The 142,102-nt window shown below is 47.5% G+C and overlaps 3 protein-coding genes and 2 long non-coding RNA genes across 10 annotated transcripts; 3 read left to right on the top strand and 2 right to left on the bottom strand.

Annotated features, from left to right (window-relative positions):
- Positions 1 to 6,443: 6,443 nt before the first annotated feature.
- On the bottom strand, positions 6,444 to 9,615 carry BARX1 (BARX homeobox 1). The gene is made up of 4 exons (XM_014891436.2): positions 9,411 to 9,615; positions 7,243 to 7,528; positions 7,023 to 7,107; positions 6,444 to 6,608 (listed from the first exon to the last, which is right to left on the bottom strand). The coding sequence occupies exons 1-4, from the start codon at positions 9,613 to 9,615 to the stop codon at positions 6,444 to 6,446; spliced, it is 741 nt and encodes a 246-aa protein (XP_014746922.2).
- A 15,903-nt stretch (positions 9,616 to 25,518) lies between these two features.
- PTPDC1 (protein tyrosine phosphatase domain containing 1) lies at positions 25,519 to 45,780 on the top strand. 4 transcript variants are annotated; one of them, XM_014891452.2, is made up of 11 exons: positions 25,519 to 25,537; positions 27,545 to 27,615; positions 35,937 to 36,029; positions 38,631 to 38,802; positions 39,499 to 39,579; positions 39,802 to 39,920; positions 40,672 to 40,809; positions 41,480 to 42,684; positions 43,390 to 43,575; positions 44,291 to 44,401; positions 45,209 to 45,780. In XM_014891452.2, the coding sequence occupies exons 3-11, from the start codon at positions 35,945 to 35,947 to the stop codon at positions 45,323 to 45,325; spliced, it is 2,214 nt and encodes a 737-aa protein (XP_014746938.1). In that variant the 5' UTR covers positions 25,519 to 25,537; positions 27,545 to 27,615; positions 35,937 to 35,944; the 3' UTR covers positions 45,326 to 45,780. The 4 variants fall into 4 exon arrangements, 3 of the variants coding, with proteins under 3 accessions (XP_014746938.1, XP_088027856.1, XP_088027855.1); XM_088171730.1 differs by lacking the exon at positions 27,545 to 27,615; XM_088171729.1 differs by lacking the exons at positions 25,519 to 25,537; positions 27,545 to 27,615; positions 35,937 to 36,029 and adding an exon at positions 37,781 to 38,136.
- On the bottom strand, positions 27,819 to 37,719 carry LOC148222539 (uncharacterized). Its single transcript, XR_015806133.1, has 2 exons — positions 37,158 to 37,719; positions 27,819 to 36,812 (listed from the first exon to the last, which is right to left on the bottom strand). It is a non-coding gene; the product is annotated as an uncharacterized LOC148222539 (long non-coding RNA).
- A 14,853-nt stretch (positions 45,781 to 60,633) lies between the features above and the next one.
- LOC148222538 (uncharacterized) lies at positions 60,634 to 68,889 on the top strand. Of its 3 annotated transcripts, none has more exons than XR_015806130.1 (4): positions 60,636 to 60,863; positions 65,808 to 65,907; positions 66,403 to 66,432; positions 67,595 to 68,889. It is a non-coding gene; the product is annotated as an uncharacterized LOC148222538 (long non-coding RNA). The 3 variants fall into 3 exon arrangements; XR_015806129.1 differs by having other exon boundaries at positions 60,651 to 60,863; positions 65,852 to 65,907; XR_015806131.1 differs by lacking the exon at positions 65,808 to 65,907 and having other exon boundaries at positions 60,634 to 60,863.
- A 19,568-nt stretch (positions 68,890 to 88,457) lies between these two features.
- WNT7A (Wnt family member 7A) lies at positions 88,458 to 123,110 on the top strand. The gene is made up of 4 exons (XM_088171728.1): positions 88,458 to 88,616; positions 89,475 to 89,701; positions 100,288 to 100,559; positions 119,689 to 123,110. The coding sequence occupies exons 1-4, from the start codon at positions 88,546 to 88,548 to the stop codon at positions 120,166 to 120,168; spliced, it is 1,050 nt and encodes a 349-aa protein (XP_088027854.1). The 5' UTR covers positions 88,458 to 88,545; the 3' UTR covers positions 120,169 to 123,110.
- The last annotated feature ends 18,992 nt before the right edge of the window (positions 123,111 to 142,102 follow it).

The following is a 142,102-nucleotide window of genomic DNA, read 5'->3' as shown; positions in this document are numbered from 1 at the left end:
CTTCTAAAATTAACAGTACGAAATCTGAATATGAAATATTTACACACTCATTAACGTGGAAAGTTCACAGCACACCACAGAATTAAAAAAAAACCCTGTGGGAGCCTTTAAACCTTACCTGTGGCTGCACTAAGCCTCAAAGAGCTGGAATGAGAGGAGACTCTGAGCATCTGTGAGGACTGGCACAGACATCCAGCATTTTACACAGTCTGAACAGGCCCTGTGAGAATTTCTGTTTAATAAATGGGAATATTCAGCAACCCAGCTCTCACTTTCACAAAAAGGAGAAGAGGACAAGACACAGAGATGATTAGTTTCTTTAAACATCCATTAAAGGCTACTTTGAGTCAGATAAAATGCTATTCACTTCCATATTTCAGCAAATTATGCAATTAAGAGAGAATATAATTTGAAAATATTTGGGATTTATATTCCTTGTGTTTAATCTTTAGTAAATACCTTAGAAAGTGTTTCTAGTAGCAATAACAGTGGGATCTCTCTAAGACCTTGTCAAGCAGCAGAGAAAGAAAAAGCTCACCAGCTCAAAATGAACAGCGAGCTTCTACCCTTGGAGAGCTCACTGTGGTGGAAAAAAAGGTGCATTTTGGGAGTACCTTCCTTGCCAGCCACAGTCAGACTTGTGCTTTGCTGACATCTCCTGCCACATGTAGATTTTTACCCAGAACTCTTCTCTGACAGAATAGTCATTCTTCACAAAGTAAAAGCTTCAGAGCTGGAGAAGAGAATTCATAATAAATTAATGTAATCCATGTAAAATGGCTGTAATTTGTGTAAAATGGCCCAGGGTAGCGTTTGAGGGTCTCCTCTCCCAGTTATTGCAATCCTGTGTCTTTAGACAGACGTCGGAGCTCCCAGGACACGCAGTTTTCTCCTGCACATCTGCCTGTCCTGCTCTGGGCTCTGTTTACTCTTTATTTGCTGTCTCCTGGTAGGACGTGCGGGGGATGCTGTGGGCAGCTCCCAGCCGGGCAGTGGTGGAACATCAGCCTGGGAGCAATTGCCATCAGTTCATGGGGTTTGTGTCATTTCTACTTCAGGTCACGCCTGAGCAGCTGTGAAGTGTGAATGAGCAGGGCCATGGTGCTTGAACTCTGCTGGTGACCTCTTCAACATAAGCCAAGGGTTTCCTCCTCCAGTGTCACTCTTTCTTTAAATAAAACCACTGACTCTAGTGTCTTTTCAGAGAGCAAGTGTGGTCTGCCCAGTGCTTTCTGAACTGAATCTCTGAGAAGAAAACCATTTTGGGAAAGTGGAATCTTCTCATTCCAGCTAATACTCAAACTTCAGGCGCAAATCTGTCCCTTACTCCTTGGCCTTATGCCCCATTTCAATTTCAGAAAGTTCCCACATTCCCATGCTAAAAAGAAACACATTCTGAAAACACCACGAGCTCATGCTGTGGTTTGTTAATATAGGTGCAGTATAAACAAAGGATTTGGGGATCCTGGGGAGGAAGAGCCCATGTTGTACATAATTATGTTTTAGTGGACTCTGTTTGGAAACCGATGAGTCCATACATGGCCAGGACTGTTCCATCCACACAGAGCTGTGTGGGTAAGGGGATGCATTTTTAAAGTCTGCCATGAAAACTGCTGCCTGCTGACACAGTGTTCAGCACCAGCCTCATTAAAGGTAACCATCCCTGTCTCCAAGCTTTCCTTCTGGCACTTTTCCTACAGATTTCATGGCAAAGTTCAGCCAAGCAGACATAACAGCACAGAGAGCTGTGTTAGCGTGGATAATGCAAACTTGCCCTGAGCTTTATTTACACATTGCTGGGCCAAATCTCAGGGAACCGGGAGTTTAGCATTTAGATTTTATCTACTCTACAACTCAGCTGAAACAACCAGATTTAATGTGTGTGTAATGACCTCAACCCAACATTAGGCTTAAGACAAACATCTAATAACAGGACATCACATGTTAGTTAATGTACTTTAGAGAATTTGACTGAACTCGGTAGGTTGTATCAACCCCTGCATTCGGTTCCTTTTGGACCAAAATGATGAGGAAAAGTCCCAGATAGATGTCAACTTTTTCTCCCAAAATCCAAGAAGGTCTAACCCACCCCAGCCTTATCTCAGCACTCACACATGGTGCTGGGTGATGTCTTTTATCAGTTCATGATGCAGGCTCCTGCATCCCCCTGCCTCCTCTTCATGCCTCACAAAATCTCTCTGCACCCTCTCCACAATAACATATAACCCCACAATATCCCTTGATAGTCCCCTACCCACCCCACAGCCTCATACACGTTCTTGCATCCTCCCACATCCTGTTCCATGTTCCCTCCAGCCCCCCTATCTCCCTTCCCATCCTTCTATCCTCCCTGCACCCCCTCCAGCCTCCTCACCCCCAGCCCCACATCCCCCTCCACACCTGCATCCCCCCCATCTCCCTCAGTATCACCCCTCTACATACCCCTGCATCCTCCCACAGCCCCTTGCATCCCTACTCCTCCATCATCTCCACACACCTCACAGCTCCCTATATTTCCTCTTGAATCCTCCCACATCCCCCTCCTTTTCCCATCAAACCCTTCCCATCCACCTCCTCACTCCATGCCCTCTGCATTTCCACCCTCTGGAGGGGAAATGGCAGCATGAAGTCTGTGCATTTGGGGTTTTTTTGTGAGAATGCCCACAAAGCATTGCTCTAGGATCAATTTCTTCTTCCAGAAGGGCAGAGCAGATCTCCCCGTGCCTGCAGGTGTGGAGCAGAGAGTCGGGGCAAAGCCACTGCCCCCAGCAGCAGGGTAGCCCCTCACAGCCATGTTCTGGGGTCCAGTCTGCTCCTGGCAGAGCAAGCACTGCCTCTGAATAAACACCCATGGCATTCATTTTCAAATCCCCTGGCTCCGCGGAGCTATATTTAAATTGACATTGATGAAAAAGCAGAACTTTTCTCAGGTTTCTTTGAGATGCTTCACAAAAAGAGAATTTAGGATGTTTGAATTGGAAACGCACCTTAAATGGATTTTTGTTAAGAAAACCATCAAAACGTTTGCTGATTACCTGTGACCCGAGTAGCAGTCAAACATGGAAGGACCCACTTTTCCAGCCTTCAATCTACACCCTTCTACTTTGTTTGCAGAGAAAACACATGCTGTTTTACCTATACAGGTGTAATTAAAATGTGGCGTTCCCCAGTGTGGATGCATTTCTGCCAGAATGAATGTGCATGCTAATACAGCTTATTTACACATAGTCAGAGAATAACCACCAGGTGTATTAGCTACAAATATCCTTTACTGGCCCCAGAATTACACAACACTGGCAAACCACCCTCGGCGTGGGGGAGCAGATTTTCCAGCAGCTTTGGGGTGATGCAGAGTGAGATCATTCCCGCAGGCAGAACACGGCTCTGAGGAGAAGTTGAAGCACTGAACAAAGTCATCCAGATTTTCCCCGGGGCTCCTGCTGGGCATCTCCGAGTGCCTGGGCTGCCCCAACCGTGCTGCTGAAGTGTGGCAGGGGTGAGTATCGCCCATCGCAGCCCAGCAGCACCGCACGGGCTCATCACAGCTGTAAAAAGTCATTAGAAGGTGAAACGGTGATGCTGCACGGCCCGAAATTATCCATCTGCACTAAGCCTTTGTGCAGGTGAGGCCTGCTGTGATTCCTCGCGGTCACTCATCGGCCAGCAAGGTTTATCGATACCGGTCAAGGGGAAACCCCAGCCCCTCTTTTAAATGCACTAGAATGTTATCAAACACATTTGGAAGGGCTGTCACTGACGGCTGGTGGCACTTACCCTCACATTTCAAACAGAATCAGAGAATCTCAGAATGGTTTGAGCTGGAAGGGACATTAGAGATCACCTCATTCCACCCGTGCCGTGGGCAGGGACCCCCATCCATTTGAGTGCACCTCACTGGGACCCTTTGCTCCTGGCTCCCAGCTGCTGTCATTCCAGCCAGCCCAGCAGGCAGCCGACCTGGAGTAGCTGTAGGAAATTAAATTTTAACAGAAAGCAATACATAAAGTCCTTAAAAATAATCTAAATATAGGCGCGCGGGGGGGGGGGGGGGGTTTAGTATATATCCGTAACACAAACCAAAACCAACCGATGAAAAAACCCATTAGTCAGGTACATTCTCCGATAATTCTAACAGGCTTCTTCCGTACCTGAGAGGACCCTGGGATTCATTAGCATCGCCAAGGAGGTGGGAGAACTCCTCAGCCCAGCTCACACCCTCTCGGGGCTGTAAGCGGCTCCTCCCGAAGCAGAAATTGGTCATTAGCGTACTGAGCAAAGCGCCGCTGGGCCGGCGGCTCCGCGGGGAGCCCGTGAACCAGAGGTGCCCGTGTTCACTCACAGCACATCCGCACCGCTCCGTGCCCCGCCGCTGGCCGCTGCTGTCCCCCGGGGCTCTCGGGCATCTGCCAGGGAGAGAGAAGGCTCGCCCAAGCCCCCTCAGAGATTTTCCTGCCACGGCACAAGAAGAAAAGAGTTTACCTCTGTGTCCTGCGCGGAGCCGCGGGAGCCGTGCGCGCACCCGGGACCCCCGGCAGTATCGGACCCTCTCGGACCCGGCTTGGCAGAAACGCAGCTTAACCAGAGCATCCCAAACCCTCTCTCGGCTGTCTAGGAGATGAAAATACGAAACAGGAAAACTTACTCTATTTAATGTTTCATGTGCTGTAAAAAAATAATCACCTGAGAAAATATAATCACTTCTCCGACACTTACTCAGCTGTGAAAAGACAATATTAACATTCTCTTGGGAAGGCGCGAGCACCGAGTGAAGCCCGGCTATTTCGGCCCTCTCAGTGACACCGGTGACGGACACAGCCTGTCGTTCTGTTAATTTAGGTTAATGTGCCAGTCAATCTCCCTTCTAATTAAACCCAGGTGCTGCTCTCACGCGCACTGAAAGCGCCAGAAACAATAGACAGAAGTGACAAGGAAGTGACAATGCCACACGCCCAGCCTGTCCTGACCCCGCCGAATGGTCCGGCAAACCCCCGGCTCTGCCAGCCCCGCCGCCGCCTTCCCTCTTCCCAGCATCCATCTTCATCCTCGGGTTAAATAAAACACTTCCAAGCAATTGTTTCGTTAAATATCTAAGTCATTTCAGTCTAAGACTACGAGGTTGTTTCCTGTTTACCCACCGCTGGCCGTGTCCTCCACCGCTCATCCCGGGGGCTGATTTAACCCGGAATGGATCCGGGGCAGCTCCCGAGCCGGGTCGTGGTAGGCAGCGGGGCCGGAGCCGTGGAGAGAGAATGGAGGAAAACTGGGAACAGCCGGCATGAGTTCAGCGCAGATTCACCTCGAGAGCTCCCGGTGGCGATTCGGAGCTCTGTGGAGTTAAAACCCGGCGAGGCTGTCACTGTGCTCCGCTCCCCCCGGGCCGCGGTCCCTGGGCACGGGCTGGAGCCTCCCGGACCCTCCGTCCCGGGCCAGGGAATCCCGCACGGCCTCCCGGCCGGACCTAAAGGTACCCCGCCGGGGCAGGGAGGCACCGCGAGCCCCGAGCGCTAATTACCGCCGTTAACTGGGAGGCGCCCCTGCAGCAGCGGCTCAGCCCGGGGCTCTTCGCCTCTCGTCCTTCCCTGTGCTGCTGCGCTTTTTTTGTTGTTTTTTTTCCCTCCTTTCTTCTTAGCATAATAGCAGTAATTGCATGTCTTGGTGGATGCTCTGTAATTTAACATCCCAACGGAAAACGTGGAGAAGAGACTCAGGAAAACAAGCGAAAAAATAAAATAAAATATAAAAACCCCACCCGAACAACAAAGCGCCAGAATTTCGTGCTATATCGTAGCAGCTCATGAAGAGCATTTTTACAAGTACCATTCAGGATGCGCAGTGCGGAAGTTAATTAACCTTTTGTCAGCAGCTAATGTATCTTTGAAATCCAAAAGGATCCGAATTTGACCAAGGGAAGATCGAGGGTCTGATCTCTCCCGGCCACGGGCAGCGAACCGTCACGGAAAACGATGGCAGAATCTTCCCCGTACCACTGCGTTTTGCACTTTCTCTGTAGACCTGCCTGGAACTTGGTTTTGAATCTCTAACCTGCCTCCGTGGGGGGAAAAAAGAACAAATTTTTGAAAAATCAACTCCAAAGCATTACGTTACTCAGAGCAATAGTTCATAAAATACTTTATTGAAATAAAGTAAATATCTTCGCATTAATAAAACTGATCATAAAATGCAGTTTTCGAATAACTAGGGGCACCACAGGGTTTTAGACAGCGAGTAGATGTGGAAGGTGGGATCCAGTGTCCTCCTGGCCCCTCGGGCCGTCACACAACACACCGGCCGTGGCGCAGCGCTCCGCCGGCGCGGAGAGGGGCGGCGGGGCGTGGGGAGACCGAGCTGCGGTCAAAGCGTCCAAACATCCGAGACCGAAGGCAGCCGCAGCCACTGTCCGAGAGGTCCTCCATCCTCTCGGGCCGGCCCGGCGAGGCCCCCCCTCACTCCTCCTGGCTGATTTCGGCCGGCGAGCCCAGGCTCTCGGGCGGCTTCTCCGCGTCGCGGGCGCGCTCCTGCTCCGAGAGCTGCTCGCTGCTGGGGATCGAGTTCTTCTTCGGACGGCCCTTGGGCTTGGTGGGGGACTCCAGGCCGCCTCCCTGCAACACCTGCGAGGCGGGGAGGGGGCGGAGGAAGGGCACATCCCGATAAAACCGAGCTGCCATCAGCCCGGGGCGCAGCAGCCCGTCTCTCTCCCATCCCCGGAGCGAAGCTGCCGGTGCGGGTCCTCTCGGGCTGCGTTCACCGCCCGCAGCCCCGGGGGCAGAGCGGTACAACGGCAGGGCTCGGACAGGACCAGGAAGGGGTCTGGCCAGGGCCCAGGAGATGCTGGACCAGGGGCACGGTGTTAAAGACCAGGTGCACATTATTATTGCGGCCACCGTCATCATTACTATTACAACTATCCAGAATGTTAGCATTAAATATCGCAGAAGGACGAAGCCCGCAGGGCAGGGCTCCATACCCCATCGAAAGCGGACACGGCGCGCCCAAGGGGAAGACTATTACTAAGGGGCACTTACTATTTTCTTCCATTTCATGCGCCTGTTCTGGTACCAGGTTTTCACCTGGAGCTGGCTGAGCCCCAGCGATTCGGCCAGGTCTATTCTGCGGGCGAGAGAGAGAGGAGGTCAGGCCGTCAGCTTTCGTCCCGGATAGCAGCTTTCCGACTTTCTCAAGCAAAATAAACCCCGTCCCGTGGCGTCGGGCCGCGCCCTGGGTCCGAGGTCGGCCGTGGCCTACCTGTCAGGCGTAGAGAGATATTTCTGCTTCTCGAAGCGCTTCTCCAGCCCCATGAGCTGCAGCTCGGTGAAGACGGTGCGGCTGCGGCGGCCCTTCTTGGCCTTGCCCGGCTCCGGGGGGCCCGACTCTAGCTTCCCGCGGAGGTGCAGCTCCAGCGGAAGATGCGGCGAGGCGGAGCCGCCCTGCAGCCCCGAGCCGGCGGCCAGCAGCGCCGAGCCCAGCCCCGAGCAGCCCAGGGGAGCCAGCGGGAACTTAAACACCGCGGTCGGCTCCGCCTTCAGCACCGCTGCGGGAGGGAGAGAGCGGCGGTGAACGGCGGGCAGCGCGCAGGGACCCCCGGGGCTGCAGGGTGCCTCGGCTGCCCGGGGAGCAGCCCCTGCGACGAGCCCTGGCCCCTTCTCCTCCGTTCTCGGCACACTGCGTGTCCTGAGCCCCCCGCTTCTGCCACCTCCGCGGTACAGGGACACGTTTTACCCTCCAACCAGCACGTGATAATCACGGAGTTACTTGGGGGTTGCATGTGAAAATATTTCAAACCAACCCAAAAGCTTTCCCCTCGGTGTCACCCAACAACTGCCGGACCCGGCTGAATTCAGCGACCAGAGGGAGTGGGCACTGTCCCAGGATTCCCTTCCTAGGAGTTTTCAGGATATTTTCGACCTGGTAATAATTTCTATCCCACTCCGTGAAGCGCAGCCTATGAAGAGACGCCCGGGGAGAGGACGGGGAGCCATCGCCGAGGATGCTGCTCCCGCGGGCTGGGGCCGCCGCTCGGCCCGCTTGATTCACCCCTCCCCGATCCAGCGCGGCCCTGCTCGGCTCGATTCCCTCTCCCGGCTCGGCTCGGCTCGGCCCGGCCGGATCCCTCCCGGCGCCCCCGCTCCTCTGCATGGGCTGGGGCTGTGGTCCTGCTCGGCCCGGCCTCGCCGCCAGCGACACAGGAGCGACCTCGGTGGCGGGGGAAGGACTTCAGGGGAGTCTCTGCGGAATCTTCTCCTCGGCCTGCCTGGAATCGCCTCCCTCCCGACAGGGCCCGATCCTGCTCCCGCCTATCCCTGCGGAACTGAGCCGTGAGGGGTGTGAAGAGCCTTTTATCTGATCCGCTACTCCGAGCAGTTCTGAATAGTTCGTCTTGAAAACAACACTAATTTCTAGATATTCTAATGCATGTTGCTCCCTTGCTCAGGGGCTTGACGCTTTTCTCTTTTTCTCTTAAATGCGGAAAATGAAATTGGGATACTACTTTTCTGTTCAGGTCAATGGATGAAGAGCTACGGCTCTGCAGATGAAGATGGTTTGGGAAGTGAAAGCTTTCGCCATCACACGTTTAAATATTGGCCTTTAAAATATATTAAGTAATAGCCTTCAAAATGCATTAAAGACTAGCGTTAAAAAACCCCCAAAAACACAGAACACAAAAAGAAAAAAAAAAAAAAAAACAATCACAGAAAACTCCCCCAAACAATAAAACCAATAACAATGAAAAAAAATCCCAAACCTATCTGAATATGTTAATAAATTGCATTTGTTCTGGGTGCTATTTCCCACTGGTCAGTGAATGCTGGCACCCGTTTAAAAAAAAAACCCCAAGCACGTATTATAAAATGGACAATAATGTTATGTCTTCCATCCTCTATATTATTATTATATAAACATAGCATATATTTATATACTATATATAATATCTCTGTATATTATATATATTTATGTTTACACATAAATCGGGTTTCCAGCTAAATCTGTGACCACAGGGCCTCTTGCCGCCCCTCGCAACCACGCACAGACGCCGCTCGCTGCTTGGCTCCAGCAATTCTCACCTCATCCAAAAACACGAAGAAAAACCCCAAAACAAAGCTATCGACAAACACCTTCTTCCCTGAAATCCAAAGGCCATTCTGGGCAAGGGCGGCTGGAGCCGCAAAGCCGCTTTCTTCGCTTTTAGGCCCCAAACACTGGGCTGCTCCCGGCTGGAGCGCCCGCGGCACGGCGGGAGCCGGCGGGGATGCGATGGGCGGGCAGAGCCCCGCAGCAGTTTTTGTAGGCAGAATTCCTAAGTTTTTCTCCAAGGAACCCGGCTCCCAAAGGCGCTGGAGACCATCGGCGGGCGATGCCTCCCCACCTGCCGCCCCCAGCCGCCCCCCAGCCGCGGGGAGCCCCCCGGGACGTACCGAGGTGGTTGTGGTAGGGCCGGGCGGAGAGCAGCGCCTGCACCCCGAACTTGAGCAGCTCCCCGGCCGGCGCGGCCCCTTTGGCGTCCGGGGGGTCGGTGAGGATCTCCTCGATCATGAAGCTGCGGTAGCGGTGGGAGCGGTGGTCGGGGAAGGCTTCGGCCGGGAAGTAGCGCGCGGCGCCCAATTCCAGCGGGTGCTGCATCCTCGCCTCCCCCGGGGCACGGGGTGGTCCCCGGCCGCCGGGACCGCCCTAGCGCAGCTCCCCGGCCGGCAGCCGGGCAGCGGGGGCTCTGCCCATCGCCCCGCCACCCCCTCCCCTGGCCCTGCGCGGCGGCCCGCAGCCGTCCCCGCCGCCTGCACACGGGACGCGGCACCGGGCAGCGTCTATCTCTCCGCCCCGGGACCGCGGCGGCGGCCTATTATACGGCCAGCCCCGGCGGGGCCGTCAGCGCGGGGGGGGGGGAGGGCGCGGGAGGGGCTGCGGAGGAAGGAAGGGGCCGGGGCGTGCGAGTACCTGGAGCGGGGGTTACAGCCCAGCATTTGATCCCCCGCCATATAAAGCAAATTACCCGTTCTGGTCGCTGCGGGAGAGCAGACACCCAAACAACCGCAGGCCCCTTCGAAGCGCAGTCCCGGCCTAATCCTTGTCACCATCTCTGTCCCCAGCTCCAGCCCCAACCCCGTCCCTTTCACCATACTCATCGCTGTCCCCGTTCCCGTTCCCATACCAGTCTTCTGTGAATTTCCCGTTCCCGTCCAAGTCCTCGTCCCCCTCCCCATCCCCTTCCCCCGACGGGGTAACCGCGGCTCTGGGACTGATGGAGGTAGACACGGAGCCGCACAGGCCCTCGGGGGACCCCGGCCTCTGCCCGGCCCGCACGCCCCTGCCCCGCAGCACGGGCGGCTCGGAGCACCCAGGACAGCCCCGGGGCGATGGTCGGGGCCCGGAGGAGCCCGGGCAGCCCGAGGGCAGGAGGGGACCGCGCTGACGGCCGCGGCTGCCCCTGGAGCGGCCCAAGACAGATGGCCTCAGCTCCGGGATCCCACCTGGCCTCGGCCAAAGCGGTGTAAATATCTAAAGGGAGCTGGTCAGGGAACAAAACCCAGCACGAAACGGAGCCTTTCCCTGGACTTTTAGGTCATTTACATGGACATTTTGCTCGGTACAACGTGATTCGTTCTATTCCCTTTAGCCTGTGTTACGCACGACAGCAGAGACCCACGGGCCGCCCCTGCTCGTTACCGACGTGCTTCGAGCGAGACTCGTGTGCAGGAGCCCGAACGCCCAAATCCCTCTCGAAAATGCCGACGCTAATGGATTACAGGGGGATCGTTTCGGTGAGGCCCCAGCAGCCCGACCGGGGGTTCCACGGCGTGGGGCGGGTTCGGCTGCGCTCGGCCCCTGCCCACGGCAGGAGCTGCCCACGCGTGACCGCTTCTGGGCGGTGTTCGCGGGAGGCACCCCTGGGCTCAGCCCGGCCCACAGGAGCGGGGCTCATCCCCTGGCAAGGGAAGCTCAGCCGTCTTCTTTACGATTTTGGCCTCAAAAAAGGAGGTTCTGTCCGTTTTCCCGGCTGCTGCGGGGGATGCGCAGGGGAGAGCTGAGCAGCAGCGGGATTACGCCCGGCTCCGTTTCGGAAGCCCTAAGCAAGATGGGACGGCCACGGGAGTCACCCACTGGTGCCATCCGTGAGCGCAGCCCACGGGGAACGAGTCCCAGCGTTCGGCTGCCGTCGGGGCCCGAGTGTCCGCCCAGTTTCCCCCGGCCCCTGGCTCCCCCGAGCCATGCGGGCTCCAGCGCTTCTCGTGGGCGCCCGTCCGGCCACACGCTTGGGAGCCCCGCAGCCACGGCCCCACAGAGCCAGCGAACAGCCTCGGGACTCCCGGCCCATCGGGACCCGGCTTCGTAACTTGAATTAAATATTGAGGCGGGGGCAGGCGGAGGCGTTCAGGGAGCTGTGGAGAACACGAGGCCGCCCTGCTGCTCCTGTCAGCGCTATTTGAGTCCTGCTGCCGTTTCTCTGTACTACTCACCCATGCAATAACAACGTATTAATTTATGCTCTGTACTTCACTGCCTGCCCACATAACCTGTTCCATATGGATATTGCGACTTGTACGTATCAATTCCGCGCGGATTTGTTCCGGTTTCTCCACGTTTCTTCAATTTAAAATTCCGCCACTCGTTCTGTGAAGCACCAACGGGCTGAACCCCCGCTAGCTGCCCGGGTGCTCCCCACTGTTAGCGGGTTGTCATTTATTCAGACATCGTCTTGGTGGGTGCACTGCCAACGAGTTCGTGACATGCGACAGAGCGGGGGCTGTGCCCGGGAGCCGACGCTCCCCTCCCGGGGGGAGCAGCGGGAACCGGAGTCCATCAGGATGCTGCGGGGCCCCGGGGCTGGATGCCTCCATCCTTCCATCACTCCCCCACTTCCCCGAATTCCTCCCGGGAATCTCGGGGCAGCCGTGTCCCTGTGCACACTTGAGCTTCGGGGAGCCTCGACGAAGACCAACGGGGCCCCAAAATAATCAAAAATCCTAAATCAAAACCCTCCCCTCTTCCTGACGTGGCTTTTCGTCCGCCCATCCTTTGTCCATCTGCTCTGTTGAGATCACAAGGTGTTCCCATGCCAAAGTGATTTCCTACGGCCGAGGCCAAAGAGGCCATTGGAGCTATTACCATGAAAAGAGGAGAATAATTATAAATAAACGGAGTAGAATTTTGGATACATTGAAGCGAGCAGGCACATCCACATCGCATTGTTTAAACAACCTCACCCCCGAGACCAGCGCGCTCATAAACAAATAGCGCACGTAAAAGAAATTACCCACGCCTCCCTTGAGGTTTTTGTTTCTTTAAAATAAATCAAAACTCAAGAATAACTGTAAATAATAACATTTCAATCCCCACCCCGGAGCAGGTTAGGATCAGAGCGGTACAGACCCGGTATCATTTCCCATCAGACGGCATCAACTTTGATAATTTAAGTTTTTATATTCCTTGTGATCCATCTGCCTCGAGGTTGCTCAGGAGAGCAGCCACAGCCGGACAGGCACGGATGGTCGGCGGATCCCACATCTTCCCCGGGAGCAGGCCTGCAGCCCCCGAGGTCACCGAAAAAATAAAATAAAAATTAGCATTTCTGAAAAAGCTCCTATTGAAAGATTTCGATGCTGCATTGAAGAAAGAGAGGGTGAACTTCGCCATCCGGCCGCACTCACAGTCAAGAATTTAAAATCGTTGCAAAACAAATCCTGTAGTGAAAAGACATCAGTAGTTATTATTGTTGTTGTTGTTGTTGTTATTATTACTACTACTACTACTTTTAAAGCGCAGGAAAATTGTCCAGATTCCTGTAGTCTTACAGAGCACGTAAACCCGTGCTTTTATTTCACATCTATTTCGGCGGAAGAGCTACTCAACTACTTTTATAAAAAGCAGCGTCTTAGAGTGGAAGTTCAGCAAAATACGTGGAATTTGAGAGACCAGCTGCATGAACAAGCTGCAGGCCCCAAATTTTATGCACTTTTTTCCTCCTAGCAACCAGAATTGAATCACCTTTATCTGCAAAACTGCTCCTCATTTACCGAGGGGCTTTTAAAAATTCCTGTTTTGCTTTTGTTGTTTTGAGTTTTGTTTGTTTGTTTGTTTTTTCTTGCACCAGGTACAGACTTTATATGACTGCTAGGAACAGACCAGTTCTAGAGTCAGCTTTTTTAAAAATAATTTTTAATACAAATGTTCTTAACTGTTTTCAGAAGCTATCGATGCATCCATCCAATTACGAGGCTCTTCTGATCTTCGTTTTGCATAAAAGTAGAACGCATTTGTAAAAGGCACCTTTCGCTTACTTTCACGCTTCAGATATATTTTGATGTCTCTATTTCGGCTGAGTAATTCAGAAAAGGATGATGGTTCCACCCGTGAAAATTTTGCCATGAAAAAGGAAACAAGTTCGCCCAGTGATTTAAAATCCTCCCTTATGTGGGAATAGTTTTGCTCAGCTGATTCATCCCCGATTTGACGGGAAGAAGAGTTTTGCTGAATTCCCGCAGTTCTCCCGACTCCTACAACCGTAACGGGGAAAACAGTGAAACTCAAACTCCTCGCCTCTTGGATCCTTCGGGAAATATCCCAGCCGGGAAAATACTGTGAGTACCAAGGGCAGCCCGGGAGTCCCGCGCAACGAGCGCGGCGCGCACGGACCCAGGCACCGCTCCCGCAGCCTTCGGGACCGCGCGGCTCTGCAGAGAAGTCTCTGCTTTCCCGGGAGCGGCGGTCCCCGGTGCCCGGTCACATCCCGATCTGCTGACGGGACCAGGGTAGCTGCGAGGGTCAGATCAATTGAAAACTGGGGTGGTTTTTAATATATATAATATATAATATGTAATATATATATAATATGCGATCATATATCATTTATCATATATCATATAATGTATACTATATAAAAGATATATATTATATATATAAATTTGTAGCATATATATCATACGTATCATTTATATATTATATATTATATATTATATATTATATATTATATATTATATATTATATATTATATTTTATATATTATATATTATATATTATATATTATATATTATATATTATATATTATATATTATATATTATATATTATATATATAATACATATACAATGTATTGTGTATATATATATATATATATATATATAATGTATCAAAGCTCTCAATGAATTTTAAACACAACCAATTTGTTGTTTTCTCAACATCACCTTTTTAAAAACTCTAGTGAAATGTGCTCGCCTCTCCCAGCACGCGGTACCCGGAGCCCGCCGGGACAGGGCTGCCCAGGCTGCGGGGCTCTGCTCGTCCCTGCTGCAGGACAGTTCCCGGAGCAGCCCCTGCCCTTCCCACGGGGCCCGAGGAGGGGAGTCAGGCACAGCCACCTTCCCCCTGCTCCCTCCTCACTACACTTAATATTCAGGAAATCCACAAAGTACTACGAAGAGAGTGGAAAACGTGACATCACGGGCTAATTGGGAAAGAGCGTTCCGGCTGAGGGAATAGCTCAGCCCTGAGTAATAAGTTATGTTTAATGGCTGGGTAAAGCTTCATCAGCGGCCGTTAAACACATATCCCTCTAAAAATTATTTTCTGCAGACACCTGGCCTCATCAGAGTCAGACTAAGGAATTATCTTTGAGAGTCATGTTCAGACGATGCAGTTTGGTTTGAGTGAGGGCTGCAGACCCTTTATTTCCCTGCCCGTCGAGGTCCTCCCTGCTCCACACACCCCAGCAGCTCTCACAAACTGGGTGTTCTTCATTTCTGTCCAAGCATTAGGAAACCATCCCTGAAACTACTATTGTCTGAATAAATTTCATTTTTATCCATTAGAGCAGCCAGCAGAAGAAGTTCCCCAAATGTGCCACGTCTGTCCCCACTGCTGCTGTCGGGCACCACACACCTGAGTGTCATACATGTACCCAACTGTGACATTTCCCCCCCGAATGCTTCTATTGTGCAGGGCCCCAAACCAGCAAAAACAGTAAGGCACACACTGTGAAAGCCCCCTTCCCTCTCTTGGTTTTTTTACATAAAGGATTTTAAATATTAATTTATTTATTTTTACTTTTTGTTAGTTCACAGACAACGGATGCAACGCTTGAAATTACAAACCAGCAACCTGCCACACATGTGATTAGATTTCAGGCCAGGCAGTATTTTTGGGACAGCCCCTTCTCTATAAACTGATTCCTGGCCATGAAGAGATCTGTAGGTTCAAAGCTCCTTCCCCAGCCCTTCCAGGAGGGCGGTGGCTGCTTCTAAAACTAGGGTCCCAGTAAGAGATGAGTCCAGGGACATCTCCCTTGGTGACAGCTGTACCTCCATGCTTCTCTGCCCAGGCCTGCTGTGGACAAGTGGTGTCATGGCCTGGGAGTGTGGTCAGCACCAAGCCCCCAGCCCACACCAAACCTGCCCTGGCTACCACCAGTGGTGGCCAGGAGCTGTGCAGGTGGCACTGCAGGTGACACGTTCTGCAAATCATGGGATACACATAAAAGAGCAAGTTAAACATCAGTGCACTGGTTCAGTAAATAATCATATTCCACATGAAACAGCACATCTGGCTGCATCATTCATTTCTAGGTGATAAAGGGGTTTCAGCAAAAAGCAATGATTTGTCCTTACCCCTCTTGTGTGAGCTGAAATCCAAGCAAAGCCTGCATCTGTGTCAAAATCAGGGGTTCTTTGCTGACACCCCGTTAGCCTGGTGCTGCAAACACCCACTGTGTGCTGAGGCTGCTCCCTGTGCACATGGCTGACTGCAATGGGGCTGTTTATGGTTCATAAAATGAAATTAATGACTACATCTGTGCAGAGCTGGGGCCTTCTGTTCTTCAAAGGGAAGAAGAATGAAATCCTTACAACTCTTCAGTTTTATGGTTTGCTTCCAGTCACTTCTGGTTCCCAGTTCTTGAGTGCTACATCAGATCTGGACAATTAGGGTTTACAGATCAGCAGGGAGATGTTTCAATCATTAAAACACAATAATTGCTAATTGAAACACTTTATTTAAAAAAATAACAAGATGTTTTATACATATTAAAATAATATTAAAGCTGGCTTCCCTGTCCCTCACAAGCACCACTACAGATAGTTAAACCCCTTAAGTTAGAGAGCTAGTAACATAAAATAGCTCTCACTAAAGGCCAAGCAATACAAAACAATTCAGTGATGAAGGGTTCTTCCAAACCATTCCTTTCAGTGATTCTTGCATATCCAATAGGTCTTTTATTTTCCTTGCACACACAGACTGGGATTCTCACAAGGATTTAAGGCTCCTAACCATACAGAAGGTATTTTGAATTCTAAGGGAGAAATCCTTGCTGACACTGAAGCCACCAGGAGATTTGCCATCCACTTGAGGCGAGATGAGACCTCAGTTTCACATTGCTTACACTGCAATTCCTACATCTGATATGGCAAATTTCTATTTACTGTGCTCAGAACTACATTTCAAACCCATATATGGCCATGGCGGCTTAAGAAGTTTAAACAATTTCCCTTTCCGTACATATATTATGACACTTGCAAATTTTTGGACACAAACACGACATTCCGAGAGCCACCGATAGCGATCAGCGGAGCTCCAGATGGAGCGATTTTACACGGCCCGTGCTCATCCTGCTGGGCTTGGAGCCTCTTCCCCAGCCTCTCTCCTGGGCTGGGGTTATCCTGCATACTGCATCCCACAGCCCCACCCTGCATCCCTCATCCTGCACCCCATCCCACATCTCCAATCCTACAGCCCCATGCTGTACCGCCATCCCACAATCCCATCCCACACCCTGCATCCCACATTCCCTATGCTGTGCCCTGTATCCTGTACCCCCATCCTGCCCCCTATCGTGCCTCTGTATTCCCCGTTCCCACATCCCCATTCCCACACCCCTATCCTGTATCCCCATTCCCGTATCCCCATTCCCGTCCCCTGTATCTCCCATTCTCTGCCCCGTGTCCCACAGGGCACGTATCCCATAGACCTCATTTCTGCGTCCCAATTCTGTATCCACTATTCCCTCATCCCATATCCCCCATTCCCATATCCACCATCCTCATATCCCATATCCGGTATTCCCCATTCCCATATCCCCTATTCCCGTGTCCCATGTACCCATTCCTGTGTCCCCCATTCCCGTGTCTCCATTCCCCATTGCCGTATCCCCCATTCTCCATTCCCCATTCCCATATCCCCTATTCCCTTGTCCCCCATTCCCGTGTATCCATTCCTGGGTCCCCTATGCCCCATTCCCCTGTCCCGTGTCCCCAGTCTCCATTTCTGTATCTCCCATTGCCCTGTCCCGTGTCCCCATTTCCTATTCCGTGTCGCCAATCCCCTTTCCTGCATCCCCCATTCCCTGTCCCGTGTCCCGCGGCGCTAGCGCCCCCTGGCGGCGGCGAGCAGAGCGCAGTGGCCCCTGCTATCCCCAGGTGTCCCCCGAGTGTCTGAGGGGGTCCCCGCTCCCTGTGTCACGGGCTCAGGGTGTGTTACGGGGTCTCTGTTCCCGGTGTTGTGGCGTCAGGGTGTGTTATGGGGTCCCTGCTCCCAGTGCCACGGGGTCAGAGTGTCTTACAGGGTCCCTGCTCCCGGTGCTGTGGGGTCAGGGTTTGTTATGAGGTCCCTGTTCCCAGAGAAGCCTTGCCCCAGCAGCCAGGGCTTAGTGGGACCGCAGGCAGAGGGAGATGGGTGGGCATCCATTCAGTGCTTTCATGTTAGATACAAACTGAGAGCAACTCCCTGGCTTGCCATGAAGACCCCCACAGAAGGGATGTGCAGAGCAGGAAGAACATGAGGGCAGAGGGCAAGAGGCAGAGGGAATACTGAGGGAGAGCTCTGCCAGCATTCCTTGTCTCTCTTCCCAGCCCTGGTAATGCTGCAGCTGCAGCGCTGAGCCCAGTGTGGAGCTCCTCTGGACAGGAGGGATCTGGAGCTCCTGGAGTGAGTTCTGTGCAGGCTGCGGAGGGGACTGGAGGTTTGGGACATAACCAGCAGCACTAAGACATCTGCACAGCCAACAGTTCCTCTCTCTGTGACAGGGACAGGGCCTGAGGGAACAGCAGAGCTGTGCCACACAGGGCTAGGGTGCATGTCAGGAAAAGGTGCTGGGGCACTGAACAGGCTCCCCAGGGAATGGGCACGGCCCAGTGACCCTAAAACTCTTCCACTTCAACCCAGAGGTGACAGAACATTGCCTTTCAGAACATGCTTAGAGCTGCAAATAAAGAGCAGAGAAATACATAAACCTCTTTTAACGAGGTGAAGGCAATGTCTTTTGAAGAGTTCTCGCCTGCCCCCCTGCTGTGGAGGAGCAGCAGCTCATCTGTGACAGGGAGGTCCCTTTCAGCACCTGGCAGGCACAGACCACTGCAGGAAGGCATACAGCACCGTGTGGGAGCTGCTTCCAGATGCTCCTAAGCACAAACCCAACACAAGTGTGATCAAGAACTTTTGGAATATTTTAAATCACGTGCAAATTTCCCTACTCTCTCTTCAGCACTCCTGCTGCTGCTGCACTGTTGAGGGACCCTACCACTGACTCAGGAGTGGAAACTCAGGATTAGCTTCCCTCACTGGAGGACTCTTGAATGACTGGCTCTGAGTCTTTACTGAGAGCAATCCTCTAACAACTCATGGAAGAGCCTTGGAGTTTGACATTTTTATAAACATGGACCTTTTTATCCTCAGTGTTTGCTGTTTGAGGAAATCCCTTCTAGTTCTTACGCATGTATAACATCTAAAACAATTGAATTAATACCATATGAGAGTAGAGGGGTGAAAAATCAAGTCCATAGCCAAAATAGTTCAGCAAAACTGTACAGCTGAGGTTTAAGGCTGCCTGTGGTGACTTTGTATTTTGTTTAAACATTGGTGTTAATACTTCATATAGATACGTGCAGCATAGATTACAACAGCATGTGCTGTGTGCTGTATAATTTATGAACAATTAAACTTCTTATGTTTTGAGGTTGTGACTTATAATTAAACAAGATCTAAGCTGCCAGCAAATGAAGCGGTTTATTTAGATTGTTTTTTCTGTATTAAACTGTTTTGTGGGGCTGGGGCAGACAGACCCAAAGCCAAATACTTGCACACTCACCCTCAGCATGCAAAGAGCTCAGGCTTTATAAATTTAAATATCTTTTATGTTTTGCACATGTACAAGCACTACTGAGGGACTTCCAAAACGCAGCTCATCTGGCTAGATTAATGCTGCATGTGAGAGGAGGACCCTGGCAACTGAGGAAGGCAGCAGGGAAATTCTTCTGCTCTCTCTGAACTCCAGGGATGCTGGAAGAAGGCAGAATGGCTGTATGACGTCAGCTCACAACATCTCCAGGAAGCACAGCAGTGCTGACTAGGAGTCTGAACTGTCCTCAAAAAACAGAGCTGAAGCTTCTTGACTTTCTTTTTTTATCTTGCTCAGTGAGACACCGATGTCTTTGCGGGCAGCCGGGTTGATGTTTCCCTGGCTCTGCAGCCCACGTTGCTCCCGCCCCCGCCACAGGTGAGCAAGCCCCTGCTGCAGCTGAGCTGCAGACGCCCCTGTGGCACTGCAGGGTGGGAGCCAACACCGGCAGAGGGAGCAGGAGGAGTATAAAGGTAATGGCTGTGCGAGGAATGGGAGGAGGGAAGAATCACAGAAGCACTGAGGCTGGAAAAAGATCATCGAGACCAACGGCTCACCCAGCGCTGCCACTAAACCACATCCCCAGGTACCACAGCTACACATTTTGTTAAACCCTTCCACCACTATTTCCCTGGGCAGCCTGTTCCAAAGCCTGACCATTCTTTCAGTGAAGAAACTTTGTAATACCCAAACCAAACCTCCTCTAGTGCAACCTGAGGGTGCTTTGCCTTGTCCTGTCACTTGTTACCTGGGAGAAGAGGCTGACACTCACCTGGGCACAACCTCCTTTCAGGCAGATACAGAAAGTGATCAGGGCCCCCCTGAGCCTCCATTTCTTCTACTAAATAACTCCAGTCCCTCGGAGTGCAAGAATGAGTGCTGTCTCCCTTGCAGGCCCAGAGTTCACACTGGAGCATTTAAGCCAACAGCTTTATGGGGGCAGGAGGAGGAATCCACAGAAGGAGTGAACCTGGAAGTCCTGAGGAGCAAACAGGTGAGACCACTGCCCTCAGGGGAGCTGGCCAGGGGCTGAACACCTCCTCCAGCTGTTGCCAGCTACCATCCTTCCCTAGAGCTCACTGCTCCATCCTCAGGGTTCAGAGAAACCACAAAGCTGTAGCCAAACCAGCATACTCCTCATGGACACCCAGTGTCTGGGGCTCTATCCAGCAACTGAATCACCAGAAGGGCTTTGGCAAATTGTGCTTTTCAATAATTTCTATTTCACTGTGACACGTCTAGTTGTTTGCCAGGTTTACTTGGGAGATGAAACACAAGTTAATTACACGGAGTGATATGTCAGGAGAATGGGTGGGTTTGCCCTCCCCTCCAACTGGGCTGTCGTGGCCTGGCAGCAGCCACCCCACATCCCGCAGGAAGGAGACAGGATACAGCAGGAAGGTACATTTGAGCCATCAGCCTGACACTTCTTTATTGCAGTGTATTTATTTTTTATCATGTGCTTTGACAGGAGTCTCATAAAGTGTTATGCTCCTTCTGTAAGGTCAAAGTTTTGTGACCTTCCATGATTTTAGAGAGAAGGAACATAATTTTCAAGGGCATGTTTATTATTTCTGTAAACAGTCTGTTTTTCATGCCAAGTGAACAGTTTTTCTGTATGTACTTAGATGACAGCTCAATTTTACTGGCTCACTTTCCTGACCAAGTCTTGTCTGCCAAATGTTTTTGATCATGTTCTGGCAAGCAAACCAATATTAATAGTGGAGCTGAGCAAATAATTGCCAGAAAACTGCTGATTTCTTTTAAATCTCTTTATTGCTTTCACAATATCCCTGAATCAAACGCAGTTTCCTCAAATGCAATTACAATTTTAAAGCACTGCATTTTTTAATGAAAAACAAAATCACTCTGTGGAGTCAGAAAAGTCACTTCCAGAACAGTTGGTTGTAACTAAGCGGGTCCTTCACATTGTGCTGCTCATGTCCTCAAGGAACCAAGTGTCCACGTTGTTCCAGCATGACTGCACAGGCTCCTCAGTTCACCCTCTGGACAGACAGCTTCCACATCTGTTTTCACTGGCACAGATCTCCATGGACGGTAGACAAGCCACAGCCAAAACAAATCTGTTTTAAAATTGGAACTCTCCACTTTTGCAATGTATACCTTCAACCATCTTAGGCTCTGTAAGTGCAAGATGTTTAAGTATTCATTTTAGAAAGCCAAACAGTTACATCCAGGTGAATGATGAAAGCAGATTCCTGAAATAAAGGCAGTTTGTTACACCTTCCTCTCCTGCCATGCTGGTGTGTTAACATCCTTCTGCAAAGAGAACACACACCATGCACAGGGGGAGAAGAGGATCTTGAAATTCCTGAATTCCTTAATTTGAGAAAGAATTCACCCTAGTCAAAGCTGCAGACTTCCAAATTTCTTCATAAAATTTCTTCATCCTTATTTTGAAGTACGGCCACTCGAAGCTGAAAACACTCAGATATTTTTCCATTACTTTGCCCGTGCTGACGTAAAACATGGGGTGATTATTAGCTCATAATTATAAAAATTGCTTTAACGACAAGTGTGGGGAAGGTAAACCACAGAAACATCTACCCTTTTGTGAGAACAAACTCTCACTTGACTTAGTAAACTGTCAGAGCTGTAAAGGCCAAAGCAGAGCTTCAAGGTCTCGAAGTTAACAACTCTGAATCATACAAAAACCAAGAAGGTGAGTAAAAGGAAACTAAATACAAACGCCCATAAAAAAGACCAAGGAAAGAAAAGTAGTGAGAACAAGAAAATTCTACAGAATCAGAAGACTGGTAACTTGGCAGAGACACAATTGCATATTTTTAGGGGAAATGGGAACCAAATCCACACAAAAACAAATGAAAGGATATGAAATGGCTACTACAAAAAACAGGATTACACCTGCTGAACTGGTCTTGCTCTGACACCACAGCCAGTGGGCAGGGAGGGTTTCCATCCTCACACTGCTGTGTGCCAGAGGACAGGAGCTGTCACCAACATCCCGCCCAGGCTAAATCCCTCAGAAAACCTGTGGCAGTAGGGATAGTTCATTGTTCCCAGGAAAGGTGACAGTTCCAGCAGATTACTCTCTATCTAGAAGATCCATCAGCTCCAGTGACTCTGCAGACAAACCTGCTTTCACTTGGGATCCTCTCCACACTTGCAGCAGCATTGCCACATCCCACTGAGGATGTGTCCAGCCCCAGGAGCAGCCTCTCCAGCTATTTTCTACTGCTGCTGGCATTGTTTCCTTACATCTGCTGATTATCCCTCAGAGTCTTTTGTTGCCTTCCCACCATGCTGATGTTCATGGCAAACAAGAGAGATACTGTACAATGCACGATGTGCCTGCATAAACAAGGCAAATGAAAGGCTTCCAGGGAAAACCTGAATCATCTCTCTAAAGGCTGTGTTTATGCTGGAAAAGAACACTGCTATCCCCTGGGAGCGAGTGGGGTGGCAGGAAACAAAAAGTGGAATAAAGTGTTTAAATCACAGAATCATGGAATCACAGAATGATTTGGGTCGGAAGGGACATTTAAGCTCATGTAGTTCCACCCCTGCCACAGGCGGGGACACCTTCCACTGTCTCAGAGTGCTCCAAGCCCCAGTGTCCAGCCAAGCCTTGGGCACTTCCAGGGATCCAGGAGCAGCCACAGCTTCTCTGGGCATCCTGTGCCAGGGCCTGCCCACCCTCAGAGGGAAGAATTTCTTCTTTATATCTGGCCTAAACCTGCCTCTGACAGTTTAAAGTCATTATCTCCTGTCCTGTCACTCTCTGCCCAGATAAAAAGTCCCTCTCTCCCTGCAAAATGTGGCACTCCTGTAATGGAAGAAAGGACCCTGAGCAATTTGGATGAAAACATGAAAGCAAAAGTTTAAAGGCTTCATACCCCACTTTATGGATTGTCCTCATACAGTTATTCAGTTACCAGTTTGGCTGGAATTGGGAAATGCTCAGAAAACCTGTCTCCAAAGCACACTTTGTGCTGGAATAACATCTCAGGGCAGAACACCACCACACTGAACCCGTGGGATTTCCAAGCTAGCCAGGAGCTGCTGAGACGAAGCTCAGGAACATCGCAGGTGAAACCTGCCCTGCCCTCGGTGCCCAGCAATCCCAGGAACGCAGAAAGAGGGCAGAACCTTACAAGAAGTGTTTCAGAGCTGGGAGAGGAGCAGTGCACTGTGGTCCTTTGCCACACAGTGCCACGGGCTGATGTGAAATCAGCTCCAGCCAGGAAAGCTCTGGGCACACCTGGGGTGGCGGGCTCAGTTTCCCTGGAGCTGTTCCTTCAGTGTCAGCCTCCAGCTCATCCTGGTAGCATTAGAGAGACTCGTGCTCCCAGGATCATCACCCGACCCTAAGCCACACTTGCGGGAAAGCAAGAAGTCTCCCTTTCCCCTTTTCACCCCTGGAGTTTTTCTCACCAAGAAAAGCTCCTTTTTCCTGGCTGTACCTGGGAGCCTGCACCTCATGGAGAGCCTCACCAAGTTTTCTGCTGGTTCTGCTTCATTCTCAGAAGTAGAAACCCTGTATCGTTCAAAACCATTTCTGAGCATTCTAGGAGCATGGATTTCTCTGTGCCATGGTCCTGAGAGGTTGTCCCTGCTCAGCTTGTGATAGAAACTGCCTCGGTCCCTCTGCAGCACTGCACAGGCACAAGTGTTTGTGCAGCTGCACCACGAGCCCAACCAAGGACACACCACGGTGAAAACCTCAACTTCTTCCTTATTTCAGACAAAAAATGAGCAAAGCCAGCATTTATTTTCATGCCTTTGTGGTTGCATCTTTACAACAAAACAAAGAAAGCTTTGTGCTTTCTTCCATGAATTTTACAAATTCTTTGTGAAGCACTCAACAGATTGTTTATTTATGTAATTATGTAACTATAAACACAAATTTGGGAACAGATCGCATAGTGTGATCACAGCCATGCTCAGCCTTCCAACCCCAAGCCAGCCAAACCCTAAACACATGAGAATGATAATTGATGGCAAAGGCACAAATCACACTCTGTGGGACTGAACGCTTAATGTGTGCACTGCAGTTCATTAAAAAAATTAAACTTGTGAATTTTAATAATATTTTTTCATTGGCAGATACAGGGAAATCCTATTCAGATCTTTTAGAGGAAGACAGAAGGAAGAATCACACAACCTTCTTAACTTTTCTATTTTATAAATCAATATAATTGTAGGAATGTTATGCTGCCAAAAATCAAGACATATTTAAGACACTAACGAGACTGACACATTTTAAGAAAAAAGCCCGTGTCTCCTACGCTGACATCTCCTTCAGCTTGGCAGAAAGGAACAGAATCCTTTTCAGCATTTCCACAAAGTTCTCAAACCTGTCTTTACCTTTAAAAATGTAAACAAAAAATATGTAAACCCTGCTAGTGTTTAAGTAATTTATATACTCGGGACACAAATTCTAGGTGTTAATGTACTAATGTGGCTAATGAGACAGGCAAAGAACACTGCCAAAAATCTGCGAGTACTTTAAAAACGACAGCTTAGACTGCCCAAGTGTCTTAGCAGGCACTCACTCCGAGAACACCCTGCTGACCCTCAGGCAGATGTTTCAGTCTAGCTCACTGATGTGTGCAGAGGTTTATGGCTCCTGCTCCTCCTTTAATCAGCGACTGTATATTCAACTCCAGTATTAAAATAAACCGTTACGAACCTATTCTGCTCTGCTTCCAAGACCTAAATGCCCTTCATGCCTATCAAAAAACTTCAGCTAAGCCTCTCAAAGCCCTGACTGATGTCTGTGTGGCATTTCCTCGATAAAATCCTTGCTGAGTTGTAGCAAGTGGATGGTGCAGGAGGATGAAGCTGAAACCTTCGGGGTGTCCGTGTGACCACACATCCACCTGTAGGCACCATTCACCTGGAAAACATGGCCATTTGAACATTTTCAATTAAATTCCTCACCTCTGACCACTAAAACCCAATAGCCTACGATTAAACATTAAACCATGTCAGTAAAACGGTGTGAAAATACAGACATACCCGAACACACAGACATGCAAACACATACATAAATACACACTCCTGCCCCACACCCTTAGCTGTCGCTCTCTTTCCCCGATCCCGCTCCCGCCTCCCCGAAATCCGCTTCCAGCCTCCCCTGAATCCCTCCCCTTGCTTCTCCTGCTCCTGCCTTCCCCGATCCCGCATGCGCGCTCCCCGCACCCCGCCTTTTCCGAGCCCGATCCCGCCTCTCCCGGTCCAGCTTTTTCCCGATCCCGCTGTTCTCGATTCCTCTATTCTCGATCCCGCTGTTCCCGATCCCGCTATTCCCGACCCCGCTGTTCCCCATCCCGCTGTTCTCGATTCCTCTATTCTCGATCCCGCTGTTCTCGATCTCGCCTCCCCTAGCCCCGGTGCATCCCCGCGCATGCGCATGCGCAGCGGGCGGGGCGGTGCCGGCGGAGCGGCGCGAGCAGCCCTGCAGGTGAGGTGGATCCGCGCCCCCGCCCCGCCCCTCACAGCTCCCCGAGCCCCTCACAGAGCCCAGTGCCCCTCACGGCTCCCCGAGCCCCTCACAGAGCCCAGTGCCCCTCGCGGCTCTCCGAGCCCCTCACGGCTCCCTGAGCCCCTCACGGCGCCAGGTGCCCCTCACAGCTCCCCGAGCGCTCCACAGCGCCTGGAGCCCTCGTAGTGCCCGGTGCCCCTCACAGCGCCCCGAGCTCCTAACAGTGCCCTTCAGCCTCGGCACAGCGCCCCTCACGGCGCCCGTCACAGCTCCCCTCACCCCTCACAGTGCCTGGAGCCCTCTCAGCGCCCCTCACAGCGCCCAGTCCCGCCGGGCACAAAGGGCTGTCGGGCAGCCGCCGCGCTCACTGCTCGGCCCGGCCCCTCCGTTAAGGACTGAGACCCTGCCACGGCCCCGCACGGCTCTCCGGGCTCCTCCTGCTGCCCCCGTGCCGTGCTCGGCACCGGCTGTGGCTGAGAACGGCCTGTGGTCCCCCGGGGGAATGTGCGGTGACACAGCCCCTCTGCCACCCACTGCTGAATAGTCACAGAATTGAATGACAGCAGCCCAGGCTGGTCTGGCGTTAAAGGGACCTTAAAGTGCGTCCCTTGCCACGCCTGCCATGGGCAGGGACAGCTTCCACTGTCCTAGGGTGCTCCAAGCCCCAGTGTCCAGCTTGGCCTTGGACACTGCCGGGGATCCAGGGGCTGCCACCACCTGAATTATAGCCTGAAAATGCTTTCAGTGTAATAAATGAACGGTGTCGTTTTACTTTTGCAAAGGCTTACAGGTGTCAGGGAGAGAGAGGACCATGAAAGGACAGCGGGGTAGCGCAATGGGAACTATTTTCCCCTTCGTTTTCTAGTGTTTGTACCCCTCCTGTAATCATCACTCAAACACCCTGAAAAATGCAGCTCAATCCGTCCTGCTTGGGGGGGTATCAGTGCATAGGTCAATCCGCATGCTCGACAGTAACTTTTAGATGTAGTAATTACTGCTTTTGGCTACAGAGTGTCACTACACTCTTCAGTGGAATAACAACAAGATTAACGGCTACCTGATATATTAATAATCTAGACATTAGTGTATTCTCTTTGCACAGATCCCTTGCTTTGATTTTCTGAGACATATTTTTGGGAATCCTTCACCCCACTGAGCAACACTGAGCTCCACATCTGTGGAGGAATTAATCCCAAAATAATGTGTACAAAATAAATATGTTTGCAGTTTTGTATTGCTTGAAAGCATTTTCAGGCTATGTGTCAGGTGGTGGCTGCCCCTGGATCCCTGGCAGTGTCCAAGGCCAGGTTGGATGGGGCTCGGAGCAGCCTGGGACAGTGGAAGGTGTCCCTGGCCATGACAGGAGTAGCACTGGATGGGCTTTGAGGTGCTTTCAACTCAAACCATTCTGGGATTCTGTGATTTCTCCCTCTCTTGTTTCCACCACTAGTTTATGTGAGCCATAGAGAGTACCTGCATGCCTAAGGCAAGATGGAATGAGAGAGTGTGCAGGGCCAGCTGCTGTGAGAGTATCACTTCAGATACAATTAGAAATGTAATCCTCTCTCGTGATGTACTTGCTTGGCTGGACACATAAAATGCTGAAAAGCATTTCTTCCACATATTTGAGTAAATACTTCATTGTAAATCCAGTTATATACCATTATGACTATTTTATTTTGTGTAGTAGCAGTAAAATTATAAGTGAGAGGAGTTGTCTGGGAACTGGGAAATCTGACATGGAAAAGGTAGTGTTCTCATAAATCAGAGCTTTCCTGTTTCTAGCTAGATCTAGTTTGAGTGGTTCTACACTGTTTACCTAGGTGTGTAGTCACCTTTTGCACTGTAAGTCCATTGAATGACCTGTGAATAACACCTGACACAATTCTTCAGCTTTGGAACTGTCTTTTGAATTGGAATTTTTATATTACTCTGCTGCCTTTAGCTAACATTTCACTACATTTTGTTCTTTAATGGCAATTTTAGGTAACAGTGGAACCAACAGGAAAAGAGAGACTGTCAGAAGTAGAGATGATGAAAGAGGACAGGGATCACAGGTGGGCTGCTGCTGTGGGATCTCATTAAGCAGCAAAATGTGTATATTTCTCTCACAACTGTAACACTGCTGGTAAAGTTGAGGTCTGCCAAAGGCTTTGACTCTGCTTTAGTGATTGATTTGTGGTGGTACAACATTATGCTTAATGGACAGGAAAAAAATTATATCTGTATATATAAATAAATATATATATGTAAAATATCTAAAAGCAGAACTTATAGGAAGTATTTAATAAAATGTATACAGTTGTAAAGTTACACAAAGCTAAAGTCTCCCCTGCAGTGTTTCTATACAGGCTGAAAAGAAAGCAACATAAATTGATTTTCATGATCCAAACTATGAGAAGAGCAAAAAGCAAAAGGAGAAGCTGGAAATGCCCAAAGCCAGCTAGGAATCCAAACACACAGCTTGTATTAAATGAAAATGAATTTTAGGTTTTAGTCAGCTTTAAGATAATGTGATGTTTTGATTCTCTCTATGTACCACTGAAAACAGTGCAGTGTAGGCAGTGGTCAGACATTCTAATGAGACAATTTGGATACTTTTCTACCTGCCTAATCTGATAAACCTGTACCTAAGGTCACGGGAGAGGTGGATTTGCTACGTCTGCTGTGAAGTAGCCTTGAGGCAGCTCCTGCAGTGCAAGAGAAATAAGCTGCCAGAAGGCCAGTGATCCTGTTCTACTTACCTAAAACCCTTATTAGTAAATGGCAATCATAATTTAGCAGAATTTTCCAGAGGACTTGGGATTCTTCATTTTGTTTAAACAGGAAAATGCTAAGCCTAGAGACATGAAGATTGCTAGTTTAGTCATTAGCATCCCACCTACTCTGTGTATTCTTTCCTTGGAAATGGCAAATTATTTCAGCCTGTTAGTTAATTCTCCCAAAAAGTTACCCTCAGCTAGCACAAAGCTAACTTGTCTTGACTCAAATACAGTGACACAGCCTGTTTGGACAAACATGTTTGGCATTCATGCCTGGAATTTGCCAAACTCTGCAGAGCACTAGAAGAAACTAGTTCCTCAGTTGATCAAAGTGTCTTAATACTGAGGAGTACAAATGCAGGAACAGATAAAGGGGCAGCCAGCAAAACCTGGATACTGCAAAGCAGAGGCTGTTGCACCTCCAAGGATTAACCCCCCCCTCTAGAATCAAACAGGTAGATAGTGTTATATTACCTACATGGAAATAAAACTTAAGTTTGTCAGTGACAGCTCTTCAAATGTGAACATTCAGAACTTTCCCCAAAGAGTATGCTTATATTAAGAATTTAGTTAGTATTTATTAGTTATCTGAAGCAGCTCTTTGTTCTTTAGTTCAACTAAAATGATGCCAGCTTCCTCCAGTTTCTCCTACAAAATGTTTTGCCAGATGCTCCATTCGTTAACGCATTTTTGTGTGCTGACACTTGGAAAATACATGTGTCCCTTTACTCATAACTCAGGGATTCAGATTTCTGGAGCCCCTTCTGTAGTGAGTGAACAGTGTGAAATTAAGGAGTGCTGCTGTGGGGCTGTTCCTGTTGTGTGAATTGACCCAGGCAGGTAACCAAGGGCAACCCTCAAACCAAGCTGAAATGCAAAGAGCAGATTTATTTCACTGTACAGTATATATTTCATTGTAGCTGACCTCCGATTCTTTCTATCCCACATTTCCAATACAGATTGCAGCTGAAGGTCTGTCATTCCCAGGAAGTCAGCACTGTTCTGCTGGGGCTCTGCTCTCACCAACACACCAGTGAGTGTGTCAGTGTGCCTGCCCCCCTGGCACTGGACACCAGCTGGTGGCACCCAGGGAACTCACATGGATCCATTTTTGGAGGTTCTGAACCCCCAGTTGCAGCTGCAGACTGGGGAAGCTGTGGCTGCTTGGCCCCTTTGAGGTTGAAACTTCTACAAGCACACTAAAGAAAGGTGTGCAAAAGAGGGTTTTAGGCTCCACAATCTGTTCAGGATTTTAAGTAGCCAAGGTAGCTTAGTGGCTTTTCCCAAATTGTGTAGAAATCTTTTGATGACCCGTTTTTATTTATTTTTTTCGCCCCCACAAACTTAGAATCACAGAACGGTTTGCGTTGGGTTTAAATTCTAAGGATACTTTGTTTCTAAATAATTGGGAGGTATTTAAAATTAATCCCTAGCTTCATGAATGGTAGGGATTTTTTAATAAGACATGAAGGGAAGAGATGAAAGCCCATTTTTTTTTGTCAGCTGATATTTAGTGCTTGAAATTGATTTGGAGATAAGATCTATTTTTAGGATAGAATAAGATAATGTATCCTTTTTTATTTATCTATTATTTATCAACAAAACCTTTGGGTTTTAGTTGATTACACTTTTAATTTATAACTGTTGATTATATGAACTTATTTTTGTTATGGTTTTGAGATATTACTTTTAATGCAGTTAATTTATGCTCACTAAAAATACTTCAGTGACATTCTGTGCTTTTACTGGATGAGAAAAATGTTTTGTACAATAACAATGATAAACCCAGATTACAGTGGAACATTTATATCTAATTCTCTTCTCATGGCATTTCAAAATCAATGTATCAGTTTAACTGTAATTAATCTCACTTCACAAAATCTCTCTGCGGCTCTGTGTTTATTTGTGTGATGCATGTAGATACACACAAATAAATAGCTATTGACTTGTTGCTAATAGGAAATGAGGTGAACAGGAAGAGCAGAGCTGGGAGATTCAGTTATTAGAGCATCAGGCTGGTGCGGCCTGTTTGCCTCAATCCCTCTAAAAGCCCGGCAGACGAAGAAAGCAGTTTAATGATGATTATCTGCATAGTCCCCGAGGCACTCCCCGCACAGTTTAGGTTAAGAAAAGATCGTTGTTAGCTCCTCCCAGATTACCATCCCCTATCCCATTAGCCACAGGAAATACCAGGGGAATTCATTCACCTTCTCCTCTGTAAAACGTGACTCGCCTGCAGTGTGTTTCTTGTGGCTGATACTGCAGCAATGAAGGGATCAGCACTCACTCATTCTTTTTGCAGGGTAACAGGTAAGGTGTTACACTGAAATTACTAAAACTATTAAAACTCGTGTAAATTTGCTATGGTTTTGACTGTATTAGATTTAAAAAGAATTCCTCTAACAGATAATTTTTGAACTTGCACTTCTGAGTGCTGTCAGAATGCTGACAATTACTGACAGTATTTCATTCTTCTACGTGTAGTCACTGTCACGAGTCTGAGAGTCTCTTTGTAAACATGATGTTCATGATCAAGGTCTCAGAGCCACCATTTTTGTTTGTAGAACAGTTAATATGTTCACTTTATGCCATCTCCTTGATGAGTCTCTAGTAATTACTGCCTGTCAGCCTGTTCAAGGTAGTTTAAAATACCTTCTGTTAACTCTTAGGTTAGCACTGCCACAGAAAGTGGTGATTTAAATAACGAGGCTCAAGTCAGTTGAGAGACTTGCCCATCAGTTTAACTTGCAGTTTCTTGCTGTTTTTGTCCAAAAAAACCTATGAATAGCAAACACTGAATCACCAAACCAGCACCTACTTAATTCTTTAATGAATTATATTCTCTCGTCTCTTTTGTACACAAAAGCAGCTAGAGTCCTTTGTAGATATCAAACTTGATGATGAAATGACATTTTATTAATATTTTTTTCCCCAAAGAAGGTAAAGGAACATGTAGAAATAACAAATTGGTTCTGGTTGTGGTTCCAGTGAAACCCCCGGAGTTTCACAGCAGCTGTAGTATCATTCTGCTGTGTAAATAATGTATAACTAAACTATATGAAAATTTGTTTACATTTTTACCTAGTCTTCTCTCTGTCCTTTATCCATGTGTTCATTTGCTTTTCCAGTATTTTGGAGTTTGCTTACAGGTAGTAAACATATCAAGTTTCAAATAATTGAGCTTTTTAAACACCTTGGGAATTGAGATGTATGCCTGCTGAAAGATGTGTGCTCAGTGCTAAAACTGCCTTCCAGACCATGGTTAAATTGTAGCTCAAGCATTCGTGAACTATCTGTTCCTAGTGAGCTTTTTCACTGGTACAGGCATTAGAACAACAACCTTTGCATCTTGTTTCATTAACCATAATAATCAGATTTAGCAAAACCCCCCAGTTATCACCACTTTTTACAAACCTTTAGAAATGCTTGTTATTCCTGGCAATGTTAAAATTAGATACTCTATGGTAATTTAAAACACAATTTAATTTACCAGTGCTTCCTGTACCAGTGACTAACCATGTCTCAGCCAATTTAGATTTTTTGCTAAAAACTCTCATGATCTGCCAATCTTAAAGCATCAGATTCAAAGCCTGAATTGAGAGACAAAGTTATAATTTAGTAGCACTTAACCACTTCATTAAATATACTCAGTCCTCACTACACTATCCTATTTTTACTTAGTCTTAATCATCAAAGTTATCTGTAGTTATCTGCCTGAAACATCTCCATTAGTGCAGTTTACAGGATTTTGCATTTTGGCAGTGAAACTTTTATCCCGTGTGATCTTATATTTAGACATTCTGTTGACTTCTGTGGGACTGTTCACAAAAGCAAAGCTTCTCAAGTACTTGCAGAATTAGGCCACAGGAAATTTTAGAGGTGTTAGCCAAGTGCTTAGGTAGTAAGCTACCCTCGCTCCTACCTGCAGTGAGCTGACTATATTCCTTTAAAAATTTTGCTGCTAGGTAGTTACTTACACGTGACTGCAACAGGGAGAGAGCAAATTCACTTTAGAAGACAAAAAAACAGTAAAAATAACATCAGAATTTCAAGTGACAGGCCTAAGAATCAGCATTGCCTCTATTGTATGAATATATTTGGGGTTTAAAATAATTTTTCCCATATACTGATATTTTTAAATGGAAAACTTAGCAAAATTTTTTCATGCTACTGCATACAGGTAATCTTTTTAAGTGTGTGGTTTGCTGTGGCATCCTTGTTTACCAAAGCCACAGGAATTAAAGATTTGGGCCCTCACTATTCGTGGATAGGTGTACAGGGACACAGCAGGAGCCTTACAATGGGATTACTGTCTGTGCTGGCAGCTACACTGCCCTAACTGGAATCCTTCCTGCTGGGAATGCAAGCTCTTCCTTCTGTTTGAATACGTGTTCTGAAGTAAAAGGTAGCAGTTGTATTTATTAAATAACCATCCTCATTGCCGAGACAGAGTAAGACCAGCATCTTCTTGTCTCCTTACTTTTTGGCTGTATAATTGTTTCCTGGCTGTTATAATAATGTTGCTCCTCTCGTTTCAGTCTGGAGCAAAAATTCAACCCAGCCACTGGAAGCCACTGGTTTCCAGATCCTGAAATATCAAAATCTAATATTTTTTGTGACAAGGCAGAGTTTTTCATTTGCAAACCCCATTGCTGGTTTGCTGGATCTGTCCTGCGGCCAGCTCCTGAGAGCCAGTGAGGGATGCTGTCTGTGGAAGGCAGCCTTTGGAAGGAGCATGGGACTGCTCCTCGGGATCCCCGATATCCCAGCTGTCCTGCTGCCTCCGTGGCACCCTACGGCTCCACTGAGACCTTACAAAGATTATTCCAGAGGACATGGCCGTGGGCAAGAGGCTTCACTGCAGAGGGGAAGGTGGATGCCCAGAGCGACCTCACCTGCAACAGCACAAGGTACCTACACTGCTTCCCCTGCACGAAAGCCACTCCTGCATGCGTGCTGCAGAGAGTGGGACTCGGCAGCTGTCGTGTTACCAAATGCAACACGTGAATCGAATTCAAGAGGAGACAAAAATCTCTTCTGGTAGAAGTTGTTCAGCTCAAAAGTGAGGAGAAGGAAAAGGCAACTCACAACTGCTACAGACATGAAAGCACAGATCAAACCCGAGCCTGGAGGGGACCTCCTGAAATACCCCGAGCGCTTGGCAGGAGGATTCCGAGATTCCTTAGGCAGGGTGGTCCTGCTCTTCTCTTCTTCCAGCCGATAGTTCAGGCACATTTCCCGGTGTTGGTGTCAGGAGCCGGGGTGTTCCCAGTCGCTGGATGGCACCGCTGACTGTCCTGGAACAGACGGGACTCCACCGCAGGAGACACGGTTCCTGTCACTCTCTCGGGAAGCGGGATTAAGGGGCGGCCTCTTTGCTGTCATGGCAATAGGAATGCACGGCAGAGATAAAGCAGCAGAGCTGATTAAGGCGATATCGTGATTGCCCCAAGGTACGTGACTGGGATCCTCAGGCAGCTCATGGCACCGTGACCTGGAACAGCGCTCCAGGCTGTGCCTTCCGAAGCTACTGAGCGTTCACGGGATGAGCAAAACACTGGAGAATGTCTTTAGAAACTAAGAATATCTGGGACAGAAGCGAAGCAGGAGAGAGCTGCTGCTTTTACCTAAGCACTATTTTCACTTCTAGCACCCTTTTTATCGGTGGAGGAACGTAATGCCCCTCTAGGAACATCAGCACTGACCTGTCCCAAATTACCACCTTACGTCTGTCTGAGGGAATTCTACGTAATTCAGCAAAGTCATTAGTGACAATATTACTTTTTTTTTTTTCCAGAAGTAAATATAAGGGAATGGCTCCCATTGATCCCACTGAGATGTCAGTCAAGTTTAGAAAACTGAAAGGCACAGACAAAATATTCAAGTCAATTGGGCAGCACAGGAATTATGGACTTGGCGTATAAATGGAATAAAATCGGTTAGACAACAAAGAAACACAGAGCTCACCTCTGCCAGTTAGAAGAATCTTGCTAGTATTTTGTAATACTCTAGGTATAGTCTCTTTTGCATTAACCTCCATATCATCCCTTTCCAGTTAAGAGTTCTTATTAGCCTGATTTCTGGGTGTAAAAAAAACCAGAAAAATAATTTTAGATTATAGAAATATCCCTGATATTTCATCTCTTCTTTTTTATCAGGTGAGTACAAGGAAATAGGAGAACTAAATAGTCATAGTGGTGGTGATTTTGCTGCCAAAATGATATCTTTTTCAAATCTTGTCTTGACAAGCTATTAAGAATTTTTAAGAGAACTTTCTGAGCAATAGAAACCAACAATTTTTGTTAATTCAGTATTATTAACTCTAAAAAAAAGAAATTCTGGGGATAAAATGAAGTTCTTTCTTTAGGTTCAAAGTTTTGTCTGATAATGGAAGCCATCACTTACTGATTACAAAATCCATTGGAAAAAATAGAGGTTCTAGGGCTTCTCCATATATAATGCAATTATATGAAGGTACTTTATTAAAGGATTGACTTTTCAGAATACAGAGTCAGATGGTCAAGTGGCTGAGTAGAAACTGCTCCAGATACTCTTTGAATCTTTATTTAAGAATGTTTTAAATTCATATTCTTCTTAATGGACTTTCTTTAGAGATGCATTTCTGAGCATCTCTGAAGTTTCAGAAGGCTTTTCGTCTATCACTGACAAATGTAATTCCCATCCCTTTGAGAGGGTTCGTGCAGATTTATGAAAGGGTTCTTAATGTGGGTCTGTGATCTGTTCCCACCATTACACCTCTTGAAAGGAACAGAGCTGTATTGGGTGACCTTGTGGAATAAAGTCCATTAGCACTGTTGGAAGAATATTTTATTCAAGTATGTGGTAGATAATGTAATATCTGAATTAATAAATTTAATTTAAATATTTACTACAAAAGTAATTATGCAGAATTAGAGATAAAAACTGAACAATGAACAGCACTGATAGTACCACACAGGCCTGTTGTATCACGTAATCCCCACAGGACTCTTCCGTTTTTGTATTTTTTTTTTAGCAAATCTGTCTTTTAAAACCCTATATATGCTGCTGAATCCTAATACTGGTTTTGGAGACTTGGGAACCCAAGGTCTGTCTATTTATGTCTAAAGTTTCTATAGTTAATGATGCAGCAGAGATGCGCTTAGTTTGGTATAAAAAATGCTCTTTTTTGTTATGCTTGCAGCTATTTTCCTATAGAGATAAGAGAAACAGAAGGGTTATCTTATACTGAGTAAGAGCCACTCAAGAGCCATATAAAGGGTTTATTTAAGCATCACAGTTACTGATTACTGTGTTTGTATTTGCTTTATCTTTCTGTCAGATAGGTCTTCAGAACAGGACCTACCTTGTATTAGAAATAACAGTAGAGAAAAAGTCTGTTTCTGCCTGGAGAGAGTCCTGGGTTCAGTTTTCTTGTTAGAGGAGAATCATCACAGATGTGACTCCAAACCCCAAGAGTGAGGGCCTGGATTGGAGACAATCTGTCTATCAAGTACCAGCCCATGCCTGACTGCCCAAACCTTCAACGACTCCATAACCAGGAAGACATGGCTTTATTCTGCTTTTTTTGGAGCTTCCATTGTAGGTTTTCAGTGAATATTTTATTGTTTCTACAGGTACTGCAATGGCTGCAGGAGTTTTGCTGCAAAATGAGCAACCATACTCCTCGCTGATAGAGAGCAGTGTATATCTGGCAAATATGAGTTCAGGTAAGAATTTGTCTCTGATGTGCCATTCATAATAAATGCTTAGACCAATTCTGGAAAGAAACCCCCACAAAATTAAAAAAAAAACCAGAAATTTTATCCATGTTTACAAACTTTAAATGTCTCTAATAAAATCAAACTGCATTATTTCATCAACATATCATAGTGATAATATGTTGATCTTTTCTATAATTTTCATCGTGTCAGATCTCTTAATGGAAGAAATGATGCCATTTTTTTGTTGAGAAACTGCCTAGCTCTCTGAAAATACAATCCTGCCTTCAACAAAACTCCCCTTTCTAATGATTTAAACTTTTACAGGATGCAATTCTTTCTTACTGTTTTGGGTGAATGTTTGCCAACCTGCTAGATTCAGTAGGAAAACGATGTGCAGCATTTTATTTTCCTCACTTCTGTCTCCACTATCATTTTATATATACCATTTCTGGGAAAAGGAAGAGAAAAATAATTAAATACAAGAAAGGAATGTAGTTAATTAGAAAATATTTTTCACATTTCTTGGATACAGGTAGCACTTGAAATAGCCTTTTTCATCTCCTTTCTCTTCCACCCAACCGCCAAAATAAAAGTATATTTACATGTTTTCTCACCTGTTGATATCCGCTCCACTGATGAATGAAGAGTCAAGGTTTTGATCATTTTCCTTTCCTCACACGATATCACTGCTGATGTTTCAGGCCTGGTACCCACAGCAAACATTGCCGTGTCTGTGTAAGAGCTGGGCAGCAGCAGTCAAAGTTCAGGCCCTCAGTTCCTGGTCAGTGCCTGGAAGAAGCAGATTCTTGCCTGGGGAACTTTCTCTTATGTAAATTCCTCTGTACAAGTTACTGGTTTTATGGTACAAGAAGAAACACATATGTATTTCAGGAAAATGCAATAGGATTAATTTGTTTATTGACAAAGTTAAAGTGGATTTTCTTGATTTCCCCAGCCTTCTCCTTTCAGTGCAGTCTGATGCACTGACATTAGGATGACGGAGGCTTTTGACATCACTATAATCCATTCTGCACACAGTTGTTGTTCTGAGCGCTGCAGTCTTTCCGGCCACCTCATTCTCCTGCTCAGCACACTGGAAGCAAAGTGGGAGGCAATTTGCCACCTCATACCTACCGTCAGAAGCCCGAGGCACTCAGCTGATACACCTTCTCCTCCTCATGATCTGCTTTCTCTCAGGCTTCAGGGTTAACAGCTTTGCTTCATAAAAAAGCTGTGTCCTGGAAAAAACTCCCAGCCTTTTGTTTTGGATAACAAATTGTGTTTTGTTAGAAGATATGAATGGTCCAGGCAAACAGTCTACAATTCATCACGTACTGAAGCATTTCAGCAGGAACACACTAATCCCAATCATTACACAGCTAATGATGTATTTTGGAGCAGCGAAGTGGAGGAGGAGAGGTGGCTGTGGAATGAAGAACCAAGAGGTGGGGGAGTATAATGTGCTTCTTTACAGATCTCTCAGGAGGCAGAGCCTCCAGCTACATTTTGATTGTTCTGTTGAATGGAGTATTTTGTGTCTTAGTGAGTTCTGAATGCCTATTATTGAGCAGGAATTAAATACTCCCATTGTTTATGACACATTTTGGTTGTTCCCAGCGCGTTTTGAAAATTACCTACTTGACATGCAACTATTTTCATCAAGCGGTGGAACAGTTTGTCCCGAGCAGACGCAATCCCTGTGGAAAGGAGCAGCCCGGGGCTGGCTGGCAGCAGTGCCTGCATCCTCTGTTACCATGGCGACAGCTCAGCCCGGGGACCAGCTGCCGAGAGCGCTCGGGGATGCTGCGCTCCGCTCCCGCAACTTCAGCGCCGAGCAACTTGCCCTGCGCTCAGAGCGCCCCGGGCAGAGGCGCCGGACGGAGCTGGGGCCGCACAGCCATGCAGCCTTCCCCTCGCAGGCGCTCGGCCGTCAGCATCTTTAGCCACTTCTTCCAGGGGCGGAGGCATTCCTCCTCCGATCCCCTTCTCCGCCTCAGCCAGCGGCGCCGCAGCTCCGTGGTGGAGCTGCTCTCCTCGTCCACACACCGGGTCATGGTGGCTCTGTCGTCGCTCAGCCCTGAGGAGCTGGATGCAACTTTTCCTGAAAAAAAAAGTAAAGTACTTTTCATTGAAACTGTTGGCAGTTCTGGGTATTTTCTCATATTGCAATACTTTTGTTCTGTTAACTGTATTTTTTATGTGTGGATAAAATACTGGGGTTTAATTTTTTCTTTCCGTATTTTGTATTTTATATTTTGTTCACTGATTCCTTGTTCACGTGTTAATACATGCTTTTTACTCTAACAGCTCAGTTATAAAAAACAAGTAAAACAGAAGCACACATTCATGCATACTCCAAGGGCATGGTTAACTATTTTAAATTTCAGGTTGAAGAGGACTGTGACTTTTTCTCAGCTGCAAAGGGTGTCACTCACCTCTAACTTCATCAGAAAAAATAACTGGCAGTAATGCAAGCAATTTTTTCCCACAGAACAATGAGCCTGAAATACATATTGCATGTATTGGTGGTGTTTGTGGGCTCGTCATGAGGCTGAACTGGTACTTTTCCGTGGGCTCCTGGCTAACATGGTTCTGCCTGTGTCGCAGGGAGCTCGAGACGCCCCACGGCCAAGTACACGAAGGTGGGGGAGCGGCTGCGCCACGTCATTCCCGGGCACATGCAGTGCTCCATGGCTTGTGGCGGCCGCGCCTGCAAGTACGAGAACCCCGCGCGCTGGGCCGAGCACGAGCAGGCTCTTAAGGGCCTCTACTCCTCCTGGTGAGCAGCTCCACATGGCAAAATAGCTGGGCTTTCTAAAAATCAGCTCCTACGTGTAAAACATAACGAGAATTTGATCTGGAATTAGAACCTGATGTAGTGGCCATCATACACAGCTCAGGAAAGACAGTGAAAGGTTCCTATTGACTTACTGTGGGTTTGGTTCAGATCCAAAGGAATAAATACCTGTCTGTCATGAATTATAAAAAAGCTGTTCTGGGCTACTAAGGATTAGGATGCAAATGAATTAAACATGTTAATAATAGAATTGAAAAGTAAAAGCATTTTCTGCAGATAAAATAGTAGGGGCATGTGTTCAGAAGGATGTTCATGTGCAGCAAGAGTCTGTATCTTGACATTCTTACGGTTTTTTTTTTTCTAACAGCAAATGCTTAAACAGCATTTGCAAACTGCAAGGGGACAAACAGGGATCTGGGTCAAGATTTCTATTCAAAGCAATTTTTACTTGTGTCCTGGCATTTAAGCTGTTCTAGTAATTGTCTTAATAATGTTCTATCTGTATCAGTTTAATGACATCACTAACACTATGGCATAGTAGAATTTTTTAAACTAATTTCTAATTAATCACCAAGGTATTTGTCTCTTTCTTGAATATAATGGTATTCTTATTTTTGAAGATTCGTGCCCAAGAAATTATTCATGATAACATTACTATTTACTTTTCTAATTTCTCAGGATAACAGATAACATCCTGGCTATGGCTCGACCCTCAACAGAACTAATTGAAAAGTACAACATTATTGAGCAGTTTGAAAGGTAACAAATTCAGTCATTATTTATTGTTAGTACTACTGGTATAATTCCTGATCCATTTTCTCTTTCAACGTAGATTTGGATTGTTGATAAAGATCCTTTCATTTTAATGCTCTACAGGTAAAGATTTATTCTCCACTAAGAATAAATGTGTGTTTCAGAAAATAAGGGATAATGAGATTTTGGCTGCCTGTAATACTTTGACTCATCTATTCCTTCCCTAAGATGTGGCATAAAAACCATAATTAACCTTCAGCGTCCTGGGGAGCACGCGAGCTGTGGGAACCCCCTGGAGCAGGAGAGTGGCTTCACCTATCTTCCTGAAGCCTTTATGGAGGCTGGTAGTAAGTTCCCTCCTGCTGCTGTTCCTCTTTAATTATTGACTTTGGCATTAAGGATATTTTTACTTGAATTCCTGTGAGTTAAATGCAGCTGTGTAGAAAACATTGCACAAACCGTGAAACTGGGCAAATACAATGCAGTGCAAATAACACGTTTTTGAAGATTGTGTATTATGCAGAGAGAGATGGAGGGTTTGTGTTCAGGTGTTTCTAAAGGAAGGACAACAGTTCCCTTTTTCTTCTGCATTCACAAATATCTGAGCCATTGATGACGTGTCAAATTCTGGTACACTTATGTTTTCTTACCTAGACAATAAAAGGTTATTTCATATGAGGGCACTGCTCCTGACAGTATTTTTGTATTTTGATGTTGTGGTAAGAAGAAAGAAAGTGTCTCTCTGTAAGAAGCAGTTGCTGACTGAAGAAGTGCTTTTACTTCTGAAAAGAAAAAATTGCCCTAATTCTATATATAGCTGAGTAATTTTGCATGAATCACAGTTTTGTTACACCTTTTACATTCTAACTGAACTTGATTTTGACAAATCTTTGCTAGCTTCGTGTGTCTATCAAGTTTCAATAGCAAGCATACACTGAAATGGGAAAATAATCTCTTGCAAACAAGATGGAGTCAGATTTTAAGCTCCATCATGTAATTTTAGAGCTATAATTTCTTATTAGCCATCTATCCTCTGCAAATAGTACTACACCTTTCACATTTGGTGTGGCAGAAAATCACTGTCTCTCTTTATTTCAGTTTATTTTTATAATTTTGGATGGAAGGATTACGGAGTGGCATCTCTCACGACTATCCTTGACATGGTAAAGGTGATGTCTTTTGCCCTGCAGGAGGGGAGGGTGGCTGTTCACTGCCACGCAGGACTCGGGAGGACAGGTATGTGCCCCCTGCAGGAGCAGCACCAGGGTTCCTCTAGAAACTCCAACAATCTCTGGTTATAAACCAGTAAGGACTGGGATAGATTCTGTGTCGTTGCAAGATGGGCCTTTATAAAATCGTTAGAAGTGCTAAAATACTGTGTCCAAATGTCCTCAGTGGCTAGTGAAGATTAGTTTTAGCATATTAAAACCAAAGACCTGTAAAGTTAGAGAAATTTTTATTCTGTATAATTGCTCTATTACATTCAAATGTGACAGCTACTTTTGGAGAGGAAAAATTCCCCTGGTACACTTTCATTGGCCAGTATTTATAGCACATTCACAAACCTGCCACTCACTGTTGGATCAGGTAGATTTGGTGGAGCACCTAAAATTTCATTTGCTTCTTTCACGTCCTTTTTGGTTGTGCCCTTCCCATAGAAGCCCCCATTGCTCCCACGTTTGTGAATGGTGGAACTCTTGGAGGGGCTGTGGGGAGCTCCCACTACAGTGCAGTGAGCAGGGCTTCACTGTCTTATGCTTCTTCACAGGCAATTGCATTTAAGTAACAGCATCACGTAACACAAGACACTGTGTCTTCACCTATATTAATTTTTGTCTCATATTTCCACTGAGTATTTGTTTTAGTCTGACAGTTCCTTCACCTATCCTGTCTTTGAATTTTCTAGGTGTTCTAATAGCTTGCTACTTAGTTTTTGCCACCAGAATGAGTGCCGACCAAGCGATTCTGTTTGTCAGAGCCAAAAGGCCCAATTCCATCCAGACACGGGGACAGCTGCTGTGTGTCAGGGAGTTCTCCCAGTTCCTGGTCCCCCTCCGCAACGTGTTCGCGTGCTGCGAGCCCAAGGCACACGCGGTCACCCTGTCCCAGTACCTGACCCGCCAGAGGCACCTGCTCCATGGCTACGAGAGCAGGCACCTCAAGCATGTGCCAAAACTCATCCACCTGGTGTGCAAGCTGTTGCTGGACCTGGCTGAGAACAGACAGGTGGTAGAGGCAGAGCTGCTGGACATCCCAGACCTCTCAGCTGAGATTGAGAAGACTGTGTCCCAGCTGGAATCCACGGAGCTTGAGCGGGAGCTGGCCAGGCACGACAGTGACACGTCGGACTCGTCTCACACCCACTCCACTGCTCTTGATGCCCAGGACTCGCACTTCTCCCTGGGACACGAATGTGATTCCTTTTGTAAAAGAAGGAATGTCGAATGCCTTCAGCCTCTTACTCATCTGAGAAGGCGTCTGAGCTACAGTGAGTCAGACCTCAGGAGAACCGAGTTTCTTTTGGAACAGGATGACACTGCCTGGACAGTGCCTGCTCAGATCTTAGCAAATAACAAAGCCAAGCAGAAGAGTGGGGAGGAAAGTTCTGCCACAAGTGAGGCAAAGCCACAGCTGGAGTTAAACAAAGAAGCATTAGTGCGTAACACATGCATGTTCTGGAGTCAAGGGAGATTTAGTTTGGATGGACGAAGGGATGGCTCCTATCACAGAAGGAGCTCTACCAAAGAAGTACAACGCAGCAGGACCTTTTCCTCAGATCTTGCATCCATTCACAATCCCAAGGAACCTGAGATGCCGAGGCACAGCTTTGCCAACGAGGCTGCTCACAGGAAGGACCACAAGACCAATATATATGGCAGGAGAGTTTATCTCTCTGAGGACTCTGACTCTTCTTCTTCCTCTTCCAAAGTGAACTTTTCCATTGGCTATGAAAGCCAGGGTAGTAGGGAGGTGTCAGAGACAATCCCACACATTGTTCTGCAGTCAGAATTAAGTTTGGAAGCCCGAAGAGTTTTGGCAGCCAAAGCACTTGCAGATATAAATGAATTTCTGGGAGAGGATGAAGTGAAGCAGAAGGTAGAAATGTGGCAGGTAATTTTTAACTTGATTCCGTGCTACAGGCTCTGCGTATTTCGCCTCAGTGAATTCCTGGAATGGCAAAAATGCCACGTGAAGCTTTGAAATGGCACATTGGGATAGCAGTTTATATGAGGTCTGTGGTCAGTTCTTTCACAGGCTGGCAAAATACACCTACACATTCTGGTCTGTAGCAGGAGGGTGGAGGTTCTGATTATGTTCAGGTTCCTAACTGGGGGAAACGGATGCCATTATCTGGTTGTAATGTGCCTGCTGGTGGCACAGAAGTAGTACAGGTTTTAAGAGTTTGAGTTAGTTTTAATCAGAACTAATCAGAGGATTCGTGAGTAACAGGAAAAGAATTTAGTAGAAACTTAATTGCTTATCCTCAAACCCAAATCCTCTTAGCAACATTTGAAGTTGGAATGCAAAGCTGGTTTATGTATTCCAGTGGAGTACTGGGAGGTTCTCAGCTGCACTGCTGCTGTCATCCTTCTGTTTTAAAGAATCACTTGTATTATTGCTGATTAATGTTGATATCCTGGAAAAAAATACAATTTTTAAAATAACTCTTAAGTCTTTTTTTTTGTTGGAACATAAGCAGCCACATACTGCTACAAGCAAAAAGAATGTTGGCAAAGGTAAATGGATGATACATTTTCAGTTTTGTTTGTTTTTTGGTTTTGTTGTTGTTTTGTTTGTTTGTTTTTTTGTTTTAAGAAAGAACTGAACTCTCGCGATGGAGCTTGGGATAAAATCTGCACCGAGAGAGATCCTTTCATTCTCTGCAGCTTGATGTGGTCGTGGATAGAGCAGCTGAAAGAACCTATTATATCCAAAGATGATATTGACATGCTGGCAAAAAATTGCACAGAATCCCAGGATGCACTCCACTTGCTGAGAAAGGTACATATTGGATCTGGCAATTCATTCTTTAACTTTAGGAAAGGAAACTGCACTTTTTAAAAGCCACTTCCGTCTCTTTCAAAATCAGAATGAGAATGCATTCTGCATCGAATTGTGTGAGTTGTCTGGATATCTCTAGATATCTTCTAATCCAAATGTCTTGCTCAAAACAGAGTTACCTAGAGCAGGCTGCTTGTGAGACAGATGCTCCAGGCCCTTAATTAAGCTGGAAAAGGGATGAGAAGGAGCAGCCACAAAGATCTCCTTTCTTCCTCCTTGCAAGCACTGCTCAGGTGCCTCTCTGCCAGCTTCCAGTGGTGATGGAGATTTGGAAGGACAGAGAGAGGTGCAAGATGGGGAAAATAGCCCTGAACATGCACAGTATTTTGGGCTGAAAAGATCAAATCTCAGCTTTCCTATGCCAATTCATAGGAAGGCTGCTGTATGTGGAGGGGATCTTGAAATTCCCAGAAATTCCGAGGAATTCCTGGAGTGGTCTGTGGTACGCAGGAGATGAATTTTCCCATTGTGACTGAAATAATTATTCAGAGGCTCTTTAGGCTGGTGGGAATTCCCCACCAACTCCTGCACATGAAGGTTTAAGCACAGGAAGGCACAACCTGGTGTTTAAACAGCAGTTAACAAGATCTGAGTGCTAAACTGCTTTTCATGGAAATATTTCTTCTAATGAGCTCCTGTTCCTTTTTCCCACCAGGAGCAGTGTCAGACCATCCTTTGTATTTTACACTGTGTGGTGAACCTGCAAGTGCTGCCAGCTGATGTGGAGGAGGCCTTACTTGATCGTGCTATTAAAGCTTTTACTAAGGCAAGTAATCCCAAATAACTGTCCATTATATTGTATTTACTTGATTTAAATCATGAAGGGTGACTCAATCAACAGAGGGAGGCTTCTGTGAGAAAGGCTGCAGTAATTCCTTCAGACTTCAGTGTGAAGCTTATTTATTTCAGAGTTTACATTTTATAATAATCACATACATAAAGGTTTGGAAATATTCTCGACAAAATTTAATTCTGTCACTACAGACTTAATCCTGGAGTCTTATTTTTTTCCATCTGGATCAGTGCCAGTTCATGGACATCTTCAAATTAGGGAAAAGATAATTTTAAAGGGTGACACTGACTAATCACTGGAAGTAGCTTACTAAAGGCTTTGGTAGATTCTGTACCATGTGAAGTCTTTCCATCAGATTAAATAATTTTCTGAAATTACACTGTGAGTCAGTTCTGTTCCAGGCCTGTACCACAGGATGTGAATAACTAATTTCTGCTTCGGGCTCATTCAGTAACAGTGACAGGTGAAGCTATTGCTCAGCTCAGATTTCTTCTCCGATTCAGCCAATGAAATCTGAGCTTGAACAGAATGTTCACCGTACTTCCTCATCTCTTGTAAATCTGCCTGTTAAAACAATCACCACATTTCTCCTTCTTCTGCTTTATTTTAATGTCTAGTCAGCATAAAACTGAAAACACTTAGCATTAAGCACTCCATCAAAAACACATCTTTTCTTTGATAAATCTCAAAGCCTTATTTTTTTAAATGTTGTGCATCTACTTTGCATTTTGCTGTATGGCATCTTTTAACAACTGAACTGAAACTTCTCTCTTTTATTAGACAAGCTTCAATTCTGAGAATGGGCCATATGTTTACAATACCTTGAAAACTGTATTTAAACAAGCACTGGAAGAAAAAAGGAAAAGGATTAAAGAAGGACCAGAGAATCCTTCTTGATTTCTACACAGCTCTGCCGAAGCATTAGATGGGCCTACAAAATAATTTTGCATTTTACAGCTACTGTATTTTGTGCTACCTGGCATGATCTACCTAACTTGAGGTCATAGAAGTTCTTAACAAAGAATTTTATTTTTTTAGAGGGCGTTTTAGTGGCAGTTGTTCACTCTACATGTTTTAAAGAACAGCTCCATGTGACCATTCTGTGTAGCATTTGGTTTCAGATACTGTTTTTTTATCTTGTGAAGAGTTCTCCTATTCTCAGATGTGTTTACTGATTTAGAAACCTCTCTTATTGGCAAGAAACCTTCTTTTCAAGTCACACGATTGCCATAAGTTCAGTGCCATGATCCCCAAAGGTTTAATGGATTGAGTTAATATTTATGTATTATATATGTTTACATTAATATTTGATGTCACTTTGCAGAAAATAAATATTGACTGAACCTATGAAACTGCTTTTGCTTTCAGAAATTTTGAAGTAAGGCTAACAGTAATAATGGACAGATTGACAGATCTTGAGATCTGTTACTGACAGCAGACAATATTTTTCCTTCAGATCTCTTCAATAATTGTAGCCCAAGTATTTCTAGAAGCTGTTGCAGTAGAGAAATGTACTGTGTTGAGCAGTAGTCATCAAGCCCTAATTTAGACTTTTTTGGCTGAGAAAGCTTCAAACTGTTTTTAACAGAAAATTGATTGAGGCTTTTTAAGTGCTTTGAATAAGAATAAAATTTTACTTTGTTAGTTAAACTTCTATTGCTCTTAAGTGAAAAAACACTTCATCATGAAATCTTCGTAAGGATATGATTCTGTCCATATTTACATCCAGCAAATACTTACATAAAAAAGTATGATATAATAATGCTAAAAATTATTAATCAAAACCTTACTAGCTGCAATACACTTTGCAGAGACATTTTTATCTAATAAAACAGAAACAGCTGGGTCATCATCCTAACACAGTTTCAGATTACAGCCTTAGGATCTGGACTGGAATGCCAGTTTGCAGAATGAGTAGTTCATCCAGTTTGATAAATTTAAGTAGTTAAACAAGAATACATCCTTTTCAGAAATATTTTAATTTGTTTCTGTAAATGACTAACATTTAGAGTTAAAAACAGACCAGTTTGAAATACAGGTAATTTATACATGCCTCAACTGTTGGATGATTTTATATGAAATCCAAATTAAAACAGCTACTCTGGCAGAATCATCCTAAAATAGACACCCTTCAAAGGAAAATATCACATGTAAATCACAAACACAAATCCAGCCTTTCAAAGAGGCAAGACAACACAAGAAGCAGTTCTGTGTTAGCATTAGCAGTCAGGGTAAATCAAATATCATGTTCTAATCTACTGAATGCCCATTCTTCAGTGCCAGCTCTGGTGCTCTGCCATCTCACATGTTGAAGTGATTGACATACTGCAGCCCCGAGTTAGGTTTTTGCCACATTTAAATGGGTATGGTCTGCACCATTGATGGGGATAAATTACTACAGAACTAAAGAAAATGTCTGCACCATCCCAGGCTGGACTCGAACCAGCACAGGAATTTTGGAAAGATGAGAACAAGGTAGCAGAGCAAATAAACAAATGTAAAAATCAGCTGAAAGTAAAAGGAGGAAATGGTAAAGGAGTTATCTGTGCACTTTTGGGGATTTATTTATCTTGGGTGCAAAGCAAAATCAAAAACTCCCAAGTGCCCAAAAGATTGGAAATGTGGAATGTACTCCATAGCAGAGTGTCCAGCCTCTGGATCCTTAAAACAATTTTATCATGGTGGAACAGTGGCAGCTTGAGCTGGTGCCTCTGGGGAACCCTGATCTAAGAGCCCCTGGACTTTTATACCCTCTCAGCTGAAGTGTGGGATTTTCCTGCTGTGTCCAAGTGCCCGGTCACGGGCTGGCACCACAGGTCCCCAGGCCCTCTGCTGAGCCATCCCTCTCCTACAGTCAAGTTTAGTCTGCCAAATTTGGCTTTTCTCTGTGATTGATCACTAGGACCACAAGAGCACACTGTCCTGAGGATGTAAAAGGGCCTGTTCTCGCTGGAACATTCCTGTTGCGTGACAGCCCTGAAGGCAGAGCGGGCACGTCTTGGGATGTAGGCTCGTTACCCTGGTCCCAGCCGTGCTGCGCACATTAGAGTTCCTGGGACACGGCCCGACCCGGCACCGCTGGGAGTTACAAAGTGTCCTCAAGGCCCGCCCGGGGTTGCCCACGGCTCCTCTGGCACCGCTGCCGTACCCCCCCGCCCCGCTCGCAGGGCTGTCCGTGCTCCTGGCTCTGATGGAGCCAGGGCCGGGGCCGGCGCTCAGCACCGCCCATCCCACGCCGTGCCCTACCCGTGCGGCGGGACCCGACGGGGCAGCACCGCCTCGGCCCCTCAGCGCGGCACGGCACGGCACGGCACGGCGGCTGCCCCTTCGCCGTGGCAGCCCCTAGCCGGATGGGCCCAGGAGGGACTTCAGGGGGAACTAAAGAAGAGACCGCGTCCCCTGTGTGCCTCAGAAGAGACTCCAGGCCCAGTGCATGCAGCAGGAAGGACACAAAGCACTGGCACACTTCTGGGAGCCCACAGCCTCTCCACATCTGAAATGAGACCCTCAAACCCCCTCATGTGCCTCAGGAGAAACCCTAGCACCCTGCACACCTTGGGAGAGAGCCCAAACCCCCTGCATGCCTCACATAGGATTCCAGATCCCTTGTATGACTTACAGGGGACCCCAGTGCCATCCATACCTCAGAGGGAACCTAAAATATCCCTGTATGTCTCAAAAAGGATCCCAGCCCCCCGTGCACCTTATGAGGGACTCCAAAACCCCCATGTGCCTTATGGGGAACTCCACCATAGCTGTGCTGAGTGTTTTCACCTGGAAACCAAGTGTGGTTGCAGCTGGGTTGTGCCTCTGGTGCTGTTCATCAACCCTATCTGGCCCCATGGCCCTTCCCTTCCCTTCCCTTCCCTTGCCGCTGCCACCCGGAGGAGCAGCCTCTGTGCAGCACCCTGGATTGGTGATAGCCCATCAATTAGGTCCTATCAAGTATGCGTTAGTTAGAGAAAACCTTTATTTTGCCTGCTGGCATTGCTAGTCAAGCTGTGTCCTTGGAGATGCACTCAATGGCTTCCCTCTTTTCCTGGGCATGCTCCTGGCGGAGGTCCAGGCGCAGATGATGCCACTGAAGGAGATGTGCCCTCAGCCCAAGGATGCTCAGCATGGGCTCCCCCAGCCCCTCGGGGCCCCGCCGCTGGTCACAGCAGCCCCTGCCTGGCTCCTGCCTGCCCGCACCGTGGGCATCCATGGCTGCTCCTGGACATGGAGCTCAGCCAGTGCTGCTGCCGTGTGGGCTTTGCTGGTGGTACTACTCGGACACTGGGGTGACAGCTCCATCGCTCCATCTCTTTATTGGAACAGAAGAATGGGCCATCACCTACCCCTGGGGGGGGGGAGGGGGGAGTTCACCTTCAGTGTTGTTTAGAGGGTAGGGCCAGGGGGCTTAGGGGGCTGGGTTGATGCTGGGGTCTCTAGAAGAACATGGGAATGAGCTGGGACGGGGCAGAGGGAGATCAAAAAAGGGAGTGAAGGCAGCTTGGGGATACCCATGGGGAGAAGAGATGGCAGGGGGATCTAGAGGGTCACAGGAGGTTCCCTCATAGATGGCCATTTTGGGGTCTTCTTCTCAGAGCTCCTGTAAGGGCTGCCCAGGAGCCCTCTGCTGGAGGAGCTGCTCCATTGGTCCGAGCGCCAGGTGTAGCCTCCAGCTTTCATCTGCTGTCCAGAGGCGCTCCTGTGGAGAGAGGAGTGTCTGAGGCCCCAGCTGCCGCTGGCACACAGGGACCCTCCTGCACAGCAGGGCCCAGAGCTGGCAAGGCTCCCCAGCACGGCTGGAGCTGCTGGCACACCTTGGCCCAGCTGGACAGCTGCCCCTCAAGGCCCCGGCCAGCAGGGGATGGCTCTGGGCAGGGTCCCTGGCCAGGAGCGGGCCCCAGAGCGCGTCTGCCTTCCAAGGGCAATCTGGTCCCTGCTCTTTCTCCTCCCCGCCTTGCTTTGCCTCTGCCCGCTGCTCCTGGGGCTGCTCTTGGCCCCGCAGCCTCAGTGGGAGCCAGCACTGGCTGCAGCCCCAGTGGGCTCCCCTGGACAAGGCCCAGCAATGAAGAGGCCAATGAAAGCACCGGGCAGCAGCAGAACCCTCAGCAGAGTTATGTGGACAACCACTGACCAGCCACAATTCTACAGCAACTCACTGAGAATGGTTCCTGTCTACAAGCAGCCATCCAATGAAGCTGTCTGAGGGGAAGAGCAACAAAACACTCACCGTTTTCTCTTCCAGCAATACCAGATTCCAACAGAGCACAACATGAAGATGAGTGCCCCAGCAGCCACGATGGCCATTAACTCAAGTAAACAGCGTGTTCCGTGACAGACACCGCTTCCAATGCCCTTCTGGGAATCGGGAACACGTGTTGAGGTGCCGGCTGCATCTGTGAGAGCAATGGGGAGCGTGAGCCCGGGCTCTGCTCCACTGCTGAGCTGGCAGCTCGCTGGACACGGCCAGGATGTTGTCTGCTTCCCCCAGAGCTGGGGCCTGCAGGCACCTTGGCACCCCTTGGCACAGGCTGTGCCACCCAACAAAGCCCAGAGGGCCGGGAGGAGAGCCCGGGGATGGCGCAGCTGCTTGGGCAGTCGCTCCTTCCAGGGAGCCGGGCCCACCCATCCCTGAGCAGCCAGTGCCAGCCCCGACCCTGCCTGCCCCGTGACAGCTCCCCCAGCCCAAGGGGACAGAGTCAGGGCCTGTCAGGACACAGGGCAGCCCCTGCCCAGCCGGGAGTCAGGGCTGGCTGTAGCCCCGGGCTCACAACAGGGCTCCTGCTCGGGGCTGCTCCTGTGCCTTGGGCCTCTGGGCACTCAGGGCAGCTGTGGGAGGAGCTGCAGTGGGAGGGACCTTGGTGCACGAGTCCCATTTCCCAGGGGCTGGGAAGGAACGAGCTCCAGAGGCCTCGAAGCCGAGGCGCCTCCAGCTTTGGCTGCTGCCGGGCCGTGCAAGGGCAGGCTCTGGGGGAAGAGCTGCTGCCACACAGCCCTGCCCAGGGCTGAGCCTGGCACAGCAATTACCTCCTGTGCATGTGCCCGTGCCTGGCATCGCTTCCCCTCCTGGAGAAGAGGCTGGAAGTGAGCCACTGCTTCCTCTTTGAAGTGGCTCCTTCTGCATAGACTTTTGGTCTATCATTTGAGAAAGAAAAAGGACGTTGGATCAGATGGAAACAATCCCCATTGGAGAGGTGGCATCTTTAGGAGGCAATGCTTGGCAAAGTCACAGGTAAAGATCAGGAAAATGCACAGGCTCTTGACGCTGGCCAGAGCACTCCCTCCTCTAAACTGCAAGCCCTCTTGAATGCCAGGAGACCGGAAAATTGCAGGGGATCTCAGGGAGTGCATGGCCCGTGGGGCAGTTTGGGCACACTGTCAACTGATGTCAAAGGCATTCCTGCAGAGGCTGGGGAGAAGCTGCAGCCAGGCCAGGCTGGGAAACAGCCCTGTAGGGTGTGACAGCAGCAGTGGGGCAGCGAGGCTGCCATGGATCCCTTTCCACTGTGCTGGGCACAGCGGGGAAAGATGTGCAGAGAAAGCCCCTGGCTGCTGAGTCTCAGGAGAAGGCTGCAGGAAATGCACCCACCTTGTCCTCCCTGCACTTCCTTCTGTGTTTTTCTCAGGAATACGTCTGAGTCAAGAGATTTTTTGGCTCCAGTATCTTGGGTCTTTCCTTTTGGAGGACCTTAACAGAAAGTAGTTCCATTTCCCAGCAGTGGATCCCACAAAAGCAGTGCTCGGCCTGTGGGGTCAGCAGGGACACACTACTCACCCCTGCGATGGGAGCCGGGCTTGCCTGCAGGAACCAGCACAGGAGCTGGAGAAATGCTCCCTGCAGACACACCTGTAACTCAACAGCCACAGAAGCTTCTGTCATCTCTGCTGCTCTGCACGGGCAGCCCTGAGCTGCAGGAGCAGTGAGGGGGAATTGCACAGGGCGAGGGCACACACGCGCACGGCTCTGTCCTGGCACCTGCAGCCATCCTCCCCTGGCCGAGCTTTGGGCTCTGAGCTGGCAGCTCCCCCAGGGGGAAAGGCCTTCACCTACCCTCGCCATCTCCTCGAGGCTCATCCCAGAATGTGGGTTGGTAAGCCAGATCACCTTCACCAACAGGTTCATCTGCAAAGGAAGCAGGACAGAGCAGCTCTCAGCACTGCAGGAGATCCTCAGGCTGCCTGGGACCTGCGAGGAGGCGTGCAAAGCACAGCCCCGGGGCATAGCCCTGGGCCCGTCCCTTCCCTCTCTGCTCTTCTCCGTGGCTGCAGAGAGCACATGGAAGGAGACAGTGGCATTGCACATGGCAAGAGGATGTACAGTTAAATGCTCCTTCCTCCCACTGACTGTGATCCTGTGGGATCATCAGGGCTCCAGAAGGGAGCAGGGCAATGTTTCCAGAAGCCATCAACCTTGAGGTGATCTTAAGGGAAATGGCACATGTGTGAGCTCTTGCCACAGTGAAACTGCTTATTCTATCCGGAAAGGGCCATTGAGAACTTGCCTCCAGCATTCTCCAAAAATTTTAAGCCAGATTCTACCAGGACTTCCAGGTAATCCATGTCACGATCCCAGTCTAGAAGGGAGCACAGGTCAGAAGCATTTCCCTGGTGTGTTGGGATTCCCTTCTGCCTTAGGGGACTGGGCAGTGCAAGGGGGTCGGGTAAGGGTGTGGGAGCCAGATGTGAATGGACATGGCCAAAGCTGCAGAGGGGCCTGGGGAGCTCTGGGCTGGCTCCTGGTCACTCTCCACCCTCTTTGCAGGCCCTGTGCAACATCTCTGCACAGGAAATTGGGGCAGCCCAGGGCCCACTGGGTGTTCTCTCTCTTGCACAGAGGAAACACTCCCTAAAGCCCTGGCGAAAAACTGTAGCAGGCAGTACCACAACCTTGCCTCTGTCCTTCCTGCCCTCCCTCCCTCCCTCCCTCCCTCCCTCCCTCTCTCCTTTCCTCTTTTGCCAGGGCCAGCTCCCCCAGCCCAAGGGGTCAGAGTCAGGCCCTGTCAGGACACTCTGGAGCCCTGCTCTCCCCCTCTGCCCTTTCCCCACCATGGTCACCGCTTGCAGCCCCTCCCAGCTTTCGGCCAGTGTCTCCCAGGGAGGGACCCCAGCAGGAGTGCTCAGTACCCGAGTGCCCTGAGCCTGCTCAGGATAATTCCTCTGGGCTGTGCCCGTCTTGTCCGGGCTGCGCCCGCACTGCCAAGCAGCAGAGATGGCGGCTGAAGGCTCAGCAGGGCTCAGGCCCAGAGGCACAGCAATTACCTCCTGTGACTGTGCCTGGCATCGCTTTCCTTCCTGCAGCAGAGACACTGCTTCCTCCAGGGAATGCTGCCTTCAGCACAGCTTCTACATCCACTTCAGGAGGAAGGAAAAAGGACAGCTGGATGAGATGGAGCCATTCCCCATTGGGGAGGTGGAACCTTCAGGACGCAATGCTTGTGCAACACATTGATAAGGATCAGGAAAATGCCCAGGCTCTTGGAGCTGGGCCAGGGCCCTTCCTTCTCCGAACATCTGCCCTTTCTGATCTACCCAGAGACAGGGAAATTGCAGGGTTTTCAGAGTGTGCATGGCCCATGGGGCTATTTGGGCTCCCTGTCAGCTGAGGCCAAAGGCCTTCCTGCAGAGGCTGGGGAGAAGCTGCAGCCAGGCCAGGCTGGGAAACAGCCCTGCAGGGTGTGAAGACAGCAGTGGGGCAGCCAGGCTGCCATGGATCCCTTCCTGCAGTGGTGGGCACGGCATGTCCAGATGTGCAGAGAAAGCCCCCAGATGCTGAGTCTCAGGAGGAGGCTGAAGGAAATGCACCCACCTTGTTTTCCCTGCAGCATCTCTTTCAGCATTTGCCTCATGACTTCTAATGGCTCCAGGGTTTTCCTGTCTGCCATCTGTTTGCTCTTTTCTGTTGGAGGACCTTAACAGAAAGTAGTTCCATTTCCCAGCAGTGGATCCCACAAAAGCAGTGCTCAGCCTGTGGGGTCAGCAGTGACACACTACTCACCCCTATGATGGGAGCTGAGCTTGTGAGCGACATCCAGGCCAGGAGCTGCAGAAGCCCTCCCTGCAGACACACCCGTAACTGAAAAGCCAAAGAAACTTCAGTCACCTGGTTCTTGGCAGCCTGTCAATGATTATTCCTTGGTGGGACAGTGAGAACTTACCTGCAGGAGGTCCAGAGGGCTTCAGAACAACTTCATAGCGCCACGTCATGGGAGGAGCCTTGCCAGCAACCCCATCTAGAAGCAAACCAAGATGAGAAGAGTTTCCATTGTGCACCAGGCCTGGCTGTGGCCCTGGGCTCACGGCAGGGCTCCTGCTCGGGGCTGCTCCTGTGCCTTGGGCCTCTGGGCACTCAGGGCAGCTGTGGGAGCAGCCGCAGCGGGAGGGACCTTGGTGCACGAGTCCCATTTCCCAGGGGCTGGGAAGGAACGAGCTCCGGAGGCCTCGAAGCCGAGGCGCCTCCAGCTGTGGCTGCTGCCGGGCCGTGCAAGGGCAGGCTCTGGGGGAAGAGCTGCTGCCACACAGCCCTGCCCATGGCTGAGACTGGCAGAGCAATTACCTCCTGTACCTGTACCCGTGCCTGGCATCGCCTTTCTTCTTGACACAGAGGCTGCCGATGAGTGACTGCTTCCACTGGGAAATGCTGCCTTCCACAGAAGCTCTATGTCCATTTCTTACGGAGAAAGGAAGAGAGACAGTTGGATCAGATGGAACTGCTCCCCATTTGGGTGGTGGCATCTTCAGGAGGCAATACTTGTCAACAATATTGAGAAGAATCTGGAAAAAGCCCAGGCTCTTGGAGCTGTGACTCGACTCCCTCTTGTCCAAATCACCACCTCTCCTGATCTACCCTGAGACCAGGAAATTGCAGGGGATCTCAGGGTGTGCAAGGCTCATGGGGCACTTTGGGCTCCCAGTCAGCTGATGTCAAAGGCCTTCCTGCAGAGGCTGGGGAGAAACTGCAGCCAGGCCAGGCTGGGAAAAAGCCCTGCAGGGCGTGACAGCAGCAGTGGGGCTGCGAGGCTGCCATGGATCCCTTCCCTCTGCGCCGGGTATAGTGTGTCCAGATGTGCAAAGAAAGACCCGGGCTGCTGAATCTCAAAAAAAGGCTGAAGGAAGTGCTCCCACCTTTTCTTCTCTGCATCATTTGTTTCAGTATTTTCCGCATGCCTTGTGATGGTTCTTGGGATTTCTTGTCTGCTCTGTCCGGGATCTTTCCCGTCGGAGGACCTTAACAGAAACAAGTTCCATTTTCCAGCAGTGGATCCCACAAAAGCAGTGCTCGGCCTGTGGGGTCAGCAGGGACACACTACTCACCCCTGCGATGGGAGCCGGGCTTGCCTGCTGGAACCAGCACAGGAGCTGGAGAAATGCTCCCTGCAGACACACCTGTAACTCAACAGCCACAGAAGCTTCTGTCATCTCTGCTGCTCTGCACGGGCAGCCCTGAGCTGCAGGAGCAGTGAGGGGGAATTGCACAGGGCGAGGGCACACACGTGCACGGCTCTGTCCTGGCACCTGCAGCCATCCTCCCCTGGCCGAGCTTTGGGCTCTGAGCTGGCAGCTCCCCCAGGGGGAAAGGTCTTCACCTACCCTCGCCATCTCCCCGAGGCTCATCCCGGAATGTGGGTTGGTAAGCCAGATCACCTTCACCAACAGGTTCATCTGCAAAGGAAGCAGGACAGAGCAGCTCTCAGCACTGCAGGAGATCCTCAGGCTGCCTGGGGCCAGGCAAAGGAGCCACACAAGGCACAGCCCCAGGCCCTTCTCTTCTCTCTCTGCTCTTCTCTGTGGCTGCACAAAGCACATGGAAGGAGACAGTGGCATTGCACATGGGAAGAAGATTTAACAGCTAAATCCTTCTTCCTCCCACTGACAGCGATCCTGTGGGATCATCAGGGCTCCAGAAAGAAGGAGGTGAAGTTTTCTAGAAACCATCAACTTTCAGAGGAACTTAAGCAAATTGGCACATGAGCGGGCTTCTGCCACCTTGACACTGATTATTCTGTCAGTAAAGGGACACTGAGAATTTGCCTCCGGCATCTGGGAAAGTCTTCAAACCTCCATTCACCAGCAATTCCCAATAATGCATGCCCTGATCCTCATCTGGAAGGGAGCACAGATCAGAAGCATTTCCATGGTGTGCTGGGATCCCCTTCTGCCTTAGGGATCTGGGCACTGCAAGGGGGTTGGGAAAGGCTGTGGGGGCCAGATATGAATGGACGTGGCCAAAGCTGCAGAGGGGCATGGGGAGCTCTGGGCTGGCTCTGGTCACTCTGCACACTCTTTCCACGTCCTGTGCAACATCCCTGAAGCGCTGTGCCCGCACTGCCAAGCAGCAGAGAGGGCAGCTGAAGGCTCAGCAGGGCTCAGGCCCAGAGGCACAGCAATTACCTCCTGCGACTGTGCCTGGCATCGCCTCCCTTCCTGTAGAAGAGGCTGGAACAGAAGCACTGCTTCCTCTGGGAAAACCTTCCTTCTGCACAGCCTCTACTTTCATTTCTGGAGAAAGGAAAAGGGAGCGCTGGATGAGATGGAGGCATTCCCCATTGGGGAGGTGGCACCTTCAGGAGATGGTGAAAGATATGGTTCAGGATCAGGAAAATGCCCAGGCTCTTGGAGCTGGGCCAGGGCCCTTCCTTCTCCGAACATCTGCCCTTTCTGATCTACCCAGAGACAGGGAAATTGCAGGGTTTTCAGAGTGTGCATGGCCCATGGGGCTATTTGGGCTCCCTGTCAGCTGAGGCCAAAGGCCTTCCTGCAGAGGCTGGGGAGAAGCTGCAGCCAGGCCAGACTGGGAAACAGCCCTGCAGGGTGTGACAGCAGCAGTGGGGCAGCCAGGCTGCCATGGATTCCTGCCTGCTGTGCCGGGCACAGGATCTGCAGATGTGCAGAGAAAGCCCCCAGATGCTGAGTCTCAGGAGAAGGCTGAAGGAAATGCACCCACCTTGTCCTCCCTGCAGCATCTCTTTCAGCATTTGCCTCATGACTTCTAATGGCTCCAGGGTTTTCCTGTCTGCCGTGTCTTTGGTCTTTGCTGTTGGAAGACCTTAACAGAAAGCAGTTCCATTTCCCAGGAGTGGATCCCACAAAAGCAGTGCTCAGCCTGTGGGGTCAGCAGGGACACACTACTCACCCGTGAGGTGCGAGCCAGGCTTGCCTGCAGGAACCAGCACAGGAGCTGGAGAAATGCTCCCTGCAGACACACCTGTAACTCAACAGCCACAGAAGCTTCTGTCATCTCTGCTGCTCTGCACGGGCAGCCCTGAGCTGCAGGAGCAGTGAGGGGGAATTGCACAGGGCGAGGGCACACACGCGCACGGCTCTGTCCTGGCACCTGCAGCCATGCCCCCCCGGTCGAGCTTTGGGCTCTGAGCTGGCAGCTTCCCCAGGGGGAAAGGTCTTCACCTACCCTCGCCATCTCCTCGAGGCTCATCCCAGAATGTGGGTTGGTAAGCCAGATCACCTTCACCAACAGGTTCATCTGCAAAGGAAGCAGGACAGAGCAGCTCTCAGCAGTGCAAGAGATCCTCAGGCTGCCTGGGGCCAGGCAAAGGAGCCACACAAGGCACAGCCCCGGGCCCTTCTCTTCTCTCTCTGCTCTTCTCCATGGCTGCACAGAGCACATGGAAGGAGTCAGTGGCATTGCACATGGCAAGAGGATGTACAACTAAATGCTCCTTCCTCCCACTGACAGCGATCCTGTGGGATCATCAGGGCTGCAGAAGGGAGCAGGGCAATGTTTCCAGAAACCATCAGCCTTGATTTGATCTTAATGGAAATGGCACATGTATGAGCTTTTGCCACAGTGACACTGCTTATTCTATCCGGAAAGGGCCATTGAGAACTTGCCTCCAGCATTCTCCAAGAATTTTAAGCCAGATTCCACCACGCCTTCCACGTAATCATTGTCACGATCCCAGTCTAGAAGGGAGCACAGGTCAGAAGAATTTCCGTGGTGTGCTGGGATTCCCTTCTGCCTTATGGAACTGGGCAGTGCAAGGGGGTCGGGTAAGGGTGTGGGAGCCAGATGTGAATGGACATGGCCAACACTGGGTGTTCTCTCCCTCCCACAGAGGAAAGCCTCCCTAAAGCTTTATGGAAAACCATCTCCAACGCTTCGTGGGGAGAAGGGAGCGCTGTCCTGGGAAAGGGGAGCCAGGCGGCCGGCTCACCTGCTCCCTTCCCTCGCCATGGAGCTGCCTGGGCAGCCCTGGGAGGGAGGGCCACTGCCAGGAGGAGCAGGAGGAAGAGGCGCAGAGCAAGGGCCATGGTGCCTTGCCCTGTGCCAGTCCCGCAGCTCTTGCTGCCGCCGCTGTCCTGCCGCCGCTGTCCCGACGCCGCTGTCCCAATGTCAGCACCACTGCCGCCACCGCCGCCGCCGCTGCTGCTGCTGCTGCCGCAACGGTTGTGCTCAAGGACTGACTGCTCGGTGGCTGTGGTGCTGTGCAACCACGGGTCTCTGGGACCTCTGTGACCTCAGAGCCTGCTGTGACCTCAGCCTGCTGTCAGCCCAGAGCCTACTCTGACCTCAGAGTCCCTCTGTGACCTCAAGCGAGGGTCAGGATTGTGTGGGATCTCGAGCAGCCCTTCCAGTGAGGAGAGCATGTCCTGCCAGGCAGCTGCATCTAATCAGGTTTTTTTCACAAGAACTGATTTCTATGACATTGGAAAAGTGCAACATTTAATGGTTCTACCTGCAATGGCAATGTCAAGTTCAAAATTCAACTCACACTGGTGATTCCCAGTGTTGCAGGCAGCACCAGCTCTGCTGCGCCGACACTGGGTATGTGCTGTGTGCTCAGTGCTGGGTTTTGGGGCATGATTGACACAACAACCAGGTCTTGTCATCCCCAAAAGCAGTCTGATCAGTATGTGTGAGCACAGGCAGCATCAACCAGCTGTTCATGATTACACCTGTCCAGTTACCTGTTTTTCTTTCAGTCATTGATCCGTTCACTCTAATTTCCTAGCTGCTGTACAACACGTGATGTATTTCAAAATAGATGAGGAATTACTTACATGGTTTCTATACCCCTGACTAAAAGCAGCATCCAAATCCAGCACCCCAATTGTACTGTCTTGATAATTACTCAAGCTTTACTCACAGCAAAGTGTTTTTCTATATTGTACTGAATTATCAGAGAAACAGTGTTCCCGCATAATTAAAACTATTTTACTTAGTATTTCCTTTGTAGATCATTTATTTGAGGGATGGAGGAACCTCCTGGCCTGCTATGAAATAGTTGAATTGAAGGTGCACTGGAGAGATTTAAATTGAAACTTGAAAAAAATCTGTACTCAGGAGAAAAGACAGTCATCCCAAATCTTTAAAGAACATGGAGAAAACATAAACTTGCTATGAATTCTTCTGTATCTCTTTTCATTTTAGTAATCTGCACACTTTCTATTCTGTAAGTGCTAACTCCCTACTAAGTCGAAAATATATTTATGGGAAATCCTAGCTGTTGATCAATATCTCACAAGTCCTTACATATAGCAGCCCCTGAACTCCCATAGCTCCTCACCCTGCAGTACCTGCATTCAGAGAAAGAGACAAAATATTAAAAAAAATCAGCATTACAGATAATGCACAATGCAGCAGCTGGGTAAATTTACTTGATAAAGTCTTAACTCTGTAAGATTAAAAACTGCATTTTAGCAGTGAATGCATCATGATTTAATTTGTTCAACATGCAAAGCATCTGCCTTGTCCAATCAGTAGTTGGGTCATTGTTTAATCTGTTCATTGCTCCCGTGACTACCATCAAGGCTCACATTCCCTTCCTGAATCTGGGATAAAAATTACTACTTCTGAAGTGAGGCAGGACACCAGACACACAAAATTTTCATAATTCCAACTCTATAAACTTTTAAAATATTGTTAAGAACTGACAAGTTTAATTATCTGAAAAAAATTCTCAAAAGAAAAAATTCTGACAAGAATACATTGTGCATCACAGTTTTATTTATTTCAATATTTTCTACTGAATATCATGATATATAGTTATACATATTTATGAATATTATATTGAGTATTATAGCAATATTTTTGTTTATTAGAATCAAGGCCTATCCCAAAAATCTTATGAAAATTAAGAGACATGGAAAATAAATGCTATATTTGAAGTTTGATTTTAAACACACCATTTCTCTCCCTGAGCTTGTATTAGCCTTGATGAACGTGGTATTGCAGACACACTAAGGGGCTGAAGGACCACTTCTCCTCTGAAAGGCTGTGGTGCTCCCTGCAGACTCTGTGCATCCTCAGATGTTCAGAAAGCGATAAGGAGTATAACCAGAAAAGACTATTTAAATCCTAGTGAGGTGGTGGTGCAGTGAGAGGATCACAGGAAATGACCTTGATCTGAGACACAGATTTACAGTAGATATGCAAAAAATGTTTTCACTGTTCAGGTAGCCAGGTATTGGAGGGGCTGCACAGGTGGAGTCACTATCCCTGGAGGTGTGCAAAAGGTGTCTAGGTGTGGCGCTGGGTGATATTAAAGGGCTCTTTCACCCTTGGTGATTCGACGATTCTGTGCGATGGGCGACTGCGTGGCCAAGGCCCCTAAACCCCGTAATGGTGCTAATGCTGCGCACAACTCCCGAGGGCCGCGGGGCAGAGACAGGCGGGGCGGGGCAGGGCCGGGCCGCGGGACTCACAGCCGGCAGGGCAGGGCTGGGCCGAGCCGCGGAGCTCACACCCGGCAGGGCCGGGCCGTGCCACGGGGCTCACACCCGTCAGGGCAGGACCGGGCCGAGCCAGGCCGGGCCGGGCCGCGGGGCTCACACCCGGCAGGGCAGGGCAAGGCAGGGCCGCAGGGCTCACAGCCGGCAGGGCTGAAGTGGAGGCGGGGCAGGGCGGGCGCGGCCCAGGGTGGGCGCGACAGGGTGGCCGCCGGGGGCGCCATTACAGGACCGCCGCGGAACGCGCCCGAAATAAATGGCGGAGGGGGCGGAGCTTTATTCATAGCTGACCAATGAGGAGCGATATTCCCGCGAGAAGGCGGGACGTCGCGGCCCTACAGCCAATGGGCGCGGGAGGCAGCAGGTGATGGACGGGCGGGCGGTGGCTGCGGCGGGCGGGGCGCGGCGCCCTTCCCGTGCTGCCGCGGGAGCGGCGGCCGCAGCGGCCGCGATTCCATCCGGGTCCCGCGAGTACCGGGACGGCCGGACCGGGCGGCGGCCGCGGGGCCGCGGGGTCGGGGGGGCGATCGTGGGGTCGGGTGCGCGCCAGGGGGAGGGTGGGGGCGAGGGCGAAGGGACTGAACTGAAGGGCCCGTACGGGTGGGCGCGGGGCCTCGGCCCGGCCTCTCCGCCGCTTGTGCCGCGGGCCTGGTTTATTGTCCTTATTCCCCTCATCGATGCCTTTTCCCCTCGTTCTCCCCCGCTCTCCTCCAGGCTCACTGGAAGGCCCGGAAGTGCCGCCCCTGGGAGCCGCCAGCGCCAGGTACGTCACTGCCGGGGCCGGGGGGACCTTGGCCGGGGGAGCCCCCTCGGTACCGGGGCTGGAGGGCTCAGCCCTTCCCGGGCACCGAGAGGGCGGCAGTGGGGGCCGAGCTCGGACCGAGGCGCGAAAGATGAAGAGAATCCCGTAGGAAGTAGGTGGAAGTGCACTGGCGGCCCGGCCCTTGTCAGGGGCACGGGGGCTGCTCAGAGCTGTCGTTTATAGCGAGCCCCATTATCTGGCTTGGGGCTCTGCCTTCCCCGGGCCCATTGCCGCTCCCGGCCGGCTCCTCACGGGCGGCTCGTCCTGGAAATGGGTCTGGAGGGAGGCACCGGTGCCAGCGCGGCCCTGCCCGCAGTGTGTGGCGGTGGCACGGGCAGGTCACGGCGTGTTCGGGGCTGGCTGTGTGCCGGAGCAGAGGTGCCCGGGTGTAACACGGACCTGCAGTTCTGACCACAGCTCCAGATGGCCTCTGGGCCTTGCAGGAGTGGCTTCTGCCCTCGGCACGGGCAGCTCAGACTCCAGGCCGGCACAGGGCTCAACACATGTGGGTTCCTTTGCAGTGCTGGTGGTGGCACAGAGCAGGGGCCGGCCCTGGCATGCTGCAGGTGCTGCTGGCGACCTTATTCTGGTATGGCTCAGTCAGTTTTAGATGAAGGTGTTAACCCATCAAATTGTATTTTTGTGATTTTACACTACAAGTTTCCATGAGGGTGGCAGAACACTGAAAGAGGCTGCCCGGGGAGGGCGTGGAGACATCTCCAGACTCCTCTCTGGAGACATTCCAAGCTCACCTGGACGTGTTCATGTGTCACCTGTTCTGGGTGACCCTGCCTTGGCAGGGCGTTGGACTGGGTCCTTCCAGAGGTCCCTTCCAACGTTAACAGTTCTGTGATTCTGTGATTTATTTCAGGAGTGAAAACTCAACCTGATGGTCAAAATCGGGATAATCCTTGTTTAGCAGTGCGCCTGTCCCACATTGTTGATGATCCTCTCAAACTGTACTGCTCTCCCCAGGCAGTTTTGTGACTGAAGTGCTTAAATGGCAGGGAAAAATTGCTCCCATTCAAAATGTACACAGGAGCAATGCTCAATAGCAGCAGTGGGGCAAATCACAGAATCACAGAATTTTTGAGAAAATTAGTCTGCCCCTTCAAAACCAATAACTTAAATAATATTTAAGAAGCAGGGCATCTTCAAACATCCCCAGCTGTCAGGGCTCTCACCAGTTATTTGCTGCAGTGGCTTCTTTGTCAAATTTGACCAATTCTGTTCACAGCAACACGCAGGTGTTAAATAGTCTGAACTCCCAAGAAGTTTTTTGCAGTGGTGGTTCAAAGTTGCTGCAGTCAACATGCAATAATGAGCTAATGAGGGGTTTTTTTTGCCCTGTGATAGTTAGCTTCATGAAAAGGGACTTAGTAAATATCTGTATTGTTATATTTTTAATAGAGAATTGCTGGCTGTGATTTTTTTTTCACTCAGTTTTTCCCAAGTTGTACTCTGTGGATCTTATGTGCAACCTCAATTCATATAGGTCATTCTAGGAAATGATTTTGCATACTAATACTAGAGATTTAGTACTTCCTTAGTCAGAAGGAAGTTTAGATAAAACATGAGTTCACTTGCCTTGTTTTCCTGCTGCAATGAGCTGTATCCTTACTTCACTTTCCTTTTGATAAATGTCTTCTGTACTTTCCTTTTTTTTTTGTAGTGGAAAACATCATTTAATTTGCAAATATTGAAAGGCTTCCAGACTTAGGGCAATTTGTTTGATTATATTGCCAATTAATAACATAACACAGCAATCTTGAAATATTTTTGTGCACTAACTTTCTTGCTGAATTTGTGTAATTGTTATCATGTGTAAACTTTTTGCAGAAAAAGCCTACTTGCTCCTAGAATGTCCTAAGAGACACAGATCTAATGAATAAATACACAGTTGTGTATTTCATACACACACCTATGTTTGAAGCAGGACCAGGTAACCAAACTGATGCTTTCTTTAGAGAAGGGCACTGAGGCCTTTGAAATGTTTGAAGCTGAGGTGTACATTTATTTATTTATTTATTTAGTTACTTATGTGTTTATAAATATCTGCCTTTATTCTGTGTACTGAGAGAGGAGTACTCAAAGAGGAGTAGAAAATGTGACCATTCTGGTGTAGTCATTCTCAGGCCTCCCTGAAGTTTCCAGCAGCAATGTGCAGTGCTCTGGCACATGCACCACCTGGGTGCAGAAAGTACTTTAGTACTTCAATACTTTAGTACTATTGCTGTGAAATTGAGTGTGTGTAGGGAGAGATGCCAGGATTTGTGTTCCTTTGGCTCTCTGTTCATAGCAGAAATCATTAATTGTGCTCACAGCCTTCGCTTTTCCTCAGGAAATTGGCTTCACTCTGTGCTTGAGTGTGCAGGGGTGACTTCCCCTTTCTCTCAGGCCATGGCTTCTGGATATTTGTATTCCATCTATAACTACGTGGTTAGAGAAATAAATTGAAACAAAACACGCTAATTTGAAATATAGCACAACTGTAATATCTTGTGATAATTACTTAAAGCTAGAATGCTCTGCATTTATTTAATGCAAGTGGGGTAGAGATTTTGGAAAAAAAACTCTGCATTTCCAATTGAAGCAGTAGATAAAGGCATTATTGGCAGCAGTCGGTGCTGTTAATCTTGATGTTGTATAAAAAAATTACAAAAAATACCACTGTGGACACATATCCCTGTCTGAGTGTGTGGATATCTGTGCAGTTGTATGTGTTGGAGCTGCTTTTTCTCCTTGGTACAATTTCCCAGTTCAGAGCAGCTTTCTGGTGTGATTTACTCTTGCTCCAGCATCTTGCTGTTCAGTGGGCTGGCGGGTCCCAAAAGTGGTATTAAATGTTTCAATTTTGGGTCTGAGCAGGAGAAAAAGAGGTGCCTGGGCTTGAGCTGGGAGGTGTTACCTTCAGATTAGCACATTATTAATACAAAGGAGGTACAATCCAAAACTGAATATGGAAGAGGAAACATTTTTAGTTTCTGCTGAAACTTTTGTGTCAGTCAGCATCTGATTTTCCTGAGCCTGTTTTGGGAAGAGAGATGTGCCTGTAGCATGTGACAGCAGGCAGCGTAGGGGTGGGGGAGTGAGGTGAGGGGAAGCAGTATCAGGAATTATTAAGTTTATATTAATTCTGCTGCTCCCTTTCTTCCGGTTGTACACTCCAGTCACACAAGAACCCCATTGAATGAGCACATCTGAGGCAGGAGCCTGCATCAGTCACTTGGAATGCTCGGCACAGCTGGAGAGGGCGCAGCAGTTCACTCAACAGAAGCTCCTGGGGTTGAAGTGTGAAGTGTGGCTTCAGAGCAGGGAGTGCTGCTGGAATCCTGGGGCAAAACTGTGAGGAATTGGTATTGGAGCTGTTCTGTAAATCCCAGAGCTCCATCGTGTGGTGGGAGCTGTGCAGGCCAGAGCTGCAGCCTCGGGATCGGGCTTGGGAGCTGGGGCTGCTGAGATTGTCCAGCTCCACAGTTCCAGTCACTTTGTCCCCTTGCACTGCTCTGGGGTTTTAAACACGTGCTGGTAGGAAAAGCAGCCCTTGGGAACCTGTTTTTTTTTAATAGGGAAAGTAAATGACCCAGGAAATGTTTAAAGCTTGTCTCTCACAGCGTGTTGTGCTGAAAGAGTGAATGTGCAGGTGCATGACCCTGAGCTCCTCTGCTGCACTGGCTGTGGCTTCTGCAGCTCTGGATTCGCTGGGGGTGAGAACACACCAGCTCAGTAGAGGCTGTGCCAGCAGGATAATTTGTCAGGCTTCTCTGCTGCTGTGAGTGCCAGAACTGCTGATGCATGGTGTGAGAGAAGCAGCACACAGCAGGCCCCCAAGGGCACCTGGCAGATCTCACCTTTCCAAGAACATGGCAACGTAGGTGATGCAGCTTGGAAAGACTGTTAGAAATAATCCACGAGTTGAAAATACCCCAAAATGCGGTATTAGTGTAAAGCAGAATACTAAAAGTGAAAGTTGTTTGATACATGTCAGGTTGGTTAGGTTTGTAACTAAGCTTTGTGTAGAGGTGGAGAAATGAAACAGATCAATTCCTATGTTTATGATAATCCTTGTGTGTTTCAGGCTTTATTTTAAAAAGAAATGCAGAGGTATTGGCTTACATTTGGTAAAACATAAACAGGTGTGCAACACCTATCCAGGTTTTCAAAGTGTTTTGAAGATTTTCAGTACATCACAGAACCATCAGCTTCAGACACTGAACATAAGACTTCATTAACTTCCTGAGGTCGCTGTCCAACTGCAGAGTTGGTGCTGTGCAGCTCAGCTGCCTGACCAGGCTGCTTTTCCCCCTAAGGAATGGGAATTCACAGGGATTCTGCTTTGCTGATGAAGGCTGGGATGCAGGAACAGGAAACTGAAAGCAGTGTCAGCTTCCTTGCTGAATGTCAGCTCTGCCAGAGCTGATTTAAAAGGATGTGATGGGCGCCAGTGCTCTGTAAAGGTTTCACTCTGGCCCAGAGCTGTTCTGATTTATTCCTGGTTTGGGCATCGGGACCAAGTACTTGGGTCCACGCTGAAGTTTATTTTCTGGTACATGTGTAAGTTAGCAAAAGCAAACAATGGGATTTATACAAGTTACAAGTGAAATTTTAAAGTTGAATCACCCAAATTTGTCATCATTTATATAAAGGATTCTGTAGTAAGGCACTGAGGGGCTGGAAAGTAATTTGATTTTGTGTCTGTCCAAGGAATAACGTCATCCCTTTGTGTGAGTGCACGGGATCACGCGCTGTGTGCTTGGCAAGGACACCAGCGGGCATGAGGGTGCTCTTGTTCTGTGCAGGCTTTGTTTGGAGAGTGGGCTGAAAACAGCAGGCTACAACTGGGATCAAGTAGTAGTAAAGTGTATTTAATGTTTTTAAAAATTACTTTCCTCTAAACATTTTCAGCTGTTGTATAAACTACCCGGACAAACAATCATTTTCCTTTCCAGTCCTGTTCTCGAGTTGTCTTTGTTACGAAGGGGATTCTGAGTCACACATCTGTCTGGCAAGTGTTTTCATTTCAATATTCAAAGATGATGTTGAGCTGTGTTAATGTGGAGATTGGCTTTAAAGTTAGGTCTGGGGCAGTTAGAGAAACTCAAGACTTCTTTCTGATGGGAAAACGTCTTTTCAGTGGCTTTTGGTAAGGCAGTTTAATAGCTAAATGTCAGGGTAGAAGCTGTAATCTTACTGAGTTTTGTTTCTAATAAAAGAATTCCTGTGCACAAGGCTTAATGTAATGTAAGACTAGCAGAAAAAGCTACAAGCAGTACTTAGGACAGTGCATGATTTCTTTTTTTTTTCACTATTGTCACAATAGGTGGAAAGGTCACTCTATGTAATAGTACTTAATCAGAATGACAAATATTAGGGCCTCATCCTGATCTGTATAAATCAGTCACATAGCTGTGGTCCTAGACTGCATTATTTTTAAGTTCTAAGGACGAAGAAATGTATGCCTGCCTACAGTGTCACTAACAGCCTTTTCTTCTGATTTCAGGTGAGGAGTGGCACCTGTGGAACACAACTGGTAATTTAACAGAAGTTTAATGACTGTAGTTGCTATGATTGCTACAACTTGCTTACTTAAGACCCAAGCAATTGGTAAAATTTTCAAATTAAGAAACCTTATTTTTGAAATAACTTCTTCTGTGACTAGGGGGAGCAAGGAGGCGGCTTTTTCTATGATGAGTATTATAAATGCTGTCTGCAGCTAGCCTGATTTGTCTTGACTGAAGCAGCAATCCTGCCCAGCTCTGAAGATGCCTGCACTGTGGGATGAGGTAGTAGGTTGTATAGTTTTAGGGTCATACCCACCACTGGGAGATAACTATACAATCTACTGTCTTTCCTAAAGCAGCAGATAATCAACAATGGAAGCTTCTCAGTTTTAACCTCAATGTCAGATTTTGCTGAACTTCTGTACTTGTAGTGCTTATGACAGAACAAAACACTTGTGTAATAGCTGTGGGAGTTGTGTTTAGATTTTTCTTGGAAAAGCTAGGTTTCATTCTGCATTAATTTTTCTGCTCTAATGAATAAAAAATTAGATTATTCCTGTATGTGTATGGCAGGGTAATCAAATACAAATTCCTGGTGTTCCAGTTGTTGGGATCTTTCAGAATGAAATGGGTTGGCTGAGCTCTTGCTGACATCTGTGCTTCTCTGTCAGAGTGAGGTAGTAGATTGTATAGTTGTAGGGTAGTTATTTTACCCTGTTCAGGAGATAACTATACAATCTATTGCCTTCCCTGAGGAGTAAAACAAACTGCGCTCCCTTGCAGCCAGTCCTGGGCTAAAAATCCTCATTGAGTGAAACCAGATGAATTGAGGGTTGTAAGGCAGCGGTGCCAGAATGTACAGGACTGATAGTGTGCATGGTGGAACCCCCACAGGATATCTTTGACTTAACATGTCTTTTCTCCCAAGGTGAGTGGCAGAGTGCTGACTGGGAATGGAAAATGCCCATGCTTTAGGCAGAGGGTGGAACGTTCCACAGAGGGAAGTTATTCCAAGCCAGTTAAGAAAACATAATATACAGGGAGCTCAAGCTTATATATTGTCACTTAAACTCTTCTGACATTCCGATTTCCATAATACATTAAAACTCCACGACTCCTAACTGCTTGGTAGAAGTTGGAGGGAAAACTTTAAATGATCCTTTATTAATAAGTCTGCATGTTTTTCTGCAGCTTTTCCAGATCTAAGGCAAAATTTAAGTGTTGGCCAATTTTGGCCAAAACTGACCTCTGACCTTTCTGGGGGGATGTGAAGCTATGGAGTTTGAGCATCCAAGAGCCAGAACTTCTCTGAGGTAGTATTGTTTCTGTAAAAAGACTTTTTATTGCATTCTTTTTTTTCCTGCTGTGCTTGGTGTACCCAGTCTGTAACTGGTTCTGTGCTAGCGTGCCCAGCAAACACTTGCTGTGGTAACAAAAAACCCACAAAAACAAATGCTTTTTGGGATCGGAAGTTTAGCATAGGCAGAGTGAAAATGGAGCCATTGGTGTTACAGGCAGTGAGGCACTGTTGGTCAATGTCACCTCAGAGTGTGTGCCCAGCCAGGGCAGAAGAGCAGAGCAGCTGGGGAACTAAAGTCCTGCAGAGAGTGAAGAACTGCACAGAGGAAGCGTGGGGCTCCTAGGAAGAGGTAGTAGGTTGCATAGTTTTAGGGCAGGGATTTTGCTCACAAGGAGGTAACTATACAACCTGCTGCCTTTCTTAGGGCTTTATTATAACACCAGGACCATTTGGGCTCCAGCCTTCAAACCTCTGCAGCTTTGGGACAAGGAAAGGACAAGATATTTCTAAGCATGCTGAGGCTTAATGAAAGATGTATTTTGGCAGATTTGGTCCCAAATGGAAGTGTAGGAATGCTGGCTGGAATGCAGCATGGTGACTATGGGGCTACACATGTGCTTTGGGCATGCTGGGCTGTGGTAAGTAAGAGGCTGGGCTTGGAAGGCAGCTCCTTCCAGAGTAAGCTGGAGGCCCCTGAGGTTAGGGTGGAGGTGCTGTGAACTTCTGAACACCAAGGTATTGGTACTGTGTGCGCACAGGGACCTGAAATACACCTTCCTTTGGCTTGATGCTTTGCTTTCTCACCAGGCATGGGCACTCTGAGTGAAACAAGCTCTCAACGGTGCAATATTTGCAGTCCTGCAGGAGGGAAGTTTCCAGTTAAAAAGGGTGGCGTGGTTTCTCATGGAATTGTTAAAATGAGTCCATGTGTTTTGATGTAATTGCACTGCACCACAGCAATAGTTCTGTTAGTCTCTGGCTGGACACTGTTCTGTGGGATACAGAGATTTCAGTTCTGAGCACCTTGCAGCATTAGTGTGCTGCGCTCACATCAGCCACTATTTAAATTGCAAACTAGACACAGTCCCAGCTTACAAGCATGTTAAGTATTGCTTATATTGAACATTTTGTGTGAATTTAACTGTGCCTTTTTGATTTAGTTAATAAAATACAACATTTTGTGCAACTGATGGTGAATTGCCTTTATTTTCTCCTAAATGAAGATGTGAGTTTTAGATCAAAACAGTGCCCACATTGAAATAAATTCAAGGCTGCATTTGGTATTCACTATAATTCTAGCACTAATTATAGTGTTACTTTTTCTGTTACTAACTTTTAAGATCTTTGGTACAAGACTTTGTGGCAGGTGGGGAATACCTGTTAACTGCTGAATGTGCAGGAGCTCTGCCTATTCCAGACTTGATTTCTGAACAGGAGTTTAAATTGCTGCACAAAAATCTAGACTTTAGTCTTAACATAATTGCAGCTGGTAAGGTACCTACAGGTAAGGCTCAGGCAGAGAAACACCTGTGAGTTTGATTTTGGAACTACCAAATGACTTAAAAGCTTTAATATACCTAACATTTTATAAATGTAAGTGGTATGTTTACAAAAGGTTTAAATAGTCTGTGCTACTCACTGCAGCTGCTGGTTCAGCAGTCTTGTCTCACCAGCTAATTTCTCACTGCCTGTGGATTCCACCCAGTAGATGGGGTCTGTTCAGTGAGGCTCAGGGTTGGTTTGCCTTTTCCCTGTGTGTATTCCGAGGTGTGCGGGGATGAGGTGACAGCGTGGCAGGAACCCTTGTAATAAAAGCAGTGGTTAAAAAATGCACAGCAAGCAGTGCAGGAAGGGTTGCAGCAGCAGTAGAGACATGTTTACCACCCATAGTGCAGTGATTGTGTCATGGTGGTCTTGGAAACATTCCAGTGTTGCTCCAAAAATAGAATACACAGCCTCAACCCAGATGCACATCCCAGGAGAACAATTTGTGTGCTGTGCCCTTCCATGCAGAAAGGTGTGGTCTGAAATCTCCCTGTAGTGTGAAACCTGAGACCTGCTGGGCTTCTTCCGGGAGAGAAACCACTGCTGACACACATCCCTGTGCTTGCAGAGGGGCTCTGGGTGCCTGTGCCATGGTCATGACAGGGGAGCTTGATGCTTTCAAAATTCTCTCCCATGTGTTGAGAACTTGGGGTGTGGCAGCCGAGTTTCCCTCTACTGTGTCCAGTTCTGGGATCTCCAATATAGGGGGGATGGTGGAGCTGCTGGAGAGTACAGAGGAGATCCTGGACCTGCTCCCAGGGCTGGAGCCCCTCTGCTCTGGAGCCAGACTGGGAGAGCTGGGGGTGCTCACCTGAAGAGGAGAAGGCTGCAGGGAGAGCTCAGAGCCCCTGGCAGGGCCTAAAGGGGCTCCAGGAGAGATGGAGAGGGACTGGGGACAAGGGATGGAGGGACAGGACACACGGAATGGCTTCCACTGCCTGAGGGCAGGGTTAAATGGGATATGAGATACTGGCAGTGCTGGGTTAATGGTTGGATTCTATCTAAAGGACCTTTTCCAACCCAAAATCTTCTGTGACATCTTTATGCCAAAAAGCCCTTCGTGCTCTGTCACTGGGTAAGCAGCAAGCTGGACTTTAATAGTGCAGACAGGTTTTTGCTTTCCAAGAGAAATGATAAAACACCTGATGTATATGCAAGGGGAAAACAAAAACCCTTGGAAGAGAAGAAGACAAGTCTCTGATACACGGGTCAACAGAGCAATGAGACAAGTTCAGCTAAGATTATTGCTTTCAGCTGAGCCTCCCAGAAGAATGGACATCCCTCAATTCAGTCCCCAAGCTGAATCTGGATTTTATGTCATAGTTCTGTAAAGATGAGTCCTGGCAGGAGCTACTGGACGTATCAGATGTCAGTGTGTGTGTTGCTGCAACACGAGAAATCAGATTTGCTCTTATTTGTTCTATTGGTTGTAATGGAATTGGATTTTTAGGCTGGTTTGTTTCAGACACTTGAAACCACTCCAGTGAAGAGGCATTGGAAAATCAGACACTGTTCTCTTCCAGCCTGTTGTATTAAAGCAATCTTCAAAATAAAGCTATTACAAGCCACATAATGCTACTAAGGACTGTATTTTTGGTGACAGAAAAGGTCCTTTCTGAAATAGGAGAATGTTTCTGAAAAATTACTCCTTTGACATTAAAACTCTCTATACAGATTATGTCAGGCTGGTTAGTTATACCCAGCACAGCACAGAAGCAGGGAAAAAGATCAAGTCCCAGTTCTGTGAGGGAGTTTGCTACTCCCTGTGTACCTCATCTTGTGTGTTATACACCATTTAGTACACTCCCAACACCTGTGTGTAAATGAGGGAGAAGGAACAAGTGGTGGTCAGTCAATCCCAGTGTCCCAAAATGTTGCCACTCATTAACCCTCAGCTGGAATTCTCAGTTGGGAGTGGCTTCTGCAGTAACTCCCTAAAATGAGGAGGGATAAGGAAGAAAAGGAGAGGTGTAATCTGAACTTCCTAACTTCCTAAATTTGTCCCTGACTCACACTATGCTTGGTGAAGCTGTTGGGTCCTGGTACAAAACACTGAAGGGTCTTATGCCAAAAGAGCAGCCAGAGCCTTTCCTCAATGTTTATTTCACAGAGAGCAAGGCTGAGGCTGTTTTTAGAGCCTGATGTAATTCCTGATGGGTTCTTCATCAGCTGCCCAGCACTGCCCTAATTGCCTTGTCCTCCATGCTGCAAGAAAAGGGAAGCACAGAACCCAGGGGATGCACAGACAACACTACACATCTTTCTCAGTTTAGAGCAAACCTCATCAGACCAAGGGAAAATCTAGAGGTAAGTGAAATAGGCAGAACATTAGGCTAAGGAGTGTGAAATAAGTAGAGTACATGAGTATCTGGAGGATGCTAAGACAGGAAATAGGATTCTTGTTAAAGGCCGGTAAAAAGTTTCAGCTGACTGTCACACAAATGTGCAATAAAGTATGTGGAAGTCTGTGCAGAGAGCTGAACTGTGTGCTGTGCCAACAAGCAGCTCTGGTGAGCCATCCTTTGACAGGAACCAACGTGTTTAAACCTGGGTTCAGCTGAGGCAAGGGCAATCCTTCCCTTAATCTCAGGACATGATTTCATTGTGAACTCAATAATTCACAGAATCTTGATTATCCCAAGCTGGAAAGGACCCCCATGGATTATTGAGTCCTACTCCCAGGCCTGCATAGGAGACCCCAAGAATCCCAGCCTGTGCCTGAGGATGTTGTCCAAACACTTGATTGAAGTAAAATGTACAAATAACTCATTACATAATTAACAAGAATAAGAGAAAACTTAGCTAAGATGCTAATTATTAAGTACTCTTAATTATATTAACATATTAAAAATTAACATATTTTAAAATAAAATTATTAGAATATTAATTAGCTTTTGATAGATTTTTTGTTTGTGTTTAATCTACTCAGAGCTAGAAAAGGCTGTTGTTGACTGAGTGGCCAGTGGGAAGGTGGGGATATGGGAAATGTACTGGGCACTTTTCCAGGGGCCCTGTGCCAGCCTGGACCGCTCAGGGCAGAGGCTGCTGGCCCTTGCTGGGGGACTGGTGGCTTTCAGAAGTGTTTGCTTTGAGGAGCTTGGCCATGTCAGCTTAGCCTAGCTATGAGCAGAAAGATGCTATTAGCATACTAAGGAGTTAAGTATTACAATAATAATTAATAATACAGGAGTTAATTATTACAATATCACAGAATCCCAGAAATGTTTGGGTTGGAAGGGACCTTAAAGCTCATCTTGTTCCACCCCTGCCATGGGCAGGGATACCTGCCATAGACCAGGCTGTTTGTTTATTCATTATGAAGTGAATTAGACCATATTAAATTCTCCAAACCATGTAAAGTATATTTCTGAGGTGTGTGATAAAGTTTTTATTCTTAATAAAATACTTGTTTTCTGTTTCACATTTCAACTCTGGCAAAACCTGTGTTCCCACTGGATTGCCATGACTCAGTGAACTCCATTGTGTTGCAGAAATTATGAAATGGGGCCAAAAAATTCCAAGATTACCTTCTTAAAGAAAAAATACCCACTGTAGTGCTTGTCCTTCAAATCCCTTTCAGTGACCACAGTGTTGTATTTCAAGAAGGGCCAACACAGGACCTTTCCTTTCCTTTCCTTTCCTTTCCTTTCCTTTCCTTTCCTTTCCTTTCCTTTCCTTTCCTTTCCTTTCCTTTCCTTTCCTTTCCTTTCCTTTCCTTTCCTTTCCTTTCCTTTCCTTTCCTTTCCTTTCCTTTCCTTTCCTTTCCTTTCCTTTCCTTTCCTTTCCTTTCCTTTCCTTTCCTTTCCTTTCCTTTCCTTTCCTTTCCTTTCCTTTCCTTTCCTTTCCTTTCCTTTCCTTTCCTTTCCTTTCCTTTCCTTTCCTTTCTTCTCTTAAAACAGAGGAATTAAAAATCACAGCATATCTTGAGTTGGAAGGAACTCACAAGGATCACCGAGTTCAGCTCCTGGCCCTGCACAGGACTCCCCAACAATGCCTCCCTCCCCGGCTCCCCTCTATCCCCTTTCCTTAGGTTTTAGGAGAAGCACTGTGCTCCTGTGGAACTCAGAGCCCATGTCTGGATCCACATGCAGCACAGCTGCACACAAAGCTTTCTACCTTCTCTGCCCATTCATGTCACTGTTGGCTCACAGAGGGATATCCCAGCTATTTGCAGACTCCACTGAGCTGCAGCTCTGACAGAAGCCAAATCTAAGCTGCTCTGGAGCTGTTTATTGGTTTTAGGGTGATTGGTGGGGAGTACAATACTCAGGAATTAATCTCCAGAAATCAAAGGGAGAAGTGCTGATCCTTGAATTCGATACTGAGCAGGATGTTTCACTCAGTGGAGAGCAGCACTGAGCTGATCACTGGGTCATCCCTCTCCAATCCAAACACAGAAATTGGCAACAGAAAATACTCCAACGCTGCTTTTAGATTTAGAACAAATTCTATGACTGGATGACAACAAAACATCTGTGCACCTCTGCTCTGGAGCCAGGCTGGGAGAGCTGGGGGTGCTCATCTGGAGAAGAGAAGGCTCCAGGGAGAGCTCAGAGCCCCTGCCAGGGCCTAAAGGGGCTCCAGGAGAGCTGGAGATGGACTAAGGATAAGGGATGGAGGGACACAGGGAATGGCTTCCCACTGCCAGAGGGCAGGGCTGGATGGGATATTGGGAAGGGACTGTTCCCTGGGAGGGTGGTGAGGCCATGACACAGGTTTGGATGTTCATTTTCCAGCAGCAAACATGTTCATTGTCGGACAGATAAGCCATGACAAGTGTTTTTCCTACAATGAAATAAAACAACACATCATGAAATAGAGCTGAAAGGTCTGGGTGTCCACGATTTCTGTTCAGCAGTGTTTGAAGCTGTGGAGCTCTCCCAGGAGAATGTCCCCACTGCCCTTTGGCCAGTGCAGTTCTGAGTCTGTTAATGACTGCTTGTGGGAGGGTTTCTGTGGCAGTGCTGCCTTAGAGGTGATAACCCAGGTTTTACTGCAGGTTCCACTGACACGTTTGCACTATTAAGGTAACGGGTTGCTGTGTAGATAATGCCCCAAAATATTTTCTCGAATTGGTTCATGGTCAGGGAAGATGGCAAAGACACTTTAAAAGTGAAGCAATTTCTTGCCCACCATTGATGACCTAATGAGACACAGTCATGAGATAAGGGCTTGCGTCACCATCTTTTATGTAAATTCTTTTTTAGGGCTGGTAAGGGAGTGTTACAGTTGGCCACTTCATAAATGAAAACAAACAGATGGAGCTCTATTTTTAGTCTTCTGGGAATATAAATCACAAATGCCGTTTTTCCAGAGGTGATTTTGTTGAGTTTCCACATTTCTGCTTATGGTCAGCAAAGCTTTTAACACAGATTTGCACATTAAATTCATGTGACAGTTCCATACAAAGCTTTGGAAGTGTTGGTTTGATACCTAACACCGGTAGCTTCTTGTAACATGCATCTTTTTGAGCTTCATCAAAACTCAATCAATTCCAACCAAGCCTTTTGAAAACTGTTACCTACAATCGAGGCAAGTAACCAAAGCAAACTCTTCTCTACTACCTAAACCATGGTGAATATAATCCTTCCTCATATTTTTAGATTCTTTACTGGCCACATTTAGTGGTTTTGTTATTGCTTGGGTAGTTTGAGTGGGTATTTTCTTTGTACAAGAATAAAATCCCAAGCAAATTTTTATAAGGTATACCTGTACAACATTGGTGTTTTAGCCCTGTTTACCCAAATAAAAGTGATTTTGATACTTTAGGCATTGGAAGCAGCTTTCCCCGCCCAGGTAGCTGCTCTTGGAAGTGTGCTCCAGAACTCTTGTCCCAGGAGAAGAAATTTTTTTTAAAAAATAGGATTTTAGACATGGTGAAGCCAATTCAAAGCATTTAACACTCAAGGGAGCAGTAGCAGATTGAATCTGTTCTGCCACTACAGCCCCAGTTCTCTGGACTGTTGGTGTTACACATCCAAATAAACTGTGAATATAAGTGTAGGATGCTGGGAGAGTTTTCAGAACAAATCAGTATGGTCATGGTTTATGTTAACTTCTTCAAAGTAAAAGCCACTAGAATATTCCATTCTGTGTTTTTTTCTCATGAGACAGATCATAACCTGGTCATAACAATGTACTGTGCAGGGAGGGGTTGTGAGACTACCATCATATATAAAATCACTTTGGTGTTAAAAACAGTTCCATCAGCCAGGAACATCACCAGGAGCTGCTCCTGGCCCATGAAGAGCCCGTGAGCTGCTTCTGGTCAGCAGCACAGCACCTCACAGGGCAGGCTGGGGCTGTCCCTGCCTCCCTCCGTTTGCTGGCAGGCAGTTGCTGCAGGACAGCTGCTCAGACTCTGTTCCCAGCCTGTCCTGTGCAAGTGTCCCTCGATATGGGTCAGCTCTGGGTGTGCTGGCTGCTGTCCCTCGATGCCAGAAGTGATCCTCCCATGTTTGGAGATGTGCGTTGTGCTCTACCTGTGTGTGACAGGGTCACAGCAGGAGCTGTACTGCCCTGGGGACCTTAAAACACTGCCACTTCCCCAGGTGAAGGTGGTGAACCCAGTCCAGTCTAACCTGGGCTTTTCCTGGCTCCCTGAGATGGTGCTCCCTCTTTCCTGCTGTGTCACACCATCAGGGAGAGCCCAACATTCTGTGAGCTCTGAGCCCAGCCCTCGAGCACAAACACCAAAGTGAAAGCAAGGGAAAAAGCTCCCAGCAAACCCAAACCAAGCTTCTGATCCACCTTTTGGTGCCATCTCTGGGTCTCATCCTGTTTCTGTACACTGAGGGGGAACCCAAGCCATGCTCCAAGCCGAGGTGGGGCACAGGATGTATGGACAGACCCGGACAAGTGTGCTGGCAGGAAAAGCAGAGCCCAGCTCTGCCACAAGGTAATCCTGCCTGCTGGGCATATTCACTTCCCTGTGGCCTCTGGGCCATGAAGGAATCATGCTAAAGCCTGCCTAGGTTATGTTTTTCATGTTCAGTAAAATTTGAGTGCCAAAACCTTTGAGGATTCTCCCTCCCCTGTCCTCCATGAGTTATGCTTCCTTGAAAAACCACAACCCTCTCTGAGTCTGCACCATAAGCATTAAGCCAACACTCGACGATAATAAATGAGGCAAAATTACATGCCAGGATGTGCTGGTGATAATGTTTTCCACTAAAGACAGGAGCAGTGAAATTTTCCAGCACAACAGCAGAGGCACTGTCCCTCAGTCCACAGCAGTGACCTTTACCTGAGCACCCCATGCTCGTGCAGCCCCAAACCCTCCCCATGTGACGATGTCCCCACAGGTGACACACAGGGCAGTGCTGAGGGTGGCCAGCCCAGCGCTGGCTGACCTTTAAATCCATCTTGTCTTGTTTGCATGCCCAAGAGGAAATCACATGTGTGGCACGAGCCTGACCCAGAAATATTGCAGGGAGTAGGATATTTTGTGCGAATAAGGAAGGGCAGGGTCTACAAGATGAATCACCAAAACAATAATTATCCTGAGGAAAAACCTTGGAGGGTGGATTAGCAGTGATAACTGCCCTTTCAAGGTAACAACAATGCGAGCCGTCAGCTCTTCTCAGTGGTGAGGGACATGAAACACCATAGCACAAAGCTTAAAAATAAAAATGATGGAAGTTCATGAGAAAAGATTGTCCAAGGAGGCATCCTTCACTTCCCAACTCCTCCAGCTTCAGCCTGTGATTGTTATAGAATCTGCCACAAGAATTGCTCCAAAAATTATTTTTAGCATACCAGCAGATTTCAGTGAAAATAAATAAAGGGCCAGACAGTTGCTATAAAGACAGGAAATAAACTTTAGAAACTCTTTAACTTTTGGCTAAGCAGGGCAACTGACTTACACAGTTCCTGAGCATGCATGATTGTCTCAGATAAGATGAGCTCTGATAGTTTTTTCTTCGCTATCAGCCCAGTTATAACATCATGGTCAGTGCTTTGTGACTGGGCACACCTGGAGCCAGCACCAGGGCTGGGAATCTCGGGGTGCTGCAGCCTCTGCCTCTTACCAGAGGTGCACTCTGGTGTGTATTTCCCGTGGCTGTGCCATGCGCAGCCAGCCTACTGTGGGCAGCACTGCACCCACTCCCAGCCCCTGCAGGGATTTGGCAGCACATTCCCAGTGTCCTCTCCTCCCCAGCCCGCCCTGCGTGACTCGGGCACAGGAGCAGGACTGCCTCCTGAAGAGGCAGGAGAGCTCTGCTTGCCAGGCTCCTCAAGTGCTCCCAGGAACTTCAGGCATCCCAAAGATGGGCAGAGCCACAGTGGCAGCCAGGGGGACAGGACCTGGGCCCCACCAGAGCTGGGCAGGGGTAGCAGCACCTCCAGCCCCTGCAGAGCTCACTGTGGGCAGTGCTTCTGCCCAGGCTGCTGCCCATCAACCTTCGCTGCTCTGGAGCAGCAGTGAGGGAAGTCCCAGCTCTGGCTCCCAAATGGAACAATCTTCTCATTCTTGTGACTGAGCCAAGCTTGTAAGCTCAGCCTGGCTTACCTGGGCTGAATGCTCCAGGCTACCACATTGTCAGTCGGGACAGAGGTTGGGAGGTGACAATATTTTGCTGCCTTTCAGTTTTATACCCAGTTATCTGCCTCAAGTGTGTTTTGAGTAGCAGAGGTGCCACAGCCTTGTCTGTGCTTCACCCCATCTACCCCCACTGGAGAAAGTGCTGGCATTCCTCTGGGAACCCTGGCACAGGTGCTTCCCAGAGGAAGAGCTGAGTGAAAAAACCTACCCGGAGTCACTCAGGCTGTGCCTTGCACCCAAACAGGAAAGTTCTCTGCAGTGACAGCACTTGGCGCAAACAAATCAGGAGCTGGAAACGAAACTGCAGCAATGTGTGCTTCAGAGGCAAAGGTTGCTGCACGTTCTCACCGGGCTGGGCAGAGGCTCCACCTCGCACACAGCTGGGCAGGGATGTGCTGCCAGCCTGCTCCAAGGAAAGCTCCTCCTGCTCCTCTCCCAGACAGCTGAACTCCTGCCAGCAGCAGGAAAGCGAAACCACAGCACGGCCACGGAGGAGCTGGAGAAGGCACTTCCCAGGTGCTGCTCTTTCCCTCGGGCTCACAGTGACCACAACGTTCTTGTGCCCTCTGCGATCTGTGCAGGAACTTTAATGATAACAAGAAAATGAATAAAATAATTTCCCTGCTCCAGTGGGACTTGGATACCTTTCCATCTCACAGCCCCTGAGTTATTAGTAGATGGTTACAATTCACTATTTCTGACCCTGTTAACAGCTTTATGTGCTCTGCTAGCTCCACTTCATCCTGAACTGGCCTGCCAACACTCTCTGGTTTCTCCCCACCAGCCTCCCCTGGACGTCTTGCATGTCTGCTGGCTGGAGTCGGTCTGGTCCGTCAGCCCTTGAATGGTGGCCTGGGGGCAGGATGAGGTCAAACCACTTAAACATCCTACTGTTTTATTTGCTTGCTTAGCTGTACACGGAGCTCCCTTCTGACGGCAGGAACACCCCTCCCTTCTGCTTTTAATTTAAGGTTAAATAAAATTATTTTCATATTTTTATGTCCCAGAACATAAAATACCGCCACCTTCAGCCACAGCCCTTCAGCTTGGACTCAGTCATGCCTCCCTCAGTGACACAACGAGAGTAAAACACCTTATCAATTTGGACAGATCAGTTTCCTTTATGGTGGAGTTGTTTTCAGGGTGCTGTGATGTGTATTACAAAAGCCAAAGATATAAATGATCAACTGGAAGCTTGAATTAATTTTTCCTTGTGTCTAAATTAGGAGAGTGAGTAATTGCTGCAGTAATCGTGGGCAGAGCCTGTTTATCAATGCCAGTGAATAATTGGCTATCAAACAATAGTGCACTTTGCCTTTGAAAATTCACAACACTCCAGCAGGAAGCGCACCGCCAGTTTTGTGCTCGCCTGGTGATTGATGAGAGGAGTGGCAGGATTACAAATGCAGTTTGGGGAAAAGCTTTCTGACGTGTCTCCCCCAAAAGCATCCCTATGCCTCAAGAGTTATCCTTGCTGCAAGGATAAGCTCACAGCAGCCTTAGATTACAGCATCTGAAGTCACAGGACCAAAATAGCAGCAGCCTAATTCTGTAATCAATCAGTGCTGCTCACAGGCAGCCAAGGGCTGCACCTGGAGCCGCAGGCAGGAGCTGCCTCCTGTGTTGTCATTTCGTACCCGCGCCCGTCTGCCCGGCTCTGACCTCACCTCGGTCCATCCAGCCTGGCACTCTTATCTTCCTCGGGCCCTCCCATTTTCCGTGCCAAGCCTATCCTCTCCCCACCGTGCTCCTCATGCCTTACTCTGCCGGCTCTGAGTCGTGTCCCTGTCCTGACGGGGTCCCCCCCTGCCCCTCTCCTCCCCCAGTCTCTGATGCCACCGCTCCCGGCTGCTCAGGGGCTCCTTTGTGCTCACCTGGGCACCCACAGCTCCTCCAGCTCCCAGGACCTCACCTGTGCTCTCCTCCTCTTCCCAGCACTTTAGTCTCTCTGAGCTGTCTGGATCAGGAGCAGACATGGGGCAAATGCTTGGGGACCCCTCCTGCTCCTGCTGGTTTCCAGCCCCTGCTCTTGCCCAGCCTCTCCCCATCCTCCTCCACATTTGGTCCAAGGCTCCTCCTTTTCCTCCCAGATTCCCACACACACTCTTGGTGCTCTCAGGTTCTGGAGTGACAATCCAACCAGTTTCTCACATTGACATCTCCTCGTCCCTTCAGCTGAGCTCAGCTCCTGTTTGACAGACCCAGGCACTCTGAAATGGTTAATCTGCAATATTCTGCTCTTAGCACTGCTCTTCCTCACCTCTCTGCTGTGCAAATTGTGATGTGCAGTGTGTTCTGCTCACTGCTCATCCAGATAATTCAATTAGTTTTCCTCTCCTCCTCTGTTTTCAGACCTCTCCTCCCTGTCCTTTTCTCAATTTGAAAATTGCTCATTTGCTTTCAAGCTTCATTTCACTCCAATATATCCTGTTCTCCCAGAGTCTGGCCTACTGACTGAATTTCACTGCTTTTTGTCCCCCTGGAGCTTTTAACACAGCAGAAAATTCATTCTTCTCTACCTCTGTACCATTCCCTTTCCAACTATGCAGCTGTAAGATCCAGCTGAATCTGGAGAAACGTATCTGCAACTCTGTCTGATGCAATTTCTCCCTCATGGCTCTGTCCTGGCTCCCCTGTTCTCCCAGGAAATACGAGCTGACTGGTTTTGCTCATGTCTCCAGTAGACACTGGTCTGTTCTCCCTTCCAACAGCATCTACCTGACATCTCACTGTCTTTCATCCTTCCTTCATCCCTTTTAATTCTAATTGTGCTTAGCTCTTCTCATTTAATCTTGAATTCTGCAGTTTCCCTTTCACTAACATACTTTAGCATCTTCTTTCTCTAAGGTGTATCAAATGTATTAGAAGACTCTTGATTTCTCTCTTGTCCTTCCACACCCTGCTCCATCCCACAGCTCGCTGTTGTTACAAGCCTCTCAAGTATTCACTCCATAGTCACTCTTTGGAAATGTGACTGCATGGCTGAAGACACCAGGCTTGTGGTACCAGATGTGCTGGAAGTGTCTGTGCAGGCAACCTTCCCCAAACCAGGAATCAGCTCAGTCAAGCGTTTTCCATGAAGGCATTTTTGACAGGTCAGTTAATGCCGTTTCATCCTTTTAAACGAGATGTTGAATGCAAGACTATTTTGCCCTTCATCTGGACATAAAATTTACCTCTGCACAGGTAGATAGGGAAATGTTCCAGGCTTTGTAAGGAGATAGGAAATTATTGATAAGAGCCCTGATATTTGCAATACAAGTCACTTTCATAGAGTTCACAGAATTGCCTCAAAGCTCTCCTATTAGCAAACTCTGTTTGAACAAACCTGGCTGGAAAACAAAATCCAGTTCAATATTTCTCCCCCCCCTTTTTTTTTTAACCTGCAGTGCTATTTTAGGATGAGTTTTATGGTCCCAGTTTAGGCAGTGGCCAAAACGGAAGGGAAAAAAATGACAATATTTCATAAAGTTTACGTGCCTTGCTCGTGACTCTTACACCGTGATATCACCATGGCCTCGTGCATTTCTATTGACATTTGACATCAGCCTTGTAAATGTGCATCTCAAATCTCTGAATAGATGTAAAAGGGAAGTTTTGTTTTGGAAAAAGACAGGGTATGAGTTCTGCCGTTTTAATTATAGTTATATAGAGATACTAATCTACTCACAGCCTCAAAATGTCGTCTGCTGATTGTCAGATTTGTAAATATGCTTTAGCCCAAGGTCAGACTTCATCACCACAGAAAGTAGACCTGTGTCTTTCCATGCCCTCCTCCCCATCATTCCACTTTCTCCACCCTTTCTCTCCTTCCTGCCATGAACATGAGTTTGCTTCCCCTTCTCTCCACATGATTTCCTCATGCTATTTGTTACCCCTTCCACACCAGGCTGTTTGACTCCTCCCTGCCATGGTCAGGGAATGGACACCACCCTTGTTGTCCAGGCTGGTCCCCACCCAGCCACACGTGCTGGGCACATCACCGAGCCAGCCTGGCGAGCCAGGAGCAGCTCAGGGTGCTGCAGTGTCCAGTGTCCAGCCTTGCAGTGTCCAGCCCTGCTATGTCCAGTGTCCAGTGCCCAGTGTCCAGCACAGCTCTGCCTCCTCCTCACCGACTGCCCTCCAGGCAGGAGCAGCTGCCAGAGCTCCACTTTTCCCATGGCCAGTCCCTGTTCCCAGCTGGTTTTGTCACCCAAAGGCTCCTGCAGGATTTCAAGGTCAAGCCCAGTTGGCCACAGGCATCAAGGATGCATCTACATGCAGTTTTGGATGCCCATCTACATGCACTTTTGCAGCCCAGCTCCCTTCCCTCCACACGTGCTCTTGCTGCTCCACCTCTCTGTGGCCTTGGGGAGACCCTGATGGCTTTGGAACCTTCTTTTAACAGCATTCACAGCTCTCTGGTTCTTACATTGCCTGGAAGACTGTGTCATGTTTTCTGGATTGGATCCACGGTGTTTGAGACCTTTCTTTGGCAATGAATAATCTTTGACGGTTCATTTTTTCACCCCTTGTGTCCATTAATAAACATATAAAGGAAATATCATGTCTTTTTTTTTTTTAAAAAAAAGGAAAAATAGCGTTTGTCTAAGTGCATGTTGTGATATCAAAGGAATATATATTTTTTGCAAATATCACATATTCCTCAGTGTGTTTGCCACAAGTAACACATTATGGGGTGGAATCAGGAAAGTCTCCCAAAGCAGCTGTGCAGCAAATTAATGATTTTAAAAAGTCTGGATGAGCAGCATCCTTGTGAATAAATAGCTGAGTTTATGACTGTGAGGGAACAAAGGGTAAGCAAAAAGAAGGAAATGAGCCCCTGCAGATCTGGAAGTCACTGAGTGATGTGCAGTGGGCACCTGGTGACACTTCAATGTTGCTTGAGGGAACAGACAGTGCAGACCAAATGTCTGGCAAAAGAGGTTTATTTCTCCAGTTCTGCTGCTGATGTGGAGTATTACTGTTGGAGACAGAATTTTCTTTGCATGTATTAATGATTGGCTCCTTCCCTGGTGAGTGCAGCAAGACAGGGACCAAACTCCAGGCACTCCAGGTGGTACCAGAGGAGGGGGGCACAGACTGCAGGGCAGCAGGGCTGATCCCAGTCCCAGTTTGGGATCCAGTACCAGCCCAGGGTGAGCCTGGATGTGCCACAGGAGCTGGGGAAGCCAGTCAGTGCAGCCACAGCTGCTCCAGAGACAGCACAAGGACAGATGGAGGGGTTGGCAGAACAGCAAAGGAACAATCTCCATGTTCTCCTGTGGTTTTTAACACTGGTCTTTAGAATTGATGGTTATGTCTTCATACAGACATGCTCAGCTCTCAGACAGACCTGTATGCTCCTGCCGAGAAACCAGGCTGGATAGAGCTCAGCAGCTTGGAGCAGTTTCACAACTCATTGGTTTGGTTTGGATGTAAAGTATTCCCTTATTTGTACTTGGATTGAAAAGTCTGAGCAAACTTAAAGCCAGGGAAACCCTGGACTAACAGACCATGTTTTCAGGAGCTCCTGAGGCCATGTCCAGCTCCAAAAAACACGAGATGTGTTGGAGGCTGTGGCAGAGGAGAGCCTGCCTGGTGCTCACACACAGACAGCCCTGCACCACAAACCAGCTGGATCTCCCTCACCACTGAACAGCCAGTAAACCCCTAAATGCTCCAATCAGGGCACCTCTTTCCTCATCCCAAATGTTTTGCTGGTTTCTGACCATCCAAGCCCCTCCTCATCAACCCTGGCACAGCCCATCAGTTTCTAATTAGATGCAGCTGCAGGTAATGAGGTCCCAGACACCTGTCCTTGCCCAAACTCCTTCTTCTTCCTGGCTGCACTGACTGTGCACAGGGGTGTCCCTGTGCCCGGCTAGGGGTGCCCACCTGGAGCTCCCCCGGGTGGGGCTGGGGGTCAAAGCTGCCCTCTCAGGGGGCGCCACCCTGTCGTGGGCTCTCTGGCCGCTGGCCAGGGTTTGTGTCACCGATCAATTGATCCGAAGGGGATCTATCACCACGGGGCTCGTGGCGCCTTTGTGCTGCCACAAGGCCCAGAGCCAGCAGGGAAGGTGCTGTGGTCAGTCCTGCCAGGCAGGGCAGGGGCTCTCACCCTGCCTGGTTCTGCCCCTCGTGGAATTCACAGAGCGAGCAGCTCTGAAGCCTCTTTATTGCTCCTTCTGCAGCCCCACGGGTGCAGCTGGAATCTGAGGATTCACTGTGGCTGCTGTAGGATAGATCAGGAAATTACCTGGCTTTGTGAATGTTATTTATTTATTCATTTTATTTTTTCTTTTCCATATGCTTTTAGGAGGCATGAAATTCTTAATAGAAAGAGAGTTGGTATATTAACCTCACTTTTTTGCTACTGAAAGGACTCTCTGGTCTGACTTCTATAGGAGATGTTTTGACAACAAAACAGTGCAGCTATGATGAGCCTGATAGAAGGGAGCCAGAGTTGGAGTATTGATGGTATGTGCATCTAGGATCTAGTTACAAAATGGGCTTTTAACCACATTTTCCCTTGTGAATTCCTGTTATCAGAGGCCATCTTAAAGAAAAAAAATAAAGAAGACAGACAGCCTTTCTTTTTCATTGTAGATGGGAATGTTTATTTCTTTATGCTTATGAAAAATGAGCCATGAATAACCCTGACCAGAACCACACACTGAGCAGCATGTGCTGTGCAAACCTCCTCACCCAGCTCCATGTCCTGTGCTGGGAGCAGGGCAGCACTGAGCCCCTGCAGCTCCTGGACCCAGCTCAAGCACTCCCAAGGGGTTGTATCCAGACCAATAGACTTCTCAAACTTCTTTTTTTTTTTTTTTTTTTTTTTTTGGATCTAATTTATTTTGAGAATACATTTTCAGAGCTGATTAGCTGCTGTACTAAATCACTGCACTGTCTAACCCCAAAAAGCTGCCCTGACAAACAATTAACAATAGAAACACCATTGTGGCAACAAATGATGGATGGCTCCAGGGTGCAGCTTGGGCCCAGGCTTTGTTCAGAAGAAAGTTGCTGTTGCTAAATAAAGACATGGGTAGTAAAAGGTGAGAGCAGAGAGATTGTATCTGGAATAAAGCTCTTTGCTCTGCTTGGGGTGTGCTTCTCACAGCACTGAGCATCTCAGGAGAGCCCCATGGCTCTGATCATGATCCGAAACTGCCAGGCACCAGGGAATCATGGAATGGTTTGGATGGGAAGGGACCTTAACGATCAGGTTGTTCCAACCCCTGCCACGGGCAGGGGCACCTCCCACTGTCCCAGGCTGCTCCAAGCCCCAGTGTCCATCCTGGCCTTGGACACTTCCAGGGATCCAGGGGCAGCCACAGCTGCTCTGGGAACCTGTGCCAAGGCCTTACCACCCTCACAGGGAGGAATCTCCTCCCAGAATCCCATCTAAGGCTGGCCTCCTTCAGCTTAAGGCCATTCCCCCTTGTTCTGTCATCCCCGAGCCTTGTGGAAAGTCCCCCTCCAGCCTTCCCCTTTGGGCACTGGGAGGAGCAGCAGAGCCAAACCTCCTCCTGCCATGAGCTCTGGGATTTCTCTTACATCCTTTTGAGTTTGGTTTTGAGTTAATTTCTCTTGCCACAGGCAAGTTCCTGATTCCTACTGTCCTGTCATTAATCTCTAATAGTTACGCTAAGTTTTGTGTTAATTTACCAACTTGTCCGTAACTTATTACCCTAAAGAGAAGTAGAATCATTTATCACAATGCCTCATATTGATTTTATTATGCAGCTATTAGAATCTATTTATTAGAAGTAATAAATATGAAGACAGTATAAAAAAGGAGTGGATATGCAGACCCTGTAATGGTAGGTAAGGATTAGTTATTACTGACCACTCAAAAGACATTGTGGTTGAAAGGATGATTTAAGGTCTATAGCATTTTAAAAATTATCAAGAAGCCCAAGAAGCTTTGCCAAACAAGCCAAACTACCTCCTGTAATCTGCACAGGAATGTTATTTTATGTATGCTTCAAATGCATCTAGGTCACAACTTTTTTAGGAATGAACAGAGTAAGAGAAAGTAATTGATTAGTCCAGTGAGTTATTTTCTCAGGAAGGTTTGCCATTTTCCACTCTTCCTGAACCCCAAGACAACAGTTTACTCATCCTTCACCTGTCCTGTATCTGTGTGCTGTGTTAAACAGCTGTGGTTGACTTACACTGATCATCCCTAGCTTCAGCACCAGAAATAAATTTTTTAAAAATCCAAAAAATGAAGCATAAACACATCTGTGGATGTGTTTGCTGGAGGAGCCTGTGGTGTGTGGGCAGGGAAGCTCTTCCGAACCTCTGGCTGTTGCACACCTGTCCCTGTGGGCAGGGCAGCTCTCCCAAATTCCCGAACCTCTGGCTGTTGCACATGCGGCACGGGGGCACAGCTCTGTCAGTACCCACGGCGTGTTCCCTGCCGGTGAAGGAGGTGACTGGACACGGCCTTTCTGCTGCCTTCTAATGACACTTTACTTTGCTAGGGGGCTTCCCCACCCAAGGAGGACCTGCTACAAGCCTTGAATTTGTTCTCATCAATACCTGCTCCCTCTACTCACAGCTATGGGCTCTGGGTGTGCTCCAGCGCTGGGAGCCTTTATTGCACTGGAGGCTGCAAAAGCCTCGGGGCAGCTGCTCCCACCGCCCCAAATGCCCTGGAGGTGCTGAGGGCTGCCCGCTGCTGCCCGCTCTTCCCTCTCCACCCTCCCTCCCCCTTTTCCTCCCTCTCCCGTCTCCCCTTTTTCCTCTCTCCCCTCTCCTGTCTCCCCTCTCCCCCTCTTCCTCCCTCTCTCCCCCTCTCCCCTTTTTCCTCTCTCCCCTCTCTCCCCCTCCCCATTTTCCTCTCTCCCCTCTCCCCCTTTTCCTCTCCTCTCTATCCTCTCTCCCCTTTTTCCTCTCTTCCCTCGTCCCCGTCTCCCCTTTTTCCTCTCCCCTCTCTCCTCTCCCTCTCCCCGCTGCGCTGCTCGCGGCTGCAGTTCCGGCCGTGCCCGCCAGGTGCCGCTCTGACAAAGAGGTTGCGGCGGGCGCTGCCCAAGGGGCTCGGGGCTCCCTCGAACCCGAACCCGAACCCGAACCCCGAACGGACCCCCCCGAAATCCTGCGCCCCACACCCTGCACCCCCCGAACCCTGCACCCCTCTCTCCTCCCGCACCCCGCAGTCCTTCCCTCCCATCCCCCGCATCCTCCGCAGCCCCCGCACCCCTCGTTTCACTCCGTGCTCCGCCCCGGGCGGGCCTCCCGCTGGCTCCGGGCGCCGTGAGAAGCACGGCCAGGTCGCACGGAGAAGCTGTGGGGAGCCAAGGTGATGGGAATCGTCCGCCGCACCGGGGAACGCGCAGCGATGGAGAGCTGGACTGGGACACCCCTTCCCTGCCCCGGGAAGTCGGCAGGGACGGACCTGGTCCAGCCCCCAGGACCGGCTGCGCCCCGCTTGGACCCGCCTGGGACAGTTCGGGAGAGCGGGGGATCCCCTCGCGAGAGGGGCTCCGACCCGGCTCCTCCGAGGGACCCTGAGGGATCCTGTCATCGTGGTTTTGTTTTGAGAAAAATATTATCAGCAGAACAATTCCCGCGCCACACCCCTGTTATCATTTAGGTAACCTCCCTGTTTGAAATATTTTAAGTGGATAATAAAATAGTCACCATATCCGTGTAAATTCCCGCAACGAGGAGCAGGATCCTCCTCCCGGCCGGGCCGGCCCCCCCGCCCGCGGCAGGCAGGCGGCTCCGCGGAGCTCCCGGGCGGCCGCAGTCCCCCGGGCCGCCCCCAGCGTGGGCTCGGACCGCGGACGCCGACGTGAACCACTGCCACGGGGAACGAGCCCTGCCCTGTCACTGGAAGGAGCGGCCACAAAACCGCGGGGAGGTCACTGCGGGCACACGGGGCTCCCTCTTGCCCCCCCCCACCTGCCGGTGCCGCCTCGCCCCCGGTGCGGGCGGGGCGGCACTCCGGGGATGCTGCGGCCGCCCGGAGCTCACCTCGGCGCGGGCACCGGGAGGCTGCGGGACAGCCCGCGACACGCGGGAGGCAGACCGGGGGGAGGAGCGTCGGGACAAACGCATAAAACCGGCCCCAGGTGCTCGGCGGCCCCGGCAAGCGGGCGGCGAGCGCGGAGTCAAAGCTGCAGCCCGCTGCCGGCGCGGAGCAGCGCGGGGTGCGGACCCCCAATGCCGCCCAGCGGGCCGGGGCCAGCCCCGGGGGCGTCCCCCCGTGACACCCCCCGGAGCCCCCGCCGCGTTCCCCCGGGCCGTGCCCGCAGGAGGAGGATCGCGCTGAGCCTGCCTGCAGGCAGGTGATCCGTCTGCCGTTCCTGTTCCCCTCCTGCCCACCTCCCCGCCTTGCTTCCCCCCACCCCCCCGGCTGGACAACTCCCTCCTTTGGAGAACACGCCCAAGTAGCTGAAAAAGAGAGAAAGAGAGGGGGAAAAAAAAAAAAATAGGGGGGGGATTGTAAAGAAGAGAGAGAGCCAATTCACACTGAAGGTGGGGACGCGGGTGGCGCTCGCAGGACCCCGCAGCCCGTCCGGCTCCGCAGCCCCGCGCTGCCCGGACAGCGCCCGCGGCCGGAGCGGGGCCGGAGCCCCGGCGGGGCCATGCTGAGAGGCGGCGGGGGCTCGGCGCGGAGCCGCGGGCGCTGCGGGGCGCGGCGGGGGCTGCCCCGCTCGGCCGGGCGGCCGTGACCGCCAGCGACGGAGCGGCCCGAACCCCGAGCGCGCTGGGCATCGTTTCGTGCGTTGATCTGAGCCACGGCAAGCAAAGAATATGAACAGGAAAACAAGGCGCTGGATCTTCCACATCTTTCTGAGCCTAGGGATTGTGTATATCAAGATCGGGTAAGTAACTTTTTTTTCCCTTTCTTTTATAACAATCTTGCTCTCTCGCGCGCTCAGCCCAACCTGCCCAGACCTGTTACTATTTAACTCGGGAAGTCTAAAAAAAACAAAACAAAAAAACCAAAAAAAACCCCAAAACAAGCGATGATAGTGGAGATCACGATTATTTCTCAAAACACAGGTAAAGCGCCCGCACCTCGGGGCGAGGCGGCGGCCCCGGCGATGTGCGGGGCTGCGAGGGTCTGGGCGACGGTTTCTGCCGGGAAGGGACACCCGGCGATTCCCGGGCAGCCGGCCCCTCCCCAGCCCGGCCAGCGGGCCCCGTGCGGGGACACCCGGTCTCTCCCTGCCCGGTACCTGCCCGCGCCTCCCGCAGGCCGCTGCCGCCCGGGACACAACGCCGCCCGGCCCGGGAGGGGCGCAGGGAGGGCAGCGGCGCTCCGGACTCGCAGCATCCCCGGCCAGGTGCGCTGGGTGCGGGAGGAGGCGGCACGGCCCCGGGGCAGGGAGGGTGGGTTATCCCCCTTCCTTCCCTCCCTCCCTCTCCCCTCTAACTGCTCGACAGGTTTGAGAAAACCCTCCCAGCCCGCTGCCTGTGCGTGGCCCGGGCAGGTAATGCCGCTGCACGCGCTTTAATTCTCCGAGGAGGAAGTTTGGTCCCGCTTTGGCAGGAGCCCACGCGGTGCTTATCTCTGCCTCGGCTTGGAGAGAGGGACGGGGAGAGGGAAGCGGCGGGGGAAAGGCGGGCGCTTCCCGGGCACCTGCCAGCGCCAGAGCCTCAGCACGGGAAGGCGGCGGGGTTGCTCTGCCTGCGGGACCAGCCTCCCCTCAGCCACCGCCGGTGTCTTGTCGTTGCAGGGGTTTCTCCTCTGTGGTGGCCCTGGGAGCCAGCATCATCTGTAACAAGATCCCGGGGCTCGCCCCCCGGCAGCGGGCGATCTGCCAGAGCAGGCCCGACGCGATCATTGTCATCGGGGAAGGGTCCCAGATGGGCATCAACGAGTGCCAGTTCCAGTTCCGCAACGGGCGCTGGAACTGCTCGGCCCTGGGCGAGCGGACGGTCTTCGGCAAGGAGCTCAAAGTGGGTACGTGCTCTCGGCTCTGCCGCCGGTCCCGGGCACAGGGGGCACCCGGGGGTGCCACGGGCGCGGCTACTGGGCTCGGGGACGGGCAGGTCCCCATTCCGTGAGAGCCGGGGCAGGACGGGCACTGTGAGTGTGTGCCCCCGGGTGCTGCTGCTGCCGCTGCCAACGTGCTGCCTCCCGGCAGAGCACCTGCCTGAGCTGCACCTCCGTGTGTGCCAGCTCCCACCACAGTATTTCACTGCTCTGCTCTCAGAAATCCTCTCCGAAACGCTCCCCCTTTGTGTGCACAGGACAGCAGTCTGATTCATGTACTTAGCGACTGATTCTTGTTGAAGGCAGCGGTGAGAGCCAGAGTGCAGAGCTGGAATTGCACTTCTGGGGTGTAGTAGGGGATACTGCCCTGATGTTTGTGCCTAGTGGACCACTCTCACTGTGAGGGATTCCCACAGCACAAAATCATTCTCCTACAGCAATTGTACCTCCGTGCCACGAGGAAGAGTGGCTGTGTTCTGCTTTGAGATATCAGGGCCCTCACAAACGCTGTTAGAATCAACTGACAGAAGATCCCACTTCCATTTTCCATGTTTTCAATTATTGCAGCAGTGCAAAATATATCCAAATTCTGAACTAAAGCAGCATTAATAATCACAAATGTAAATACCTGAAGAAATGGGGCTGAGGTCAAAACTCTCGTGTCCCCACTCTGCAAAACACAGTAATGAAATTTACTCAGTGGGTTTTTTTGATTCCACAGCACTTAAAATGCAAAGACCAAGGAATGTGTTTTCCAAATACAGGCTGGTCTTTTTTAGAGCCACCACTGAAAGCTTATCACTCAACAGTGCCGCATTCCACATCCAGAAGGATCTGTGGTTTCCAGTCTCTTCCCCTTGTAGAATGAAATTGCAAAAACCCAGAAACCCCATCAAGCAATGCTTAGCATGATAGAAAACATGGATGTTTCATGAGGCAGCACAGAGAACAGGAGCCAGGAGATCCCTGAGCAGCTGTGGGGGCACCCTGTGGATGGGCTGGCCCCAGGCACTGCTGAGTGCCATGCCACGATCTGTCCCTCATTCCTGGCATTCCCGTGAAATAGAGAGGTGCAGCCTTACCACTCTGCTCTGGAACCCCTGAGAACACTGAGTGTTTGTTTGATCACATCAGTGCACACTGATAGATGTTCCCAAAACTTAGATATTTAAGGAAAGAACAGAAAGAGAACACCACCAGTCGGTTGGAAAGCCCCGCCTTTCAACACCTTTGATAATGAGAATGGCTCAAGTAGAGAAGGTAAAAAGTCTCCTGCACAACACTGGGAAATATCTGAAAATTGAGCATTTATTCAGATTAGCTCATTGTTTCTCTTTCTTGAGCTGATCTCTTCCTGTCAGCAATACAGGCAAGTGTTTGCCACTTCTGTCTGTGAGAAGCCCATTTGGATGGCTGACAGGTTTGGGCTCATTTGCTCCAAGAGTAACATTTCCTTAAACAGAAAATGTGAGAAGGATTTTTTTTCTTCTCCCAGAAATTAGAAAATTGTGGAGTTGTTGCGGTCTGTTGTGTAAACATGCTCTCAGTTCCTTCCCTCCCTCCGAAAATTGAATTATTTAGCTAGTGGGTTATATTTAGGTCCTTTTAAAGAAAGTCAATATCAAAGGAAGTAGGCTTTGATCTGTCTTTGAGGTGATAACTCTTAATATGTTCTATCTATCCATTACAAGGCTAAGATGGATAGGACAAATTCTTCCTTGGTTTCAGTACACAGTTAAGAGTTGAATGACATCCAAATTACAAAACTCCATAAAATTCATTTAAAGAATAACGAACCCCTCACATTTAAACAGGTTATATATGCTAATTTTAAAGTAAACTTTGGTAAAAATCACAGAGGGTTGAAATCCAGTGGTGAATTTTTCTTTTGCACAGACATTCCTGCAGTCTCAAGGATAAAACTACTGAGGCTCTCAAATACCTTGAAATATTTTAATGTAACTGTTCCTGCTCAGGTGGTCTCCTTGTTCTTCTGCTTCTTCCCTATCAGCGGGTATAGGAACTCTGAATATCTGACACAGTTCATCTTTCTATGGCTATGAGGAAAAGGCATCTTTTGCTCTTTCCCAAGGATCTTTGCCAGGGTGTGTTCCAGGTTACCATCCAGGGAAACAATATTTTGCTTTGATTAAAAAGGGTACAACCTATGTGCCATAAAGCCATAAACCAAATTTGGTGCCCACAAACAGGAGAGGGCCTGAGGGCCTTAGTCTGAATAAGAAAGACAGATGTGTGACATGAAGGACCATAAACCCCTATAGGAAGCATTTCAAGGTGACAGAGCACCAGAATAGCCCAGGTTACCATTAGGTGAGGATAATGTACCCTCGTTGCTTTTTTAAGTCGCCTTTGACATGGTGTGTTCCACAATACTATTACAACAGCCCTGAACACAGCAGTCCCTTCCCTGGGATTTTACACTGTACCTTTCAGGCATTTGCATACTGAAGTTATTTCCTGGGGAGTGCAGGGCATCTTTGTCTTGCCACTTGCAATAAAGTCTGTGAGCCACACATGAGCTCATCCCTCTGTCTCTGCGAGGCTTCCTGTGCCTCTGCAGTGGCACTGCTGGGCTGCTCTGGGACGAGGAGATGGCTTCAGGGTGACAGGGCTGTGGCTGGAGGAGGTGACTTCAGGGTGACAGGGCTGTGGCTGTCCTGGCCCTGCCGGGAGGGTGCAGCCTGCAGAGGCTCACAGCAGTCTGGGAGGATGTGCCTGAGTAACTCCAATGGAAACAGGCTTTGTGTGTGTCAGTCCACGCAAGTAAGTTCCTTCAGGTACCAGAGATTCTTGTGATCTATTTCCCAACCCGTGGCTTTGATGGCACACCAAGCCACATCTTCAAATTAAGGTTTCTTTCCTTTTATCCTTGCCAGGTAATCTATTTTATGACTGTTATGCAAATGTACTGCAATTACTTAAATTCTCATATTGCCACTCAGGGGGATTCTCCTCCTGGCCTGGCTGTTGTGTATCTGAGGGACCATGGCACTCCTGTGTTTCTGTTTTCCTACCTTTAAAATGGCAACAGGGATATTAACCTTATTGAAACACTTGGAATTCTCTAGAAGGAAAGCATCAAACAGTATTTCCCTGTTCTAACCTTTAGTGTGTATTTTTTAAAATTCGCATATAATCCACCTTCCAATGAAGTGATAGTTATTTGTAGAGTTAATTTGTAGAGTTTATTTGTAGATGTACTTAAATTCATCCTAGAGCATATTTGTGCTCACAGGCTTGAGTTTCCTGCCTATCACAGTGAGCTTCCAACCAGTGCCCAGCACTCTCTCCAGTTCCTGGGTCATTTTATCTGGTTTGCCCTTCCAAAGAGAGATTCTCCCTCCTGACACACTGCGGATGTCTCACCGTGCCAGCTGGTGCCAGCAGAGCACGAAGAGAAGTGACAAAGTGCCATCAGTTTGCTCTGCTCTGGTCACAGAGGGAACGATGGAGGTGCAGTCCAGATCCACACAGGGACGCTTTTTCTAGAGCATTCCACAGACACCTTATTAATAATGTAGAGTCACAGAGAGAATTTTTAAAATAACTGTGGAGATGACGCAACGCTGCAATTACGGACACACTTAAAACCAAATATATTTGTCATGGTGGTCAGCAGTTCTGTTCCTGAGGACGGCCACAATCAAAACCAACATTTTTAAAGCAGGATAGGCCAAAACCCTCCTGCCCATCTGTCTTCAGGTGAAGTGTCGTTCAAACCTAAGGATCTGAACAGCCAGAGATGCCTTAGACAGAATCTGAAAATAGGATTTGGCCTCTGCTGGATCACAGGAAGAGTGAGAGCTGTGGCAAAAGCTTTCCATCAGGTGCCTCAGGGGCCCATTTTGCAGGATGCAACCTCGGGAGCAGGTGGCCAGCAGTAACTCTACTGTTGTCTCAAAGGGGACATGCCTACATTTCATGGGATGTGGAGGACAGCACCACATTGGCATCACAGGGGAAAAAATAAAATCTCCTTTTGCCATAAGTGAGCAGCTCTGGCACTGTTAAATGAGAAAGTGAAGTGGTACAAACTGTTTTACTGCCCTGCCACAGAGGGACACAGCAAAGTGGAGACTCCTCAGGACAGATCTGAGAGAAGAGAGGTGCAAGAGCCCTGCAGAGGCTGCAAGGACCCTATGAGAGGGAGGATAGAGGGAGTCCTGAGGTATGAGTGGTGCTCTGCAAGGAACATTACAGCAAAACATTTCAGCCAGGTCTTCATCCTGGCCTTACTAAAATGCAGCAGTTCTTTGCTCTCTTCTACCATGGAAAATGCTTCAGTATAATCACAGTGATGCCTCACCCACCTGCCATTACCCTTGGGAATAAGGAAAGCTGAAATTCAAAAGAATCCCCACAGACGGGCTGGTCCAGAAGCTGATATGTAAGCAGGGCAGCTCAGCCCCTCTGCACACTGTGCAGGGACCATCCCAGGGGTGCCCTGAGGCACACACTAAGCCAGGAGAGCCTGTTGGCTTTCCTTTATCCACTGCACTGTTGCTCTACAGTGGACTGAATTTAGCCGTGATTTGTTTTCCAGATATTAAATCGACTTTTCTTCTATGGCTTCAGACCACGTAAGGGAAGAGGGACATGCCCACTCGTGCCTATTGAAACAAATAGCAACTGCCATCCAAGGCAAACCCTTCACTAACCTCTTCAGTAGCTGTCAGGAATAGCTCTCCTGCTGGTATGGAAAAGAAAAGAAGATCTAGGACATTGTCTTCTCTGGCTGGGTAGATTTAACAGAAAAACTAGCAGGAGAGTTCTGAGTAAATCTTCATATTGTCACTATGTTGTAGACAAACACTTGTGAAAACATCGCAGCAGAGATGTGCTGAAGAACAGATTTAATCTTCAATCATTTCAGGGAGCATTTTGGTTTTAAACGCTGCTGTAGTCTCTCAGGTCAGGTTTTAAAGTCAGATTGGATTGTTTGAATTCCAGAATAACAGACCAAGTGAGCAGCCACTGGTAGAATCCCAGAATCTCCTGAGCTAAAAAGGGAGATCCATCCTCAGGGATGACGGAGTCTAACCCTGTCCCTGCACAGAAAGCCCGACAGTCCCACCCTGTGCATCCCCGAGAGCGATGTCCCAGGAGTTCTGGCTGGAAAATCCTTCTTGTTTTTATATTGCATGGAAGATTACCTGCACAGGTCTGTGGGAAACACAGTGCTGCTGCTCTATTTGGTTTGGTCAATATTTAGAGGAAAGTTTGATAAATACTCTGCTTTCTGAACCACTGCTGTTATGAATCCCCCAAGATGCACAGAAAAAAAAGTCATTAACAGGAATCTTGCTATCTATTCAGGCGAGGTCAGAGTCTGAACTTCTGTGTTAGGTTTCCAGCCCTTACAACCAGTTTTTACTGTCAGTGCCTTGCAGGAGAACAGTTATCTGCAGGCAAAACAGGCTGAAATATGGCCTGATCATCCAAAGCTGCTTTATGCCAAAAAGTCAATCTTTCCCAGCAGGGACTGTCACTACAAGATAAAACATTGCCCCAAGGTCACTGCAGTTGGAATTCCCATCACAAGGTTTTCATACCTGCTTCAGATGTGTCTTGTGAGTACTTGTTCCAGAGAAACAGAAAGATTGCATCTGATTGGGAAGGTGGGAGATTTCCTGTGGCAGGGGCAGTGCAGGGCTGCCCAGCAGGGCTGGGACATGGGGGCTCAGAGCCCTCTCAAAAGAGGAGACTTAGCTGAACTCCAAAATAATGACTCTGATTTTTGCAGTGCACATGCCTTGAGTAGTAGCTTTATAAATTTAAAGAGGGTATCTTCTAGCTGAAGTGTTTCTTCTGCGAGAGTTTCATGTGTTGGTGAAAGGAACTTTAGCTTGTGAAAGTGAGCAGCGGCTAAACCCCCAGAGTCTTCGATCTTTCTTAAAGCCACTCTGTATTTTATTTATTTATACTGATCTTTGTAAAGCCACAGTGCTGTTTTATAGGGAACCATCTTTTTATTTTCAACTGAGTACAATATTTTAAGGCACCAATTCCCCAAACTTTGAACAGAAGGGGAAGAAAATATTAGGAAGAGAATACTTCAATGATTGTTTTTAAAGCTACCATTGTTATTGTATTATTCTTATTACTCATGCTAGGTTAAAGAAAAATGAAAATAAAAAAACCTGCTAGACCATACGTAGTCTACCAAAGAAGGAGGAGGCAAAGCCCAGAGCAGGCAGGGGATGGATTCTATTCTACATTTTTCCAGGCTGTGAGTTATGGCCTCTATAGAGAGATGAGGAGTAATGTTTGCTGTGGCACATAATTGGCAAGGTACACTGTGTTTTCCATCTTTATATTTTCCCAATCATATTTCAGCTCATGTCACTGCAGATAACTCCCCCTCTGACCCTTTGGCTTTAAATAGCAGAAAATACAACCCATGTTTTCCAGTGAGATAAACAGAAATTTGTCTCTCTTTTATTTCACAGCTTAGTCAATTTATGAGGGGGACTGATAGGGTGGGACAGGCTGTTTAGAAACACCCTTAGATCCCAAACTGCTGAGCACCTACTGACTTCCTGCAAATAAATCCACTCTGCATTTTGCAGGCTTAGGCTTTGTTTCCCAAGCAATATCAAGGTATTGCACTTCTTTTAAAAAATAAGTTCCCATTTCTAATCTGTATGAGAGACGTTTTTACAAAGTTTTCAAATTTAAAGATTGAACTTAAACCCAAATGAAGTTAGCTAAATTAAAACCAGAATGCAGACCAGTCTGTGCAGCTGATAGACAGGCTGGTCAGCCCAAACCCAGTCTAGCAAACATTCACATCCAAAATCAGAGGCATGCAGGGAGTGTTTGCAGAATTAAAGCTCCAAGGTGTGCATGGGCTATGTATAATTGTGCTCAGTGTTAGGAGAGCAGCTGCCCTAGTAAAATACCTGTGTCTGCAACCCCCTGTGACCCTCTCAATGCTTCCCCTTGTGACATCTGGCACCCCAGGGTGTTGGCTGACAATGCAGAGCTCACAGACAAAGGTACAGACAGCCTGAGAAGGTGCCCTGCCCAGTGCAGGCTGTGCAGACAGGACTCTAGTGTCAGCAGATGGACCTGCAGAAATTTTGGAAGCCATCAGCTCCAAGCTCTCTGCCATCAGAGCAAACGGAGCTGCTATGTGCTGCACACCTCACTGAAGTGCAGAAAAACACAGGAAAAGCAGGAAGATATTTCTGTCCAACACTTGGAGAGAAGCCCTCGTGGTCACATAGCACTGAGGCACTGGCTGGGGCTGGGAAGAGCCCCAGGTGAGGGTGAGGGAGCAGAGCCATGGCTGGAGCCCTTCAGGTCACCAGCCTTTTGAATGGCCAGAGCAACCTCTGACTGTTGCCGGGTCCTTCTCGGGAGGTTCCAGTGCCTGGAATTGAGCTCTGGAGTGTTTACCATAGTTTGTCTGAGATAAGGAGAAGAATGTGTGATTTGGGAACTGAAAGGAGGGCTTTTAATTCTTGTACACATCCAGGGCAGGTTGGACAGGGCTTGGAGCACCCTGGAGTGGTAGAAATGTCTCTGCCCATGGCACAGGTGGAATGAGAGGAGCTTTAAGGTCTCTGCCAACCCAACCCATTTGGGATTCTGTGCCAGGTGACTCTCCACCTTTGTCTAACTTCTATAGGAGCAGCTGCCTGGCCATACCTTGGTACAGCCACGTTTTCCCCTCACATCCTCCAGGAGTTTCAACTCTCTGCTGAAATCCAAAGAGCAGAATTTCTACTTAAAAGTGGCAGGAACACCCCCATGCTCAGGTTACCCTCTTTGGGCACAAACCCCTGAGACCTCAAGCACTGTTGCAGAAGAGACTCAGGCTAGTCTGAGCTTCCCTCCCATGCTGGCATTTCTGTGAGCCAGGCCAGGGTAATGAGACTTTAAAAAGTCAATCATTTATGAAAAACAGGAACAGTTGGATGCAGACGTGACAAACCCACATCACTTTATCACCACTGCACAAGTGCCAAGGCACTTCCTACCTGAGTCAATTCTTCTAGGCACTTGCTTTGTTTACCTTGTAATCTCCAAAATTTGAGTTTTTAAAAGCTGCTAAGATTTTCTCCCAAATAAGACAAACTTATAATTTATGTAATGTAATTTATGATCTAGCTTGACACTGGCTTCTGACTCTGCTTATACTGACTAATTTTATATTTTCTGCACTGCATTCTTATCCCCTCTAAAAAGCAAAAGAGCTGCTCAGCCTCTACAATACTGAGTATGTCAGGTTCAAGTGAGCTCCCAGCGGTTTTTGTTCTAGATCTTGAAAATAACTCATGCTCAACAAAAGTAATCTGATCAAAATCAAAAGGAAAAAGGATCCACATGTAAATTCAACTAAAAAAATATTTCTTTGACAATGTCCCATTTGCTGCTTCGTGGAACAGAAACCTGGTGTTTCGTTGCTGCCCTCTGAGAGATAAAGTGGGACTCTTATTGTACACTGTTTATCAATGCCTTTTTCATAGTGTTGTGCTTAAAATAGTGAGGGTGTTGATGAGTGTAAACTGGAGGAGGAGCTCAACTCCAAATACACCTAAAGCCTGAGATTTCTCTTCCATGCTCAGATTTTTATAAAAAGCCAAGAGTTCTAGAGAGATCTAACTGCAATTTCCGCAGTCAAAATGAATAATTTTATGATTTTTTTTTAAGTAAGGAGAAACAAGGAAACCTTTGAGGAAGTCTGATAATTGACTGTAAGCTCCATAATAAATGCAGCATGTAGCAGTGTTAGGGAATACTGCCTTTGCTAACAGAGGGCATGAAGTTGACTATTAACAGATTGTGATAATGTCATCTTGTTTTCCATTTTACTTCCTCAACATAAGGAAGTGAACACTTATCATTAAAAGCGACAAGTAGAGAAATCCAAATCATGTTACATGAAAGGGATGCAGCTAAGGCTGGATTGTAGTAAGGTTTTTTTCCCCAAGTGACGATTTTTTTGTGAAATGCAATAAGCAGCAGAAATGGGCTTGTTTCACGGGTAACAAACTTGCCAGCAGCTGAGGTCTGCCAGGACTCAACTGAGGGGCACTTGGAGAAGGGAAGTGGATCTTCCCATCTGCACTCCCCTAATTAAGAGCCTGATTCTTATTCTATCCAAGGGTGCATTTTGTCATTGGAGAAATAAGAGTAGGGCAAGTTCTCGGTTTGGGAGATCCAAAAATTTTTAAGGGCCGTTTGATATACATGGGCAACCTCTGCAAACCTCCTCAGGCTATGAAGGGCCCTCTCTCAGCTGAACTGGCCCCAAAAGTCTCACAGAGCCTATAAGGGCCATGTGTGGGAAATTCACACACCAGAATGCAACAAAACTTCAAAAAAAGAAATTAAATCTTAGATTTAAAGTGAGACACCCCACCCCCCTCAAGGAACAGAAACCTGTCATTATGGCCTTATTGCACAAAGTAATATTGGCCTGACTTCTGTCTCACAGCCCTCTGGTAAGGCTCTTACTTCACCTTGCTGTTGTCATGGTGCCTACAACAGGTCAGGATTTTTTATTCATTTTATGAGAAATTTTGAAATTAAACCCAAGACTTATTTCTTTGAGCCAGCACAGATGTCAAAACTTTTTGACACCTACAGTGTGAAAAAAGTCCCAGTTGAGTTAAAATGCTTTCAGAACAAGAGTCCAACAGAAGCAGTCGTCCTGTTAAAAAGCCATTTAGTGTAGAATTATTTAAATAAAAAATCCTATTTCTAAGTTGAATTTTTAAAAGGTTGAATATGGATGTTCTAACAATTTAACCCCCAAGCCCGACTATTTTGTTTTCCTTTCTTTCTTTATTTTTGACGTCCACATTTGCCACCCCACCCTTTTGCTTCAAGTTTAGTTTGCCTACTTCTAATAGCATCTGGAATATAGAGATGAAGCTGCCTTGATGCCTTGGAGCAGCTCCCTAGAACAGACACTAGACAAGGTTAAGAGAATAAAGTGGGGATTTATTGAAGGCCTTCCATAGGCACAGCTTGGGCAGTCAGAGACTCCCAGAGGCTGCACCCAAGGTAGACAATGGTCACGAGTTTATCACACAATTATAAGTTTGGCCCATTTACATATCAGGGGTTAATCCTCCAATTACAGCTGCAGGTAATGAAGTCGTTCACCCCCAGTTTGCTCCCCCCCAACTCACTTTTGTTTATACTTTTCGGGGCCTGAGGCTGTAGGGTGTCCTTGAGTTTCAGGCATAGAGGGATTGCTTTGTCTGACCAAAATGTGAAGACAGTAACTAGCACTCTATATGGAGTTTAGAGTTATGCACGAATGCAGTCCAGGATTTGAAACATAAAAGCTAAAATCCTCAGACATCAGCCTAAACAGCATTCAACCTCTCCCTGCCTCATGGAGAGCCATTGCTTTAGAGACGAGTACCACCAGAGCAGTACTGGGAGGAGCAGAGCCCTGTTCGTGGTGCAGATTTACAGCGTGCCCAAGAGCAGCCGGTGCTGTTTGCCCACAGGAGCTGCCCGTTCCCCTCGCCGTGGCCTGCCCGCTGCTCACGGCCTGTTCTGCCTTGCAGGGAGCAGGGAGGCCGCCTTCACCTACGCCATCATCGCGGCCGGCGTGGCCCACGCCATCACAGCGGCCTGCACGCAGGGCAACCTCAGCGACTGCGGCTGCGACAAGGAGAAGCAGGGCCAGTACCACAAGGAGGAAGGCTGGAAATGGGGCGGCTGCTCCGCCGACATCCGCTACGGCATCGGCTTCGCCAAGGTTTTTGTGGATGCCCGGGAGATCAAGCAGAATGCCAGGACGCTCATGAACCTGCACAACAACGAAGCTGGGCGCAAGGTGAGTGAGTGGCCGCGCTGTCCCTGTGCCTGTCCCGGGGTTGGGATGGGCTTTGGTGCCCTGCAGAGCGGGAGAATCACGGGGCTGCCATGCTAGCATTGTTCACAGTAGACAAGTAGGCACCTCTGCAGGTTGTTGGACCATCTGCTCGTCAAACGTTTTTCTAAATGTTACCCTTTGCAGCTGTGAAAAAGGAAAAAAAAAAATCAAACGTTTTATCTGGGAAGTCAGACAGTACTTCTGGTAAAAAGCTGCCTGCTACTGTGTGGGTGAGCAGGAGTCTCGTCAGGTTCAGACATGAACGTCTCACTCAGTTGGAAAGGGATCATTTTCAACCCCACTGTTCAAACCTCTCTCTTTGTGCGACAGCTGTCCCTGCAAGGAGGAAAAGGCTTCAGCAGCAGGACCCCAGGCTGAGTCCCTGTCACTCCATGGTCACACTGTGACACGGATTTGGGGTCAGCACAGCAGCATTCCCAGCCATCCCATCCTTTGGACCTAGAGCAGCTGCTGCAGAGGCAGCATGGGGGAAGGCAGGACTCCAGCAGCTCCCACACACAGGTCTGCTGGGGATCCCAGGCACTGAACACCCTGGGTTTGCTGCCTTGGCCGTGTTCCTGATCTGCAGCAACAGCTGGGGCAGGCACAGGACCCAGCCTGGTCTGAGCTGTGCTCCCCAGGTCCCTGCAGTCAGGGCCAGGCATTCCCAGGCAGTTCCAGTGGGGCTATGGCTCCAATTCTAGAGCTGGAATAGCCAGGGGTGTCTGTGTGCTCCCCACACCCCTGCACAGCCCAGCAGGGCTCTCCCTGCAGGAGTTCTGCTGAATCCCATCTCCCAGGGATGTCAATCCCTGTTTCTTCAGCTCTCCTTTTACTTCCTCCTGTGCAATAGTCCTGATTCCAGCATCATGTGAGTGTGACTTGGAGGCAAATGGGAGAAGGAAGTTGGGAACAGCAGTTAATTTGTGGATGCTATTTTTGCTGTGGTAATTACCTGTAGGCTCTGAGACATCTCTAGTTATGCTGGAGCCAGGCAGATTGTATTGAAGAAAAGCCATTTCCACCCCAAACAAAAGCCTAACCCTTCTTTAATTTAATGCTGCTGTTGGAGTTTTTTAGGTGATATTCTGAGTTTTACTCTGTGTAGTATCCAAAATGCCGGTGTCTGGCTCTGTGGGGTGAAAACCTCAACACTGGCAAAATGAACCCTGAATTCTGAGAATAACTCAAGGACTGAGCATTAGTATTTGCTAGACAAATGATTCTGAGATCTTTATTACTTAGCTTCTGGTAGCATGAAGGCACATTCTGAAAGGCTTGGTAAAAAACACCAACGTCCACAGTCTGCTCTGCTGCACAAGCATGGACCCAGTGAAACAAAAACCAGCAGAGGAGTTTCACCTTTGTGGCAAAGCTACTTCCTTGAAAGGTTTGCTTGTATTTGATGGATGCTGGCAGTAAAAGATTCCCAGGAAATGACACACCAGCCCACACTAGACTGCAAGCATGGCTGGAACTGCCTACTGGCCAGAAATTTTTCCCCAAAGAGAAGCTCAAAATATAGACAAATAAAAAAGCATGTTTTGCTTCGGTTGTCCCCCAGGTATGGACCTAGGGCAGAGGAGGGCAATTGGTGCTGGAGGTGGCTGTGGGAAGGCCGGCTCCAGGAGCCTCCCCATCCTCCCCGTGAAGCTCCTTGTGTTTCTCACCTTTCTGTGCACAATTTGCAGTCCTGAAAGTTCGTACCTGAAAGGTTCAGCTCTCCACATTGTTATCAGGGAGAGCAGCGGTTTGTGCTATCTCTGGCCATCTGCCATTTCTCCAGCAGGCTCAGGAACTGCTCTGATCTAGAGATATCTCTGCTCTTCTTCCTGCATCCCTCACAGAGCAAAATTACCCATCTTTGTTGGAACAAATCTCTGCTTGAAAGCTTCAGGGGAGAGAAAGAGTAATTGGACTGAGGAGAGGCTTGTTGCTCCACTGCCCTGTAGAGAATAAATAAATTATGTTTTTGCTAGGGAGATTTCTTTCAGGCTTTGCTCCTGTGTGAAAGATCACAGTATTTAAAGACAATTGTCAGGGGAGGCAGGTATTTGGCACGACAGGACTCTCACAACCTGACTCTTCCACAACAAAGACAAGCTTGTTGTGAGGTGGAACTCTCCATTTTGGAGCAGTATGGATCTTATCAGCCTCCACACAATCTATTCATGGTGGCTTTCTTCTGGGCTACAAATTCTTGTCTTGTTTCACTTGCCCATGCCTAGGTTTTGATGATATTTATGCACTTAGGAGACACATTGGCACCTACCAGGCTTCCAAAAATAAATCAATTCTTATTGATTTCTTACCACCACCTGTAGGCACTGCTATGCTGTTCAAAAGTCAGTCCTCTCCACTTCTTTGGTCTTGCAGTGTGAAACTGTGCTGTGCCCACTCACCTGGTGCTCACCTGTGACAAGGTCCTTCTTCAAGGTGACAACTGCTGCAGGTGGTTCAGGATGCACTCTAGGAAACCACAGATCTATCAATATTGATTTGTCTTTTTGAGAACCACTGATAAAACCATCCATCCCATCTCACCAGGTGAAAATGGTGTTCTGGGCTTACTGGGAGCACTGGGCATAGAAGGGACTTCAGGGTATGAACCACAGAGAACCACCAGGAAAAGCCTGATCCAGGATTTCTGGAGATCGCAGTTCAAGGCTTTTCAGCCTCTCAGAGTCCTGTTTTACCCAGGGAATGTCTCTGTGCTCCCTGGGGTGCCAGCAGCCGTCTCCAAACATCCTGAACACAGAGCTCTGTCAGAGCAGGAGCTGTCTGTACAGTTATCCAGGGAATAGGGCACAGCCCCATGGCTACCAGAGCTCCAGGAGCCTTGGGACAGTACTCTCAGGGATGCCCAGGATGGGATTGTTGGGGTGTCTGTGCAGGGCTGGGGCTTGGGCTGGGTGATCCCTTTCAGCTCAGGACATTCTGTGGTTCTACAATCTGTCAGCTCTTGCTGGAAATGAGACAACTGAGGGTGCCAGATGAGGAGGATTTCAGGGGTCATAGGTGGAGAACATCCCTGTTCCTTTGCTGAGCAGCCTGGGGCATGCAGTGCTTGGAAAACCCCTGTGCAGCAGGGAGCAGCAGGGAGCAGCCCTGGGAACAGCATGGGCGACACAAACCATTCCCAGCTGCTCCCCACCACAAATCCAGCCAGGGGTGCCCGTGGCTCCTGCAGCCGGGGGCAGCTTTCCTCACGCTGAGGGACAGGCTCTGACTCTGTTTCTCTGCCTGTCTGGGTGAATCCAGCAGGACTCACTTGTGTAGCACAAGTCCCTGGGGCTGCTGGAAGGGCAGGAGCAGAGTTCTGAGCAGGGGTCACAAACACCCCACCAAAGTGGCCCGGAGCAGCCCCAGAGCCTCACCTCATTTGTCAAATCTACTGGAGAGCACCAATTCCTGACCTTCAGAAGCAGAGTTTAGGGTGTCTTTCCTCTTTGAATCAGTGTTTCCTGAAATGCTGATTCACTGCAGGAAGGAGCAAGCAGTACAGCGAGAACAGGAGGAGAATTCATAACAGCTGGGTCAGAAAAGGGAGATAAAGCTTCAATTAATTTAAAGGCATAATCCTGATTTGCCCTGCAAACTTCCATGTGAGGGGGTATAATTGCAAGACTGAATTGTCTGTTAGCAAATTTGTCTTCTCAAATATGAAGTTGATTAAATTACTGTAAGTAACACAATAATGTATGTCTGAGAGATATTTATGCGCCAGGAAATAAAAATGTTATTCTCCAGGTTATCCTGCTAAAAAATAGTGAAGTAGATACTGAAAGGCTCTACACATTCTGGCTGTAAACATTTCATTCTGATAACATGTCAGGGTACATGACCAGACTACTCTCTCCTCTCTTTTTCCTTGTGACATTGAAATTCCACGAATGGCATCTTGCATCAGCGTTACATCATATTAAGTATAATGCAATGTTATGAGTCATTGTTATAAATCATGGGCACAGGCTGCATTAGAAGGCTTTTGCCTTCAAGAGCACATCAAGGTGGATTTTTATTCAGCATTTCTCTTTGGAGACATATGTAGGTGCACTGACTTTGCAATGTCTCTCCATCCTCTGAATCAGGAGCATTTCAGATGTCCCCTGCAGCTCTGAGGCTCCCAGGGGATGTGCAGGACATGCCTGACAGAGCTGCTGCAAACAGCAAGCAAAGCTGTGAGCACCCAGGAGGTGTTCCTGAAATGGATCATGCAGGGGTCCTAACAGACTGACATGTTTAGTGTTTCATCCTGTAAAAAACTACAGCAATGCTCAAGTGGCACAGTGACATTCGGAAAGCACAGAGCTCAGGGCTTCTCCCAAGCTGTCCTGGAAAGCCACACTTGTGGGACTCTTTACTTGCTGCTTCTCTGACCTCAAGAGGACATTGCTGCCATGAGACTTCCTGAACATCTTCCTCTTCTTGTGTGGTGTGCAATCACCACTGCAATTAACTCTCTTTGGAGGGGACAGCTATTTCTACCTCTCTCAAAATACCTTTTTAACTACCTTTTCACCTGACTACCAGCAGCAGCACAGAACACAACCTCCTGCAGATGAACCTCTTAAAAAGCTGTGAGCATCATGTTAGAAAATAGACAGGGATGATAAAAGAGGCTGCCAAACAACATAACATTTCTATTTTTCTGAATATAGGCCTGAAATTCTGAAGATTTAATAGTCCTGCCTGAGCTAAACCTTAAAGCACATGAAAATATGCAGTGAAAGAAGAGTCTATCTTGTGGGTTTGCAGCCCCACTGGAGTGGCCCTGCCTTGGGAGGAGCAGTCTTGCAGAGGGACCCCAGCATTCCAGCAGCTCCTGGTAGGAGTTCTGCTCCCAAAAGACGACCAGGGATGCTGGCCTGCTTGGCACTGCTGGATGCCAGAGGGGACATAGAGGCACAGAGGAGCCAGGAGGTTCCTTCCCGCAGGGATATGGCTGCTGTAACCCAGCCCTGAGCACACAGCCCAACTGGCTGAGAGAGCCACTCTGTACTCTGCTGCTCTAATGGCACACACCAGAATAAAGCTTCAGTGCCTGGAGCTGCTCACAATAGCTGGAGACTCCAGAGAGTCTCAGAGAGATGCTTCGAGCCAGCAGGACTGGGAGAGGCTGCCTTGACACTCCTGGCACCAGCAGTCGAGGGATTTTGGAGTACCAGCAGCACAGCCACCTTTTCTGGAGTTCAGCGTTTAGCAGTGCCTTTGCAATTGCACTTCACATTTTCCAATGTGTTTTTGTTGTTGTTATTGTGGCGGGGTTTTTTGTTTTGGTTTGGTTTTTAATTTGGTTTGGTTTGGATTTTCTGGCATGGGCATAGAAATGTTTCTCATTTTCCTTTTCAGAAACTTCTATTCTTAATGTTAGGGATGCTCCTCAAACACTCAGCTGAATGGTGCCCCTTGTTGATAGTGGTAGTGACAATTCTGCCAGACCCCATTGTCACTGTCAGAGCTGTGACAGGGAAGGTTGGCAGATCTTGACCTGAAGCCTGGCAGTGGCACCACTGTGCTGGTGACAACCATGCCCAAAACATCCTGCAAACCATCCTTAGCCAGGATAACACACAGCCCTTCCACTCGCCAAGCAGCAGTATTAATAGATAAAAAATTGGCTCCACTGCTAAAACGTCACACAAACCCAGGAAATCTGGTGCTAGGTGCAGCAGATATGCCTATGTAGGGTATCCTAGGAGCTCTCCTGGTACAATATTTTGCCTAGATTAAAACTAGGCAGACAGAGAATGTTTAGGAAAAGGTTTACACACGGAGTTTGTGCCTCGCCAGACAGAATCTGTCAAAGTATCTTCTGGCAAATCTCCGATGTGGCTGTAGAGGCAAAGAGGAGTGTCCACCCAAAGACTTGGACACAGTTCCATTTATCCAAGGTACACCCAGTGCTGAGTCCCTGCCTTCCTCCAAACACTGCAGCCCCTAGGCCTGGCACCCCAGCTATGCTTCAGTGCAATTAGAAAAGGAGGCTTAAATGCCACAAAGTCTGTCCTGGCAGCTTTGTAACCCCCGTTGGCTGGGGGCAGCAGGATTCCCAGAAAGGCCAAGCACTGAGCTTGGAGTAAATCCAGTTCACTGAATGGGAAAGCTCCCACTGAGGCTGGTGGGACCACAGGGCACAGCTGAGTGCTTCCAAAATCCCATCCAACTCCATCCCAAGGCTCTGCTGGGCAGCCTCCCAGGTGTGAAAAGAAATACACATCCCTTGCACCCTTACAGCATTTTGTTTGTGTTTGAAAGGATCAAAGCACTATTTATGGCTTTTCTACTTTGTAGATAAGAGTCTTAAAGCAAGTCTGAGCTTGACAGACAAGTTCTGCATCTTCTCAACAGCCCAGAGTAAAGATAAAGGAAACATTAATGTTGGTCTAAATTATGAGAGGGAATTGGACTGCACAAGAACTGTAATCCGCAAGAATGAATTTTCATTCCACTTGTCCTCCACTTTCAGCTAATCAGAAATGATGATACATGGTCCTACTTGTATTTTGGCTTTCAGCTCCCTCCTATATCTTATGTGGCTGAAAACTGAATTCCTGATTTACTCTGGAGATTGGAGAATGATAAATGCTATTGCTCGCCTGCAGTCACAGTTTTAGAGGTTTCTGGCATTATGAGCAAAACATGCATTTCATGTGTGTGATTACTGGAGCTGACAGTCTGTCATGCTGCAGACAGACAGCTGGGATTGAGGACCAGGCTCTCTTCATTAATAACAAAGATCTCAGTTCCAAATTTAATATTGTTCACCTTTTATAATGGCAATGATCAGATGCTTGTTTTGATGATTAATTTGCTCAGCAAGCCACTGGCTGGGTCACAGGTTTCTGGACAATTTCTGATTTAATCTGGCCTTTCTCTTAGGACAGTTAGCAACACTTCCCATAGGACCACACTTGTTCAGTTCAGAGGGGAATATCAGCTAGACAAAAATAGGTGCTGTGTACCTTTCCCAGAGTTTTCAGCACCGTTGGAGCCTTGGTAGAGCCTTTGTTGTTTCTCCTGTTGCAGAACAAAAGAAACATTACTGAATTGAAGCAAATGCAGCTTTCACAGAGCACCATCATCTCACAGCAGATTCCTGCTCTGTTTGGGTGTTGTAACACTTATTCTGGTCATGAAACAAAAATACTGAAGGATTGGGAAAGATGAGCTTCAAGGTCTCTTCCAGCCATTTTGTGACTTCATGAAAAGCTGCAAGAAAAAAAAGAGCACCTCTTAACCTTAACTGTGACCTATGAGCTTGGCTGCCCTGCCTTGTGTTTGTTTTATTAACCTGTGGTCCTTGATGTTTTGTTGAGAAATTTAATCAGAATACAAGATTTTTGAGTTTCATATCTGAATTTCTGGCCTAAGTTTTTGAAAATTTTTCAGAAATAGCTGTTGAAAATTGTTCTGTTTCTTCCAGTTGACATTTGTCACACTGCAAATTTAGGTTTCCAAATCCAAGACTGATTTCCTTTTCTATTATTGGGATCTTCAATATCCACACTTTAGCAAAATTCAAAGAAGATTGGTATTGGCCAAGTCAGCAGGAAACCAATGGTTAGGCCAGTTCACTGAGAGCACTTCTAATGCAGTAAGAGGCCATGGTTATACACAGAATGTACACCAAATTCTGGTGGAGATCTCAGACTGTGCAGCCTCATTTATTGCATCTCTGACAAATTAAACCTCAGTCTTGGACCTGGGGCTGGATTTCTTCTCCATGCTGTGTCAACATGGGCTGGAATCCTCTGCAGTTACAGCCCAGACCTCCTGAGCCTGAGCTGAAAGTATCTCCAGGAATGTTTCCAAGAGCCTCAATGATGAGTCAGGAACATGAACTCAGTTACCTGAGCTAGCCTGTAACTCAACAGAGGTTTTGGTAAAACTGAAAGCTAAACCAAGGTTTGGTTCAAAGCTTGTCATTAGTACGTGGTGCAGAAAACTCTGAATTCATAAAGCCTTGAATGCTCACCAAGAAAAATAATTGCTGGCATGTGCTGTACAAATGGAACAGACTTTTGCTTTAATGGAAAGAGTTTTCAGGTATTTTGAAGTAAACAATTAAAAAATCAATGAACAAAGAACAGCCTTTTAGTCCAAGGACACAGACAAGGCCTGTTGGTACTGAAAGGATGAGGAAGTGAGCTATGGAAGGACAGAAAGGTTTCAGGGAACTGCAGGGAGGACGTTTGGCTCTCATGCCCAGTTATTGCCAGAAGGCACTGGGATTAATTTGAATTAGTGCTGGTTATTGAAACCAGCCTGAGCCTTCCGGTACTTGAAAGTGAGCTGCACCTAAAGGGTGTCCCTGGGCCAGGCAGCAGGAATGTGATGGCATGGATGGTAACCCAGATCTGAGCCAGCTCCATCCTAGGCTGCTGGTCTGTACTGAGGGAGCCAGCTTTGCCCACAGAACTCCAGATCCTGTACCAAAAATGAGGCCACACGCTGCTAGGGGACAGCCATGCACCCTCAGCAGAGCTGCTCCCCCAGGAGATGTCCACTGAGTCACAGCACACGCTGCTATCTTTGGGTGGAGAAATCCTGCAGGCCTAGAACAATTAACTATTGAGAGGGCACAATAGTCTGTAGATAAAGAAGTGCAACAAGGACTCAAGAGAATGTGTCCAAAAAACTTGGATTAAGACTTCACAGAAATTTCTTCAAAATGTCTACCCTTTGTCATATTTAGTTGAAATTACTTTGAAATTTCCAGTGGGAAATGAGAAGGCAGAAGGGAGCCAGACACCAAGTGAGTGCTTAGGCTTTGCTTTCCTAGGGAATCAGCCTGAGAAGTCTGCTTTGCTATACTTAGTGCAAATTTAGACTGAAAGGTGTAGTCAAAGTCCTAAAATAGTGAAGACTCACTTGTACATGGTTTATAAAGAGGAACCACCAAAGGCATTGCTGGCTGCTGCTGCTGCTGAGCTCATCTATAAGTTGTGAGTAGGTAGATCTGTTCAAAAAAAGCAGCAGCCCTGCGTGGTGTGAGGGTAAGCTGGCCCAGGGGAACCCCATCCATCCACAACTCAAAAGTGAATTCTGCTAGCATGTGATTGCTTTGTAAGACAAAAGCTTCAACTATGGCTTGAAATGACAGAATTGCAGAATCACAGGATGGTTGGGGTTGGAAAGGAAAGAAAAACCCATCCAGTCCCAGCATGGCCTTCCAGGGATCCAGGGGCAGCCACAGCTACTCTGGGCACCCTGTGCTTAGGCTGCACTCAGCATTACACACAAATGTAGGAAATTCCACTTTCTTCTGCATAGGAGAAAATTTTCATTGAGAACAGGCCAGAAGATCCCTGTTAAAATTCTTGGCCTGGGTCCGGGCATGCTGCTCTTGGCAGCTGTGGGGCTGCAGAGAGAGGCTCTGCTGGTAGGATCTTATCTCTGAGAAGTGGGAGCTATTTGAAAATGTGGAAGTGCGGATCTATTGTCCCAGCTGCAGCAGGAGGGGGAAAGCACCTATGGATTGAACTTAATTGGAAAGTTGTGTTTGTAATATTGCAATTAACACCAAAATCATATTACTTTATGACAGCATGAGTATTTTGAATTGTAGACACAAAATGTGTGGAAGTCTGTTCACAATACACACTCTGTCATTGTGATCCAGCTTCTGTTTTACAATAACTAACATAATTGCATGGAGATTATCTGGAGGAATAATTAGAGATTTCTCTTAAACTGACAAGAATGGCTCTCAATTCCCTGAGCAGCTGTTGCTTGAGGTGCCAGCCTCCTGAGGTCCCACCCAAGGTACAAGCATCTGTGGCAATGGGCTTGGAGCCTCTGCCACAACCCAGGTCGTGTTATCCCTGGAGAACAGTGGGGCTGGGAGAAGGAAGGGAATGGGAGTGGATGTGAGGTAGCTCAGGTGCTCTTCCCAGCTCAACAACTGGCAGGTAGCCAAGCAGGCCATGAGTGCCCCTCCAGTGCCATTTTCTGAGCTGTGAACAGTGTTAGGGCTGCAGTTTAAATGTGTCTCTCTGTATCAAATACAAGCATAGCTCTTGTTTCATTCTAGACCAAAGGAGTTAATTGAAGAAGTTGAGGTAAGAAACTTGGTGTTTTTATAAAGGCAGTACTGCAAAATTGATGGAGAATACTTTGACATTGCCTAAAAAGGTCGATAGAAAGGAAAACCATCCCTTTCAACTACAACTACTGTCTTGGACAACTAAAATTTATAGACATTTTTCAGCATGATAAATAATGTTCTGTGTAGGATCATCTGCTGGGTACCTAAGAGTTAACTCTCCCAGTTTGATATGCAACGAAATGAACCTATAATTAACTGTATATGGCTATTGGTTGGAGATGTTTGGAAGCAATATGAAGTGATAATATTTTGCAGCTCATGCTCCTGCCAGTACCTGACTGTTAGTTTAGCACAAGAGGTGTTTCCTGATTACTTGTCTGGAACCAGAGAAGCTGCTCTTCAGTTTCCATCACTCTTTGGAAACTTTTCTCTTGACAGCGTAAGCACTTGTCAGAATGCTCTACCTGGTGGCTCCCCATTCTTTATTCACAATCTTTTACTGCCACTTCACTGGAGAGCTGCCCCTCCACTGGGGAGAGTCCCACAGAAGGTAAATTTCAGTAGGAATGAGTCAGGCCTGGGTCATTTCCTGTGCATCCACTGTGACAGGACAAATTTCAGTTGTATCCTTTCTTGTTTTCTCTGCATCTTTTTTATGTGCAGAATGACTCAGGCTACATGACAAAGCCCAAAGCAAGGGGCAGCAGTGATGTCCTTGTCTGAATAACCCCAAGAGTTTAACTTATTGTGTTCCCAAACTGAGGAACAAAATGAAATTCAGTTCCTCTTACCTGGGAGTGTTTCCCATTTCTTTAGAAATATCATGCTAAAACATAAACTACAAGCACAAGCTTAATGACATCTTCGTTCAGAAGCCCAGAGAATGGGTGAAGGTCACTCTCCCAAGAACATAAACCAGACACTCTGGACACAAGATGCTGGAAGGATTGTATTGACTTTGAAGGGGTCAAGGTCAGCAGATATTGCTCAGTTTAGATTTCATTGGCTATACTATTCTGATCCATGCACTGACTGCAGGGATGAGCTTGTGGGGTGAAGCAGGGATTAAGGAAAATTATGTTTTTAACTATGGACATCCATGACATTTTTAAGATGTAGCAAAATGCCACACAGATCACTGTTTTAGAGAGTCCTGATTGGAAGTATAAGCATTTTAGGGTGATTTGTAATTGGTGACCAGAATGTAAGGAAGGTAGATACGACCTAAGAAGAAATGTTATGTGGATAGCATGTCAAAAGGCAGAAAAATTGCTGCCTCATTTTCTTTCTAAACTTAGTGTCAGTGAGCACCATGCTGGTTCTTCATTTCCAGAACTCCTCGATCATCATCTTTTATTCACTTCTGGCATGAACCTTCTATCCAGTATCTTTTTGGAAAGGAAGATATGTACTGTGGAAAACTTATGTAGTGATAGGAAGGAAAGCTAGATAACATAACCAACAACTCTATCTGTAATTCTGTGCCACCACCCCTGTTCCCAGCCTATTCCCATCCTACAAAGTGCCCAGCTAGGCCAGACAGCAAGACTGTTCAGGATTTCACAAGCTAAAATCCATCATGTCCACAGTGTCAGTTTTGCTTGGACAGCAGCAAATAACAATCCTAGATAAATTTTCCCCTAATCTCACAATCCCATTTCAGTAAGGGGCTAGGAAATCCCATTTTCATTTAAATGTAGAATATAAAATCACACATTGAATGTCTTTAAGACAATTCAGCTATATTCTAATAATAATAAGTGAAAGCACATTAAAAGAAACCAGATTTTTTTCAGAACTATTTTTTCCAAGTTCCTTTTTATGACAGATCTTTAGACTTCCTACATGATGACACTTACTTGGCACTGCATTGATCCAGTCTAATCTAGGTGATAATGTGTCTCACAAGAGTTATTTTTCAAAAACAAGTAGTTTATCAAGTCCATTGACAGTTATGTTTTCAAATTATTTCCATTTTTTCTGCTAGAATGTTTGCCTTGCTTTTAAATAGAAAACCCCTCAGAACCCAAAGGCAAGTGGTGCTATGGGCATCTGTACTCAGGAGCCAGAAGAGCAGTGAGCCCTCAATAAACTGCCAGGCCACCTTTCAAATAGTGAACCTTTGTCATCAGCAACTGAGAAAGCATGAAGTGCCACACCAGGACCCCACTTCCCAGCTGCTTCCAACAGATACTGGGAAGATGCTGCTCTCAGTCTCTTTTCTGATGTAAATCTTACCTAAGCATTAATTTGGAAATTTGTAGTTGAAATTTGTAATTTTCTAATAGTATTTCCTGTGACAGGGTGGTTGAGGAGGTTTTGAATTGGAACAGAAAACACAGAGAGCAGGAGCTTTGTCTCAGCCACGTCCCTTTAAAGCACAGGAAACCCAGCCTGAGGCTGCGGCTCCAGCTCAGGAATGAATGAACGACCAAAGAGAGATGAGAGTGCAGGTCCTTTCTGTCTGGGATGTGCTCAGGAGAGAGCTGAGGACAGAGGGGTCCCAGGGTCCTGCAGCTTTTATTAGACATGGTGGGAAGGGACAGGGTGAGGGACAGAGGACAAAAGCCCTGGGGAGACCTGAGGTAGGGGGGCCTGACCCCACAGGGCACAGGGAATTGATTTTGGGGTGTCACTCCTCTCAGACCCCTACAGGTGCTGAGCTATCAGCACCAGGGGCTGCACATCATGCCCACTGCCTCTGCAGGCAGGATCCTGTGGAGGTGAATACAAACTGCAGAGCCTCATTTGAGTTTCATTAAGCACCATTAGGTTTGCAGAGCAGTCAGAGAGAGCTCCTGAGGGCTGGGCAAGCTCAGAGCCTGAGCCACATGCTCAGATCCCCCTGCACAGCTACTTGTGAGAAACAAAGAGGGCTTGGGCTGAAGTTTATCCCAAGAGCAGATAAGGTGTTCTCCTAGAAGGACCCCTCAATGCCAGAAAGCTGAGGAAGAATTTGAATTCTCAGGAAGAATTTCTTCATGGAAGGGGTTGTTAAACACTGGCAGGGGCTGCCCAGGGAGGTTTGGAGTCCCCATCCCTAGAGATGTCCAAGGACATCCTGGATGTGGCACTCAGGACTCTGGGCTGGGGACACGATGGGGATCAGGCACAGCTGGGACTGGATGGGCTGGAAGAGCTTTTCCCTCCTAAATCTGAGGTATTGTGGCACCTTGCTTTATTTACAGAGCAGTCCCTATGGCTTGAGAAAAGGCAAGGGCAAGGGCAAGGCCTTATGGTTTGAGATGAGCATTAATTAGGTCGTGTGAGGATCCATCTCATTAAATCTCACCTTTTGAAACCAGTTATGTCCTTTTTGTCCCAAGTTCAGCTATTCTTCAACAATAACAACTATAAAAACATTCTGTGAAATTTACTTTCTGGACGCAGAAGTGGTGATAAATTGATTTAGTCTACAGCAAGTCACGGAGGTTATCAGAAGTATAAGAAAAATATGCAGGAGGAAATATTTTTTGCTGCATTCCTCTCAGCTTTTACTGGCCCTGCTCTTGTTCATTTGCTATTCTGCACAGTGTTAGGCAGTGACTGAAAGACATCATCTCTGTGATTTAAACAACACAACTGCCCAGGGAGAGAGGAACACATCTCATTCTGTTTGCACGTGCTGGAAGCATTGTGTGAGCACTGTGACCATGCAGAAAGTCTCACTAATACTTCTTCTTTACTTGTTTGACAAACTCGGGAAAGAGAAGCTGCATTTCAAAAATAATTCCTGCATATAATCATTTTTTTATAAAGATGAAGTAAAGGGCAACTAATATTTCAGGCAGAAAGTACAAAAAATAAATATGAAACTCTATAAAGGGCATACAAGAAATGAAAGGAATGTCCTGCTTTGGGTGGCATAGAGAAAGGTCAGAAATAGGAAAGAAGATTGAACTTATGAGAATATAAAATTTCTGAAGTCTTCATTTTTGAGAGTGTCATGATTCAAGTCTGGAAAAAGTTTTTTCTGCTGTTTAAAACAGGATATCCCTTAGTGAAGGTAGATGGTTGGTGTTGGGAAATCCCACCCAGCTGTAGTGTTTGCAGCAGTCTGTCATTTATCAGAATGCTCTTGGCTCTCTTCATAACCAGCCCTCAGACCAGCAGGTTGCCTGATTTTCCTGAGACACCTCTTACAAGGAAAGTGCAAAGGTGGTTTGATTGCTGGAGGTCATGTGCTGTGGTGATTCCCCACTCATTTTTTATTTAAAACACAAAAATTCTTGTCATGAGTAAAAGGATTCAGCCTGCCTGGGGTAACAGGATTTCTGGGATACTCACAGCTCGTGATGTTCAGGAGCAAAGTTGTTTGATACTTCAGATATTCTTTTGCACGGATTTACTTATCAAAAACATGAGAAAAAAAATCTTTTGGCTGCACTTAATAAGATCTTCATGAGATGTTCAAGTGACGTATCAAAGCCTGTCTGGAATGAGTCACTCAGTGTGGGACACAATCGTTTCCAAGCTCGTCCCAGTCTGTTTGCCAGATCAGTGCAAAATGTGCTCCTACAGAACACATTTGACAGCAGCTCTGTGTGTATAATTAGTGGCTATACACTGATGGGAATATTTTCCATCTTTTCTGTTTAAGTACGCCTTTGCTAATTTTAAATTTGCATTTGAGTGGTTTTTATGCAGTTTCTCACATTTCTTAAAGATTCTGTAGGATTTGTCTCTGACAGCAGGGTTTCTTTTTTTGTGCTCTCTCCTGTTCTTTTTTTTCCAATCAAAAAGCACCAAGTATTACTAGTACTGCCCTCAGATTTCAGAGCTTTGATGCTAAAACAGTCCTGCAAGTTACTTAAACAGTAGCATCTTTTTGAGATTAATCTCACACCTGGATAAAACAAGTTGCAGAGACATTTCCTAATAACTTTAAGAGACCTTTTGCTGTCTGTCCAGTCAGTGCTACACATCCACCCAGTGACCTTTCTAATTCCTGGTCTCACTCTACACATGATTTGGTACTCGAGTTATTTTGTTGAAAGACTAAATAAGACATGACTTTATTCTATTAGCTTAAAACATTATTTTTTATTCAATGAATCCCTCTCAATAGAAAAACAAATGTATCTCAACATTATTCCCAAAGTTTGAAGAGCTACAATTGCCTCTGTAATAATATAAATCACCAATCTTTACCTTCCACCAGCTGAAAGGAGCATCTGTGCATGGCCCTCCCCAGCCCACAGAAATGTTGTGGCCTTTCTCCAAGCCCTGCCATGTTCTTCTCTGGAGGGAAAATCTCACTCATTCTGCCAATACTTGTGCTTTCCTTGACCTCTAGTGAAGGTGTGTATGCAGACATTTGCAGGAGACAGGAATTTCCTGACCCAGGTGATCTGATGTCAGACAAAATTAGGCAAGATCACGGCCTTGGAGGACAGGAGTCAGTGTCTCACTAATTACCTGGGCTGCACATGCAGCAAGTATGTGCAGTTATTGTGTTATTGGGTTATTGAGGCTGCAGCACTGGAGGATACCTGGCCTGTACTGATCCTGTTCCCATGGGAGTCCTGCTGGAGGTGGGATGATCTCCAGATTTGAGATGTAGGTCCTTCAGCACAGCTTTGACACCGAGGGCTGCAGAGTTCTGCTGGCTGAGCCAGGGCTGGGCAATCCCTGACCCCACGGCGTGGATGTGTGGGGTCCTTGGGGAGCTCAGCTGCTTTGGTGCTGGGAGCCCAACACACCACTGAGGAACCTGGGACAGACTCTGGGCTGAGAAGAGCCCTGTGTGGGTGTGAGTGGTATGTCTGAGCATGCCAGCTACAGAACCAGCTCTCCATGTGTCCCCCAACAGGGTGGGACATCCAGGACCTCTGCCTGAGCCTGTCCCAGCCAGGCTCCAGGACCCTGGAGCAGTAACAGCCCCTTCAGCTCCTGGGCTGCTGCTGCCACCCTCCCATGGCCAACCCCACACATTCCCTGCAAAGCTAAAGGGGGAGAGCAAACAGTTGTGTTCCCAATAGCAGTGTGCAAAGGTGCTGCATCTGGAGATAACATCAGCATGGAGAGCTAGCCCAGCTCTCCCCACACAAACTATTTCCCAGAGGCAAATGGCAAAGGGAGACAGAGGGAGAAACAAGTACTGACAGCTTGCTGTCGGAGCTCAAAGAAAAAGTGGACAAAGCTAAAAGAACTCCAGCTCTTTGTCTGCACTTAATCCAGTTCAGAGCACCCACTGGTGCATACAGATTTACTTCCCATGGCTGATGGAGCTGGATATGGTCATTTGGTAAGAAACAGAGGATCTGGGATTGAAATTCTATGCCCTCCAGGCTCTTACATTTTAAGAAAAGTCAGTCTGTAACACACTTAAAGTTTTAATCTAATGTAAAAAGTATGAGCTGCAGGATAATTCCTTCAAAGAAACAAATCCTGAAATAAAAGGTGAAGAATGTTTTCTGGTTTTAACACAAACCAAGTTTTTAAGGGAAGGGCACAGCTTTCGTCTCACAGAAGCCAAGGAAAAGACTGTGGCCTGCTGTCCCTACCCAAAGAATCCCATATTAAAGGCACTGATTCATCAGAGAGTACTGGAATAATATAATAGTATTAAAATACCACCATCCATATATTTTAATGTCAAAGAAATAGTCCAAGCACCTGCTATCAGAGTACAGTAAAACCATCAGATCACCACTGCAAGGTTTGCTTTTGCTGAGGCCAGATGGTTCAAGTTCCATGTTCTTAATTTCTAAAAGCTGTGGAGTCAATTCATCACTTGCTGAACTTGCAGGACACGGCCCCAAAAGGCTGGAGAGGAGGATGGATTTGCGTGCAGGAGCAGAAGCAACAAAAGGGGTTGTGAGCCACAGGTGGATGGGCTGGGTTGGAGGAGGCAGGTCTGGAGAGTGCAGAGTGCAGGGGACAGAAATGAGGCAGATGTGCCAGAGAGATTCCAGCACAGAGTTTGGGACCTCTGGCACCTCTGACAAGTGCAGAGAGAAAGGGAGAGGGAGCCAGTGAACCTTAGGAAAATACAGAAAAATAAATGGAAAAGAGAACAATGAACCAGCACTTTCTCATCCCTCTGCTCCTTCCTGTCCCCCTCCAAGTGTTTTTGGACCTCTGGGAAGGACCCCTGGCACTGGGTCTCAACTGATGTTGCTCTAACTTTTCCTGTTCAAGCAAAACCAGGCCTTTTAATGCTGAGGCCTGGCTGAGAGCTGCAGAGCAGGGGCTGGCTGTGTTCGGGGTGCTGTGACCAGGGCAAGAGCCCAGCCAGGACATTAGGCTGCCAGCTCAGCCCCTTCCCAAGGAGCTCCCATCCCTCTGAGACCACTGGCGGCTGCAAATGGGATGGTAATGAAATAAACCAAGAGGCAATTTAGGCTGCTTAGCTACACTTCAGGGAAAAAAAGCCCTACCTGGATAGAAGGCACATGATGTGTTTTGTGTTAATGTTCCAAGCCAATTTGGTGGATCCATGGCAGGCAGGTTGGAAATATTTTGTTGCAAGTTTGAACATTGTACCAGGATGTAAAGCCAGCCCCTTCTACAAGAGCAGTGATTGAATTAAGGCTGAGAAATGTATCCCTGGCAAGTTTCAATTTCAATTTCAAAAAAGAGAGCTTTTAAAAAGGTACAAATGAGGCTAAAGGAATTTATGTTATTTTTCCGGTTTCTGTGCTATAACTCCTTTTCCATCTCCTCATCTATCTTCCAAGTGTCCTGCCTTATGAATGAGTGAGCAATAAAAGAAGCATGCAGTGGCTGAGAGAGAAACTCAAGACAATAAGATAAATCCAAAGCTTGAGCAGAAGTTAAGATATAGATCAGAATATGGAATTTTCTCACATCTGAGTTTTAGGGCAGTCATTAGATAGTTTGCATGAGAAGCTGGTTTAAATCCAGTAGCACAAAAATGTGACCTAGCATGTGCTGAGTTCACTTGTGTCAAAGGCTTGGACCTGTTCTTTCTGGGGTTGTGACCCTGTCTTCAAGACCGCATGTGCTGACAATCTGCTGAGAGGCTAAAATAAAAATAAAGCTATCTCAAAGAATCTAAAACTAACAGAACCACAGAATGATTGCATAGGAAGAGATCTTCAAGTTCATCTAATTCCAACCCTTGCTCTGTGAGCAGAGACACCTTCCTCTAGGCCAGTCTCTGTCCTTGCCACCCCCAGCTCACACTGAGGTCTTAGGCTCGAGGTCCCCACACATGTCCAGCCTTGGAGCTGGGCTTGGCTCCTTCAGTGCAGGCTGCTGTTTTCTGCTGAAAATGGCCAGTGACAGTGTCTGCTGCTTCCAAACACCCCAGACTGGAGGGAGAGGCTGTTACAAAGGGTTAATTCCAATTTCCATATCACTGACCTCCCTCCAGCCTTCCCGGCTGCCCAGGTTTGGAGCTGCATGGATGAGCTGGGTTTTCTCAGGGGAAAAATGATGTGGCCACTCCCTGAGCCCTGATAATTCCCTCTGGCTAGGCTTTCCAGTGCTGGGCTCTGCCAGGTTAGGCAGAATTTCATCATCAAAATGATTGTGGCCTCTTTCAAGTAAAAGACAGTGGGAAATGAATTCCTGGAATTAGGTGTGTTTGCTTGCGTTATCCCAGCATCGCTGCTGCCTGGGGTCAGCTGTAGGGCCCAAGACACAGAGCAGGGACGAAGCTGCACTCCAGTTTTATTTGGCAAGGACTGGGCTGGTAAACAGCAGGAGAAGATACAGGGACAGAGTTTCAGGATATGTGAAGGCAGAAGGGAAGATGAGGCTTGTTAACCTCAAAACTGGGCGATTATGTTGAAGAAAAGCTGTGCCTGAGGAGGGTCTCATTTGAGCTTTGGTCCCTTGGCTGTGGAGTTAGGCAGAGTTATCCTCCCTGCTGAACTCGCAGTGCAGCAGGGGAATCAGCTCTGCAGGCAAAACTGGGTCATACTGATGAGCATTTGCTGCCCGGGACAGCAGCGTGACCTCTGTGTGGTGGCAGCTCCCACTGCAGACCAAATCCATCCCTGAGTGTCCCCCAGCATCCATCCAACAGTCCTGGCATTAATGCATCCTTCTCTGCTCTTCTAACCACAGATCCTGGAGGAAAACATGAAGTTAGAGTGCAAATGCCACGGTGTCTCGGGGTCCTGCACCACTAAAACCTGCTGGACGACGCTGCCCAAGTTCCGGGAGCTGGGCTACATCCTCAAGGACAAGTACAACGAGGCTGTGCAGGTGGAGCCTGTCAGGGCCAGCCGCAACAAGCGCCCCACCTTCCTCAAGATCAAGAAGCCCCTTTCCTACCGCAAACCCATGGATACAGACTTGGTGTACATAGAGAAATCCCCCAACTACTGCGAGGAGGACCCGGTGACGGGCAGCGTGGGCACGCAGGGCAGGATGTGCAACAAGACGGCGCAGCAGTCCAATGGCTGCGACCTGATGTGCTGCGGCCGCGGCTACAACACCCACCAGTACTCCCGGGTGTGGCAGTGCAACTGCAAGTTCCACTGGTGCTGCTACGTGAAATGCAACACGTGCAGCGAGAGGACAGAGGTGTACACTTGTAAGTGAGCACTTGCCCGGGGCTGCTCCCGGCCTGCGTACATTTGCACATGCCCCCGGCGTACCTGAGCGGGACTGCGGGGAAGAGCCGCTCTCCCTGGACAGGTGCTGATGGACGGAGCCCTCTCCTCTCTCCTCACGTTTCGTCGCTTATGCGGATACACATTTCAGACTCTTACAAAGTCAGCCAAGAAACAAAAACAAATCAGCCCCACCCCGGGCCACCAGACACACAAAAGACAGAGAAAAGGATCATCTCAGTGAGCCTACACCTCGGAGCGCTGCCTGCCTTGTGGAGAGACACCAGCCAGGGAGAAACCTCCGGCTGTGGCATCGAACTCCTGGTTTGGCAAAGGAGTGGGCAAACGCTTGTGTGTGCGAGGAGCAGGGAGGGGTAGGGGGGAAATGCCCACAAAAGGGCTTTGCACAGGATGGGATGGACCGAGCCTCCCCGTGAATTGCCCATGGGAGTGTGTAAGTGACAGGGATTTAGGCTTCTACACTCGTGAAAAGCTTCTACTGCTCTTGCCCGTCTTTCCACTTCACAGCACTTGCTGCAGCAAAAAGAACTGTGGAAGGGCTCTGTAGACACTGCTTTATCTGCCTTTCTCGTGTGTGTGAGGTGCAGATTTTAGCACAGGGATTTGGGACATTTGGGCATAATAATAACAATATTTAACAATTTATTCAGATAAAACTAATATTAATTTATTTAATTAAAAAAGAACTTTACCAACCTTTTTGGAACTATTCTGCAATTAAAGTAGATAGCTGGCTTTCTTTGTGGAATAATTTTGTAGGATCAGCAAGGAAACACTGGAGCTGTATATATTATTCTTGACTAGGATATTTCTATTAGTTGGACTTGCAGGATATGTTCTACAGTACTGGATGTTTAAGGACAAAAGCTGGCGTCTTTATATATATGTACATACACAAACACACTGTATTTTTGGGTTTTTGTTTGTTTGTTTCCTCCTGTTTGCTGCTAGTTGTCTGGAACAAAAGTGGAGTGGTAGGGGTTACAAATCTTTACCAGTTTTTGTGGTTATTTTTCTTTTCTTCGATTAAAGAAAGAAACATTAATAAAATCCTGTTTGGAATATGTCTAAAAATAAGAAAATCCAGACAAAATTCCATCTTTTGGAAAAATCAACCATAGGATAAGAGAGTATATTTTGTAAGAGACTATTTTTATATAAATATTTTATTTATACTACGTCTGCTTGTTCAACCTGTACTTTTTCTCAAAACAGGCATACAATTTGTAATTCTTAGGCTATTTAACAGAGAAAGGGTAATTAGTTTGTGAACACAACAGCAGCAAGCTGGATGCATTCAGCTGCAATTGGTGGATGTGTCAGAAAGCAGGATGAACTTTCTCTCCGGATGCGTGTACAAACTGGCTCCTTTCCTGCAGCTCAGTTTGCAGAATATGCAAAACAAGAACAGGGTATGTAGCATCAATTATGTCACATGGCTTGAATTCATGATTGGTATTAACTGGATGCTCATTTATCCCATTCAAGAAAAAAAAATCCGAATTAGCTTCCCACATGCGTCAGTCATTAAACTGTGGCGTTATGACTCGCAAATGTGCTGTGTGTGCTGTCAGTTAAACCTCTGCTTTGTGCTGCTGTCAAATCTCATTCCCATCAGGGCAAGACTGTAGACTGTGACTGTAATAACTTGCATGACACACATCGTCTGATTCTCATAGATACGATACAAAGCTTACTTTTTGTCCAGCTCCTTTTGGCATTTGCATTATTCTTTTCTCCCCCAAAAGGCCAGAGCCCAAAAATCCAGAAAAACATTCAGACGAGTTTAAAGAGGCAAATTTAAAGACTTCTCACTTGTTTTTCAGAGCCCAACTAAGCTGTTTGGCATTCCCTTTGTGATATTTCCTTTTTATCACTGCTGATTTCTTCAGACATTCAAGTAGTAAATATTTCTCTGCATTTGGAATCCTTCTGTTCCTCCTGCTTAACTAATTTGTGACCGATAAAAAATGCTTCTAATTCTAATGTTGTTTTTCACCGGGTAAGAAATGTGGCCCAGTGTTACACATGATATTGCACATTGTCTGGGACAGATCAGGTTGTCTCCTTCCAGACTGCAGGATCTCCCCAGTTAATGAGGCACCAGTGATGGGAATGTGTCACTGACTCCCTGCACAGTGCCACCAGGTGTAGGTGAGACAGGTCTGTCCTGTGTGCACTGATCCTTCTCAGGCAAAACTCCCACCCAACACTGTGAAAACAGAGAATTTCTGAGGAGGGAAACAGAAGCACCACAAAAGATGCTGCAAAGTTTGACAACCTACCTATTAGGACTTGGGTTTTAATTCACTCCTCGTATATATATTATTTAAGAACACAAGCCCATGCAGTACCTAATCCTAGCACTGTATATCAGGGGTTAATGTACAGTTTCTTTGCAGACTTGCCACTTAACACAAAATATAATTTTTATTCAATTCAGGCACCAGAATGGGGTATCAAAATAAAGTTATTAACATAATTTACCTTCATACTTGTAAATTTTCATTTAGTCACTGCTCTTAGTCCTTCTCAATTCCACACAACAAGATTTAAAATGCAGCCATATAGAGCAGGAATGTTCATTACAACTCTGTGTTATGTTTAAATAATTCAGATCTAACATTTAATACCAGAATCTTCCTCCCCCCCTCCCCAGTTTGTATTGGGCTTTGATTTAGTGAATACCATATCATAGTGAAAACTGTGTTTTCCTCACTGATTAGTTACTTTACAAATTATTGCTTTTGCAGCATGTTTTTACCATAGAAATTGATATGTAAAACTCCTACTTCCTGTAAATTTCCGTATGCAGTGATGTGCCATGTACAGCTAGCAGAATAATTATTGAAGGACAAATATCTTTAAACAGTTTTACTCTCAATAATAAAAAACCGGATGCACAAGGAATTCAATTTGGTACACATTTTCCCTATATTTTACAATATTGCTGATGAAAGAATGGAGAGGGGAAAAAAAGGAAAAAAGAGTAGATTTGTTTAATAACTGGAATAACGGTTTGGGAACCATGAATTAAAGAGCAAGGAAAACCAAATGCCGCATTCAACTAGAAGGTATTTGGAAATCTGGCTGTGTCATCTTAGATAGGAGAAATCTGGCCCATCAGAATGTGCCATGAATGTGGAGTTAATTGGTCATTCGCTAAATGGGCTTGAATGGCACGAAGAATAAACAGGAGAAGGGGAAAATTTACGGGTGTGTAGATATTCCTCCCCCCACAACAGCTTGGCCTTTGTGCTGGGGATACAAGAGCTCTGTTTTTACGTGGGGACAGAGCTCACAATGGCACTGAAATGCACACAACTGCAGGACAATGCAGCTCTCAAAGGAAAAGCCATCTTTTCATGTCTGCTGCCAGGGGAGCGCTGGGCACAGGGACAACCTGCATGGGGCCACAGAGGAAACAGCCCAGGAGCAGCGGCAGGGACAGCAGTGGCAAGCAGAAGCGGAACAGCCTGGCTGCAAGCTAGGAAGCTGTTAACTGTGGGATCTTCCTTCCCCATCCCATAGTGGAACTCCAGTTTGGGAAAATGAAGATGTTCTGCCTCAGGATTCCTAAAAACGTTTTAAGGATTTTACCTCTCAGCCTTTCTAAAAGGACAACTAACCTGAATTCACTCAGCTTGATACTAAAACACTTACATAAAACATGAATCAGTCCATGACTAAGTTTTCTTTGCCATGTATGCACAAAGCTAACAGAGATATGTCTTTCAACAGTGATAATTAAACTGAAAACATCCTTAAAATATACTCTTAAGTAGCTCATTTGGTAAAGTGATTGTAAGGGGACACAGTAACTTAGAAAGACATATAATGGCTACATACTGTATTGCATAAGGCTTTCAGTGGACTCTTCTGTGGATTACAAAACTCTTTTTGACTGACCACACTTTAAAATAAATTTGTTAAACAGAGAAACATCACAGACTGCAGTCAGGATGCACAAATTCAAATTAGGATGCTATATAAGTATTTCTGACAATATTTTCACATTTGTCATTACGATAGACATGAGGAATTACACACTGTGAATGTCCCAAAGGTACACATTAACCAATACTGTCCCTTGTCCCCAGCCTGTAACCAAAGAAGTTGACAGAGCAAGAAGATCTCCAAGCCTGAATTGCAGGGTGGATGGAAAGCTGGATATAGTCAGCACTGCCCTGGCAGCCAGGGGGAACATCCCTGTCCTGAGGGGCACCGGGACCAGCACAGCCAGTCAGGCCAGCGAGGGATTGTCGCACTCTGCTCTGCTCTGGGGTGGCCTCACCTCCAATATTGTCTCCAGTTTTGGTCACTGCAGTATAAGAAAGAATATTCAAAGGAGGGCTATGAAGATGGTGAAGGGTCTGGAGGGACCCTATAAGGAGTGGCTGAGGGCACTTGGTTTGCTCAGCTGGAGAAGGAAGATTGAGGTCAGAGCTCCCTGGGGGCTGCAGCTCCAATCTCTGCTCCCTGGGACAGAGACAGCACCCAGGGAATGGCTGGAGATGGGACGGGGAGGGTTAGGGTGAATATCAGAGAAAGATTCTTCCCCCAGAGAGTGCTGGGCATTGAACAGGGTTTGGTCATGTCTTCAAGGCTGCCAGAGCTCCAGGAGCATTTGTACAACACTCTCAGGGTTGGGATTGTTGGGGTGTCCTGTGCAGAGACAGAGGCTGGACTCAAAGATCCTTGTAGGTCCCTTCCAACTTAGGAAATTCCATGATTCTAACTAGGAGACAGAAAAAGACATTTGAAAGAAACTAAAGGCCTGTAACAGATAGGGTGCCCCCCCCCCCCCCCCCCCCCACCCCGAACTGCTTTGGAATACAGAGGAAGAAGCCTCAGAAGGAAAACCCGTGAACAAATCAATGCATGGAAGGCACACCACTGAGTCCAGCAGGGAACAGAAAAGGCTTGGCAGAATGGGCAGCTTGCAGCCAAAGCTGAGCCTGCCCTGTTGCTACACAGCCCACAGTGCAATTTCATTCGCATCAAGCCAAACCCAAGTATCTATTCCCTTCAATCAGACAGAAACCTGTTTTCTGAGTTGTTTCTCACATGAAACTTTTTACCTAGCAACTTTTCTTTTGCACATGAGCCCATGGAATTATGCGCTATGGACATCATACAGCGTATCTTTTTAGTGTAAAATCCTAGAGAGGATGTTAAATACCCATCACTTTGAGAAAGATGTCAATGGACAAAGACACAGAAGATCCAGTACATGCAGTCATGTTAGACCATAACACCATCACACAGGACTGGAAGAAGTTATTTATTGGAAAAAAAATAAGAAAAAAAAGGTATTTTCCACATATTAAAAAAACCTGAGGATAATTCCTCTTGGCCTTCTTTAATGCTATGATGTCAAGTTGTACAAATGTTCTGAGCTGAGCCTGGTCCCAGCCAGTCACTATTATCTCTCCAAACAGACAGGAAATCAGGAGACAGAGCCCAAAAGGGTTGGCCAGTGGGCACAAAGGCAGCCTGTGAGAGACTGTGAGGACTATGGCCCAGATTTCTCAGTTTCTGCCATCCTTTTTTTTAAGGAACTTGAGCAATGGCTAGTCTGTCCCCTTGTATAAAATACACAGATTTGAGGGTTTGGGAAATGTCTTTACTTCATGCAGTGATTTCCCTGTGTGTTCTGGGTAGCTGAAGAGAGGAGGCTCCTTCCCAGGCTCATTACATGCCGAGCACACAGTAATTAATATAACCTCCACATTAAGTATGAGTCATGCACCAGGGAAATGGAAGGAACCTGGTCTCATGTTTTGTCTCCTCGAGTCAAGTGATCAGCAAAGCTGGGAGGCAAAGGAGACACCAGAGCAGGCTTTTTGAGGGAGGGGATATGGATAGAGGGAACAAACAGCCTCTGAAAAGCTGAAACTCAGCTCAAAGTCTCCACAAAGCACGGGGGCATATTGCTCTGATGCCTCAGCACTGGAAGCATAGAAAGAAGTTAGTGAGTATTCTAATGGAAAGCATTTAACAGGACAGTGTTAAAGCACATGGTGTTTGCTGCTACCAAGAGAGGGGGATGTGAGGTGACTCACTGGAGTCAATGAGTTGTATCAACCAAGTACAAATTATGAGAATTAGAACAGAAGCTAAAGCAAAAAAAAAAAAAAAAAAGAATGGATTAAAGTCTTTCTGAGAAGTCAGAAAGGCAATTAATCTGCTTCTCTCTCTCCTTTTGTGCTCAGCTCGGGCACCTGTCAGAATATTTTGATGCTTGCCCATCTTTAGTTGTGAGCCACACGAGCTGAACTCAGATTAAACAGGAAAGAAAAAAAGCATCCCAGAATATATACTGTGTTTATTTAGGCCAGAGTAGCTTGGACGACAGTGCAAAATCAATCAGAGCCTAAAAGGAAGCTGGCAACCAGTCAGAGCCTTGGCACATCCAGGCTGCACTTCCTCAGAAAGGGAGAGAGGCTGGGAAACTCTTGGTGTTTGCAACATATCCCTGGTTGATATAATAACGAGATGAGATGAGGGGATACACAGACCTGAATTAATGGCTACACACCAAAGTTGTCATTTTGATGACTTGTTTGGGCAGGAGTGGCAGTGGCCGGGTGATAGATTATTCTCCCTTTATCCTGCCACAATGACATCTGCTTTATTCACAGATCAGCCACCAGTTGCTACAACAACGCCAGTGTGCTTTAGAAAATGTTGTTGAGCTGCTGAGAGAATCTTGGCTACCCATTAGCAAAATGTTAACTATGCAAAACCAAAGAGCGTTTGGTTTTGTTGTAGGAAAGAAGTCAATGCTCTGCAATAACTAAGAATGTCAAAAAGAATTTACATTCAAAAAGTAGAGAAGGGGTTTAACCCATGATATCACCATGATTCAAAAATCCCCCTGGAATTCATTAGTGAGACATTAGGCCTGAAGAATAGAGAAAATAAATAACGAGTTTTAAAAAGAAAGAATAAATACACTTTCCTCTGAGCAGGTTGTTGTCTGCAGCATTTTAACACGTCCTCTGCCCTTCACTTTTTCCTGCGCATTGTCTTGGAGTTTTACACAGCAAACCTTCACTAATAGAGGTTTATTTATTTCTATTTATTTCTTTCCTGCCCGCTTAGCTCTTGGAGGAGACTCTGGGTGCTGGTAAAACATGCCAGGACACTGAGCTGCCTTCCAGCAGAGCTCCTCGTCCCCACTTCAGCACAGGGTGAGAGAACCTCAGGCACCAACCTATGCCTTAGGAAGGCAATTCCAGGGAAGCATTTGCAGAAGGAATGGCTTTGTCCTGCAGCCAGACAAGGCAGCCCCGCGTTTGAGGGCTGTGCTGGGGAGCAGGTGAGCATCCCTGGGGGGAACAGTGCAGAGCTGTGCTCAAAAGCACAGGAATCCCCAGCTGCTGAAGGGGCTGCTGTGAGGGAGAGACAGCCGAGCTGTAATATTTAGAGTGAAATTCCTCCAATTTCTAGGAAAGTGCTGCCTGCCATTTCCCAGGTGATTGATGGGGGCTGCCTGCCACTGAGAGTGCTGGTAATCTGTGTCAGGCAGCATCCTCTGACAGAGAATCCCTGCTCCCAGCCCTCTTTGCCTCTGGAACGCAATGGCTCTGTCCATCCTGGCCATAATTTTTCATCCACTTCAAAGTTAAGTGAACGTAATTCTTAATTTGTTTTCCAAATGACTCCAACAATTTTCTTCCCTTTGTCTCCCCAACAAGATCAGATCGATTTTACAATGTGTTGTACTTCAAATTTAACTTCATTAAATGTTTATAACATTAAGAGGCTAATGACATAAGGCTTGTCTGTGGTATTTATAGGCTTTATGAAGAGACTGAAGACCTGAGAGGGCTGAAGTTCAGGTCTGAGAATGAAATTCAACACCTAGTTGGAGCTGTAATACACAAACTACTAGTACTATGTCAGGGCTACCATGTTAATTTAATTTATCAACCGTATTTACTGTTGAAGTTGGAAATCTCAGCCCAGCCCACAATAGATGGTAAGTGTATTGTTTTCCTGTCAGAGTAAATAGGTTCCAAATACTGATATAATGATCTCGTTACATAACCAAGCTCAAGATTTGTTAAGCTCCTTATTACTGGAGAATAGATGTGAAAAATTGCCAGGTGCCATTTTTTTGCTACAATTCTGGACACATCTTTGAGTCTCCTCCCCACAGTGGTTTCCTGGGTTCTATCTGCCCCAGTTTCATGCTATAATTGCAAAGCCCTATGGTTTAATGAAGAATTCAGCTGCGTTTTGCTGCTCACCACTACCCTGTCCAGCTGCCATCAGTCTGGTTTTCCTCCTTGGTCCTGAGCTTGCTTCTCCCAGAGATCCTTCCTCGAGCTGGTGATCTTCAGTCCATGGGAATTAAAGGGACATCCCACATACCAGTGTCAATGATGGAGTAGCAGTAGTTGAATCACAGTCTAGTAATTTTCAAGGGGGGGTACAGGTGAGCAGTGGCTTAGGAGTCTTTTGGAATTTTTAGCGGGGTTTTTTGCTTTGTTATAGCTGCTGCTAGAAGCACTCAAGGCAGCAAGGAACAGGGGTGTAACAGGGGACTAATGGGTTGCTTGAAGCTTTTGAATATGTTGGATCACACAGCTTTACCCAGGAACAGCAGCAGACATTTCTGTGTAATCCTAAACTCAGATTTCAGTTGCTCTCAGGTCTGTCTCTAGCAAGCGTATGGGACTGGGTGCTGTTCTTTGAGGCTTGGTGCAGCTGAAGACCAAGCTCAGAGCTCAGTGCACCCACGCAAAGCACCCTGGGGTTCATCTCAGGGGCCAAAGCTCACTCTCAAATCTAAAGGATGAGCACAGCACAAGAGGTAGTTTTTAAAAGGACCCTTGTATCTCAGGTACAGCAAGCAGGGAACAGCAGCACTTGCCAGCATCGTTGTCATGGCTACAAATTGCAATCTCTATCTTCCACATGTATGGAATGTAATCTGGGAAGAGTCCAAAGTGCATCCTTAAAAAGCCACTGCCATGTGATGGCAGCAGGTCCTGATCCCCAGCAGGCCACCAGCAACCATCCTGTCACTGTCCCCACGGGTCTGTGCATCACTGGCAGAGGGCAGCTCCTTTCCCAGCTGTCCAGTTACACCCACCACATACCCCCACTGCCCTAATGTCAGCCAATTTCAGCTAATTATACACTAGGAACTTTATTTCCTGAAAATGGATATTGCCTTAGCAAGAGGTATGGATAACATCTTCATCTGCCAGAAACAGGATTGGTTTTGACAGAGTTATGTTTACAAACATTAAATTTATCACCTTTTTTGTTTTAAATAGCACCTGTGTACACCTGGAACAAGACAGTAGCTAATGATTTATGTTGGACGGTAACAAGGGCTGGTTTTGCTGGAAGTCTGCCACAACTGTGTGTCTGTCACTCTGCCCTATTGGGTCAAGACAACACATCAGTCAAGTAAATCACTTAAGTAAATTATTGAGGACTTAAATTGACTTTTTCTACATAATATGTAATTACTTCCTTGAACCAACATTCCCTTACATCACCGATCTAAAAAGCTTTCTATTTGTTTTTTAACTGAATATTGATTGAATTTAAATTACAGCCAGCATGTACTATTTCTCTGGAGTTCAGATTCTAGGGAACAAACTTTCCAGCAGTGTTGTGAGCCCTGCAGGCCCTTGCTGCCCACGCACCCACGTCACCCAGCTGCACCTTTGGCCACCACATTCACAGGGCAGGAGCCAGCCTGGTGTCTCTGCTAAGCCCTGCAGGGCCAAGGCACCTGAGAAGAAAGGGCTGGCAGGGCTGGAGATACTGAAGCAGTGCAGCAGCACAGGGAAAGATGAAAGACGACTTTGCAACACCAAGTTCTCACCCTGATGTGGTGAAATAATGGGGATTTCTGCTGTAGCCAGCAAAGCTGTTAAAGCCAGAAGCGAGAATTACAAGTGTAAAATCTCCATGGGGACTACAGGGATTTAGAGTCCCACAAGGCTGCATCTGCTGCTGGCTGTGCCCGTGTTCCTGTCACAGCTCTAGAAGAAAAGCCAAATATGCAGAGATTCCTCATGTCATCACAGAAAGATGAGAGATTTTGGCAGATCACATTCTGCCTCTGAGCTCTCTCCCTCACTCAAACACAAGGTGCTGCTCTGTGGCACTGCAGTGGAGTCAGAGTTCAGCAGCCCTGAGCCACAGAAACCTGCCCAGACCAGCTGCTGCACACAGAGCTCTTACCGGCACTCATAGGATGTGGGTCTGCATCACTGGAATAATCTCAGATGTCAAGGAAGAATCCTCTGAGTGCAAATATCCTTCCTGTCAGACAGTTTGTGTGTCCTGTCCTCAATCATCCTCCCCAAAACCACCTTTCCAAAACCTATTAACCCCCCGGTCTGTACAGTAATTTTCCTGCTTTAGGAGAAAACCAAGTGGAAACAAATACCAGTCATTTTCAGAAGTGTCTGCATGCAAGTTTGGTGGAAGGCAGGAGAGGCAGGAAGGAGACACTGGGCTCAAAGAAAGAAGTTTTCAAGTTGGAGGAGTCTCACACAGACAAAGATCACACACCCCCTCCTGCTTTGGGCATAAATAAAAAGCCCTTTAAATTTGAGTTTGAAACTGGTCAAGTGACCCGCGGCTGCAAAGCACATCTGGCTTTGAGAAAAGGCTGAGGAGGAGGAGGCTGCTGACCCCAGCAATGATGAGCAGAGATCAGATTTGTCAATGTGCAACATTTAATATTCCTTAGTCAGAATTGTTTCCGGTTAAAATTGGCAGAAGTGGTGAATATAATTCTCTTAGCATTTAATGAGTGAGATGGGAAGTTAATGGGAAAGGGCAGCTAAAAGTAGTTTTGCTAAGGCTAGAAAATACATTAAAGTCAGCGTTGTCATGGATTACACCCAAGGTCACAGGATTCAGTCTCAGGAATTGATTAGTGGTATTTGCAACTCAACAAATTGCTTTAAGCAAGAGTGACATCATGGCCCACACTATTTACAAGAGGAACTACACACAGTGAGACTGCAGAACAGCACAGCAGCCTGGGGGTGGGTTAATGCACTTGGTGTGGCTCAGCTACAATCAGGAGAATTCTGCCCTCCCAGTCTTGTCTCCTGCACTAAGCTGCCCTCTGTGAACTCAGGAAAGTGAGCACCTGAGCACTGCTGACCAAAATCCACAGCCTTGCTTTTTATTCAAATGGGAGATTGCAGAAGCTACTTAATGCAGCTAATTGCATTTTAATTAAGAATAATTTCAGAAAGCAAGGTCCTACTTTCATCCGTTGCAAGAACATGATGGTCCCAGCACACCAGCAGACAGAAGAGCACACTGTGGCCAGGCCTGTGCCCTGAGAACTCTCCCTCAGCATGTACAGGCACTTGGACTCTTTCTTGCTTAGTTCTGTGCTGGTAGAGTTGAACAGGAGCTTTGAAGATGTGTATTCAGGAGTTGGGCTCAGTGATCGTTGGAGGTCCCTTCCAACTCAGGACAATCCTAATTCTGTGATCCCATGTCAGCCCAGACAGAGATCAGGGAATACCAAACCAGGAGCCATTTCATAGGTCTGTAAACGTAGGAGAAAATCCTTCAGCTGCCCTGGAGGGTTATGTAGTGGTTATTTGTGCCCACATGATTAAGTGTGGAAGTAGGAGTGTCACCAAACCCCGGGAACAGCAGGGACATAGAGTTGGCTTTGGCTCAGAGTACAGTGGCCAAGGGTCCTGTTCCCCTCATGAGCTGTGTGCCCACTCTGTGCTCTGGTGTCACACAGCCCCAAGCTCCAGAGCACCTCCTCATGCCCTCCCTTCCTCACTCAGCAGGGCACATTTTCACTGTAAAGTCCATTTTCTTCCATCACCAAAGGAGGCAAATCCCCTTTCATGTAATTGCATGTGCTTCAATATGCTTGTGGACTTTGACCAACTAGTTTGTACAATCAGACTTTCCCCCTCCCTGCTGGAATCTGTCATTCCCTCATGCATTGCTTTACATAGCAAACTGAATGTAGGTTTTGCCAACCTTTATGAATCCTCTTGAGTGATCTGTGGATGGGATCAGCAAACAAATTTTGTTCTAGCTCTCCAAATCCTGACACATGAATTGATTTCAGCAGGACACGTTAAGTGAATGATGGATCTCTGCCAAATGGGCATGTAGGATTTTGCAGGGGGGAGGAGGAAAGAAGATTTTGCTTTCTCCCTTTTTTCTCCTAGGCCCGTCTTGTTAAGAAAGGGCAAAAGCACTTAAATTCATTGCTCTCAAAGTAAACTGGTTTTCTTTTCTACTCTCTCAGAAGTGGTTTTCCTCCCAGGCTTACCCAGTTGCTGCCTTCCTGGGAGCAAGAACAGTGAGATCCTACTCAGTCCTTGAGCCCCATCCACCCTCACACGGCACTGCGGGCCCTTCCCTGGGCTCGGCTGCCCCTTGGCACTGCCACCTCTCCTGTCCCTGCCCAAGGCTCCACTGACACTTTCTCAAGCACATTAAGGCTGGCAACAAGAGTGGCGCTGTTTTATAAATGCCAGTGGGCTCAGGAGCCGGAGGGAGCCTGTTTCTCTCACTTCTGGGCAGCTCTCACAGGCTGATCTGTATGCCTGGCCAGGGCTCTGGATGTTAATTTGTTGGCACTGCAAACTCCCACTGCAAATGATAGATCCCATGACCTTCTTCAGTTACAGATAACACAAACTGCAGTTATATTTAAGTGGCAGACTGGTTAACCTCAGTGGCTCACAGTGCTCTCCTTTGACTCCATTTCTATCATAAATAAAGGCTTACGTTACAAAGGCACCTTAGAGTTTCTCACAGGGAAATGTGGCCAACCAGCCCTTTCTTGTGAGCAGTTTTCTGCACTGAGCTCCTGCTTTGGGCAGGCTGAGCATTACAAATGCTCTGAAACTCCAGCAGCAATGAAGACACTGCTTTAGGACAGGTGTTGTGGCAAAATGCTTTCCAAATGAGGCGTGCTCTGTAGTAACTGCTATTGCTGCTATGATTTCCAAATCCTCCAAAAGTGTTTGTGCACAGAATCACCATGTGAAATCTCACCTGGCTTTCAGTCATCTCTGGAGGAGGGCTGGCTTCAACCAAAAAAAAATTCAAAATAGAGTTATACAGGTTTTTCTGCTTCTCAAAAAGACATTCAATACTTGAACAAAATACTCATCACCTCCTACATTATACTTCATGTGGCTGTATCATGTTTATAGCTACTTTTACTTGTAACTACCTAAAAATTTACACAGGATTTCAGAGGACAGTGCAATTTTTGTCTTATTACAAGAGGTGATGTGTGGCCATCGTAAATTCAGCCTTGTCTGTTGTACACCCTTTATCTTGTGCATTAAGAATGGCATCATCTTCAGCACAGAAACCTTATTCCACATCAGAGATGAATCAATGGCTCCAGATCTTGGGAAATTCCTGCTTTTCTGTGCCCAGCACGACCTGCAGTGTGTAGTGACCAAGTTTCCATCAAAGCATGCACTGCTGTCAGGCTCCATCAGTGTCTCAGGGAACCACCAACCTGTGGGAGCACAAAGTGGTGGTGACAGGAGTCCAGAACTGGAAAAACTGGAGAGTTTCACACTTCAACACGTTTTTTAAAGCAAGGTTGTTCTTGTGCAGCTGCTCAAGGTGAAGTTCTAGATCCTTCACCTTGTTTGAAGACACGCAGAGGAGTCTAGTGCTCAGCTGTACAGAGCCAGGTGATTCAGTCAAGTGAGGCAAATCTGCTCCTTGCTGCTCATCTATCACTGCTGGGTCAATTCTGTGCCAAAACTGTCTTGGACCTTCTAAAAGCTGATGTAGTTACACAAACAGAAAGTCATTATTGCCTTGGCTCCAGGTCTGCTCATTCATCTAACTCCTCAAGGGCTGTTTCAACAATGCTAATTAATAGTAGTTTATCATTAACGAGCTGGCTTTATTTACCAAGATTTGCCTTTGGTTTGCCAGGGCCAAGAGTGCTGGAGTTCTGTTCTGTTGTCTGACTTGCATCTCACTGAACGTTATAAACTGGATTTATATGGTGTGAAATGATGAATGAGGACTGAGTCATTTCATGTATTAGCATTTCATACTGCCTGAAATGAGACAATTAATTAAGTTCTACAACATGTGTAATTATTCATATACATCTCAGGTAAAGAAATACTACAGCTTCACTCTGTCATAGTGAATCTGAGAATCCAAATATCTTTTAAAGCATTCAGTGGGATTTATGATCATCTTGTCTTTATTACTGAAATGAGGCTCTAGCATGTGATGGAGAGTCATCTAGAACAACACTAAAACTCATCCAGCAATGCACCTACACTGCACCCGTGCACTTTTATAGAAGTGCTCCTTCCAGAAACTGTTTTTCTCCTTTTCGTTGTTCCTGGAAATATTTATCATCAACTCACTACAGTTAAGGAGATCATCCTGCCTTTAAACCTGTTGGGTCACATTATGCTGCCAGTAAAGGGGGGTGCTTGGGGCCAGTGAGACCCAGAAGAGGTGAAGTCTCTCTCTGTTCCTCTGCCACAGGACAGGGCAAGTGCAGACTGAGGGGGAGCATGCGTGAGGGACCACGAACTGGGAATGAGTTCTCCCACTCCCTTTCCCTTTTCTCCCAGCTGCTAAAGGTGAGGAGCAGGATACCAGTGAGATGGAGAGGTAAAAAACCTGACAATAAATAGAGAAGCCCAAAAACTCAGTGCCAAGTGCTCCATTTCCAGCCTGCAGCACACAGGGCTAGCTGCTGGCTCCCAGGTGTTACACAGGACTAGCTGCTGGCCCCCAGGAGTCACACAGGGCTAGCTGCTGCCTCCTAGGTGTCACACAGGATAGCTGCTGGCACCCAGGAGTCACACACAATGCCAGAGCCACTCGAGGCCCTGCTCAGCTGAGTGGGGCAGTGGTGGCACCTCCTGCAGCTGTGTTCCAGCTGCTGCTGCTCTGGTGCAGTCCTCGAGCCCCTTGCCTGGCATTCAGAATTCCTGGCACACCCCAAGAGCTCCTTCACTGTGCACACATTGCTTCCCTTCTCCACCTGCTCCACCAAACCACCTTGAACTCTTCCTGATTAACTCCATCTCTTCTCCAGAGTCTCAGCAGGAGTGGGACCCACCAGGATTGATATTTGTAGCACAGTATTTTGAGGTAATTACATTGGATTGGTGCTCTTCTTCCTCAGTTATTGCTTCGGCAATTAAAAAGCATTAACTAAGAAAGTCAAAGATTGGTAGATTTGCTGAATGACTGAATATTTACAAGTATATTGTACTTTAAACTATTCCTCAGCTTTCAAGAGAAACTGTTATAATGTACATTAATCTATTACATTGAACATTTCCTCCTATTAGATTCTAATGTAATGAGATAATTTTCTTCCTTCAAGCATAGAATTCATATCAGCAGGGAAGAGAAAAACATGTATTCCTTTCCTCTGTGGGTTATTTGGGATAACTCTGTAGTCCATTCTTGCAACTGGTTATTAAAGCAGTTGGTAGTTCAACCAGCTGGGTGGATTGAAATCACACAGGTTTGAACAATTCTGATCAAGTGATGCTTTCCTGCATTTAATGATGCAACAAAGGGAGAACACACAAACAAACAAACAAACAAACAAACAAACAAGTAAACAGAAATCCCCACGATTCCAAATCCCTACAAAACACATGGTGTAAAAACTACATTACAGTACGAGATTTCAAGGCATGTATTATTCAGGAGAGCTGAATTAACACAGTCAAATATCATTACATGATAATTACCTTATTACTTAGATTTGCATTTTGTGGGGAGCCTATGATTTCATGATTTAGAACACATTGTCTCCTCTAAGCTATGAAAGATTACAAACAAGATTTTCATGGTGAGAGTCTGAGTTTTCAAATGAAAACTTTGCTCTAAGGCAAGTAAAATGTAGAACTATACATCTGTGGGGAAAGACAGGCAGCAAGAACAGTGTAACCATGACCAGCTGACTTCTACCACGTTTCTTCTTCAGGTTACACAACTCTTTAGTAGAAAGCCCCTGAAAACAAGCAAAAATCCTGTCCTCAGTGAAATGGAGCTCTGACGTAAGACTGCATGGGAAAACTATTGATATTCTCTGATATTCTTGATATTGATAGCCAAGCTGAGGTGATGCCTGGAGAACACAGGAGAACCTTGGCTGCATCAGGACCATGACCAGGGCTTTGACTCTGCAGGAGCCTCGTGTTCACCTAAGCAGGGCTCAGTAATTACTGGTGAGAGATTCGTGCCAAAGCCCTTGACTCTGGTGTGCCCTGCACACAGATGTGCCACAGTCGCACTTCCCAGTTAATGCCCAGGGAGCTGAGCTGTGCTCTGGGATGATACACACTCCTGTGTTAGAGATTGCCCCACGCTGAAACCTAAAAAAGTGCATTAACTCTCCCTTCTGTGCTTGTGAGTTTGGGTATAGGAGCCAAAATATTCGAAAATAAGAAGCTCTTTGAATTTTCCAATTTTTGCAGATACAGATCATTCTGGCACAGATCATGTCACAGCCATCATTTTTCCTGAAGCTGGACTTTCTGAGTCATTTCAGCACCAGTTCTGAGGCTGTGCTTTGAAACACACATAAAGTCCTTGACTAATGCTGTTGTGAACTAAAGTAAATTCAGGTTCTGTCAGGGTGTTTTGAAATGCAAAATTTTGCTCAGAAGAGATTATCTTCCAACACTTCAACATTTCAGTCTCTTCTTGGATTGTCTTTGCTGTGATTTAATCCAGGAGCAGGGAAAGGCTGGGTCTTTTGGACTTCCCCTTGCAATGGCTTCTTTGCCACTCCATCACTTGTGAGCCCATTAAAAACGGCTTTTGATGTCAGTGGCCTCAGGCACATCAATAACAGGGACCTCCTTCTTCTTGTTCCCCATATTCCATCCCACACCTGGACTTTAGCTGGTTTGAAGTTTATAAAATTATTGAGAAAATTCAGGGGGAATGGACAAATTTCAACGTTACAGATCCCACTGGCAATTTTGAGTGCCAGCAGACAGGGTTTGTGACAAAACAGAATAGTTCCTAAATTCATGGGTTGTATGGGTTGTTCCCTCTTTTTCCAAATTCCTGAATTGTGTCCCAATTTCCCCCAACATATCCATACTGGTTTTGCTGAAATCTTTAGCCAAGAATCAAAACAGCAGCTGAGAAATGCCTTAGGTGCTCCTTACACTCTCCATGGAATTATTCTGTTGGCTCATCACTGTGTCTTGTCACTGTTTAGGCCTAAATGGGTTTGGGTACCAACACTCTCTAATCAGAAATATATACAATTTCATGAACTGTACTACTCCTCTTTCCCATGGGAGAGGAAATGGGGTTGAGGAAAGGGACTGCCAGGTCAGTAAATGGTAACAGCATCCCCAGTGCTGTTGTTGTGGGTCACCTCAATTCTCCCTGTTCCCCTGGTGCTGGAAAGATCACCCCAGATCACAGAGTGGGATGTTGGGGTCCCCTCAGAGTGTCTCCTCTAAAGTGAGTGATGTATGAAGCCTTAGCTGTGAGTTCTATTTTTCCTGAAACCTACAGAAATATTAATTTAGCACCTGAGGATGAAATGCTGATTACTAGAAGAAGGGAAGTGCTCACACCAGGCAAAAGTTCTACAGAAGATACATTCATGCTGTCTGCAGAGTTCCACGTGTCAAAATTTTGTTGGTGTTAATTGCCTGTTGTGGCTGGAGTCAAAATTAATCTGCTGAGCTACTTTTCACATGTATTACCAATCTGTACTCCAGTGATATCAAAGTGTTCAGAGCTCTTGTGAGCAGTTGTTGTTGACTTGGCTTTGTAAACACTTGAAAAAATTCTTGCACCTTAAGGAAATCTTATTATGATTGGGGAAAATTCTTATCCTTTTTCCACATACTAGGCAGCCAGAAAATAGATGTTTTAAATTCCTTCAGTTTAAAGGAGTTTGAGATGTTCTTTGAAATGACAAATGTATTACCTCTTCCTGCCCCAATTTCCCTTTTCTGTCAATGGCTGAAATTACTCTAGAACTGTTTCATATTTTGCAGAAAAATTGACAGCAAACAGAACAAACACAGACATTTCAGAGCTCAGAGTGTGTTTATTTCTTCCCTCCCCAGCTGCTTATGTGTTGGTTATCAGACAGAAATGGGGCCACCGCATTATGAACCAAGTCCAAACCCCACTAAGCTTGCAGGTGTGTGTATGGGAAAGGAGAAGGAACAGAGGATAAGAAGCACAGTTCTCATTCCTTCTGGGAGAAGTTTTCCATTCCTAAGTGTGGCAGCACCCAGCCTTGGTGCACTCAGGGTGTCTCCCACCAGCCTGGTCCTCCCACTGCCCCTCTCTTTTCCTGACCACGTAGCCCTTCACAGGAAAATAGACCAGGAAATTATTTTGGCACTTCAGTTCAAATCAGTTTCCCGAATACTTTGCACTCAAGTGACACAAAACACAGGTACATCTGAGTTTTTCCAGCACTCAAAGGCCTCCCAGCCTGGGCATGGCCGTGCTTGTGTTCCCACTGGGATCTCCTTGCCCGAGCCAGGATCCCCTGTCCAGAGGAGCTCTCATTCCATGCATTTTTAAGGGAAGCCATTCCAGCACTTCACAGAAGCAGAACCAATGCTGGGCTGTTTTTCCTCTTCTCTTCTACCAACAGGCGACTTTGAGCTGAATTTAAAAGGGACTTGTAATGAAAATTAGCCACTTTTGCTCTGCTGTCTTTAATTACTCAAATCATTAAGCAACTCCTGTAGAACGGAAAAGCTGCAGTGCTGTTTTCATTTCTCTTTTCCCTTGTTGGTAACCCATGCAGCATCCAAGGCACTGTCTTTGTGCACACTGAGCAGGGTCTGTAAAACAAAGTCTGTACTCCACACTCCATACCACGAGGCTATTTGAGGCAAAGAGCCCCCTGACACCCTTTGAGATTTTCTCTCCTCTTATTTCTTCTCCTTTTTAATTCCATCTTAGCAATCACCAGAGCTCTGGCTGAATGCATGGCCCTTCCTCTTCAGAAGCTGATTGTAGCAAGACTTAGATTCTACCCTTTTCGAAGAAAAATGCCTCTTGACAGCTCTTTGGAAAGCAGGGGGAGTTCCGTGCAGGGGTGACACTGGCAGAAAGAGTTGGCTCTCACCGTTCCTTGAAGCTGCATAATGAATGAAATGTTTAACAGAAGAGAGGATGTAGGGCTGGCAAAACCTATTAGTTAAAGGGCTTTTTGAAGCCATCTGTCCACCAGCTTTAGCCACCACTGAATGAAAATTGGTTTTGAAAGCAAAAGGGACAGACACTCTTAATCTTCCAGCTCTTCATCCTGTACTGCTAGCCAGCCAAAGGCACTTGCAGTGCTCAGGGAAGGAAAGAGTTCCTCAGCTGAGGGAGGGGTGCTTTGCCCTCAAAGCAAACGGTTCTGCTGACAGTACTTGTATCAGTTTACAGCATTTACAAGGGCAATGTACCAACAAGGACTGAAACAACGAAAGCCAGCTGTATAAAAATCTGCCATCCCTTATGTGAACTTCAGGGGGCAAATGAACCAAACTTTAGACAAACCAAGGAGAGTTGCAGTCTCTTTTCCAAAAATAATGCTGTGCTTTAGTGCACCAGTCAGAAGCCCTGACTTTTAATTCCTCTTTAATCACTGAACCAAAATTGTTGTGCTAACACTGGCCCTGCCAATGGTCATTTTGGGGGTGCCTCTCTTAATGGTTCATACACACCTCTATTTCTGCACAGACTGAAGGACAGAACAATTCCTGTAATGTGGGGATAATTTGTACTATTTACTCTTCAAACAGCTTAGATCAAATGAAAACTCCTAGTTGCTCAGTGTATAGCTGAGATTTGCTAAGAGCATACAAGCAGTTTATTCAAAAGTTCATGAAGCGACCCAACAAGAGGATAAACTGCAGATTTTAGAACTCTCTGCTTCAGACTTGTACATAAAGAATGAGAAACAGAGATGGTTTCACACACAGCAACATGAAAGCTCAACAACTCTCTGATGAAGCTCATCCTACTTGAGAGCCACTGCTGATTCAGTACAAGGGCAAGAGAGAACAAATCCCTGTTGAGCCACAAACCTGCCACCACCAAATGTGGGAACATGACGTGTTAATTTATGCAACAGGATCTGAAGAGCAATGTAAAAGGAAAGAAAACCATCCCAGCAAATGTCTTGGGTGCGCCCTGGCCTACTGGATCCGTGCACCTGGCAGATCAGCAAACTAAAGCAAACAAAAGTGGGAAGTAAGTTCATGTTTCTGAAGAAAAGAAAATAAGACAATTTCCCTCGCCCCCATTCCAAGTTTGCATTATTCTACTTTCCCAGGGCTATTCCATGTTAGTTGTTACCCTCCTTCACAGCCATTGTTTAGACAGCTTGAGCAGTGGCTGCAGAAGTGCAGTAGGTATTTATGCAGTTGAAACTGTAGCATACAAGTGCATCTTTGGTCCTAATTTCAGCAGGAAGAGATTATATGAAGAGAGAGAGAGAGAGAGAGTTAAAACGGATATAAAATCCAAGGAAAAATAAGTCCTTGAAAGCTTTGTCCCAAAATGCTAAAAAGTAGCATTTGAACAACAGAGTATTCCCTTAGGGGTACCCCGCTAAGTTGCAGGGTTTGCTCTCTGGAGCCCAAACGACTCCCACAAATCTGCAGCCTGGAGAAGAGAGACAGGAGGTCCAGGCCTGCTGACAGAACATTTTGCAATCAGCTTGCCAAGGGCCAATTTGTGAATGACAAAATGTGTGTATGAAGTGTGTGTGTGCGTGGCAGGAACAAATGAGGCACATTTGGAAATGCATCAAGACCCTGAGCCTGTGGCTGATTCACACACCTGAGGGACAGCCCCGGGACTCGGGACCCAGCCTGGTCCCAGCGTGGGTAGAACACAGAGGCAAAGCTGGAAGGAGCCCCAAGGAATTCAAAATTAAGACCCTGTGGTGAATGATAAAGGTCACAGGGGCCTGGAAAGCTGAGCTTGGAGTTCTGGCAAACCTGAGCCCAGGCTTGGCTGGAAGAGCAGGAACAGGGAGAGGGACCTGTAGAGCTGGGGCTGTTCAGCGTGGGGAGAAGGTTTAGAGGAGATTTCTTTGCTGCATTGCAGGCAGAGCTTATGAAAAAGAGGAAGAGGGGCCTTTTATAAGGCAGATAGTGCCAGGACAAGAGGGAAAGGTTTTTAACTCCTAGAGGGTGGGGTTGGATGGGATATTGGGAAGGAATTGTTCCCTGTGAGGGTGGGCAGGCCCCGGCACAGGGTGCCCAGAGCAGCTGTGGTTGCCCCTGGATCCCTGGCAGCGTCCAAGCCCAGGTTGGACACTGGGGCTTGGAGCAAGCTGGGAGAGTGGAAGGTGTCCCTGCCCATGGCAGAGGTGGCACTGGATGGGCTGTAATGTCCCTCCAACCCAAGCTATTCTGGGATTCCATGATGTTTAAAGACCCAGAAGAGCAGGCTTAGAGAGGGAGCTGGAGAAGTTCAGCACCCAGGAACAGCTCATAGACAGCAGCTTGCTATAGCTGTTGCTTCATTTTTGACCATCGATCAAAATATTTATCTGCAAAGCACAGATTTAGTGAAGAGTTCAGTCCTTTGCTGTACTCAGAGTACTGAATAATTACCAGCCTTTTAAAAACAGCACAAAAAAAAAAAAAAAAAAAGGAAAAATAAAAGGAAAAGGTGAAGGTAGAAGGTACCATCTGCCAACTAAACACCAGCCTGAGCAGGTGCATGTGTAGCAGACTAATTCACTGGTTGGGAAAAGTGGTCGCTCTGACTTGTGTGCTACTTTCTGCTCTTTATTTAATTTAAACAGGGTTGGACATAACAGATTAAAGCATAATATAATGAAATACAGAGAATGTGCTTTGTCCAAATGAAAGCAGGGTTTGAATGAACGGTTGTACAAAACAGAATGC

This window comes from Sturnus vulgaris, chromosome 11 (genome assembly GCF_052056855.1).
Source record: "Sturnus vulgaris isolate bStuVul1 chromosome 11, bStuVul1.hap1, whole genome shotgun sequence".
NCBI lineage: Eukaryota > Metazoa > Chordata > Aves > Passeriformes > Sturnidae > Sturnus > Sturnus vulgaris.
The sequence above is the reverse complement of the archived record's forward strand: the minus strand, read 5'-3'. Positions and strand labels throughout refer to the sequence as shown.

Coding starts and splice junctions, on each gene's coding strand:
- PTPDC1 (XM_088171729.1), top strand. CDS start 37,824: ATGCTGCGCTCCGCTCCCGCAACTTCAGCGCCGAGCAACTTGCCCTGC. Junction 40,810..41,479: donor CGCAGGACTCGGGAGGACAG/GTATGTGCCCCC, acceptor TGAATTTTCTAG/GTGTTCTAATAGCTTGCTAC. Junction 43,576..44,290: donor CACTCCACTTGCTGAGAAAG/GTACATATTGGA, acceptor TTTTCCCACCAG/GAGCAGTGTCAGACCATCCT.
- WNT7A (XM_088171728.1), top strand. CDS start 88,546: ATGAACAGGAAAACAAGGCGCTGGATCTTCCACATCTTTCTGAGCCTA. Junction 88,617..89,474: donor ATTGTGTATATCAAGATCGG/GTAAGTAACTTT, acceptor TTGTCGTTGCAG/GGGTTTCTCCTCTGTGGTGG. Junction 100,560..119,688: donor ACAACGAAGCTGGGCGCAAG/GTGAGTGAGTGG, acceptor TTCTAACCACAG/ATCCTGGAGGAAAACATGAA.
- BARX1 (XM_014891436.2), bottom strand. CDS start 9,615: ATGCAGCACCCGCTGGAATTGGGCGCCGCGCGCTACTTCCCGGCCGAA. Junction 7,529..9,410: donor GCCCTACCACAACCACCTCG/GTACGTCCCGGG, acceptor TCCCTCCCGCAG/CGGTGCTGAAGGCGGAGCCG. Junction 7,108..7,242: donor TATCTCTCTACGCCTGACAG/GTAGGCCACGGC, acceptor TCTCGCCCGCAG/AATAGACCTGGCCGAATCGC.